Here is a 121,896-nt window from a genome sequence, read left to right on the forward strand (position 1 = left end):
ATGGTGGCACATGCCTTTAATCCCAGCACTCGGGAGGCAGAGGCAGGTGGATCTCTGTGAGTTCGAGACCAGCCTGGTCTACAGAGCTAGTTCCAGGACAGACTCCAAAGCCACAGAAAAACCCTGTCTCGAAAAACCAAAAAAAAAAAAATTCTATGATGCCTATCATCCTCTTTTTAAGCAAATTGGTGCTGTCTGAAAAAAGACATGTCTCACTATCATGAAAAGTCTTAGGATATTAAACACATTAAATGCCATATTCTGTAGGCCTCTGAAGTGTTTGAAGACCATCTATCTATCCAAATATATCTGTTTAACCTTGAAAACATACCTAATAAAACTGCAAGTTTGATTATTATAGATGACTACTAACCTGCATTTTTAAGTTATACATTGCATTTTAAAATGAGTTGCATAAGCAAAATACCCTAGACATACATACAGCATAACAAAATTAGCTTAAATTTTGTATCAATAAACCAAAATCCACACCAATGTAAAAGCATTTTGAGATCAATAATTGGTTTTTGGATTAAAAGTAGATTCAATAATCTGCCTTTTTTCTATCATTTCTATATCATATCCCTTTTTCCCCTTTAGAAAGAGATCTTGAATTTAACTCTTTTATCTTTTTTTTCTGACTATGACCAATAATAACTTGCAACAAGCCCCCCTTAAATGTTAACAAACATCCATAACCATCTTCTTCCCAGTGTCCTTCTAGCCCGACTCTCCTGCCTAGTCTCTTCCTGCCCAGCTTTTTATTAACCAATGAGAGTAATACATATTTACAGTGTACAGAGATTGTTCCACAGCACAGATGCTTTTCTGGAAGCTGAACTTCCAGTTTCCTGTTCCCACACAGGTTTTTATGGAGAAGCAACAGTAACGTCTGTTGGAAATAGTTACCTTCTATAGCCATTCTCAAGGGTGCGGTATTTTTACTCCTGAGCTGTTTTGTTCTTTTATCCCCCTCCTCACAGATTTGTCCTGTGACAAGGGGCCTTGAGGACACTTTGGGACAACATGCCTGAATCAGGAAAGTCCAGGAAAATCCCACTTTCAATCCCAGCTTCTCAGTGAACTTCAATGTCACACAGCAGCTTTCCAATATAAAGCTGTTACTACCCAGTAGCTCCTGGTCACTGAAAGAGGTCCTGGACCCAGTTGCAATGAACTTTCCAGGCTAGAAAAGTAGGGCCACTGCTTCACTGCTTGCAAATCCACCTGGAGCAACACAAAGATCCTGGATGGCTTAGCTCCTCTTCTCCAATCTCCCAAAGTGAACTTGAGTCCCTCCTGTACTCCCTACTCCCACTCAGTCACCTCCGGGGCACACAGCGGTTGTATTGTACTCAAAACAATATGGAAGCCATTGAGGCTATGATGTACCACATGTTACACGCCAGCTGACTGGGGCTGCTCTGCTTTTCCTGGCTAGAAATCACGGGTCAGAAGAGAGGTTTTCCACCTGTTGGTGTTTGACAGCTTTTATCCCTCAGCATTGGACAGCAGGAAGTGATGTCAGTGATAGGCGATTCCCTCTGGCATTCCAGCTGTTCTGCAAGTCTTGGGTAGTGGGCAGTTAGCTCTCATGGAGGCCCAGGAAGTTGAGATCCCATAGACCTCAGCAGCAGCTCGGCATTGCCACTTGCAGACAACCCTAGGTATCGGGATTCCTCACACCTCGACGGTAGCCAATAATATAACTTGTGGACATAACGTGCCTGAGACTTTTTATCCTAAAGGTTCCTCAGTTTCCCATCCTCTCTAACTCCTCCATTCTCCTTGTTCTCTGTGTTCTGTTGCCTCCTGTGATGGCCACTAATGAAGTTGCTTTAAGGAGGCAGTTTGGGGCATCTTTTCACTGCAGCTCCTCCTGCTGTTCTGCTGCTGCTGGCCTCCAGTCTGATGGTTCTGCCTCTTTCATAGCTGTCCATGCCGCTGGTCACTTGACTGCTTTTGCAACTCAGCCTGCAATTGCTTATTTCTGCTTACCCTCAGCTGTGAAGCAACCATACCAGGGCTTCTGTGGCTCTACCACCTGATCCACCATCACTGCCACGCTGCTGCTTCTGTGCCACCCCAGTTTCTGATGCATCTTTCTTTGAGTGACCAGCTGAGCTAAACTGAATGCAGGGAGAAAGAAGGCAGAGTCACGCAGACACCATGTAGCTGCCAAAGCAGGATGCCAGAATCTTTCTGGTAAGTCACAGCCTCGTGGTGACACAGATTAGTAGAAATGGGTTAATTTAAGATATAAGAGCTAGCTAGAAATACGCCTAAGCCATTGGTCAAACAGTGTTGTACTTGTAGTGTAATACAGTTTTTGTGTGATTATTCAGGTCCGGGTAGCCGGAAAATGAAAAAGTCTCTATTTCCAAGAACCCATGTAAAGGTAAAGGAAAGAACTGGCTCCACAAAGTTGTTCTTTGACCACCAAACAAGAGCCATGTGCAAGCATTCCTCTCCAGCACACACACACACACACACACACACACACACACCATGAGGGGGGGGAGAAATAGAAACCCCCACCACAAAGCAGAAAATTCACTCACAGACCCCTGTACTTCACCGGTTGCTCATTCTCACACACGTAAATGAAACACGTCAGAAATGTCACAAGTGCGCTAACAGGACAGAAAACTGGCATGATCTAAGTAGGCAGGGGTAGTGATCCCAGAAGGCATCTTGGCTGCCACCCAGCTTGAAGAATAAGGATTAACAGGGAAGGGCTGCCAAGTAAGGGTGGTATGTAGGAAAACAGAGAAAGACAAGGAAAGCATCTCAGAACATGAGAGGGCCGGCTGCCGGGGGGAGTCTGTCTAGGAAAAAGAAGCAGGGGAGACCAGAGCACGGGACCTCATGGACCGCAAGGAGAAGTACTGGAGAGGAGAAAACGCTATAACCTAGAGTATATGAGAAGAACTGCCCGCGAACCAGGGACCGGGAAGAACCAGAGACTTCTGAAGAGCAGAGTTGGTGCCTGGCAGATGCTGAGGTCTTCCCACCTTCATCTCACCCAGGCTTTCTCAGCTCATTCCCTTGAGACAGGGTCTCTCACTGAACTGGGAGTTTGCCATATTGGCTAGGCTGGCTGGCCAGCGAACTGCCAGGATCCACCTATCTCTAACTCCTGGGTATGACTGCCCGATGTGATGGCTATTCTTAGTCGCCAACTTGACTATATCTGGAATGAACTAAAACCCCAAGCAGCTGAGTATACCTTTTGGTGAGTTTCAGTTAACTGGGTTATTTGAGTTGGGGAGACTCAGCTTTAATCTGGGCTACCCCTTCTGGTGGCAGCCTACATAAAGAACAAGGAAGGAAGGAGCATCTGCTCTTTGCCTCTTTGCCCTCTCTTTCTTTAGCAAGTCCATACCTTCACTGGTATGAGAGCCTACTACTTCCAAATTCTGGCACAGACTGAGACATCCAGCCTCGTGGAAGGAACAACATTTGGACTTTTGGAGTTCCTGTCGGGAGACAGGCATTGTTGGATTAGCCGGACCACAGCCTGCCAGCCACTGTAATAAACAAACCCCATATATATCATGTGTACAGCTGATGCCGAGGCCCTTAGGAGTATTCCTCACACTTGACTCCCAGTAGAAACCCCTCAGACTCCGAAAAGCCCTCAGGCCACAGGCTGCAATGCCCTGGAACAGGATTTGCACTTCCTGGGCTAGCGACAAAATAGGATTCCTCAGGGGGAGCCTGGGTCCTGCCTTCACCAGCGTTTGGAGAGTCGCACAATGCCAATGGTTCTCCTTCCAACCAGAGGGTGCTGATATCCAGAGGCTGCAGAGGGATATTTTAGGCTGTGGGTTTTCCTAATTTTCAGCTTAAAAGGGGGTTGGCCAGTTTTTTTTTTCCTGGCTCCCCACTATTTTGCCCACTCAGCTTTATTCCTTCAGTTTCCACTTGAAAAGATCAGGAGTCCAACACAGGTTTTCACACAGAGATATGTGACATACGGAAGCAAACACAATGAAAATTGAAGGCTGCCTCTCTTATCCAGCCAGCTCAGGCTAGGATGACGAAATGCTGTAGTTTGGACAGCTTAAGCAATAGACATCTGTCTCTCAGGATTCTAGAAGCTGGAAGTCCAGGACCAACATGTTGGCACTGTCAGGGTCTGGGAAGGGCAGTGCTCTGCTCTCTGCTTGTGTCCTCAAGTGGCCTTTCCTTGGTGTATGCAGTGGGAGGCAGGCTGCTTCCTTTCCTTCTGAGCCCTGCTCCCATTCATTCCTATTTACCTCCAACTCCCACCCTTTTGGGGATGAGAGATGCAAAGATTTGCAGTCCTAATTCTGACGCGTTGCCTGGGTGCAGCAGAGCCAGGAGATGGGCTGGCCTGGTCATGTGGAGACGAGCTGTCTCAGCTCTGCCGCACCAAACTGCTGACCCCAACTGCTCGCTCAAGAGCAGGGTTTCATTTTGCCTTCACTGGCAGTGTTGGGGAATCCCTGAAGCCTGAGGCAGCCTCCGGGGTGGGGGTGGGGGCTGACAATGAATTCCGTAAACTAGACAGAAGCCGGGAGAAGAAGGGAACTGCCCAAATCATAGTTGCTCAGGAAGCGAAAAGATCTGTGTCCCAGGGAAAAGAGCAAAACTGAAGGGTGCCCTGTCCCCTCCCATCCGTGATGACACGATCATTCCTGGGGTCCTCACTGTCAGAAATGCCAGTGGACAAACGGAACCCGGCCGGACTCTGTAACTTTTCCATGTCCCTATAACACAGGGTGAAGAAGAACTGAGGAGACCAAGGAAAGCCCAGGTCTTCTCTATGGGAAACTGAAGAACGGAAACTGGAAACTACTCTACTTCCCTGAGGCTAACACATGGGCCAGGTAGGGATGCAATGGTTCAGGCTCACATGTTGAAGGCTTCTTTCCCTCGTGTTGGATTCAACCATGGGCAGGTGACGAGGTCATTCGGGCTTGGACCTACTCAGTGAATTAATTCATTGATGAATTCTTAACGTGATGTCATTATTGGCAGATGCTGAGAGGTGGAACCTGGCTGGAGGAAACAGGGCTCTGGGAGAGTAACATTCAGCAGGGTCTTGTCCCTGGTTCCATCTTGTGACTCTCTGATTTCCAGCTGCTGCCAACGTAAGCAGCCTCCTCGCCGACAATTCTGCTACCACAATGTTTTGCTTCAATACGGAACAACGAAGTAGGAGAGAGTGCAATGACCTTAGCAGGACCACAAGACTGAGTGTATGAAGAGACCTCAAGCAACAGTCTCCCTGGAGCCTACACATTGAGCAGCGGGTACTCTTGTCGTAAGATTAATCCCCGCAGCCCAACTCAGGACGGTTTAAACATTCCCTCGCCTCTTCTTCCTGAAGTATGGGCCTCAGGAAAGATCACTCTCAGTTGCTTCAACAGTCTGGAAGTCAGGCTGTGCCCAGATGTAGGTGTCCCCACCCCCACCCCCTCTGCAGACAAGGTGAATGAAGAGCCCACTTTTGCGATTATTCTTATCTCTCTCTTTTTTTTTTTTTTTTTTGGTTATTCGAGACAGGGTTTCTCTGTGGTTTGGAGCCTGTCCTGGAACTAGCTCTGTAGACCAGGCTGGTCTCGAACTCACAGAGATCCGCCTGCCTCTGCCTCCCGAGTGCTGGGATTAAAGGCGTGCGCCACCACCGCCCGGCTTTTGTGATTATTCTTATTCTTTGTCGTCAGGGAAAGTGATCTGAGCGCTTTGACTGGAAGCTTAGATAACTGGGAAGAAATCCCAGGAGGAAGAGAGAATCTAATAAACACACTTCTTGTGGCTAGCTGGCCACTCTACAGGCCAGCAGGACCTCTTCATTAGTTGATGGGTCTGTCGAAAGAATTGATAAGGCTGGCTAGATATTGATCATTTGATCAGCATTATTCAAAGAATTCATGGACCGGGTTAATTATAGTATCTTTTCTGGGTGTGGAGAAGGATGAGAATTGGAAGCAGTAAGGGCAAAAAGTGTGGTGAAATGCGCTGTAAAAACCAACAATGGGGTTTGCCATCTTTTCTCCCTGTTGAACTAGATGCCCGTTGACGTTATTTCCAATCCCAAAAGCAGTTGATAAAGTTATTAAAACATCAGTCATTAGTTGTTTAAAAGCAAGTCATTCCCCAGCCCCATGGCTCCTAAAATCTCAAAGCTTTTTCTCTCCCTCTATAGAATAAGTTCCTCCAAACACCTCCGATATTTGTGTTCACCCAGGAATCCTGTGGGGTGTTTGACCCCTTCCACAGCAGAGGCCTGGAGAGGTTACATGCCCTCCCCATCACAGCTCTGGACCAGAGGAATGTGCTGGAGCCCCAGCTCTCAAAGTTGCCAAAGCAGCATCATGGGCCAAGTTACGGAATGACCACAGTTAAAAGGAAAGAACCCAAGACCACCATCAGACTTTGTGTAGCCATGGTTCATTGCCAAAGGTAGGGAGCAGAGAACAAAAAAGTGTAGGGAGTAGAATGTAGGCCAGGACCTATCTCCCCACACCTAATGACCTTGGAGAACAGAGTTCCCTTTGTTATGGGTGTGTTACAGTTTAAGAATACTGTTCCCAGGAACCTGTCCTAAGGAACTGGTTTGAGAACAGGTTTTAAACAATCGAAATGATCAGTGGGAAATGGGAACGAGGACTCTGGGACAGTATATGTTTACTTAAGGAACTTAAATGGTGGAAATCTGGGAGACAGTGTTACAACTATGCTGGCCTGCCCTGTCACCTGGGTACTCTGTCCCTTTAAGAGACAAGCTCCGCCCACTCAATCTCCCCTTTCCTCCCAAGGCAAATTGGTCTCCTGCCTCCTCTTCTCTTCCTGTCCCTTTTTCTTCTGAAGAGACAGCCTCTGCCTTCTCCTCCTCTCACTTTCCTCTCTCTCTGTCTCTCTGTCTCTGTCTCTCTCCCCTCCATAACCCCCCTACCTTTATATCCTCCCAATACCCACTTAATAAGCTCTATGTACCTGGAAGAAAGTTTTTCTTTTATAGAACGGAAAGGATCAGTGTAGGGACTGAGACAGCGAGCAATGGGAGGGGGTAGTTGATCAGAGAATTTACCCTGCAGCCTGGCAGTTCTCAGGAGGGATTGTTCCAGAAAGGATGCTCTCGGTTGCTCATGTTCACGGGCGAGTTATGATCCAGGAGTGTGGGAGAAGTCTGAGATTTAGTCAAGTTAAATCAATGGATGCTTAGTTTTGTGGGTCAGTGGGGACTGTGAAAACCACCAATTGGGAGTCTACAGGGCTGAGGCTGCTCCATCCCCTTGGGTTTGCACACAAGCTTAGGATAACTCAGTCCATATAATGGAACAGAAGTCAAGCTTGACCAGTCAGAAGCCACTCACTAACCTAGGGATGTCCCACTTTTAACTAATCGTATGCTTCCCAGCTACTGTGAGGTATCTTAGGAGCCCGTTGTTGGTCTTTAAAGTCAATTATGACTTACACTCAGCGGGTTTATTTAGAGTCTCAGTATTTAAGCTGTTCCCAGAGTGAAAACACCAAAGGCTTATTTAACATTATACACCACCAACAGGGAAAAACATTTTCATAATTGAAGCGATTTTCAGTTTGTGTTTTTAAAACATATTCAGGATCAAGGAAATGCTTCCAACCCTGGCTTCATATCATAAACAAACATTTTCTTTCCCATGTAGAAAGACAAAGAGGAAAGAAATCAAGCCTCCACACAGATGGGGTTTGGAGTGAGAGTCAGAAAGAAAGGAAAGTGGTGTTAATGGCTGGCAATGATCAGTCTCCCTCAGACAGGAACCTCTGTCCTGCCTGCCCACGGCAATGGAGACTGTTCATCAAAGAGTTGAAAATCCAGTCTTCATTTTCAAGCAGCACATTGACATCTCTGCCATGTACAGCCCAGATAGGTCAATAGAAACCTGTACACATTCGTTCCATTAAAATTCACAAGGGAAAGGAAACAGCAAAATAGTTCTGGAACACACTGTATAATTTGTGTAAACTGAAGTTTCTAGAAGAAACAATACCCGCGTTAAGGATTCTACTAGGCTGGCTGGCAAGTGCCAGAACTGCCCTCTAAGGCCACCCTGTTATAGGAGACGGCTCGTTAGCTTTCTGGCTGTCCAGACTCAAAAGATCACACAGAAGCTGTATTCATTACAACACTGTTCCGTCAATGACCCAGGCATATTTCCAGCTAGTTCCTACATCCCAAATTAACCCATTTCCATTAATCTGTGTATTGCCACAAGGTGTGGCTTACTGGAAAGGTTCCAGGTCCTTCTCCTTCGGCAGCTACATGGTATCTCCCTGACTCTGCCTACTTTCTTTCTATATTTCTCTTTGGAGAATGACCAAGTCATTGGCTGAAACAGCTTTATTCATTAACCAATAAAAGCAACACACATACAGAAAGACTTCCTGCAACACTATCCCACACGAAATGTTTCTGGTCTGACCTTGGAAGTGATGTAGAGTTGGAACTGGTTAGGATCTGGATGGGAAAACTGAATTATAAAACCTAGGACTATCTAGATCCTTTAGCCCCATTAGTAGTGTTCCGCACCCACTTTCTCTGTCTGATCTAACAGACTTCTAACAGACTTTTATTAGGTGGCTAGTTAGACATGAACAGGCCTAGAAATCATTGAGTGTGGACACTTCTCCTCCTGATCCCCAATCAGCCTTGGACCATACCTCTCATGTCCCTGGTAACACATTCATTTTAAAGAAGTCTCACAAATGCCCTCCTTGAAATACCGTATGAAAGGAGGGAAGACATCATAAGTGGCTAGCCCTAAAATTTGAAGTGCCAAACAAAAGGGAGTAGGGCAGGGCTTTGGTGAGGCCCACTTAAGAGATCACTTCCTCTTGGTAAAGAGTCAGGGACTAGCCTCGAGAAAAATACCTCTTGCCAGGGTAAAGGTGTGGGAATTTAGAAATATAGTAAAAAATACAAAGATGCAAATGAAAATAATAAAATGGAGAAACATATAATAGTATCAGGAGGGAGTTCCAGTGAGTACTGAAATTTACCCGCATTTAATTCCCAACCGCTTTAAATATCCCTGACCCCCAAATGGAGGAGTAAGACAAAAAACTGCATTATCAAAATACAAGGAAATGAACATACCAATTGAAGGTCACAGGCTACATCCATAGTTAAACACTCTATTGCTTGAATAGAACAAGTCACGTTCACACCCTAAACCAAAACATTCTGTAGGCAAACCACTCCCTGGGTGGAATCCGAAGTTGTCTCCATAAGGGATCTGAAATTTAGTTGGATCCCGGACTTTTGTTTGAGGTAGAAGCATATCTACTTCTCTATACTTGAAATACAAGGTCTGAGTATTAGCCACACCTGTTGACAATAACCTTGAGAGAGCAGAACTCTCTGTTCTAAATCTAGGTGGGATCTGTGCTTGAGGTACAAGCACAATAACCTTGAAAGACTAAAGGGAAGTTCCAAGTCAATGTGGAAAACCTTTCGTCAATGTGGAAACAGGCTCAAATTTTCAGGCCTCCACAATAAGGTTATTTTTTCAAATATTAATTAATTTTATTTTTTGACCCACCCTTTTTCTTTTACATGGTTTTTGGTGAGAAGAATGAGATCTGAGTCATACCCCTACCCTGAGTAGCAACATGACATTCTCAATTGCTCAAAAGATTGTGAGACTACAGACATAATATTGTCCCTGCAAGAGTTAATTAAAACGGACCTGCCAATGACGTAGGCAGGAAACCACCCTTTAGAAATGCTATCTGGTTTGGAAATTTCAAGAAACACGATACAAATGAAAACACGCTAAAGAGGTGGGAAAAATAATTATCCCCTTACTGATACATGCACTTATATGCCCTGGGAGCCCCTCCTTTGATGTGGCCGCTTATAGACCCTCATGACTAAGTCTGTCCCCTTTCTGCAGTCAACCAGAAAAAGATAACTTTTTCATTTTCCTCCATCTGTCTCACCTTTTGGATACCGATCAACACCTTAAATCTTCTTGTCCTGACACTCTGGGCATTTCCACGGTCCCTGTAGACTGGCCCCTGACCTAAGGCAGCCGTTCAGAGGCAGCACAAACTCAGAGAGCGTGACTTTCCTTCTCTTCTCCATCTCCCTCCTTCTGGCAGCATGGGTGCCTCCACCTTGCCTGTGCTGTTATTTTACTCTCAAGCCCTAACAAAACTGTCCTTGAGTCTCCTTTTGAGTGAGTCCATTTTTAAAGTCACTTGTCTTTGAAACTAACTGGCAAAAATGATCCTACCTTCCCTGGGAACACCTTCAGCTATCAGGCAAAGCCTTCGGAAGGTATTAGCTAAGCCGTCATTGACTTCTACCCACCCTAAAGCTAACAACATCATCTGAGACCCCGCCTTAGTGTTACCTGCCTACCTGATGTTCCCATCAATGTACTTAGTGCCTTGTCTTATCATTTCCTTTGGCTCTATGTCTATAAAACCTCCAAGCATCATATTTTCCCAGTAGAGCCTCAGCACCACACAAACCAGTGCAAAAGTCAGAAGCCCTGACTGTTCTGATATTGTGGGAAGACAACAATTGTATTCCTGTTGTTGCTGATATAGCGAGCTATGGCATCAGTGGTTTGCACTGACGTTAGTTATCAGTATCCATGAAATACTTGACCAGCTGAGGTCTGGGTTATCTATCATCTCTCAACAAAGCCCATGAAAGCCGACGCAGGACAAATTGAATGCTCCCTTCCCCTCTCTCTCCTCCCTCACCACTGTCTGCTTCTCAGAGATGAATGTTTTCATTTACGCTGCACCTGAGGACTCCTGACGGGAGGTAAAAGCCAATATCTACTTAGAAGTTGTAATGTAAGGTTCTGTTCCAAAGAAGCCAACCAAAGCTTGGGAAGAGCTCTGTAGTAACATCTCATGTAGCACTGGGAATGCCCTCATGCCATTTCACGATTATTCCTTAACCTGTTACACTTCAAAATAACGAATGGCCTCCTTGGTCAGGTGGGTAAGTTTAAGAGGAAACCTGGCTGCATCTGTCCTTTGGGGAACAATCAGATTCAAGGTTGAGCCCGTTTAGCATTGCTGTTAGCACAATATGAAGATTAATTAGGCAATAATCTTTTTACCAGCTGCCCAGGGGTGGAGAACAGGCTTCTTAAGCTACATCTTTAAACTTAAGCTCTATCTGTGATGGGGAAGGTTCTAAACAGTTGTCTGAAGGCAGCAATGATTTTGACAAAGCTGATTACTGCTTCAAATGGCTCTTGATGACTGTGACAGTGGAAACTCTTCATGAGGCAGCAGTTTCTGGCTCCTCCGTTCTCTGTCACATAAACTGGCCCAGACAACTCACGTGGTGTAAAACCCCCATTACCCACCGAAAGGATAGAAAATCCAGCTATTCCCCCCCCCCTTTTTTTAAGATTAGCGGTTCTCAACCTTCCTAATGCAACCCTACAGTTCCTCATGTTGTGGTGATCCCCAGCCATAAAATTCTTAACTATAATTTTGCTCCTGTTATGAATCATAATGTAAATATCTGTGTTTTCCAATGGTTTTTGGTGGAGAGGGGGCATGACCCACAGGTCGAGAGCCCCTTCCCATCATCCTGTTCCTGACAGGTCTTCTATCACTGTTGAAGCTAAGCCATCTCTTCATGCCGCTCCTCTCCAGGCTTCAGGGAAAGCCTCTGTTCTTAAAGCCCTGGCATGCTAATGTATCGCGTTGCCCTGCTCCTTTCCCATCTGAAGGTCCAGTGCACTCACAGGCCTGAGCCCCTTCTCCTAATGAGGCTAATTCAGAAGGGTAATGAGGTGTCCGCTCCTTCCCAGGATCCCACTCATCACATTTTCCTTTCTCCTTAATCATAGTTCTTATCTACACAAACCAAAATGGAACTCAGAACCTAAAAGGAAACAAGACTCCAGCTCACTCATTCACAAGTAGCCCCCGCCCCCGCCCCCACGCGACTGAGCTGCTGCAGGGGCAGGCCAAACAAAGCACCGCCTCCAACTTGAACCAGCAAAAGCTTTCTTTGCTGTGCTTTTGAGCTTGTCTTGAAAGACTTTCCCACAACCACCTCTCATGGAGGAGATCGCAGCCATCCCCCACTGGAATTGCTCAGTTCATGCCTTGTTGGTTGACCAGATCAATGCTTTGAAGATTGAAATCTTGAGGCTGGGGTGTAGCTCATTTTGTGGAATACTTGTTTAGCATACAAGCTCTGGGCTCAATTCCCCCAGCACCACACACAACCAAGCATGGTGGCACATACCTTCAATCTCAACACTTGGGAGAGAGGCAGGAGTGCGAGGCCATCCTTAACTACCGTCTCTAGTTTGAGATACAGGAGACCCTGTTTCTAAAAACAAGCAAACCAAACCAAGCAAAGTCAGTATCTTAATAATAGTTTGGAAAATAAAGCACCTACTGTCTAAATATAGAAACACGTTATAGCAGGTGCCAGGAATATAATGTCTCTTTAAAGATGTGCTATAATAGAAAAACCGATGTGGAGAGACAGAATAGGATGAACAAAGCCATTTTGCAGAATTGGCATTTGATGGAGCTGAAGAAGAGGTGCAAACAGCAAAAGGAGGCTTTGGGGGCATTGCTAGCAGGAGGCAGTGTTCAAGGTGGAGGAAGCAGCACTCGGCATTCATTCAGAGCCCACTGCGAGGCCGCCACTGCACCTTTGTGGCTACGGTGTAACACTGACAATGCTGAGGGCGAACAGGAAAGCTCTGAGTTTCACAGACAGTCAGACCCTGAGTCAGGAAGACATAGACAGTGCAAGGAGAATGAAGGCATGATGGGGAGGAAATGCAGTGAGAAGGCCTATCTGGGACCACGGCAGGACTGTGACATTGGACAGTGTCCCATGGAAAATATGAAGAATCCACGGATTTTTTTTTTAAACTAGAAGGGAAAGTCCTGGGATCCTAAAACATGCTACAGCTACATACAGTCCCTTTCTCTGTAGATTAAGTAATGCTCAGAGGCACAGTTCGCAGCGTTCTGGTGACAATATTGAAAACAGGAAGATATGACTGAGACGTGCTCAGGTGTGTAGCTGCCCGTGCTAAGGGATGGTCCAGAAGAAATGACATCAGGCACAGGTTGTAACCGCTCGTGTCTTTACTCCCGGTACTCGGGAGGCAAGAGGCAGAAGGATGACTAAGTTCCAGGCCAGCCTGAGCTGCAATAGTGAGAGCTCATCTCAACAGAACAAAAGGAAATGAGAGCTGGGATCTTAACTAATTTTTGAACTAGTCTGAATGCATTTTTAATAGTCAGAATCATGCATTTTCACACAATTCTCTTGACCTGTATCACACTTTAACCATCAGAAATAAGGTGTAGCTCTCACCAACTGCCTGTCAGCGCCAAGAAGGCATCCTGGATAAACTAAAGAATGCTTCGCTATCTGGGAACTTGCTGTGTAAACCAGGCTGGTCCAGAACTCATAGAAATTAATCTGCTTCCTGAGTGCTGGAATTGAAGGCAGGCACCGCCATGCCCAGCTGCCCAAACCATAGATCAATCCTACCTGGCCATGTTCCTATCTCTCTTCTGCTTGTCTTTTAGAACCTGCCCGGGTCTCTTTTATCACTCCATTATCCCAGCTTCACAGTCTGCTAAGACCAGTTATCTGTACAGTGGGGCTTTGTCCTATTTCAGTAACACTGGGTCTAAATTTAGTACCACTTATTCTAAAAGCCTTGCTGCAGTAAATTCGCAGTATCACTTGCCGTAATGGACAATCACCAAACCAGTAATAAGGTTACAGCAAGGACTTTGGAGAAAACTCCTCATTCTGTTCCAGATAGCAGCACAGAGCCTGCTATCTGTTAACTATTTTCTGTCAAACAAGAAGGCAAAAATTCCCGTTGCAGGTTATGATTCAAGTGTTGATCACCTTCACATGAGGCTACTGCATCAGGCAGCACACATACCACATGATAGAAAATTCCAGAACAGCACTGTTCAGATATACTAAGTATCATTCCCCATCCTGGTGCTGAGTAATACCAGTTAGTATCTCAGTCATACACCTAAGGAAGCTGTTATAGTCCGGCACACCCCAGTCTCCCTAGTCCCTCAGCCCAAGTGCTCCTTCCCGTCTTTGCCCTGCTGGTCCTGCAGTTTTTAGGCCTCATCTTATTCCATTCACAAGACCTTGTCCAACAACCTAAGGCAACACCCACCAAACCCAGTCTCTGTTCTTTCATTTCCCTGCTCAGTCATGCCTTCCTTATGAGCACTATGACTTAAAAATCTGCTCACTTCCCATTGTGCCTAAGCCACTCAAACCGACAAATCCACAAAAGTGCACACCAAGACAATTCGATAGAGAATCTTACCTTGATGAAGTAACTCTACAGTTGGGAAATTTTGTCTAGTTTCACCTAGAAAGTTACTTAACAAAACTACGTCACCTTCAGAATAGAGTATATCACTACACCAAATACTCACATGAAACATGCTAAAGACCCCAAATAAAGGAAACTAATCACCTAAATTTTTAAAGGAGAAACTGACTTCTTTCTCCTGAGCTGGGAATCTATACCAAGCTACTAGGCAAGTATTTTGACCTATGGGCTATATTCCTAGCACCACAGACCTTCTGAAGATTTATTATGTTTGCATGTGTCTGTGTGCATCCCCTGAAGCTGGAGTTCCAGGTAGCTGTGAGCCCCATGGGTGCTGGGAAGAACAGCAAGTGCTATTTATTAACGGCCGAGTCATCTCTCCAACCCCATCAACCCTTAAAACAAGTAGCACAGGTTCCGCTGGCAGCTAGTTCCTGAGGTTCTAAAGCATCACCAATGTTCAGTGTATCCCGGCTGCTTCACTCGACTGGACAAGAAGGAACAAAGAGGGATGTTCTGCAGACTTAATGCTCCACAGGAAAGGACAAGTCAGAAATTCCTAATGAGAGCTGGGCGGTGGAGGTGCGTGCCTTTAATCACAGCACTCGGGAGGCAGAGGCAGGCTGCTCTCTGTGAGTTTGAAGCCTGCCTGGTCTACAAGAGCTAGTTCTAGGGCAGGCTCCAGAGCTACAGAGAAACCCTGTCTAGGAAAAAAACCAATAAGTAAGTAAATAAATATTAAAAAAAATTCCCAATGTGGCTGTGAGGTAGGACGGAAACATCTGAATTCAGTGGCCAGGATGAAGATCTTCTTCTGTGGCCAGTGTCAGGATGGGGGTCTTCTGAGTTCAGCGGCCAGGCTTTTTAGCAAGTTACTTAGGCATACGTACAAAATTTTGTCAAATAAAAAGCTGTGGCAGCTAGTGTCACCCCCTCAACAGCGAGGACAGGTGTCCCACGCAGCAGGTTCAGGATTTGACCACACAGCTCTCATGTACCTTGCACTGGAGATACACTTCTGTCCTTTCTAACTAGCAGCTCGATGGGAGGTACCATGTCAGCAAACGAACGAGCCTGTGAGAGCTGTAGGTACATCACTTACATACTGGAAGGTGTTTCCCAGGACTTTAGGTCCAGAGCTTTTATAAGAGACCCAGCAATGCTCAGGCAGCATTTTATCTGCATAATACAAGTTTGGAAACAAGATTGAATGGTGTTCTCTATCTAGAAATGTGAAGTTATGGAGAAGGTTATCTCATGCAAAGTGGATTGTTCTAAAGCTTTCCTCTGCAGCCTAAGACAGGCAGATTTAGCCATATAATTTCTCTCCTTTTTTTTTGTGTGTGAGCATATAATTTCTCTTTCTCTGTGTGTGCATGCATACTCATGTGTGTTAAAGAGAGGGGGGGTGTCTTTGTAACCCTGAAACTTGCTAGGTAGACCAGGCTAGCCTTGACCTCACAAAAACCCACCCATCTGCCTCTACCTCCTAAGCAACGGGCTTAAAGGCATGCCCCATCACACCTAACATAAATAACTTCAGATATTCTCAGCATTAGTGAACAAATGAGGGAGCTATAATTTTTGTCATGTTCTACAATCCTGGTAGCTTAGTTCAGGACTTGAAATGCTTCTTTCCTTTTAACTTTGAATCTTGATGCTTAGAGGACAAAGTTACACACTGCAATCAGGACGTGGCTTCCTGCTGGTGCTCACTCACTGAGCTCATAACTTTCTCATTTTGTTTGCTTGTTTGGTTTGTTTTTTTTAATTTAGAGCATTTAGAAAGAGGGCACCAGGAAATGTGTTTACTTTTGCCTTGCTCTTCTGGTGATTTTTCTTAGAAACGTTTTCAAAGCTCCTTGAAAATAGGATTATTTCCTGTGCTTGGTAGATATTCTACATGACAAATGTTTCTTGAGATGAATGTAGAAGAAACTGAAAAGTAATAGAATTGATATTATGAAGTACATCTGCTTAGGAGACATGAAGTCACACAAAGTAGAACTTAGTTAAGGGAGAATTGCTTCCAAAATACCTCAAAGATAAGCAGTACGCTAGTCTGCCTGTTAAAGACAAGCAAAATTTAGGATGTTAGGATGCAAATGTTTGTTCATCAGGCCCTTCCCCAAAGAACATGATTCTAACAGGAGTCCAAGGAGGCAGTGTGGGGTCACAGTGAATGTTAAGTCCTGGCCTGCCCAATTCTCTTCCTGAGAAAATCATAATTCTGCCAGATGGGCAAGATGGCCCTAGGTAACAATTACTCTAAAGGACAACACTTGTGTACTTAATTCTGGAAATCTCTTTGTTGTGTAAACCTCCCATCTGCCCCAGTGGCTAGACTCGCAGTCTCCTGTCCCTGCTTAATTTGTTCCTAGTGTAACCAGGGGCCAGGACATGAAGGAGACCTAAGGATGACTGTGTGTATAAAACGCATAAGCCTAGGAAATACAGGCTAGCAAAGTCTTCCTGTTTGAGGCTGGCTCTTATTTGGGCTTCAGCTTTAGCAAAGAGCTCTTCCAAGTATGCAGAGTGACTTCTCACTAGGCAGCACATTACTCCTAGAAGATTAACAGACACACTGCCTCAGTGTCATTACGCAATCTTCAGAGAAGAGAACAGGAAAGCAGAGACAGTCAACACAGGCTCGTGATTTTAACGAAAACCTGTGAAACGACATGAGCAAATCGTAGCATTTCTTCCACGATCACCTCAGGATCACTGTCTGCTCAAATTCTTTAGCCTGCAGTTCATTCCAAGTTCTCCCAAGAGTCTACTTCATGAGTTAAAGATGTACAGAGAACAAAGTAGTCTAGAATTTAAAAAAGTAAATTTTGGAGGTAGCTCAGCATTGCGAGGTGGTGGTCAGATCTTCACCCTCATTTGAGAGCTGGATGGAAGCACACCCTCCAACATGCTCACGCATCCACAGCTGCAAGATGCTGAGCAGAGTGTGAGTGCACGGGAAGAATGGACCCATAACGCTGACGATACATGCTTCTAGGTGTCTGATTAATAAAAATAAGGGAAATCTACAACAAGGAAACAGACATTTATTAAAAATAAAACAAGACAGTCTCTGACAAGGAACAATAAACCCCACTCAAGAGTCCAAAGACTTCCAATATATAATGTAACTATGTACATGTGTAAAAAGTTTCAGCGAGTCAATTTTTTTTCTTTAGAATTTTTAAAAGAAAAAATGAAAAACCGCACTTGGGCTTTCTTTGGGGAGCCGGCCTACAGGCACACCCCCAGACCTGTGCTCCCCGGTGCTGTACATGGCACTGCAGCGCGTGCAGTGACCCCATCAATGCTGCCTTTCAGACTAAGGTCAGTGTCTGTATGATGATCCAGAATGAAAATCAGTGCACTGATGTCACGGGAGTACTCAAGGGCTGAAAGACAGAGATGACCTGGCATCCTCAAATCTTCAATTTTAATGAAGACACAGAGGAAACTACTAAATCTAGATGCTTTCACATTATTTCGGCTGAATGTCAAGTACTGTATAAAAATTAATGTAAAATCTTAAATGAACCAGAACCGCTGTCTCTGGAGATCAGTTCTTCACTCCTGGTGTAGCCGATGGACTTCTGTCTCTGTGATAGCAATGGAAAGATTCCGCACTGCTGCAGACAGAGCTAAGGGGCTGCCCAAAGTTTGGTCTAGGACACGCACAGCTCCTGCTGGACACTGGACGGTGCTAATTTACTGTCTTCCATCTTGTCTTGTCCAGGGGTTTGACAAGTGGTCTTCCTCTTAAATAACCGAAGACTCAGCCGAAGCAGCTCGTTGTCCACCATCGGAGTGTTTGTGTACGCCTGCTTCACAGTTCCCTATTTGGAAACAACAAAGCAACACACTGTACATTGCTGGGCCACAGTGGGAAAGACACGCAGGGTAGCTCCACCCCAAACCCAGCGTTAGCTGAGCACTGACTCTGAACTTGGCCCATGTTAAAGCAAAATTAGGACTCTGTTCAATACCAAGCAAGCAAGCTCCAGAGGGTAACCCTGTCTAGCTCTTACTAAGGCGGGGCTCCTCACCGTTCTCAGCAAGCAATTAATTACATTTCCTCCACCATTTCTAACGAGAAAACAAACACTGGAGTGGAGCAGAGGCAGTGTGCGCTGAGTCTCCCCTCCTGAGGAGCCCTAGTGAGCAACACTTGTACTCAATCTTGCTTTTCTGAAAGAACCATGACTTCTTCCTCCACAAGCCAACATCCTTCACTCCTTATTGGTCTCAGCACTTGGGCCGTACACGGAACTCTTTCCTAGGAGATGGTCAGTCATCACTGTGCCTCATACAGAAACCTGTGCCTAAAGCTACACTGGATGGGACAATCGGGTCAGTTCATCCCTGTCCCTAACTACATGGAATGATACGGGCACAAGCACCATGCTATTGCTCTTATTTTCCTGCATCCCAAATACAAATGACTGGAAGGTTTCTGAACCAATCTGCATTCTTTAAAAAGTATTTCTTTCCTAAGCTATGGCGGAGCAACAGTAACTTTCTATGTATGTTTCTATGAGGTTTACTATAGACTCATGCAGACACGGCAGCAGTCAGGGTAGACAGGGTCTTTACTTATTGAAGCACTCACATCACATTCTCAATCCTAACGCTGACAATCACTGATGGCTTCCATTGTTTTATCTTTCCCAGATGTCACAGAAACACAGACCAGGCCTAACTTACTGATGTTAGCTCCTCTCTTCAGCATAACGCCTTTGAGATTTGTGCATGCTGCCCAAGGTGCCAACAGTCTGGTTATGTTTTGTGGACAGTGACTCTGTACTGTATGGGTTGTTACAGCTCACCTACTGGCCGATGAACACTGGAGGCGGTTTCAGTTTGGAGGGAGTGTGGTCATGTTTTAACAGGTTAGCTCTTTTTGGCAGCTGATATAGGTTTTTAATAGGATTTCACTGCAGTCTTAATTTTCATTCCCTAATAGCTAGTGTTGACAAACATCTATTCATGTGCTTAATGCTAACCACACTGGCATAATATCTGTTTAAATATTTTACCATTTTGAAGAGTTGTGCTCTTATTGTGTTAATTCTTGAGACTATCTTCATATATTTGGGACATTTTAGAGTGTATACTGTAAGTTCTGTCTCCTTACTATTTTTCTTTTCATTTTCCTATCAGTCTCTTAATTTATGATGAATGATTAGTTCATAATACAAATACTTTAAAAATCAAAACTATTTTCCCCTGTCCTTCTTAACTGGTCACATATGTATCCATCTACTGGAATTTGCTCACTTCCATTTAACTGAAATTATATTCTTTTACCAATACCGCATTATTTGAAATACATGCGTCATAGTAAGTTTTGAAATGAGTAGGTAAATTCTCCCATTTATTTTTAGTGGTTTTATTTTGTGTAAAAGTGATACGACCAGACTCCACATAAATTCAAGAATCAGCTTGTTCGCCTCTACAAAGAGATCTTGAATTTTTATTAAAATTTTGTTAACTCTGCAGACCAGTCTTGGGGAGAACAATAATCTTAACTATCACTTGATATAATCATGTGGTTTTTCTTTTTAGTCTGATATGTAGATCACATTGAATGACTTTAAAACACTGCCTAGTCTTTCATTCCCAAGGTAACCAATACTGGATTGTGGTACAGGATCCACTCCCCATATTGCTGGCCTTGGTTTCCGAGCACTTTTGAGATCTATGGCCATCTTCATGAGAGAGGATGAGCAGCGTGCTCGGTGTGCATGCAATGCTGGAGCTGTGACCTAAGCTCCTGCTTCTGGAAACACTGTGTAGAATCAGGGTTTGTTTTGTTGTTATTTTATTTTTGAAAGCTATTTAGCACGTTTTCAAGTCTGACTGTCCAGGAATAGAAAATTTCATTTTTATAAGGATCTAAACCAGAGTTTTCAACCTGTGGGTTGTGACCCCTTTCACAAACTTGAAAAAACAAAAAACAAAACAAAACAAAAAGCCCAAGACTCTTTCAGTCTCTATCAGCTCCTTCTCAAATCTCGAGTAACTCTCATTTCTGACTTCTGAGACACCTTTATTGTCTCCAGTAAATGCTTGCATACACTCTGATGTGTCTGCTTATCCCCAGAAGCATGTAGAACATCTCACACATGAATAAACGTTCACGCATGGAGTCTAGAGGGACAACACTGCTGAGGACGAAATGCGGACTCTTCCCTTAAGTATCTGGCAAATTCACAAAAACAGTTAAGATGGAAAACACACTATTCCTACCACCCACTGCGCGGTACCTTTTCGTTCTTCACAAGCTGCTTCCGGATCGCAGAATCCCGCCTGAAACATAATGCTTTACAACATGGTCCCAGGTCACTAAGGAGACTCGCTCGCTCTTCTTTTCGCAGTAAGGCTGCCATGTTGAGAGCCCCTAGTTCATGCTCGAAAAGGCCGTCTGCATCTTTCAATCAAAACAAGCATGTGTTAAGTCTCCCTGTGAGAGCAAGTGTCAGCACTGACTTAACTGAGTACTCCAGCAACCTCTGACTTTCTGACATTAGCAACCTTGGTGAATGGCTCACCAAGGTGAGCAGCAATGGTTCCTCATGAAGTACCTTTGTCTTCCATGTAGTCACATGGCTAGTGTTCCATGAAAACAACAGTGTGATGCTATCTTAAATTTAAGGTGTATTGAAAGCAGACTTTAGAGGGGGAATGAGGCCCCTGATTATAGACTTGAAAGAACGGTCAAGTGAGAACATTTAAATCAGATTCAGTATCTGGCCTAGCATTAAATATCATGTACAGTCTGACATTTCAGGACTCTTCTGTAGCAAGATATAAATGTAGTCACGGCAGAGACAGTGACCTCTATAACCTTAGCTAAGGGCAGTTAGGGGCTAGCCAAATGTCTAAGTCACATAAACACAATGTGTTATATGACAATATGTTATAGACAATGTGTCAAGACACAATAGATTAGTTTTAAATCATACCATGCAAGAGAAAGAGAAAACACTTAAGTTGACAAGAAAATAAGAAAGACAGCAAAAAGAAAATTTTGATTAAAAAATTAGGATGGGATAAAGTAAACAAACAACTGGGGTTAAAAGGAGTTGTTTTTTCCTGAGGCCAAAGACTTTAACCAAAGTAAAAGAGTGTGGCAAGAACGCTTAGGTCACTTTTCAGATCACAAAATGTTCATAGTTACAATTTATTAGTAGTATTAAAATTGAGAACTTTACTGATTATGGGAACAGGCAAAAGGACATGGCTCATAAAACCTTAAAAACAGTTTTCTCCCAATCTCACTGACAGAATTATTAGTAAGCTATAGAACAACAGAACAAACCAAAAAACACCAGAATCCATAAATTAAAAGGTTCAGATTTGCTGACAGTTATAAGGTGAAAATTAATTCAGATAAAATATTTTCTGACTAAATACTAACAGTCTAAACATAATGCGCCTCCAGTCCAGGCACTGTTCTGTGTCATACTGCAGTAACCAGCCTGCTTCTTACTGCAGACAAGAGACAGTGGTGATGTAACCATTCCATACTGCTGACACCAACAGACGGCGATTAGGTGAGAAGAAGGGTATTCTCTGGAACACAGATCAGGGACCCTCCCCAACACATTAAACCATCCTCAGCCTAGACATTCACATTTGGGGGAAAGGTGTCAAGTCATCCAAACATGGCTCAGGGAAAAACATGGAACTGTTTTATTCAGCCCTGAACAAACCCCGTGCATTCTGACACATGAACTTACCTGTTAGAAAGTGTCTTCTCTTTTCTACGGTGCTGGATGGACCTAAGCCCTGTGCCCTGTGCTTATGCTCTGCAGAAAGCTAAACTTTTAGTCCTCAGAATATTTTTGATACAGAAAGTTCATTTTCTTTTCCAAGGTTTTTTTTCCCCCCTGCCAGAACTAAGCCTTTCTTGAATTTAAGAAATAATATAACTCCTAAAACAGTTCCTAGAGCTCAGGTTCTACAAGACAACCAATGGAATGCTCCCAAGAGCACACTAATAGTTACGGCATGTTACACAGCTAAAGCAAAACCAAGTTACCTTTGGGTTTTTCTAGAAGTCGTTGACATGTTTCCTTAACTTTAGTAAATAGCTCAGAACCTGCCAACTTCTTAGAGATCCCAACTCGCAGCAGAGCAGCTCCAGGTGTGAACTGTAAGAGCGCAGCCCCCGGCTCTCTCGGTTCTTTGGGATGCTTTGGCATAAGTCCAGACCAATCCACATCTATCACATCTAAAGGATCTGTAAACAAGGTAAAGAATTACAGAGAGGAATTTATTTTACACCGGGAAACTGCAGTCTGAGGCTGGCAAGATGGCTCAGCATGTAAATGTGCCTCAAGTCAAAGCTGTCAACCTCGGTCTGATTCCTGGACCCCACATGGTGGAAGGAGAGCTAACCAAGTCCCAAGAGCTGTCCCTCTCAGCTCCACACCTGTCCTGCGGCATGCGCCACACATCCTCAGAAAATAAATAAGAGAACATAAAAGAGCAATACAGTGACTATTATCACACAGCAAATAATCTCAGGAAAATGAGGTGACGAGCTGCATCTCTAAGTTAGGAAATAGAAGGACAAATGAAGTAAGTACATTTAATATACCCAGGCCAATCAAAATAACTCCCTGTGCTAAACAACAACAAAATTAAACAAACAGACGTGGCAGTCAATGCCCATAACCCCAGGACTTGGGAGGTACAGGCAGGAGAATCAGAAGTTCAAGATCATCCTCAGCTGCACAGGGTGTTTGAAGTCAGCTGTGCTACATGGGATTCTGCCTCAAAAACTAAAAAAAGAAAAAAAAAATCAAATAAATTAAAAAGTTGCACGCTGAGGCCCTGACGGAGGCAGATGGCTCCTTGGGTGTCAAGATGCTGCTTCACAGTTCTTCCTCCAGTGGGCCGGGCAGAGCACAGACCACAGGAAGGACACAGTAAGGACACACGCAGAAAAGGAACTTCATCAACTGTGTTCAAACAAACCTCAACTATCTCTCTTTTTGAAAGGTGTTTAAAAAGTTGGCTCAGGCCACCACAATTATGAAGTCCTGTACCACATACCCACCATGTCAGACATTGGCAAGCAGCTGGGATTTGGTGAGGTTCTGGGTGAGTTAATAAGAAATCTTAAACTCTAGAAAAGAAATCTTACAATTCTGCTTTTCCCTAGGACCCTTTCAAGAGCAGTGTCAATTAAAGAATATAGATGCTTGTATTATAATATTCTTTCTAATGGGCTTCCCTTAATTAAGACCTAGAAGGAAGAGCCTAAGTGCCCTTACTTACTATGAAGAGAACAAAGGGCACATCCCCACACACTCGAGTTCCTCTGTGAGCTCTGCAATGCATTACCTGGCATCTTCTCCTCTTCCTGCTGGTCCTCTCTCTTTTCTGCATCCCCGGCGAGAATTTCATCTAGTTCATCATCACTGATGGGTTCATATCCTTCCCCAGCACCAGAGCCTAACGAATGTGCATCATCTAACTTGGACTCGTCATCTCCTGCTAAACAGACAAGCCAAGTTCATGTCAAAAAAGTAAGTAATAAAAAGGAGCAATAGTGAAACTGACAGGCAGCGACTAGTGGGCACAATAAAGGATGCGAGAAAGTATTTTTTTAAACTAGAAAACCACATTCCTTTGCCAATTGATAATTTGATAATAACGTGACCATTTTAATTTGAAAAATAAAACTGAACTAGCTATATTTTTAATATTAAAATACAGTAGCAATATCCAAACACAATGTTTGGTCAGAATTAAAATTTCAGAAGTAATGTTAAGTATGTACACTGTATTAACTGACAGTTTCATACATACATATACTAAATTTTTGCAATTTTCACCCCTATTTCCCTTCCTGTTATAGCCTGTCTTCAACTAGTTCTCCTATTTCATGTCTTCTTTTTGTGTTAATTTTCAACAACACTTTAACATTTAGGATAGTTTAACTTCAAAAAGCTACAGTATTTTTTTACCCAAATAAACTCATTTTAAAAACTTGCAAACCAATTTCAAACTGCATTTTAAGCTCAAATCTTAGTCTATGATGTTTAGCTCATAATATGAACTTTCTAACAGTGAGGTACTACTGTGAAAGTGTTGTTAATTTCCCTACCTCTCAATTCTGCTTCTCTGTCTCAATGCTTTCATTTCCTTACTGCATGAAATTTTTGGAAGAATGCTGTAATACTACACTAGAAAGTAAGTCTTCTGTTGGCATCAGTAGTAGATCTGTAACCCTTGTTTGCAAACTGTAACCACAGGCTCATGGGTATGCATCAGAAGCATAAAAAGTATGAGGCTATGAAATATTTCTCATCATTCTAATAGTTTTTCTACTTTCCAGAGGAAAATCCCCTATGTACTCTATGATTCTCAGTAATAACACTGCATTGCTGGCTTGTGAAATCACTGCCTGCCACCACAGTGGGACTGTACACGATGAGGATATGTCTTCTTTGGCTGTAAGCTCTTACTAATAAGAAAATATTTACATGATACAGCAAATGATTCACTTCTAAATATTTATACCATATTATCTACGGTCACAATAAAGAAATGATACATTCAGGATGAAGACAGTGACTTCAGTTCTAATGGACCTATTACAATGATTAGTCCAATTGTATTCAGTTACATCCCAAAGTTGTACTTCCATTAGAATTGTAACTTGTGACCCGATACTACTTATACTCATTGAGATGAAAATGTGATGTGATGAAGCTGAGATAGAAGCTTTCGTTAAAAGAGAAAACAGGCAACTGGGAGTTAGCCCGCCTTTCTAAAGACCGCGATATCACCAGACAGACCAATGCTATTATACAGCAAGACAAACAAATAAGAAACCCCCACATAAAATAAAAATAACCCAGAGATTCAAAAACAAAAGGTTATGTCAGAACAATGATGTAAATTCTGACTGTAAGACTGGTGAGTCCCAGGGAGGCAGAATTTCCAGAGAATTCTCAGAGAAGCCAGCCTGTTAACCTGGATGTATATTATCCAACCAAGAATGCTATGTGGAGAACGCACACACACAGAGTATGGGTAACATGGTATGTCCTGATACAGTCATGTTAACTGTATCAGGAGGAAAGCAATGATGCTTAAGAAGGAGGATGTGGGGATGAAGACCTGGGAAGGTCATTCCACACAGAGCAGGGATGCTCACACATACAATGGACACAGCTCAAAGAGCAGCTCCAGAAAGGAAGTAACACATTCAAGTAATACACTCAATACGGTAAAAGGAAAAATGAAGAATGAAGACAGGTGAGAGACTGGAAATGCCTTTGTCAGTATGTCTATGGCCTGGGGATGAGGACATAAAGAATAAAAATTTATTGCTTGTGAATTGCTGCATGACAGCATTTTGCCTATAGTAAAATCTACTGATTTAAAAAGTGATTGTTTACATCTCTTGGATATCTCCTTAGATTGCTCAACAACACCTGTTTAAAACACACACACACACACCCATTTAACTTTAAAGATATTTCTACCTTAGCTTTCTTCCTAATACATTTCACCTCAATTTTGAGTATAAATAAAATGAAAGCGTAAGTCACGGTTTAAAAGGAGGTTTAGACTTTCTGCATAACCAAATTGGATTTAATTGAACTGTAACAAACTGAACTTTCTTTTTACTGAAGTCATCATCCCTACTCCCTAAAATGAGTCAATTTGTCTGGCACTGTAGAATGAAAGGTGAAGAGGAACGGGGTGGGGACTGAGGTCCCATGCACTCAAGACATGCTCTGCCTAGGCCAAACGGCCAGTATGGCCCTGTGTTCTGCTGGAAGACAGGGAGAGCCATCAGGCTTCTCCAGTCAATCTGCCATCAAATAGTTTTGGGGGTGGTATTATAGCATGCTCATTTTCAACTGCCCTAGCAAACAGGAACCGCCAACAGCTATTTAATTGCTCACTTCAATTTTTGTCACAAGTTGAGACAGGTTTTGCTACGTAAGCCAGGCTGACCCTGAATCTGATTCTCAGCCTCAGCTTTCCTGGAGTTAGAACTATAGGTGTGAGCCATTATTCCCAGCTGATTTTTTTTTTATCATGTAAGAAAAGGATGTGATGGTTATTAAAAGCTATAGGTAATGCACCAAGTAAGCTATCACTTTAATTTTTAGGTGGCAATAGAAGTGACTTTTCTTTTTTTTTTTTTAAGGCTTTATTTTTTTAATTATTTTTATTTATTTATTTATTTATTTATTTATTTATTTATTTATTAAAGATTTCTGCCTTCTCTCCGCCACCACCTCCCATTTCCCTCCCCCTCCCCCATCAAGTCCCCCTCCCTCATCATCCCTAAGAGTAATCTGGGTTCCCTGCCCTGTGGGAAGTCCAAGGACCACCCAGCTCCATCCAGGTCTAGTAAGGTGAGCATCCAAACTGCCTAGGCTCCCACAAAGCCAGTACGTGCAGTAGGATCAAAAACCCATTGCCATTGTTCTTGAGTTTCTTTTAATGCTCTGTTCCCTCCCTTTACTTCAATCATTACTTCTTCATTTCATTCAGGTCTTTGATGAAATATTATATCCCAGTTTTTAGAAATGGTTACATGTTTACTCTTACAGGCTTTCCTTATCCATCTACTTCCACTGCAGCAGAATGGAGTCAGTTCATGTTTACTCACGGATGACTTCAAAAGGAAACACGGTCCTGCAGGGAACTGGAAAAGGAACGGGGCAATCCAAGAGAGAAGAGCAGTGCTCTCACCTTCCAGACTCTCTGTCCGCTCAGCTTTACTCAAGTCTTCAAACCCCTGCACAGACCCCAGGTCTCTATCCATTCTTTCTTTATCCATGGTTGCTGAGTCCCGGGAACTGCTGTCAAGGTCTCTTTCGTGCTCGCTCTCCAGTTTGGCTTCACTGCGCTTAACAGACTCTGACTGAGAAGTCTCAAAAGTTCTATCTCGGTCTCTGTCCCTGTCCACAGGGTCAGTGGTCAGTCTCTCTCTTTCTCTGTCCAAGTCTCTCCTTTTGTCTCGCTCCCTTTCTCGTTCCCGCAGTCGATCTCGGTCTCGGGTTCGTGGCCACTCTTTATCAGCTTCCCGGTCCCATTCCCTCTGCCTGGGGTCTCTCCGGTCCCTCTCCCGTTCTCGGTCATGCTCATACCTATCTCGCTCTTGAAGCCTGTCTCGGCTGTCAAATGACCCAGACCTTGAATGAACCTGGCGATCTGACTCAGGGGAGCTTCTTCTTGAGCTGTGGCTTCTGGAATCCTGGCGATCTAAAGTGAGTGTGCATATGAAAGTTAATAAAGAAACAGAACACTTCATTTTACAGTCCTTTACACTTTATAACTTCTCTATTTTATTTTTTAATGTTCTGTTTATATACTCTGTATTTCTAGATTCTGTAATCCTATACATCCAAACGCTCAATAAAGTGCCAATTAAGCTCCATAAGCATCCTTATCTATTTTCACTATAGACCACAACATCAAAACATGAACACAGAAGACCAGGCACTAACACAGCTAATTACTCTAGTCTTTGATCTCTTCCCTCTCTTATTTTCTATGGTCAAAAGGTAGCTGGCTGCAGGAGAAAGAGCTAAAATACATTAACACGATCAGTAAAGCATGCCACTGTGATCCAGTTGGGGTAACACTCCACTGCATAGGCTTCTTCACGGTGTTGGTATTAAAGTAGCAACAGACATGACTTTAATGAAATGGTTAAGCTTTTGCTTTGTTTGGAACTTGCATGCAACTTCAGGCAGCATGTAGAAAACCCAGTTTGGCACTGCCTTAAGAGTTATAATTGTATACAATACACTACCACAGCAGACACTAACTAGATCACAATTCAACTTTATTACCTGAAGAAGTACTTCGGCTGGGTTCTCCACGCTTTAACTGATCAATCCTAGATTTTCTTTCTCCCGGGATTTCCAGGCTTTTTGTTTTTTCTCTGTCTCTGGAGCCACTGTGCAGCACTCTTTTCCGACTGCCCTGGTCATCCCCACTCCGATGGGCAGAATCATTAGACGGGGAGCGCAGGCGACCAGAGGTGTGGCTACGGTGACTTCGGTTGCTTCCAAGGCTGCTGCTCCTCTTTTGATCCACCAGCTTGCGATGTGGTGTATCTTCTAGGGTCACATGAGATGCTTCTACTTTCTCCACTCGTGTCCTATGGCACTTCCTATGTGAGTCTTCACTGGCATTGGCACTGGAGGTGGAGGCAGAGCTGGAAATAACGGCAGAGGAGGTAGCAACAACAGCTGAGGAGGCAAGAGCAGTGGATGCAGTACTGGCAGCAGCCACAGGAGGTGGGGGAGGGAGAAGAGACGAGAGTGGGGAAGGTGTACTGCCAGGGGTAGCAGTGGCTGCAGCGTGTTCAGGTTCCATGCCCTCTGCACGGTCAGGCACATCCTCATCCGACCAGTCACTAAAGGCTGTATCTTCTTTCTTCAGCGAGTCCTCGAGCAGGCCATCCTTGTCGGTGGAAATCTCAAGCAGTTCCTCCTTGATGGCCAGAGGGGGCGTGCGGGGGCCTCTCTTCTTCTTGTTCTGTGGGGCGGCCTCTTCATCAGAGACATCAGAATCACCTTTGGATCTTTTACGCTTTTTCTCAACGTTTTTCTTCTTCTGTCCTTTTTTTGGTGAAAATACTTGAGCATCTTCAGATGTCTCAAGGTTGCTCCTCTCTAGTCCGGCATCATCCTCCTTTTTCTTCTTAATAGGTTTCTTTGGAGCTTTGGCTTTTTTCTTTTCATCGTGGGCTCGATCAGATCCATCACGGTCGCGGTCTTCAGGCTGGCGGTGGCTAATGAGGTCTTGTGCACGAGCTCTTGAGCTGTCCACGCTCTCTGCTGGCTCCCTCTGCCTATCACCAGAAGAAACCTTCTCTCTGAGTTCTTGCTCCTCATAGCGCCTTGAACTCTCCCTCCTTTCTGATTTACGATCCTCCTCTTTCCATCTACCCTGCCTGTCTTCTAGGAGGTGCGATGGGCTCAGGGAACGAGAATCTTGTGGTCGTACAACCTGGCTCAAGAGTCTATGTTTTTCATCTATACAAAAAATAAAAGCAGTTACATCTCCATTAGGTCAGTAAATAGAACATCATATTTAAACTACAAACTCACTTTTCACTTCAAAATATTCAAAATGGCAATAAAAATAAAAATACATCTCTAACTACCAAAATGAGGAAAAGATAGTGGCTTTCGTAAAATGGGATTCTTGAAACATTTTACTCACACAAGCACACATTTAGCAGCATGGAAAAGGAGCATTTTCAGAAGCCTGACACATCGGTTACAATCAGTGTCAAAGATGGGCCCATGCTACAATGAGCGCGCACAGCAGAAAAGACACTCACTTTTGTCGTCCCCACTGTGGTAGGCGTCACTGTCGGGAGAATGCTCTCGCCTGCGCTTGGGGGACGGCCGGGGGCTGGGACTCCCTTCGTTTCTGTAACGTTTCCTAAATTTGGACAAATACAAGTTATAAAGTTGCACAGGGGAAAAGAGTCCTCTGTACTCTGCTCTTTATCTGCATTTCTTGACTCTAAGTAGAAGTACAATCACAGAAAAGCAGCCCCCGGAGCTATGCTCACAAAAAGCAGTTTGCTACAATGTAAAACTGAGTTAAAACCCACAGGGTCTGTTCCCTCATCACACACATGAAACACTCAAGGGAAACCTGCCAGATCTAAACACACGCTGGTAACATCCCGCAAAAAATCAATAAAATAATGTCCTCTATAATACAACTTGTCAATTTTATATGTTTCATGCCGAAAAGAGGGGTAAGAAAAATCTAGAATCATTTTAGGAGTTAAAAAGTTGTGAGTCTGACTTATAGCCACATTACTTTCATGTAACCTAAGTAAGTTCCGTGAGGTCCCCAAATCTTAGTTCTGCCATCTGAGACTGGGGGAAAAAGCAAAAAAAAGTCCTTCTCTTCAGACTAAAGTGAGTTAGTTACAAAAGTTCAGAACACATTGTGGGCACATTGTGGAAACACTATAAAAATTCCCTTTATCATCATAGAACTAAATCACTTGCTTAATGGCAAGTCAAGAGATAGCCCAGGTACTTGCTGTATCTGTTATTGTAACTGACCTCTAGCTGAGCAGGAGCTTAAACACCTGGGGCAGGTGATCCTAGTGCTTTCTCACATGCTCATAAAGTCTGACCTTTTAGTGGCCGAAATATAAATTTCTAACAGTTAACGCTGTTTCTAGATACCAGGGCCAAAAGCTGAGAAAGTAGAACAGCTCCTTACACAGATGAGTGAACACACAAGTGGGAACAGCCCCAGGAATAGCATGACAATTCACAGGACCCAACTCTACCTAGAGCTGGCCTGTCTCCATACTGTTTAAATTTGGGTCGGATCCCCGGGCGGTGGTGGCGCACGCCTTTAATCCCAGCACTCGGGAGGCAGAGGTAGGCGGATCTCTGTGAGTTCGAGGCCAGCCTGGTCTACAGAGCTAGTTCCAGGACAGGAACCAAAAGCTACGGAGAAACTCCATCTCAAAAATCAAAAAAAAAAAAAAATTTGGGTCGGCTCGGACTTGTTACACACAAGAAAATGGACTATCAGTCACACTGTATGAACATGGAGGATCCAAGGGCTTTGGGGTTTCAGAGTCTGGACTCCTGCCGGCCTAAGGGTCATGTGGAGGAGAAATAAGACACTGGGATTGCTAGACCTGTGATGAAGGCATGAAGGCACGCTGGGCCCGCCAGGCCTTGGTGAGCGGTTAAGTCAACTGCAGATGCACCAACAATGCTGAGTGACCCCAGCAGGAGACACCCTCTGCTGAGCCCACTAAGACATAAGAAAGAAACTGCTCATGTCTGGGTAAACTGTTAACACAGCAAGGGGTAGCTGATGGACTAGGATAAAGCAGAACTTAAAACTTGAGAAAAACCATTTAAATTACTTTTAAGAAAACCTGAAATTAGAATAATAAAACAAACACTATGGTAATTCAGCAATTCTACACAAAACAATGTTTCCCCATTTTTTTTTTTTAAAGTTGTAGGTCAGTTCAGAGAACCGAGCTGAGAAAGCAGTGAAAAGACAAAGTTATTAGTCTCAATTAACTATTTCTGGTTACAGGTAGCAGCATTTCTAACTTTCCCTTTTCAATTTTTGGGTTGGTTAGATATAAAACAAGAATCAAAAACATCGCTAAAACAGTAGACACATGAAAAAAATATTAACCAAAGCACGAAACCACATGAAAGAGACTTAAAATTTGTAATCTTAGGAGACAAAACTAAAAAGAAATGTACATTTGCCTACAATGTCTGAAGTTTGCATTCATTATTCTTAATGCAGAGAGAGGGAGACAGAACAGAAATAGACAAATATGGAAAAATATAGCCCTGAAATCTATAAATAGAACTCAGAACTACATTTCTAGACAACTACAAACATTTTAAACACCAAATAAATATATGTACACAAATAGGCATGAATACACATGAAGTAGAGAGGAGCAGGAAGGACACCGGACTCTACTGACACTTAGTCCCGCCCTCCTTACTTGGCTTTCCTCTCCTCGTGGCTTTCTCTGAGGCTCCGGTCCTCCCGGACGTCCTCGCGCTTCTCCCGGCGGTCATCGCGTCCCCTGTCTTTGTCTTCCCATTCTCTTTGCCGTTCTCGCTCTTTTTCTCTTTCTCTTGCCCTTTCTCGCTCCCTCTCTCGTTCTCGTTCTCTCTCACGCTCCCGTTCCCGTTCTCTTTCCCTCTCTCTCTCTTCTCTTTCTCGCTCCCGTTCTTTTTCCCTCTCCCGCTCCCTCTCTCTTTCTCGCTCTCGATCATGGTCACGATCTCTCTGATCTCGCTCTCGTTCTCGCTCCCTCTCCCTTTCTTTCTCTCTCTCTCTTTCCCGCTCTCTAGCTCGCTCTCTTTCTAGTTCTCTTTCTCTTTCTTTTTCTCGCTCCCGATCTCGTTCCCGCTCTCTCTCACGCTCCCTTTCTCGCTCTCGGTCCCTATCTCTGTCTCGAACCCGCTCATCTCTTCTCTCATCCACTCTGTCTACTCTCCGCTCCTCTCTTCTGTCATCACGCTCAAGCTCCTCACTCCTTCCCTGATGTCGAATAGGTGAGCTTGGTCTTTGATCTACAATAAAAATCAAGTTCGTCAGTGATTGATTTGTCAGATAACCTGTAGGCGGTCTCACATTTTATCTGAATAAAGTGTCAGGCTACAGTAGGAACAAATTATAGATCAGGTACTAAACTTACTTTTAACTTCATCGTCTAACCTTTAAACACTATTTTCTTAACGATGATGTTCACTTGCCCTCTAGCGACCCTGCTTTCTGCTTCCCACCAATCCCTACCCTGCACTGATGTATCTTTGATTTCACTCTGCATGCTCCTACCCTGTCTGCAGCCCACTACTTCAACCCCACTTTCTGTCATGTCTGTCCCCCAGCAGGACCTGAGAACATGGTGGTAAAGGATAGGGGCAGCAGGAGGTGTAGAACACAGGAGCTGAAGGAAAAGGAACTCCCTCTAAGTGACACCCTTCAGTTTCAGCCCCAAATATATACAGACCAAAGTACAGGTGTGAAAAAATAAGGAAAAACAGAAGTTTAAAACTTGTGGATGCAATATTAATTTCTAGTAAGCTAGAGTTAGAGGTACTGATGCCCCCAAACCTTAAAATAATCAAATTTACAAAATGACTGACTCATTGCCTCTCACATATTTCTCTCTCCCCAGTCTTCACAAAAACCCCACAAACAAAGAAACTGAATACATGCAGCTCAAATGCCTGGATGAACAGGAAACTAGTCTGAGATCAAAAATGTGCACTGGGGGCCAGGCGGTGGTGGCGTACGACTTTAATCCCAGCACTCGGGAGGCAGAGGCAGGAGGATCTCTGTGAATTCGAGGCCAGCCTGGTCTACAAGAGCTAGTTCCGGGACAGGCACCAAAGCTACAGAGAAACCCTGTCTCGAAAAACCAAAAAAAAAAAAAAAAAAAAAAGTGCACTGGGGTGCGGCACAGGCTCTTCTCTAAAAAGACAGCCCCTTTTAACAGCAAACATGGCGACATGACCTAGACCCTGCAATCCAGAAGACTACTTTCTCTATAATAATGTCTACTGACACTGTAATCTCGGAGATTACGTTCATAATGTCTACTTGCTGATTAATCAGTAAATCATGCTACAGTATGTTCAACAGGTTGGCAACTAGAATGTCTAATTATTTTAGAATATTTCTACGTTTAATTTAGTAACTTGAATTTGCCTTATCCCTGACTACATTTAAAAAAAAAAAAGAAAAAGAAAAAAGCTAAAAAGTAACATTTGTCTACATTTACTCCTTATGAGTTTCTAGGTCCCTTTCAAAAGTTCATAGATTTTTCAAGCTCAAACACAAGGAAATCCTACTCAGTCTTTACTATTCTTTCTATAAAAACTTAGCAGTGTGGAAGTGATTCTGGTAACTTTACCAGAGTTAATCAGAAACACTAAAACCAAAAGTCATCTGCTTTCCTCACTCCTTTCTCCTTTTGCTGAAATTCATTACAACTTTAAATGAATCTACTGAATCACATTTTTTTCCCAGCAGATCCACATTTAGGGGAAATTCCTAGTTTAGTAATTATAACCAAAATCACCATTATGAAATAACCTGAAAGGCAACAACACCACACCCAATAAGACAGTTTCCCAGCAGTTCCTATCTGTGACCTCTGACACAGCAGCACCAGAAGCTCGAGAGTCCAGTAACTTTCTTAGTAGATGAAACCTTTATGATCCCAGCCAAAATTCCCCATCTTAAAGAAAAATGCAAAGGTTTTACAAGTGCCACAGCACCACACCAAACTGGCATCCTGTTCTCGCCCCTAAAATGTCCTTTTCAAAGATGCGTTTCTTCATTGCTTTTCAGTCCCATTCTACACTGATTTCATCCTAACACTTTCTTTCTCGGCCCCATCTCTACAGCTGCTTCCTTCCTGCAGAACTTGTTCAGCTCTTGTCAGATGATGACATCATCAACAGTCCAAGTGGTCAGTGTCGGCCATCAGTTCCCCAACTGGATGATGCACGTTTCTCAGACCCACAGACAGACCCACGTGCTTAAAACCAGTTGTCTGTTGCCAGTAAGAAGCACTGGAATCTGACCATTCCAGTCTGGCCTAGAGGTTTTTATAGCTGTGTAGAGTCCTTGTAGCCTTTTCCTCCCGCTACTCTGCTACGTAGTAGAGAAGCCCACACTGCAGCCCCATAACCTAATGTTTGCTACTCGGGAGCAGACGAGTCTCTTTTGGCCTGTATGACTACTTACTTCACCAATACCAATCTACACTTTCCCACTGTTCCTTCCAGCAAGCTTACAATTTCTGGGCTGATACAGACAATACCTCTTTACTTAAAGAGAGCTTTCTCAGCACTCCACAGAGTTTAACAACTTTCCATAGTCCTGGCAATGACCCCATCTCAGAAGTCTGTATGTACTGTACTCAGATTATGAAACAGAGAACAAAACACGTCGGGCATACCTCAGCATACTCAGCATACTATAGCCACACCAGTCTTCTTTCGTACTCTGGGACATGACAGAGTAGTTACTTCCCATCTCAGGGATTTGTACCTATTCTTTATTCTCAATAGAATCTGTTTTCATTTTGCAAAGCTAGGTGCTTCCCTTGCCCCTTTACACCTCTACGTAAACATCTTTCCTTGATATCTAATAAACACTCTAAAGCAGACGGTATCACAGACACTCTGTTCTGCATCTAACCCTGATATATTTCCTAGCAATCCTGCTTCAAAAATGGTTTAAAGATCATCCAACAGATTATCAGGAAACTTCTACTTAAGATGTACAAAAGAAATTATGTAGCGAGTATGGATTCACAGGACAGAATAGGAACATCATGTCCTTCTGGGTAAACCCCAGTCCAAGGAGCACCATACTCCCCGACCCTTTCTCAATTCCCTCGCTCTCCCTTCCTTCCACCGCCTCCCCCACAGCTGATCTCTGACACTCTTTGTAAAATTACCAACAACAGTTAATTACTGATTAGCCAGGACACACAATAACCCACATGCAATAGGGGAACCCCAGCTGCTCAGATCTGCTTATTAGGCACTGTAGCTATTTACATAATCTCTCTTACACCATACAAAGATTATATGAATAGCTTCAAATATAGAACCAAGTATAGAGTCTAAATCATACATGTTAGCAGTGACTTGAAACAGATTTGAAGAACAATCCCCGGCTGCTGAGGACTAAAGGGCACACGGCTGTCTGACCAACCTCGCTCCCGGTTGTCCCGACGGTCTCTTTCTCCATGCCTTCTCTCAAAGGAAGCATCCCTGGCTTGATCGCGAGTGTCTCTCTCAGGGTATCTGTCTCTCTCGGGATAGCTGCTCCGAGTTTCCCAGCTGTCATGGTAGTTGCTGCTGCTACTGTGGCTATCCATTTGGGAACTTCTTGTGCCTCGACTTCCTACACAAAGGATGTTGAAAAATATTTAACAGATACATTTTATACAACAAGTTTATCAGTCACAATCTTTATTCAAAGCAGTATAAAGTTTTAAATTTTTTTAAATTCTAAAATGCTATAAATAATTTTATTTGTGTCGAAGAAACAAAACAAAACAACAAAAACACTATGTGGGTCAGAGAACCCAAGTTGTCTAAAGACTGACTACAGTATGGTAAGTTAAGCCATAGTTTGTCCTATCTATAAGGAAGCCATCTGATGGGAACAAAGAGCTGTAAGACTGACTTAAACTAACTCCCAAAACAGTAAGGAAAAAAAATTTCGAAAAACTACTTCTTCATATTTAATAGATATATCATGAAAAGTTGGAGAAAATGGGTATATATATTATTTTAATTGTATGTTTATTATGAAAATATTCCAATATAGAACCAAGGTAATTTGATGAAATGAAATGGTAACCAAAATTTATTAAAAGATGTGGAAAGTAGGCATGGTTGAACAATTCTACAATCCCAGCACCTGAAAGAATGAGACAGGAGGAACAGGAGAGCAAAGCCAGGATACAGTGAGACTTAAGTCTCGAAACAAAACAAAAACCCAACAAAGAAAGATGTGAAAAAAAATAAAGTTCATTTTTCTAAGTATTGTAATTCATAACAGTCAACACACTAGAAGGTACCTGAACTTCTCTCAGCAGTAAAGAGTTAAACAAATGATGTAAATCTACCAATACACTTGGCCAGAAAAAGGAAAAACTGTCAACAGATTGGAGGTACCCCAGGAAGACTGTGCTAAGTGAAAACAGCCAGTGTCAACAAAATGCATACAGCATGACTTCATTTATAAAACATTCATGAAACAAAAAATCTGTCAGAGGTTACAGGAGTCCAGGATGCGGGAGGAATGGGTGTGGCTACAAAGGAACAACACATGGGAATCTTTCAGCAGTGTAATGATTAACCTGATTAGAAGGCAGTATGACTATTCATGTAACAGTTATGCACACACTCGCACATGTACACAGGCTTTGTGGTCACGATACTTTCTTCTTTTGATGCTGTGTTGGGATATTAACACTGGCAAGGCCAGTGCACAGAAACTTCCCTTTCATTTCTTTGTAATAGCCTATGAATTTTTGATTCCTTCCAAATATATTTTTAATATTTATTTATTCAGGTTTTTCAAGATAGGGTCTCTCTGTATAGCCCTAGCTGTCCTAGAACTCACTTTGTAGACCAAGCTGACCTCAACCTCACAGAGATCCACCTGCCTCTGCCTTCCAAGTGCTGGGATTAAAGGTGTACGCTATCACCACCCAGCTGTGATTTTTAAAATTTAAATATGCATAAAATTTTAATGGGAAAAGGTATTAAATAATATGCCAAATATATTTTAAATAATATACCAAATATATTTTAAAGAAAAATTCAACAGCTTTTCACAAAACTGCAAAATTTTCTAATATTTACATGAAAAAGTAAAGGCTTAATGGTACATGTCCAATACTAGAGAAAGAAGGGCAAAGAAGATCTCAAGTTCAAGACCAATCTAGGTCATATGACAAGATCAAAACAAACAGAAAATTCCCTGAAACAACAGCCAAAACAATTATAAAGAAGCCAAAAGACCTTTACACTTAAATGTTTCCCCAAAAGGACTAGAGAATCAAGCCAGAGAGATGCACAGAGAGATAGGCGTCTGTGATGCTTGGGAAGAGGTTACAGGAACAGATCAGGAAGGATTAAATGATTAAATCTCAGTAGTTGGGAGACAGTCACAAATATTTCACAGTTCTTTAGATTAAGAAAATGATACATGATGGTTTGAAGCAAGTAATAAATACTGAATACATAAATCAATTACTGAATACATAAATCAATTACTTTGGCATCAATTTTGAAAATATGTCATTTTAACTCTACTTGAATGAGCATTTGATCACATATACACCAGTTAATTAGAAATCATCTTCTTGTGATTCTGCTGTATTTGTATCGATTTTCACAGTGTTCTACATTAGTCAGTACAGTGGGATGACTGTCCAAACACTACTTGTTAGTAGTTAGTTTTTTCATTCAAGTTGGTAATTCCAATGTGGAATTCAACTGACTGCAAATTACTCTCACAAAACACTAATGATAAATGTGCATAGTAAGACATTTAGAAAAGAAACCTAAAGAAAGTTAATGTTTTCTAATGAATACTCAAGATACAGTCCATTAACATGCCAAAAACCTTACCCTTTTCAGGCAGTTCTGGACCTCTCCCCCTACTTCTGCCTATCCTGTCATTTCTAATTTCACTTCGAGACTCATTTCTAGAGTCATTCCTTAGCTCAACTCGAGAACTCTCTTCTCTCAGGTGGTTTCTGCCATAACTGCGGGCTTCTTCCTGGTACACATCCTCCTTCCGGTGACCATCGCGAGCATCGCGAACATCTCGAGCATCTCGGGTTTCCCGAACATCCCGGATTTCCCGAACATCGCGAACATCGCGAGCATCCCGAACATCCCGAGCATCTCGAACATCCCGAACATCCCGCACATCACGAGCATCTCGAACATCACGAGCATCCCGAACATCCCGCGCATCCCGAACATCCCGAACTTCCCGCGCATCCCGAACATCTCGAATTTCCCGAGTATCCCGAGCTTCACGGTCTCTGTAGTCATGTACATCCCGAGCTGACCGGGAATCTCTGGGATCACGGCTCTCCTTGGTATCTCTGCCATAGTCCCTCATCTCTCTGGAGTCCCGGATGTCTCTGGAGTCTCTCAGTTCTCTGCGGTCTCTAGTATCTCTCCGGTCCCGGCTGTCTCGAGGTTCTCTGTCATCCCTATGGTCATGTTCTGACTCTCGGTCTTCTCTGGTGTCCTTTTCTCTATCCCTTTTGCCTCGAGTTTCTGTAACACAGTTTAGGAAACAACTCTAATCCTGTTCACCATTTCAGGGAACTAGATGATACATGTCACACACAGCATTTAAGATTTATTACAAAAAGAGATTCATGTTAGAAAAATTAAATGACAAAATTAAACCAGATATGATGGCAAATGCCTGGGGCTGCCTGGACAATCAGTGAGCTGAGGTTCAGTGAGAGAGTGTCTCAACAATAAGGTGGACAGCAATAAGGAAGACACCAACAGATACACACTCTGTACTCCCAACTGTACACATACGTGCACACACAGGTAAACATGTATGCATGCAGACAGTACAATACACAAAGCACACAAAGAGATGAGAGTTATTACTCTATAAAGCATCTAGCCTGAACTGGTGACCCACACCTAGAAACTGCAGGAGTTGGCCGCCGACCTGAGAGCTTCCCCTGGCCTTGTCCTTTATCACACTTTCAGTTCTTATAAACTTGGGCAAATCATCTGCTTCATTCCTTCCTTTCACCTTCCTTGGGTTGTCTGTCTGTCTGTCTGTCCTGTGCTCGGGACTAATCTTCGTGGTCTGGCAAATACTAGGCGAGTGCTCTGCCACTGAGCCAAGTCCACAACTCATTTTTCTCCTTTTTTTTTTTTAAGTTACGTAGAAAGCAATACATTAACACTCAAAGAGCCAAAAGTACCCATTAAAAGAGTTTAAAAGGTACCAACTTACATACTTCTAAGTGCCTACTGGTGCATAGTTAATACTTTACATGACCCAGTCCAGATGTCACAGAAGACTCAATACAACACAACCCTCTTCTATTCCTCATGTAATGATAAATATGGATATGCAATTTAAAAATAAAGTACAAGAACTCTGAGAAACAAAAGCTCAAACACAGAGCATACCTTCCCTTCTTTCATGACGCCGATCATGTGACTGTGAAGTGCGCTCATGATCATGCCTCCCTTTCTCTCTCATTGGAGAGCGGTGTCTTGGAGGACTCTGCTTCCTCTGAGGAGAAGACAGACAATGTGCTGGGTAAGGAGAGGCGGAACGCCGTAAAGAAGGAGTTAAAGTCCGCTGGTAGGATGGGGAGGGAGTCCTTTTCCGACGAGGAGAAGGTGAATGTCTCTGAATAGATGATCCTGACTGCGAGGAGGAGGAGTGATGTCTAGAAGACAGAGGAGAATGGTGCTGTCCTGGGGAGGAGGACCTGTGTGTAAACACAAGAAACTTGTTTAAGAGTTTTCGATTCCAGCCACGGAAAGTCCTTAAGATGAGATATAAAATGAAAGCTGGAAGTACAGGCAATGACCCAGAATAAACTTTAATTCTCAATGCTATAAAATTTCAAGGGCACTGTCTTTTAAAGATGTAAGTGATTTATGAGTCAAGTGCAAACAAAAGCTCTAGAAGAAATCTTGGAGATGAACCTACATTCGTCACTTTACTAAGCCAGAATAATCCCCAACTGCATTCTGTGTCTTTATACCCACAAGAGCAACAGACAGAGACCATTACAGGAGACCACAACCAATCAAAATGCAGAACTGTGGAGCCTGGTCCCAATAGATATATTCACAATACAACTCCTGCACCTAAGGCTCAGGAAACAGTGGAGAAAGTCAGAGGATCAGGAAGTTTGCTGTGAGACTGGATCTCTTGGAAATGTCAGAAGCTAAACCCATGAAGTCTCACCAACATGACTGTCTAAACACGAGCTGAACAAGGATGACACCAAGAGACATGCTAACGTGGACAGGGTGAGCGCAAGGCCTCAAACCTAGACGAAGAATTACCGGCACTAACAAATACTCAGAGCAGGAGAAAAAGCCTTCCCTAAGAGCCTATCAATTGGTCATCCAACACCTAATGGTCAGCCCTGGAAATATACAGGCAATAACACTATACAGACTGAAAAGGTTGTGTTTATGTAGTTAGGAACATGCATAAATTTGAAAGAAAACAAGTAAAAGTACATGGGAGGGTTTGGAGACAGAAAAGGGTAGGGAGAGATGATTTAATTATATTATGATTCCTAAAACAAAACCAAAATAAATATTTAAAAATAAAAAATGAAGAATGACTGTCGCTGAACTTCAGTTCCCAATTTCTTTCTAGGTTACACTTAGAACTGATTCAAGAGGTTCTCTCAAAGCTGGGGCCTCGGTTCTGGCAACATGGCTAAACGTACCAAGAAGGTAGGGAGCATTAGGAAATATGGGACCTGCTATGGTGCCTTCCTACGGAATATGGTGAAGAAAATTGAAATCAGCTAGCATGTCAAGCCACTTGCTCCTCCTGTGGCAAGACCAAGATGCAGAGAGAAGTTGCTGGCATCTGGCACTGTGGTTCAGCATGAGAAGAGTGGCTGGTGGGGCCACTGCAACACAATCAAGTCTGCCATCAAAATACTGAAAGACCAACAAGAAATGCTACCATTTGAGATAGGCCTATTCTGCAATAAACTGTTTAAATTACATTTAAAAAATGGATTTAAGAGTATCTATAATATTTTTTGATGATCAGCTCAAAGAATATACACGCAAAAGTCCCAGTTAATCAACAGTATCTTTTAAAAATACCATGTAGTACATTTCTATTAGATCTTGGTGCCTAAAAGGAAAACTACAGTTTAAGCTTAAAATAATCAAAACAGTACATTAAAGCCAAAATACTAATCTATTGTCAAATAATGGCTTTATCATCTTAACCATATTTTCTTCTCATACATTCTTTTAAGTTTCAGAAAATGCTGATTTAAAGAGCCTTCCATTTTCTTCTCCTCTACTACTTTAAAAGACAAAGACCAGCCAGGCATGATAGCCCACACCTATAACCTCAGCAGTCAGGAGGCAGAGACAGGTGGATCTCTGTGAGTTCAAGACCAGCACAGGATACAGAGTGAGCTCCAGGACAGAACTATATAATAGAGAGATGCTCTTTTTCATTCACCCCACCTCCCAAAAAGCCAATGACCAAGAAGAGAGAAAAAAAAAAAAATACAATCAAGACAGGAAATGGCAGCTATGGTTGAGAGCCTGAATGGACCCGAATCTCCACTTGCACTGTTTATATAAAAGGTTTGAGCCAAGTAATGAAACTGGCTTGCTCTAAAATATAAATATAATAGAACTATATAAGCATTTCCACTGAAAATAGGAGGTATGAATCTAGCCAATTCTAGAGCCTAATCCCAAGTTTCTGCCATTTTGGTAGAAAAACAGCATTCATAATTTTTGCTTAGTTTTAAGAAGTATTTTTTCATTTAGTCCTGACTTGAACCCAGTGAAGTGTATTATGGTTATTTTGCAGCTAAATAAGCTTTAATTTGCTTAGGATTTTGTATCAAAGCAATTTACTTGATTGTAAAATGTCTGTCCTGATCACGTAACTTCAAAATTTTGATTACATGAAAACTCAAGAAGACTGGCCACTCTCTTGAGAAGCCCACACCTTTCACAGAAGAGTGTTGTATCCTTTTCCTGTGCCATTCTCTCCTTTAGTTCCTGTATTAAATGCTCCTTTGCCGGGTAGGGATTCATGAGATGGCCAGAGCAGGACCAAGTAACTTCCTCTATCAATCCCTGCCTTACTGCTTGGAGACGGGTCTCTCACTGAACTAGGTTAAGGCTAGCTGACCAGGTAGCTCTCAGGACCCATCTGTCTCTACCCCACAGTGGTGGACTACAGACATGTGTAGCCATGTTTGGCTTTTTATTTGCACTTGAGAATTGAACTCAGGTGCTCTTGCTTGCAGACCACCACGCCATCTCCCTACTTCTTAAAATCTTTATAAATTCTGTTTGAGAAAGAGAGAGAAGACAGAAAGAGACTGAGATCCCTGAAAAGAAATATGCTTTTTCAAGGGAAGCATTAAATTTACAAAAGAATTAATCTGAAAAACAATCAAGAATGAATCTGGCTCTCATCAAAGTTGTATTTCACAAATCTTATAAACAAGGAAGAAAATGAACACACGAAACACTTCAATAAAGCACTAGCCAAAGTAATTTGAACAACATGTTAAAGGCGCACATACCATGACCACAGGAGTTTATTCCTTGAATGCAAGGGTGGTGTAACATTTTGAAAAATGAGTAATAAAATATATCACATTAACTAAAAGAAGGAAACAATCACTCATGCATACTAATTCACAAAAGTATCTGACAAAATTCAACAGCATTTACAAGTACTCAGTAGAGCTGAGCATGGTAGCACACATTAATCTCAGGATGGTAGCACACACTAATCTCAGCAGCACTTAGGAGGCAGAGTTTAAGGCCTCTGCCAGTTACAGGCCACCCTAGTCTACATAGCAAGCTCCAAGACAGTTAGAGCTACATAGTGAGGCCCTGTTTGAAATAATGATGGTAATAATCAATAAGCCATTTATGAAAAGCCCACAGTTAACACACCATTTAACAGAGAAAGATGGAGGCTTTTCCTATAGACAAGGATGACAGCAAGGTGCTCTTTCTATTCAACATAGTTTGCAATATCTTAGCCAGAAAAATAAATAAAAATCCTCTAAAAGGGAAGGAAAGTAAAAATACTTGAAGATGACGATATCCTGCACATAGGAAACCTAGATTCTCCAAAAACAAAACAAAATCCTTTTAGAATAAATGAGTTCAATAAAGTTATAGGAGAAATGACACAGAACATCAATTATGCTTTTATACACTACAATAAACAAACTAAAAAGTTAAGAAAATATACTTATAGCACACCCAAAATAATATATTTAGGAATATTAAAAGAAGGTAGTAAAAGGCTGTTAAAAAGAACAAAATAAAAAACAACAGATTTATTAAGCTGCCCACACTATAAAAGCAATCTACAACCAATGCCTTTCAAAATTCCAATAGCTTTTTTTTTTTTTTACAAGAGAAAATTTGTACCCTAAAAGTTATGGAAACCTAGGGGAACTCAATAAATAGCCAAAGTAATTTTTAAAAAGATTGAAGTTGGAGGTTTCACTTTCAGAATTCAAAACATAGTACAGAGATATATTTAAAAAGCACAAAATTGCATTTATAGTGACCATCCTAGCGGATTTGAGTGTTATCTCACACACATACATTTGTGCATGGAACACATACAAAACCATGCAGTAGAATGAGTAAGTACTCAGAAGCAATCACTCAAACATATGCTCAAATGACCTTCCACAAAGAGGTCAGAATTAATTAAAGAGGAATAGTCATTTCAACAAATGTGATGGCAAACTCAATCTCCACACGACCTTTCAAATGCACACATCAAAACAATATAAGCCTCAAAAGAAAGCAGCAGAAAACTTTATGTACTGGACTTGGCAGTATTTCCTGAAGAGATATTTATAGACCCATGTTAAAACAGTCCTATTTAAAAGCAACCCAAAGGTGAAACATTCTCCATGAAGGAACGAATAAACAAAGTATGATTTGCACCATATGAAATATTACTCAGCCTTATGAAGAAGAAAAATATGCCACATGCTACAATATGGATGAGCTCTCCAGACATTATACTAAAGGGAATATTCTAGTCAAATATTGCATGATTCTACCTATGAGGAATCAAAGCCATTAAATTCACAGAGACACCAGAATGGTGTGTAGGAGAGTACCGTGTGACGAATGCAGTCTCAAATGTACAGAATGGCATTCTGAGGATGTGTCTCACACTGCCATTCATACATGCAACTTTACACATCTAATATGGCTATCATTTCCCACTTCCACTTAAAGTAAATACACTAAAATAATTTGATGTTAAATAACATATATCTCACGACTCATTGTAGAAACTATTAAACAATATTTACAGTTAAAACAAAAATAATTATAAAAAGCCATTCACCTATGCCCCACAGCTTCTGCACGGTCAGGAGTATTGGCTTTACATAAATATTGACTAAACAATTCTACTTACCTTGGCTTTTCTCTTTTTTCTCTTTGCCTTTCAAAATCCCGTCCTCTGTCCTTTCCATCTCTTGGTTTTTCTTCTATCCTGTCTTTCACTTTATACTTTTCTTTGTATTTTTTCCCCAGAATGATATCTTCCAGTATAGGAGGAGGTGGACTAGGAGTACGTGGCCCTTTCTTTTTACTTTGGTTGCTCTTTGAAGTTCTGAAGGTATACAAAACGATAGTTAGAAGTCTCAATATTTCTGGAACCCCACATGGATTTTTTAAAGTGCTTCTTAAAAAGCAGCAACCTTCTTTTCAATTACTTGTCCTTTTACTACGCTATATACTAACAGCCAATATGCAGGGGGAAAGTGAGAAGGAGCAAAGAACTTATTTACTGTTTTTTTCTAAACAATGCTTGTAGATGATGTCATTCCAAAGGGTAGTTTCTAAGAGAAATTAGGGACAGTGGAAGAGTTTCAGGAAAAGATATAACATTATAAAAACAACTGCTAAAGCTGCATGTTTTTAGCCCATATAGAAACAGATGAAAAAGGTGAGCATCACGAGGTGCAATGATGCATGCCAGCAACCCCAGCACCTGGGTGTTAAGGTGATGCATTCCTGTAATCCCAGCACCTGGGTGGCCATGGTGATGCATACCTATAATCTCAGCACCTGGGTGGCCATGGTGATGCGTGCCTGTACCTCCAGCACCTGGGTGGCCATGGTGATGCATACCTATAATCCCAGCACCTGGGTGGCCATGGTGATGCGTGCCTGTAACTCCAGCACCTGGGTGGCCATGGTGATGCGTGCCTGTAACTCCAGCACCTGGGTGGCCATGGTGATGCGTGCCTGTACCTCCAGCACCTGGGTGGCCATGGTGATGCGTGCCTGTACCTCCAGCACCTGGGTGGCCATGGTGATGCATGCCAGCACTTGGGTGACTGAGGAGAGACTGCTGTGAATTCAAGGCCACCCCGTGCTTCACAGAATTCTAGGTCAGTCATAACCACAAAGCAAGAAATACAAAAGGAAAAATACCATACCAACACAACATTATAAAGACCTTTAACACACTTCAATACCTCTCTGTCTCTTCCTTTTAATATCTAGTCATTTAAAACTAGATAGCCATGTACAAAAAAAAAACGAAGCTGAAATTTTATCTTGGATCACATACAGAAATTAATTCAAACTGTATCAAAGACCAAAACATACAACCCCAAATTTAAAATTCTTGAAGAAAAGATGAAGGATAAACACTTCACTTGGCAATGGTTTCTTGGCCACAACACCTGTGTTGCAGAAAAGCAACAGGTGCGACTACAGCAAACAACATCCAGTTGCTTCTTCCAGAATCTCAAATTTGTCTTCAAGTTGGATATTTTTAAGTCACAACCATTCTACTAATTCCATATTTAATCATTTCAATGTACATGAAAATCTTTCCTCCCCAAAATGTCTTTACACAGACTTTTTTTCCAATTTCAAAACAACAACAACAAAAAAACTAAACCCATCAATGTAATATTCTTATGAATGTGCTAAGTTTATGAATCTAACTGTCTAAATTTATTCCTGTTTCTGTGTGGACAATTCTGAATGCACCATCTGCTCAGTGGTCCAACGTTTTCTTAGGATTTTAAGGAGCCCCTTGACTTCATACTTGGAGTAGGTTTCAGTGGAGCTTATTTCACATGACCTTGAGTTTTCTGCAGTCCCAAGGTTCACTGAATATATTATTATAATGGATAGTATAGTCCTCAGAACTGCTGGCAAGATGTTAAAAAGATTAAAAGCATAAAAGCATTTGACTCATGGTTACTCTTCAGAAAATTAAGCTCTCTTGATCCATATTCCTCTGTTACTAATGTAGACAGGAACAGCCAGTTACATCAGTAAGAGATTCTTAAAATCTGATGACCAAATCCCTGCATCGTTGTCTTCTACCAACAACAGTGATAGCTGCAAACCTCAATACATCATGAGATTATAGAAACCTTTTATGCACAGCGTCATAATAAATGCCTCTATTTCTAAACTTTTGCCCTCTTTAAAGAGAAACCAGACAATATTTGTCATTCACTCTAAGATTTTAGAGATGAATATATGGTGGAATCCTTCATAAAAGTTTATTTCCACATTACTCCACATATATAATAGAGACAAGCTGCATGTTCTCTGGTCTTCCTCCTGGCCCAGCACTAAACTCTCTACAGTACAGTTCTCTGAAATGACTCTTCAAAGGTTTCCATATGCCAGGCTACTCTACGCCAGAGCTAAATAAATACAACATCCATTTATTTCCTTTATATATTCATTCCATTCTCTCAATTTCTTTGAAAGTTCAAGAAAATTTCAACATGGTCCATGGGTACACGTTTGCCCACATGTGTGGAGGCTAGAGCTCAAGCTCACATGTCACCCTGCGAGGTTGTCCACCTCCGTTGAGGCAGGGTCCCTCATTCGCCTGTAGCTCATTGATGAGGCTAGACTGGCTGGCCAGCTTCCTTCCTACTCTGTCTCCACAGTAAGGGACTACAAACGCACACCACTATGCCCATCTATCTATGTGGGCTCTGGAGAGCACGCTCAGGCTCCATGCTTGCAGGTCAGCACTTCATTGACTGAACATCTCTCCAGTCCAGAAACACCCAGTTTGATTCCACATGCCTGAGAAACTGCTGCTGTGTTAAGTCATCAACATCTTAGGATTCAGCTGCTACCATAACCAGAAATGCCTTAAAGAACTTAATAAGGGCAACACCGATGTGCATGCGTGTAGGGGGTGTGTACAAAATAACGCTAGAAGAGTTCGAGAGAGGGTGGAAGGACATAGGAGAAGTTAGAGAGGGGAGAAGAAGAAATGGCACAAACACAGTAAACACATGTATGAAATTCTCAAACTTAAAAAGTAATAAAATTGGAATTTCTTCATATCACCTTTAAAAACACAGGGTTGGAAAGCAAAATTCTATTATACTGCATTGCTTTCCAAATGAAGGAAATGAGCTCAGCAAGATTGTTCACCATTTTAAAGTCTGCTGGGTATTCTTTTAGCAACATAATACACTATACTTCCTACTCATGGCATAGAGTGCACTGTCTACCTTTATCATCTTTATATTACTCTGTAACTATTCTGAGCAACTTTAAACACAGTTCATATTTTTCTTTATAAAAGTATCTAGACAGAAAACTTCATCCAAGTTAAAAAAGCAAATGTTCAAAACAGAGAATGCATTTGATTCAAAAATCACACTGTAATGTGCATCTCCAGATACTATCACACTGCATCTTAGAATGAGCATCAAAGAAAGCATCAGCTTTCAGAGAAAAGTATGACTTAATTTGCCAGTAATTACACCTATCTATTAAGCTAACCTAAAAAGATCAATGAATCTGTCATTCAGTTGATTTACCAGCATTGGTTGAAATACCCTACTCAGTTTTAACAGAGAGTCCCGTCCTTGAGTTTAGTATGTCTTCCAACAGTTTATAGTATGACTCGACAATGAAATTAAAGTAAGCTACCTGCAGATTACAGATGTAGCTCAGTGATACAATGATTAATTACGTAGCACATCCAAGGCCCTCCATTAATTGTTAGAAACACACACACAGGACAGACTAAAGGCAATGTAATACTGCACAAAGGCTAACAAGGTAACTCAGCAGGTAAAAGTCCTTGCTGCATAAGCCAGATGACCTGAGTTTGATCCCAGGAGACAAATGACCACCAGAAGTCGAAAGCTGTCCTCTGACCACCATATGCTTGGCATGCTGCGGTATGAGCATGCTCACTCCCCTATACACAATAAGAATAAATATGAAAATTAAACACTATAATTGTGCGGGGTATGTTGGCACACATCCATGTGATCCCAGCACTTGGGAGGATAATACCAGTTCAAGGAAGCTTCAAAGATAAGCCTGAGCTACATAAGACTGTCTCAATTAAAAACAAAAAAAGCTATACTTAACTTAGTATTTTCCCTGTATTTTTATAATGTACTGTTTTACAGTACCTTCTGCTCTATATTTTAAAGGTACATCTTAAGGGCAGCAACATACTGGAATATGGGAAATATAGCACTTAAACAAATGTGATAAAATTCAAATCAATAAATCAAAGGATGAGCTAATAGTAAAAGATTATATGAAAAATAGGATAAAAATCAATCCTTTATATCTAAATAGTTATTAAAATTTCTATGAGGAGAATAAGCTTCAAGGAATACATAAACAGAAAGGTAAGAACATAAAGGCAGCTTGGGCGATATAATCTATTGGACAAACGTATGAACTGAGAGAGGAAGAGCAAGTCAGGATGGCTCACATCAATCTACAGGTCGGTCTCTTTCAGACCCCTCGCAGGACTCAATCCCACGAACAAAGGGAGGCTCCTAAGAGTGCTTGTTACAAAGCAAAAGTTCTCAGCAAACGAGGAGCTGTGCAGAGAGAGAACAATGAACCATCAAGAGCCAATTTTCAAGAGGCTTAAATTTAATAAAGGTTGTAAAACGCACAGGCCACAGCTGAAATATAATGGAAACAGCAATTAGGATGAACAGGAATCTACACCAATTCTGATGGGGAAAGAAACTATGTAGAGTAAGAAAAAATGAGGAAACCTAACAGAAAATTTGGAATTTAAGTTAAAGCCTACAGGACTGAGTATTACGAACTAAGCAGACAGGGCAGAATAAAATAAAAATATTGACAAGATAGAAAAGGTCAAAGCATAAATGTCATTCTTAAGGAGTTTGAGTTTCACTTTGAGGTGAGAAAGAGTTTTTCAACAGCATAAAATTTAATTGGAATTGTTCTTTTAAGATTTCTCTTACAGCATCTAAATTGGTCTGAGGTATTTGAGTGAAAATCTGTCTACCTTGTTCAGAGGTAGGCACCATCTTACGTAGGCAGCTAGATAAAGGAACTGAAGCCTGAGTTACAGTCTGAAAGCAGGAGATAACATGAGCTTTACTGTGAGGTCAGCTAAACAAGATTTGCCAAATAGTATTAAGGCATGCTTTTAGTTAAAAAAAAATAGTATATGTACCTTAATTCAAACTTACATAATAGAGGAATTGTCTCCTGTCTTGTTCTTAGTCCTTAATGTAGTTATATTCATTATTCCTATTTTGATTTCTTTAGCTGACTGCTATATCACATACACAGTATATCTAATCAATGCACATACTGCTGAGTGCATGCTCCTCTCGTGACATGTAAACAGAGAAATAAGCAGAACACTCCCTGTACATACAATGCTTACAAACTGTAAACAAAGACTCGGGACAACAGAAAGATAAATATGTAGTATAAATACTAAAAGCTAAAATATGTTAAGAAAAAAGGCAACTTGAACAAAGAAAGTTGCAGGATGTATTTGTGTTCCAATTCAATATATAAAAATAGCACTTACAGACAATTCTCCTGAGTAAATTGGGACCATGGGGATGATGGGAAAGGGTAGGGGCGGAGGGGAGAGGAAGGGGGGAGCAAAGAAAATATATAGCTCAATAAAAACAATTAAAAAATCGTACTTACTTTAAAAAGTGATACATATTGTCTAAAATATAAAAACACATTCATACCACACACACTAGTCCTAGAGTTGGAAAGCTCTGGTGTGTGGATGTGATGTGGATATTTGTTTCCTTGTCTCTACGTCCTTAAGAAAGGGCTAGACTAGCACGTCACAGTCACTCTCTATAGCCAAGTAAGCAGTTCTGTTCACAACACTAGAAACATCCTGCTCTCCAGCACTGAAATCACCTACTGACCTCTGCTGGTCCAACAGTGGAGAAGCCACCACAGCAGCCTTCCGCTCTTTCTTGCCAGCTGAAGATGCCTTGGGGCTTGACTTTCGCTTTGGCGATTTACTGGACTTTCTCAGAGAAGGCGATGGAGACAATTTTGATCTAACCACTTCTGGGGAAACCTGTCAAATTAGTTATTAAGGCAATTCAGAAACTCACGGAACAAAAATAAATAAATAAATAAATAAGTAAGTAAGTAAGTAAAAATAGTTGTGGGGGAAAGATAAAAACCAGAGCAGTCCCATCCACCAACATAAGACCAACTCCAGAACCCATGCTTTGAACTTATGTTACCTAAGCAGTTCTAGCAAATACAGATATCAAAAAAGTACTTTAAAGTTAAAATTTTGAAAAATTTTCTCAGGAAAATCAAAAATTACTTCCAAATAAATTCTATTTCCACACATTAGAAAAGTAAACAGGACAATCTAGAAACATCAGCAGCCTGATATGTGTAGAACTCATTTTGTATCAGGCTGATGGGTACAGGCAATAGAGTGTCCGTTTGGTTCAATAGCAAAAACATTTTCCACTTAAAACATCATGTAAAGATTGAATAATTAATCTTTTATGGTGGCGCTGATACGTGGGGAGCTGAATAGTTTATCACTGTGTTAGTATGAATTAAGCTACAGCTTGGAGTTGACTTCTGTGCTCAATATCCACGGCTATGTTAGTAATACATTCACTTCAATATACATACCTCCTTTTGAATGATAATTTCTTCTCTTTTATCCATGTTTTCTTGTTCCAATTTCATTAATTCTCTCTGTATTTTCTGACGCTTCATTTCCAATGACAACTCATGCACATAATCATAATTAATATCTCCATTGTCAGAATCTTTAAAATACAAATTCCATTATTTGTTAGACACTATTATAGTTATGTGTAGAGAATTAGACTTTTCAGCAAATTTTTATAGAACTTTCAAAAGTGTATTCTTTCATTAGAATAATATTTCTATGAAGAACTTAATTCCTTCTGAAAATCTAATATTACAGTTTCTATATTTTCTGAAAGTGTGTTATGGCTATCATTAGAATAATATTTCTATGAAGAACTTAATTCCTTCTGAAAATCTAATATTACAGTTTCTATATTTTCTGAAAGTGTGTTATGGCTATCAGATGTGTGGGTTTTTGTTACAAGAGATTTTTAACAGCTAGAATTCAAGCTGGGATGTAGCAGTGATGGAGTATTTATCTGCGTATGGCCATGGCTCTGAGCCCCAGCACAGAAAAACTGGATGAAAGCAAAACAAAAGTTACAATTCAAGTACTAAGCTATGCACCGAGGGCACCAAGGCCTTCAATTCTTCATACAGGATAAGAGGACCTGTATCCCTGCTTTAGCCTCTTTACTAAGAGAAGGTTAGGCCAGGAGTTTGGAACTTTAGTTTTCTAATTCTGCCCTTTTGATTGGGAGAGTACTGATTTGTGTCTAAAAGGAAAGGTAACTAATTTAACACTAATGTGTGCTAATTTTGTTTTTTTGTTCTTTGAAACAGGGTTTCTCTGTGTAAGAGCCCTGGTTGTCCTGAAACTCACTCTGTAGACCAGGCTGGCCTTGAATTTACAGAGATCTGCCTGTCTCTGCCTCCGAAGTGCTAGGGTAAAAGGCGTGCATCTCCATGCCTGGCCCGGTCCCTGTTGCTAATTTAAGGAGTTGTAGCATTTTTGTTTCAATTGACTTAGATTATCTTTTTATATCAGGTCCAACCATCCATTCAATGGATCTAGTGTCACCTTTCATGCCCAGTCTTTTCTGATGCAAAGGATAAGGACTGTTTTTGCTTGTTTGTCTTTTGTTTCTAAAGAGTAAAGGGAAGGGGGTGTATATTAAAAGATCTTCTATTGCAATATACAGTTGTTCTCAGTAGTTAGTGTCACTCAACCCCTCACCCAAGAAACCTGGAGGAAGGGATCCATTGACTTTCAGACTAATCCCTGACCATACTTGGCTTGGTCACAGGCCAATGTGCTTCATGTACACCCTTAGCACTTTACAACAATTGCCACCCAAAGGTAAATAAATAAAATGAGAAATTAAAAAATAAAATCACTAAACATCGTTCACTTGATTACTTTAAACACAAGAAAATAGATTTCATTGCTGCACATAGTTCAAATGCATTGCGACACCACTGTTCATCCTTGCCTGCTGTGGGGCTGCTAACTCTATGTCCACTGCCTGAGTGACTGATTACACAGTAATGTACAGAGTATGACTCTAAGTCATTGGGAAAATATTATATATGGTGACAATAGTATATTTAACACAGCAGAAATATGGAACAAAATGATGCCAACACAACAAAGAAAGGTTGATGTTATTTAAATAGATTCTTATTAATTAATGGAAAAGATGATTGAGTACATGGACAAAGTAATTCACACAAAAAAAGATGTAAATGACACATAAATAAATCTTCTACATGTTTTGTAGAGCATTTTCATTACAGCATTGTTTGGTGAGGAACAGTAAGGGTATAGTGTTAGAATGGAAGTTAGTACATCTAGCCTATAAAATGATTTACTAATATGGGTACAAGTCTTTTTTGGGGGGGTACAAGTCTTAAGAATATTCCTACTCTTTAATATCAAAATTGTTTCTATTATCTAAAAATAGGTCTTAAAAACTACAAAAAGGATTAAAGACTAAATATTTGAGATTTCCTTGTTTTTCTGACACACTTTCACTTAAAGTCTTAAGCAAATCTGAGTACAAAAAGAAACAGGAAATTCCCTTTAGACCCCAACAGTCTTCCTCATAGGGTCAACACTAATGGCAGATTAGTGCTGCATACATAGAACTCTCATCACAGCAACAGAACTGCAAGGCACACTGGCTCACATCTGTCACTCCAGCACTGGGAAGGATGAAGCAGAAGAATGCGTTTGAGGCTAGGGTGAATCACAAAAAGAGATCCTGTATCAAAACAAGAAAAGAACAACTGCCCGCCCCATCCACAAAACTACAAATACTGTCACATACACAAGGTCCCTCCATGTCACACACACACAGCTCAATTATCTTTACTTTAGTATCTGCAAAGAATTTGATAAGCTAATATACCATGGCTTATGCAGCCAGTCTCCTCCTGAGGGATGCCAATGTCTTGCCGCTATACACAGGGCTGCTATAGTAACTGCCTTGATTTAGGAGTGCAAGGATTTTCTATGAAGTTTCTCAAACTAGGTTTGCTAGAATCAACATACAGTTTCTGTTTTTACTACGGCAAAATTGAACTCACACACAACTTTGCCAATGGAAATTACCACTTAAAAACAGTCTTTTTATTTCTGGGAAACTGATGGGTAGACAATTCTGTCTTTGTTTTTATGAGTCTTTCCCTGCAGCAAAGCTGAATACTCATTAGCCATTTCTAGTTCTTAGGCATTATCCATTTAAAATTTCATGAGTTTTTAAAATGGGACTATCTTCTTTAATATCTGTGACAGTACATTATATGTAATATGAAGCATTATCTTCATTAATGCTTACATATGTCAAGTATTTTCTTCTGGTATAACATCTACTTTTAATTTCTTTATTTAGTTATAAAACCATTTTTAATTTTTACACATTCAAGTCTTCTGTGGTTTTGAGATTTTATAGTTTATTTTAGGATAATGAATCTGCTTCCAAGATTACCAAAGTACTTTCATTTCATGTATTTTTCTTCTCCTGCAATGATATGTTTTTTTTTTGTTTTTTTTTTTTGTTTTTAGGTTGTTCTACATGATGAACAAATAAGGGAAGAATTAGGAAGCAAGAAGGAAAAAACACAACCATCATACCATCAAAGGAGAGGGAACATGGCAGCAGGCAGGCATGGCGCTGTAGCTGTAGCTGAGAGCTTACATCCTTATCCACAAGTTGAAGGCAGAGAAAGCTAATTGAGAATGGCTTTGGCTTTTGAAATCTCAAGGCCCAACCCCAGTGACACACCTCCTCCAAAAAGGCCACACCTCCTAATTCTTTCCAAATAGTTCCACTAGCTGGGGACCAAGCATTTAAATATATGAGCCTATGGGTCATTCTCATTCAACAGCCCCCTCCATACTCCCCCACACCCATGTACACATAAGAAAACCAAAGGTATAGAAGGGAGCATAGAATAAATATACTAAGTTGATGAGAAAGGAAGAAATTGGCTTTCAAATGTGATGGAATATATTGACTTTATATAGAAATAGAAAGATATCTTACACAGAATGAAAGAGCATCAAATCCTTCAATATATTACATAATTCATTAACCACAATGGGGCATTATACCTTTCCTGTTATTTTATAGAAGAGATATTATAAAATTTCAATGAATTAATCATAAGCAAAATTTCTATATGTTTGTAGAAATAACTTTTTCATAGACAGCACTGGTGATTTCCTCAATAAGCACCGATTTTCCAGTCATGGAAAGTGACTAGAGTACTTTCCCATCTTAGTCTAGTGGCATCCTCAGACAGCATCTGAAATAATAGTCACAAGTGCTTTAAGTCTTGTAAGTTCTTGGTCCCTGTCACAGGACACTGTAACTCAAAAGCAGTATGTGACCAAACGGGCAGGGGCTGTGCTCTGATGCAAGCTTACCTGCAGTTACAGGCAACAGTCTACACACTGTAGTGTCTAGCACTGGTCTGTCTTCAGCTTACACTAAATAGGTATTGGTTCTTAAAGCCAACACTCTCAGGTGAAGATATAAGTCGTATTACAATGTATTCAACAAATGTTGATTCCTTGGTTAAGAGTGCTCACTCACCAGAACATCAAAGATGTGGAGAAGACAGACTATTATGGTGCTTACTTGGCAAGACAATGAGTCAAAGGTGGTTTTTCTAATTTTCATAAATATCAGTATCAGAAATTATTATGTAACTTCACTTTCTTCTGAAAACTAAAGCCAACAATTTCTTGAAATTAATTTTAATAGTCTCATTTATTTTATGTAAAAAATTTAGATTAAATTTTTAAAACTTAGTATTGTGGAATTTTAAGGCTTACAAATAGAAGAAAATCCCAAAGGACAAAATAAAGTTCTGAGTGGGGGAGAAAGAAAGAGCAAGTTGAAACAGATAGTGCAAATCTCCTTTGTCCTACCTGAACTGTTACTATCTATCTGTTTCTGCCCGACAATGCAGTTCTCATCAATAGGATAATTCTGAAGCAATGTGAGGATCACAGTTGAAAGGTCTCTCAAAACCCACAACAGGCCAGTGAACAATCAAGATTCTGTACGCCAAGAGAAGACTTTCGAACTCACCATCTCTGTTAGTCTCCCATTCTACATGTTCTTCTTCGCTTTCTGGAGTTCTCTCCTTAACAATTTTTATGTCTTCCTTGTCTCTATGTCTCCCTCTTGAAGATTCTTTCTACAAAGGATACATACACAAACTCAGGTTACCAGATGGTTAAGACTCTATGAGGCCATTGTTGAGCACACAGCACTTCCATCTCAGCCTTGCTTCTGGGGGAGGAGGATTTGTAAGTCATTTATTTACCTGCAAATTATAGTGCAGCCATATGAAGAAAATTTATTTTACTAAAGAACAGCAATATGATAAAAGTAAGAAGTAGCTCAGACATTTTTAAAAGTGCAAAGAAACCCTAATACTCTGATGTTCTACTCCATATTAAGCTTCTATGTGAAAATCCACTCAGTAAAAAAGTTTCAAACAGATAAAGTACAATGGAAAGATTAGCTAAGTGACCACATATAAAATCCAACTTTAAAAAGGCTGACCTATTGAGCAGACTCTTAAAATAACCATATAAAATGTATGCCCTAAATAACAGCTACTTGCCTATAACCAAAGGATGCATTCAAATTCATTTTAGTAATTTTATAAAACCTTTTTAAAATATTTTTAAAAACCTGTTTTAGTTAAAGCAAATGATATTTAACACAATTGTTGCACTAAACCTTAATACTATAACTAAAATACTAGAAAATATTAGGGTTTAGATATCCCAAGCTTAGTGGCTTACACTCCAAATTGGAAAACAGTAGTAATTCAATTTATAAAGTAATTCAGTAATTAGACTGAATACCCTGTTCTTTAAGATCCCAAACCAGATTTTATTAAGTAGCAAGAAATAATTGAAGCCCCTCACAGGGCATTTACCACTTTTATGGAATAATCTAAACACTAACTATGATTGTCAGATTAAGTGCTTAAATTTCTGAATACTTCCAGTCATAAAACTTGGTTGCCTGAAAAACAAATTAATTTTTCTTTAAAGTGTTCTTTCTTTAAAGACTCCCTCTAAACTTTAACATTTAGGTACAATTTATAAACATTAATTGCAAAATCGCTTGCTAGGTATCACAGGCTGACAAAAGCCTGTATAAGAATAAAGTCTGCCAAGAAAAACTTACAAAAGACCAAGAAATAAAGAAATGGTGTTTGCAAGACAGTGAAAAGAGGAGGATGACTGGCTGCACCAGAAAGCGCAGGCTGTGCAGCACCAGGGAAGAACTGCCCCATGTCTAAGACAGCTTCGGGATGGCAATCCCACATACAACAACCGGCTTTCTAAGGGACCATACAAAACCCAGCTCTCATGTAGATAACAAGGGTTACAGAGCAGCAGTGCTGGGCAAACCACACAAGGCAATCTGTAAACCTGTATGTAGCATGCTATTTGGATCACATTATGAACTAGAAACACAGTAATGACTCCATTTTACCAGCTATACAATAGTTCATATTTATAGCTTTAGGACTGTCTAATCTTAAATTGCCCATGTTTTTCAGTGCGACTCAACTCTGTCCAGAGATCACATAGAACTCTTATTATATGATATACAGTCTTACTCAGGCTTCAACATGTAGTAGAATTTCAAATTAGAAGATTATATCTTTTTCTAATATACAGTAACCATCCCACTTAAAACCATAACACAGGAAATTATCTTGATAACACATGAGGCTTTAGCTCACATACCAGTGTGCTGGTGTTGGCTAACTTTATGTCAACTTGACACAAGCTATAATTCTCTGGGAGGAGGGAGCCTCAATTAGAGAATGACTCCTTAAGATTCAGTTCTAGGTAGGCCTATAGGGCATTTTCTTAACTACTGATTGATGGGGGAGGGCCCAGCCTATTGTGGCTGGGGCCACCCCTGGGCTGGCTGTCCTGTGTTCTATAAGGAAGCAGGCTTAGCAAGCAGTGAGAAGGAAGCCACCAAGCAGAACTTCTTCATGGCCTCTGCATCAGCCCCTGCCTTCACATACACGCCAGGCAGGAGTTCCTGCCTTGGCTTCCCTTAATGAACCGTGACTTGGGGTATGGAAGCCAAATAAGCCCTGTCCCCCCGCCCCCCCAAACTGCTCTTGGTCTGACGCTGCATCACAGCAGGACTAACCGGACAACAGGAACCCATTCCTCCATTCTCTCTACTCAGTAGCTTCTAACTCGCTAGGCATATCATTCCTTTATCACATATGTAGCATGGTCTTCTTTCAGCTTCCTGAATTTCCTCAGGAGAGTAGCTTGATAGCTTCTTTGAATCTTGAACATACTAGTTTGAAGCATAACCTTCTTATACTTTATTATATATTCTAAAGTTAGTATTCATATTGGAATACTATTAAGCGACCACAATATTTTAGGCCAAATACTTCAGAATAGATTATTCAGAATAATAATATTATATTATTATTATATTATATATTATAATATATTGTATTAATATTCTTAATAATTCTATATTATTAAATATAATATTTAAAAATGTAAAAGCTATTGCCATTGTTATTGGTTACCCTGATCAGAACCTGATAAGTTTCTTTTGCTAAAGACATCACACACCCACAGAACATGAAGAAATCTAGCTGGTACTAAACTGAAAGTTTTCTCCCTAATGGCTAGCTTTCACAGTGCTGGCAAATACTGTGTGCATTACTAGAGGAGAAAAGTCATCGTCAGTCTTACCCAGCTGTGAACCCAGGGAGCCACAGTAATGGCCTGTCTAGCAAGATAGATCTACTTGTGCAATACTGACAAAAATGCTATGGGAGTAAGCAAGCACTTTTCTGATTGGACTTAATGCCCACTCCACAAGATGGAACCTACGCCTGGCACCAATGAGGCCAAGAACCTGGAGCTAGATAGGCCCTAGGGGAGGATCTACTATTATTCTGCTTAAATGGATACAGCAGAAAAAGGACTTCTAATGACTTATTGCTATACTCACAGATATGTACCTTTCTAAACCCCCACAGAGAAGCTTCTTCTTGCAGTATATGCCAATTGACAGAGACCCAGAATTGGTTTAAGTGCAGAAAACAAGAGACTCCAAAGTGCTCTGCCCTAAATGGGGCATTTCCATATCACACCTCTTCCCTCAAGGGTCAGGAACTTTCTCAGCAGCAGGAGTAAAAGACTGTAAGAGGTGGCGGATGGCTTCAATGAGACAGTGTGTTCTGGACACAACAGGACAGTGCACATATGAACTCACATGCACAAGACTTGCACAAACTCAAGCCAGACAAAATCTCAGAGTGGAGTAGAAGGTGAGCATGAAGCCTACTCGTAGCTAAGAAAATTATTTGGTTGCTGCTGGGAGAGAGCAAGCCCATTTTCTTTACTGGCATAACCCTGATGAATCAGTAACACTCCAGGGCAAGCCCCACACCCAACACAAGCCCCACGGATTTAAACAGAAGCAGGGGTAGGGTGGGGTGTTGAGAACAAGAAAACACAAAGTTTGGTGGGTCTGGGAGGAGTTGAAGGATGGGAGAAGCGGGGGTGGGGTGGGGTGTTGAGAACAAGAACACACACAGTTTGGTGGGTCTGGGAGAAGTTGAAGGATGGGGATAAACATGATCAACACACATTATATGAAATTCTCATAACATCATTAAATAACATTATTCTCAAATAATATTTCAAAGCATAATAAGTAGCAATGCAGTCTATGATCAAACACATTAATATTTTTATAGTAAAATTTATTAACTGAGTTAAGATTTACAACTGGGTTATTTCAATAAAGACCAAGTTGTGATAACTAGTAAGTCTGTGCCTAACTTGGGAAAGTGTTTTAGGTTTCTTCCATTTCAGAGATCCAATGCTTGTGGAGTTTTAAATTACTTTCAGGTATATTCACTTTTCTTAAATGTTTACTTGTGGAGCAGAGTAGGCTCATTACAGGTCTTATCTTACATAGTAAGGAGGCATTACAAGAATCTGAAATAAAAAGTATTGAGACTAACCATTGAAAAAAATATTATAAGTGTGTTGGTAGCCAAATAAAATGTTATAGTTTTGAAAGAAATATATAAACCAATTCCAACCTTACAGAAAAAAATGTCTAATAACACTACATAAGTTGTTAGAAAATTTAACAGGGAAAAATAATTAGCTTCCACGGTTTCCAGTGACAGCTCCCTACTGTATATTCCTCTGCTCCCATTACTAGAGGGCTCTAATTATTCTCTCTTAATCTTTATCTCTCCAGATTCTATTGATTAGAACTAATTCTCATCTTTGAAATTATGCAAAACAGATCTAGTACTTCTTCTACAAGCTGACTCTTTGAATGTTTGGACATCACTACTAAATCCCTCCAATACCTTTCCTATCGGACCAAGAGCCAAAGGCATCTCACGCTTATCACAGATTTTTATTTCATTATTCTTACACTTTCATTAATCTACCAATCTTCTCTATAATAATATGCTGTTCTAGTTAGCTTTCTGCTATGACAAAACACTGACCAAAATCAAATTGAAGAAGGAAAGGGATTATTCCATAGAGGGAAGCCAAGGCAAAAGCCCAAGACAGGAATTAAAGCAGAGAGCATGGAGGCTTACTTCCCCTGGCTTGCTCAGCTACCTTCCCTTTTTTTTTGGTTTTTCGAGACAGGGTTTCTCTGGGTAGCTTTGGAGCCTGTCCTGGAACTCACTCTGTAGACCAGGCTGGCCTTAGGCTCACAGTGATCCACCTGCTTCTGCCTCTCAGAGTGCTGGAATTAAAGGTGTGCCCACCACTGCCGGGTATTTTTTTTTTTTAAATCTCTCTCTTTTAAACTTTTTAAAAGAGCATTTGTTTTTTTTTTTCAATGTACACTGGTGTTTTACCTGCATATATTCTGTGTGAGGGTGCTGGATCTCCTAGAACCCAGAACTGGAATTATGGACAGTTGTGAGCTGCCATGTGGGTGCTGGGAATCAAATCCAGGTTTCTGTAAAAGCAACCAATGCCCTTAACCACTAAGCCATCTCTCCAGCCCAGCTATCTTTTTTTATACAGCCCAGCCCACCTGCCTAGAGACAGGTATACCCACAAGCCAATTTGAAAAAAACAATTCCTCAACTGAGGCTACTTCCCTCTTTTCGGTTGTGTCAAATTAACAATTGATGCTAATTATGACACGTGACACTATTTCAATAGAACTGACCTCAGATTGAATACAGGTACCATCAAAACCCCAGCAGATTGCTATTAGTCAGACAAATTGATGCTAAAGTTTGCACTGATACATTGATACTAAAGTTTAAGTTGATGCTATAAGAAATAAAGGTATGAAAAGAGAAGATCAAATCTGGAGAGCTGAAGCAGCAGATCTCAACATTTACCATAAAGGAAGCTACAGTCATCAAAATATTATGGTACCAGACAAACTAACAGCAGACTACATAAATAGAGACCACCACAGAACACTGAGAAAGACCCTCACAGACAGATCAAGTGATGTGTGCCAGGAAGCAAAGAATACTCAATGAAAAAAAGGTGTCTTGCACTGGGCAGTGCAGAACAGCTAGGTGTCCAGTGATGCTGGACACAGACTGTACCGTTCTCACAAAACTTAAATGGATCACAGACATAAATAAAAAGGGCAAATCTGCAGGAAAATATCTAAATAATCTCAAGTGATTTTAATGATCATGTATGTATACAGTCCATCAAAGAAATAATTCATTAAGTGGCCTTCATTAAAATAGAAAAATTTCACACTAGGAAATTTACTGTCAAAAGAATGACAAAAGAATTAAAAATGAGGAAAGAGTTTGAAAAGGACATCTGCAAACATACAAAGTACATTACCTAAACACAAAGAACACTTAGAACTCAACAACATAAAAACCTGATCAAAAGAAAAGTGTTTCAGCAAAATGAAGACATCCAGTACATGCAAAGATGTTCAACATGGCAAGTCACTTGTTCATGGCAAATGAAAACTGCAGTGAATAAAAAAAGTTCATGTTAGGGGCTGGAGAGATGCCTCAGAGGTTAAGAGCATTGTCTGCTCTTCCAAAGGTCCTGAGTTCAATTCCCAGCAACTACATGGTGGCTCACAACCATCTGTAATGGGGTCTGGTGCCCTCTTCTGGCCTGCAGGCATACAGATAGAATATTGTACACATGATAAATAAATAAATAAATAATTTTTTTTTTTTAAGAAAGTTCATGTTAGGCACATACTTCTGAGAAGACAAAATTCCATATAATGATACCACTAGACACCAGTAAGCTGCTGGCAGCAGGATTTGTTCACTATCAGTGGGTATGCATGATAAAAATCTGGGAACTGTTTGGTAGAGGCAGGCGAGGTGTCTATTTTCTCCCCACCAATCCCTGCTTTTTGTTCTTTCTCTCTGTGTGTTTTATTGAGGACTGAATCTGTAGTAACAGGCAGGCTAGGCTAGGCAAGTGCTATGCCAGAGATACCCACCCCCAGGTTTTTCTTTTGTTTTCTTAAACAGGGTCTCACTAAATTACCTAGGCAGGTACTTGCCTGAACTTGCCATCTTCCTGCCTTAGCATCCCCAAGAAGTTGGTGTTAAAAGCCTGTATTGTCAGGCTGGGCTAAACCAGTTTCTTCTGCTACTATCACCTTCCTCTCTCTCTTCCTTTAATTCTCTTTCTACACAATCTGGCATCAACACTCCCTAGTATTTAACCAAAGCCTTGTGTCCACACACACACACACACACAAAAGTCAGTCTGCAGAGGACTATTTATATTTGCTAAAACTGGGAGACAATCAATACACCTCCATCAGGAAAATGGTTAAATATACTACAGACATCAATGATGACAGTTCACAGAAACACAGTTGCCACTCTGGTAGGATACTGACAGTAAAGGCCACCCATCTGAAAGGAGACAAAGCACACAGGTAGTCTCTGTACTTCCCATCCAGTTTTGCTGTGAACCTAAACTGCTCTAAAAAACATTAAGTTTTGAAATGAAAATTATTATACTTGATATCATAAACAAAATGCCACTGAGGGCTGGCATCCCTAATTCTAAACTTCAAAATCTGAACTGCCCCAGCTCTGAACTGGGAGCACTAGCACAGGTCACGTGGGAACCTAACAGCTGTCCTCACGTAAAGCCTCCATTAAAAACACAGGTATACAAAACCCAGCAAAATCACCTTCAAGCTTCATGTACACATTACATGAAATACAAATAAATTTCATATTGAGATAGGGTTGCCTCTCCCACGATAGCTCATTATATACATGCAAATATCCTAAAATCTGTGGGGGGGGGAGTGAAGAGATCTAAAATTTGAAACACTTCTGGTTTCCAGCATTTCAGATAAAACATATTTAAAGTTTTGTTCCAAACATTTAAGATACAGAAGGATGACTAAACTTCACAAGAGAAATATAGACTAAAACTAAACCAACACACATCAGTCCCCTATCTTGCTGGAGAAGCCATTATGACAATACACCAAAGGAGAAAAAGAAAACAAATAGGCCCTGCATGCACACAGCAACATGAGTCTGCCCAGTCTTGTCGACCCTGACCCTCTGCCACAGCATTTATTTCTTCAGATATTTCTTGCTCTAACACATGCTAAAAAATATAATAAGTACACAGTCATTCACCACAGCTGGACAGCAGGAGCAACACAAAAATATCCTAAATCCCCATGCACAGAAGACACAGTCTAGTAAAACAATGAAACACCATGTAACTAGGAAAAAGCCTAAGAAATCTCTCAATATATTGCTATGGAATGATCACCTGTAAGAGAAACGTTTAAAAAGTCATGTGAAATAGGTCATTTTTTATGTATGAAAAACATTACACACAAATTTATGTGCATATATCTATCAACAAATGCATTTAATGTATGTAAATATACAAGTGCACATATATACAGATAAAAGCAGAACCAAAAAATGTGGTCTATGAAGAACAAGGCAGAGCAATCAAAATGTGAAAGTCAAACTTTTTAAATGTAAAGTGTTTTGAAATCACATTTTGTATATTTACAAAATTAAAAATAAATTCCAACACTTAAATTAGAATGACAAAGATTAATTCATGCATGTATTAATTTGGTGGTTTAAATACAGTAACTAGCTAAATCCCTATCGACTAGATTTAACAGATATACCCCAAACAAGATATATCCCAAAATAAGGTGTATCCTAAGAACTACAAAGAAATTTAACTTCTCAATAACTCCATGCATTAGTTACTCTCCCTTTCTATGTCAAAGACTAGAAAAAAAAACTGAACACTGAAGAAGTTTATTCTGGCTTACAATTCGAGGGTACAGCTCACCATGGCAAGGAAGGAATAGAGACCCGACCAAAGACCAGAAGCAGCGACCAGACAGGAAACAGGGATGGGCTAGAATCCACTAGGTCCATCCTCAGTGACCCACTTCCTCCCGTGAAGCTCTACTGCCCAGCTTCCTATCCGGGGCGTGTCCAACTTGCTGGATACAGGTACAATGCAAAATCATAGCGAACACATCCGAGAGCAGAGACGCATGCTCATAATTGCAGTCTGCATAAGAGGCAGGTGGAGCAAGAGCTCAAGACAGCCTGGCCTAGCCGGGTGGTGGTGGCACACGACTTTAGTACCAGCACTCGGGAGGCAGAGGCAGGCGGATGGATCTCCGTGAGTTCAAGGCCAACCTGGTCTACAAGAGCTAGTTCCAGAACAGGCTTCAAAGCTACAGAGAAACTTTGTCTCGAAAAAACAAAAAACAAAACAAAAAGACAGCCTGGCATACACAAGAACAGGCCTCGGGCGCGTTCGTCCCCTGTGCTGCCCCCTCCCCCATCATAAACGTAATTAAAACATTGTAAAAGGATTTTTGTTTGTTGTTGTTTGTTTCTGTAATTCAATTGCCTGGTTCTGGAATGAACTTGATAAATGTTAAAATGAGCTAAAATGTCAAATGGGCAAACACTGTACAATCCAAAGATGCCCCAACTGAGGACCAAGTTTTCAGACATATGAGCCTGTACAAGACATTTTACATGCAAACTCTATATTGTCTAAATATAATATAAAATGTGTGATAATGTAAAGAGGGACTAGAATTTTTTGCACAAGAAATCAATACAATTGTAAAAGCCCTAAAATCCTAAATCTGAATGATTAGAACTTGTCTAAGAGAAAATACAACCATGCTTCCTGATCACATTTAGTGAAATGCCTTATAAACCAGGAGTGATCTAACAGTGGTAAGCCTCCAAGCACATGTATGCAAAGTGCTGGACACATTACTTTAGACTACTGAGGAGGGAGGTGCCAAAACATTGCAAGATAACTGACAAAGGGGTGCGCGTGTGTGTGTGTGTGTGTGTGAGAGAGAGGGGGGGGAGGTAGAAACAAACAGCCCTTCAACAAAATTAAAAGATGTATAACATCATTAACCCTCAACAAATATAAGCACTACATGCCTGCCCGCAGAGCTAAAATGAAAAAAAAAAAATCAACAATGCCATTTGGTGGCAAGAACAGAAACATAAACTTGCCTACTTCTTGGGAGACGGAAAATAGAACAACCACTCTGAAAAGCTGTTCAGCAGGTTCTATGAAGCTACACTGTGCAGATGGCCCAGCAACTCTACAACTAGGTCGAAGAAAGCATGCCTATGTGAAGACTTAGACCCTCATTCTTAAATTGTATTTAAATAACTGAAGCCTAGAAACCCCAATGCCCATCAACTGTTACATGAACAAACTCTGCTGATTCACAGACTACTAAGCAAGAAGAGGAACAAAGTATGGACACAACAATGTGGTTGAATTTTGAAAGTATTAATTAATAACACTGAAAGAATTGAGACAAGGAGATATATACTACAGGATTCCAATCAAATGACAGATTTGAACACTTCAAGACTGAGTTTAGGATGGGTAATGGAGACATTTTGAGCTGACAGAAGTATTTTGCATCTTGATTGCAGTGTAACATCCTGTTAAGAATAAAATATACATGTGTCAAAAATCAGACTATATATTTAGAATGGGTACAATATGTTTGCAAGTTGTATCTCAACAAAGTTAGTTTTTAAAAACGACTTCTGTGTCCAATATAAAGACTCACAAGCTAAGGTGTAGAACACGTGACCTGAACTTAGAAGTTGAAGACATCAGCAAGGACACATATTTCTGTAGGCTGCTGGCTGAGACATCTTAACAGGAAGCAAGCCATATGCACACTTACTCTTCCTTGCTTCCTTGATATGCAGGGTGTGTGTGTGTGTGTGTGTGTGTGTGAGAGAGAGAGAGAGAGAGAGAGAGAGAGAGAGAGAGAGAGAGAGAGAGAGAGTGAGTTATTAACCCCTGGTATTCAGCCTTCAGGTGAGAGGGAGCCCAAGTTATCCACATCAATAGGTCCACATGAAGAAGAACTGAGGCTTCCAAATGACTACTATCAACACTGAGACATGTGACTAGACAAGCCTTCAAACGATTCCAATCTACACTGTTACACTGTTTCAGTCCTTTGCTGAAGTTCGTATGTCAAGAAGACAAGTATCCGTTCTTGACCTTTCCGAATCTGGACAGGATTCACTAGTACAGCAAATGTTCAGCACTGTGCAACAATGTGGGGTTTTTATGTATGATGAAAATAATGTCATAACTATCCCTGTACTGTTTGCTATGAAATTTCTTCCAAGTAAAAATGTTTACACTCTTGCTCTTAGCCTCCTCTTCTATACTGTATCATTTTCAGTAAACATTTGATCAACTTACCCCCACAGCAATCAGCTTCCTACTGTTAGCTTAGTTCCTTTCTACTCTTTCTGTTTTGCAAGTACATTGTTTCACTCTTTCTAAAGACTTCCTGCTTGTACTTCCCCACTTAGTCTTTACCATAACTTGTGGCAAATGGAAACAGGCACCATAATAACACAGATTTAAAATAAGATCACAAGGCTTACTCTGGATACGGTTAGTAACTGTTAACCTTCTACCTTAAAATTTTCCACTGCAAGAGTCCCCCTCACTGCAGCAGCTATGGAGCCATCCCCTTCTTGAGCCAGGGTCATTCCAACCCCAGCTACTCAGAAATACAAAGATGAAGTACACGCCTGGGGGGGGGGAGACAGTTAAGGAGGGACTGTAATACAAAACTAGTAGAGAAGAGTGCCTTCTCCAAGAAAGCCCTCCAGGACACATGCACTCCGTACTAGAAACATGATAGGACAGAAGGCGGCAGCTAGGAGCAGGACAAGATCTAGTGTAGTGCGTGTGATGTCAAAGTAATACACCCAGAATAGACTAGATGTTGGCCAATCATCTTGAGCTCTACCTACACAGTTAAATCTGAAAAAGTAATTTTAATAATAACCAAAGTAAATTAACGCATGGAAAATAACAAGTCTAAAACAGATTCTCTATCTCAAGATATTAACCATCAGGTTGAGAGCAGAAAATTAAAGCAACTGACAATTTTGGAGAATGGAAAGGAACTGGAACTAGAAATGGCCATACAAATGACAGATTAAAGTAGCTGAATTAATTAACATTTAAATTTAACACTGAAGCTGGGCATGGTGGCATTTGGGGAATTGAGGCTAAAGCAGGAGTAAGTTTGAGGCCACTCTGATTTACAGTATCAGAGCCTGTCTCAAAACAAAAGCAACCAAGAAGCCCCACAAAATAAAAACCAAAACAAGACTCAAATGACAACTCTTGTATTTATTTTACCACAATAGAAAAACAAAACAAAACAAAAAAAACAAAGAAAAACCAGTCAATGTGTGAAAGTACTAGATGTTGGCCAACCATCTTGAAATGAACACTGCTCTTGTCCATCTGTCCTGAGGACAGAGTCTACATAAACAAAGGGAACACCCAGAGAGGGTGTCTAAACTCTAACACTTTTCTATTATGATAAATTATTTAACCTACTCTAAACTAAAATGTGGCTGCACAACTTCTCTTTAGGGACAGCTCCCAGGACGCACTTATGTCTTTATCATTAACAAACCCTTGACTATTCTCACTGACTATTCGGAGCCAATTCTGCTCTCAATGATAACTTATTTGTTATGTTCAAATTCTGTAAAATAACAAACCTCTATTAGAGAAGAGAATACAATTTAATTAGTGTATTTGAAAGGTTCTGTAGATTTAACTGCATTGCATCCAGTCCAGATAAAGAAGACTGCCCTCTCTAACAGAAACATGCAGAGCACCAGCAATCTTACAGTTCTTCACTGCCACATCAGAAAGAAGAATAAAACAGGTAAAATTAAAATGTTAATATATTTCATTTAACTCAATACATTCAATTCTATCATTTCAATATGTAATCCAGTAGAAACTGAGATTTATTTACTTTTCATACCAAGTATCTGAAACTCAGTACATGTTTTTTATACTCAGCACATTTCAATTGAGACAAGTCCACCAAGGTTTCCCACTGAGGCTGTGCATGAGAACCACTTCTATTTACGTGAACTGACCAGTACCTACTCAGCCTTCACTTTACGTTCTGATGCTAGAGCATGACACAGCACACAGACCACAGCTCCTCAAGCACACTGGCAGTCCTCTAAAACTCTCCACAGCTAACTGTATCATCCCATCCCCCCCCCCCCCCCCGCTTTGCCTTCTCACCCACAAACCTATCCTTCCCTGTGCCGTGTTCTCTGGTTCTGCAGGGAGTTGTTTACTTTGTCCACTGTGGACTCTGCTTGCATCTCTGACATCCTATCACATACTATGGAATTACAATTCGTTTATGAAGTTGCCTCCCCACAAAATCAAGGGTAATCCAGCATCCTTAGAATTTAGACATCCTAGAGTAAATATCAGTGACAAAGAAGGACTTATCTGCTAATCCCTAAAAACTCCTATGCTCATCTCAGCTCTGCCTGTGTTTTCCGTACAATGCAGTCCTTCCTTAGAAATCAACCTGATCTCCGACAAGGAAGCCACTGTATGAAGAGCAGTATCACACGCTACTGAACACATTGGAGGTAAAAGCAAGAATCAAGCTTCACTTGTTTTTCTCTAAGGTCTGCTCATTTCATGTAAGTGCCTGGTGCTCTCACTGGCCAGAGGAGGGCGTCCAACCTCTTGAGACGGGAGTTATAAATAGTGAGCATCACGTGGGAGCTGGGGATTACACTCAGGTCCTCGAGGAGAGTAGCCAGTGATCTTAATTGCTGAGCCACCTTGCCAGCCCCAGACTTTAAGTTTCTTAATAGCCAACTTTGCTATCTACTAATGTGATCTAAACATATAAGCCTTTAGAACATATGCATATATATGTTTAGATGTGTTAACAACCTAAATTAATGCTCACATCCAAAAAAACCCATTTTCACCATTATATTATTAAAAGTCAGCATAAATGGCCAATCCTACCCCTTCATCATAACATAACAACAAAGTCAGCTCATAATTTATAGACGAGGAAACAGTAGAGTTTAGTTATCAATACCTAGAGGTACTGTATTCACATTGTAAATCCTTGTACCTGTTTCTTACACCAATCAGAGTTTATCTTCAATGCATGTCATATGAACTCTTAAGAGCTGACTTCAGTTTTCAGGAATTAGATGTACATGTGCACACACATACACATATGCATGTACATGCGTATATGCACACACACATTAATGACAGCTGTGTCTGATGCTGACAGCCTATGTAGTACCAGCTACAGGAGAGGCTGAGGCAAGATTATCACCTGAGCCCAGAAACCTGGTGTTATGCACAGTTCAGGTGATATGATAAGATACTGACCCAATTTTGAAAAAAAAAAAAAAGTAACAACAATGCACTGAATGGTAGAAAATTTGTTTTAGGCATCTTAAAAATGAAAGCAAATATAGGAATTATATGCTCATTCTGATGTTTTCTTAAAATTTAACTTATTTCAGAATAAAAAAAAGGAATGGAAAAAAATTTTAGAAGTCATCTTATTTTTTGCTGTTTTTAACTTTAAAAAAAAATTACCCAGATTTGCATTAAACACTGGTAAAGCAAAATAATTCATCCTAGACATTTGATGATATTTAAATATACAATTATTTCACATTATTAGAAAAAAATGAAAACCTGAAATCTCCAAAAAATATATTTTACCTGTACTCAAAATATAAAGAACTCTTACAATTCAATAAAGATAGCTCAATTTCAAAAACTAGGCAAAGTATCTGCAGATATGCATCAACAGTCAGTGAGCATGTACCCAATGCTTGGCATCCTTAGCTATTAGGAAGTCACAAAGTAAAACCAAATTAGATTCGGAGCTGGAAAAACATATGGGGAAACGGGAACTTTCATATCCTACTGTCTAGAAGTAAAAACGATGTGACCTCTAAATGACAGTAGAGCAGAGCAGTTCTCAATGTGTGGGTTGATCAGATATTGATATCACAACTCATAACAGTAGCAAAATCACAGCTATGAAGTAGCAACAAAAATCACTTTATGGTCAGGGTCATCACAGCATGAGGAGCTGTACTAAAGGACCACAGCATTACGAAGGCTGAGAAGCACTGTGTTAGCAGCTGCTAGAAGTGAGAGTGGCCGTCGCACTGGGCGCTAATACTGACTCTCCATGCGACAGGGCCTAGAATCACCTGGAGATGTGACTCCGGAATGGTGAGATGGGAGTTCCGGCCTGTGGACTAGGATGCTGAACTGGATGACAAGAAAGGGGGCTGAGCAGAGCGCTCACTGCTCTCTGCTTGCTGACTGTGGATGCTCCTGCCTCCACGCACCGCTGCCACAGTGCATGTCGCACCCTCAAACGCTGAGTCAAAAGAAACTCTTCCGAAGTTGCTTCTGTTACAGGAAAGTAACTAATAGGTCATGTATTCGGCAATTCTGTCCCCCGGGATTACACCAAGGAAAATGAACTCATATGCTGACCAAAAACCTGTATATCAATGTGCTCATTCACATTATGGGGCAGGAGTAGAAAGAGCCCAAATATTGATCAATGCTAAGTGAATGAAAAAATGTGAAATACTAATACAGTATTAGTATTGTATTAGTCGCAAGAGATGACACATAATATAAAGCGCCACGGTGAACAATTCACAAAACTAGGAGGGCTTTCATGACGGCAGGAGTGACTGCTAGAAGATGAGGGGTTTCCTCACAGAGGGATGAAAACCAACCACGGGGCAGCACACACTGCAAATATCCTTCAACTCTGAAACTGTGGACTACATTTAGGTACTCATGAGTTCCAGGAGCACACAAACTCTGCTGTTCAATCCTTTTCATTTTAAATACACAGAAGAACGGACAGTTATCCCTGCCCCATAAATTACTTCTATTCAGAGGCCAGCCTGGTTTACAGAGCAAGTTCCACAATAGCGAGAGCGACGCAGAGAAACCCTGTCTTGAAAAAAAAATAACAAAAAAATTTACATTTATTCTCACAGGACACTGCAATGTCTAGTTACAGATTTACCACAGATTGAGCATACCATTTAATATTTAAAATGGAAATTATAGAATAAATGACTACTGAAATTTAAGGGGGCTTGTAAATGCTACACCTACCCTAACAGGTGAGGATGACTCCTCTGTGCTCCGTTTCTGGGACTCAGTGTCCACATCCTGACGCTTATTCTTCATTCTTTCTCTGAGGTCACCCGTAGGTCTTTCCGGTGACCTTTGACACAAACAAAACAACAAAATTCTGTATTTATATGATGTTTTATAAGAATAATATAAATTAATACTGATGCAATTTTAAGTATCTGGTGCCAAAATTTCTAAAAAATGTTTCAGCTTAAATAGTAAGATATAAAAATATGAAGAATATTCAGAAGTTTTCTCCCAGTGCCAATCAAAATGCAGGTTGGCTTCCATGGGGTGGTAAGTACTGGGAATACGAGTAAGAAACAAGGAACTGAAGAAAATGAATATGCAAAAGCAGCTTAAGTTACTCCCTGCTCACCACATAAACAGAGCAGTCATGTTGTAGATAAAGGATAATAAGAGGTAATAGCATTCCCATCCACATATGTATGTAGTTGGATAGACTACCAACTAAAAAATATTTCATCCGCCTTAAAAATGAAAGCCAGCACCCATCAAAATGGCTCAGTGGGTACAAGTGATTGTCACTCAGGCTTGAAAGAGAGAACACTCCCAAAAGCTGTCCTCTGACCTTCACATTCAAATGTGGTATACTCACATGAACACACACAAACACACAAACTCAAAACAAATCCCCACTGACTAATTTTCAGTTGTCCTACTAATGCTGTAGGCTTAGCAATCAGCACATATAATTTCAGGACTAGGTAAATTCTGTTTACTGTCTAAATTATTTCTGTAAGAAACACTGTATCTGTTACCTTTAAAGATATTACAAAATCATAAGGGGACAAAAGGAATACTAAAAAGATCTTCATTATGCAAATTCAGTTTAGTCAAATATGTTCTGCATAGAAAATGTTTATCCACATATAAACACTCTTAAAATTATTTTTTTGTTTGCTTTATGTGTACACATGTGGTGCCTGCGTGTATCACTATGCATCGTGTGCATACTGGGTGTCTGAGGCCAGAAAGGATATTGGATCCCCTGGGACTGGAGCCACAGATGGTTGTGAGTCACCATGCGGATGGAAGATGGGAAATAACCCAGGTCTTCTAGAAGAGCAGTCAGGGCCTTTAATCACTGACCTATCCCTCCAGCCCTTAAACATATGTATATTAACACAGTGCCCTAAGAGGTGTAGCAAGTAGATTTTACAACAAAGCTTGTAGAAGGTTCAAATTTAAAAGGCCTTGAGAAAATTACAATTAAACCTTATTTAAACTTCACTGCATTATGAAGGAATAGTTTTAACTTTAAGAAAAGTAAATTCTCACACCTCCAAGTTCTGCTTAAGCAGAGATTTAATACAAAATTGGGGCAGTAAGAGGCAGGGGCATTTTAGGAGTCGTTCACCCCAGCCTCAGTCTCCTCACAGGTGTGCACTATTTGAAAGGCACGCAAATATATACACTTTAAAGCTAATGATTTATTAATCTTAAAAGATCTTGTCAATCCAACTGTTAAGACTACCCCAAGACAGAAAATCTGACTAAATGTATGGTTCAATTTCAGATTTTTAAACTAAATTGCAAAATTTGCTTGTTAATACTATAGAAAACGTGTGAATTCTCAGTTTACCTTCTGTAATTGCTGCTGTAACCTTTCCCACGAGGTGAAGGGCCATGTATAAACCTACAAGTATTTCCATAGAGGCAGCTGCCAGTCTTCAGCCAGTTCCGGCACTGTGTCTAGGAAACAGGTATTTCTATGTGAGTGTCTGAAGGAAACATCAAATCAGAGTGACCCAAACGCCAGCTAAGCACGTGCTGCTCAGTATATAAAGGAATGATAAACCAAGAAGGTGTGGGGGGAGGGTAGGGGTGTTGCTGCTCAATACATAAAGGAATGATAAACCAAGAAGGTGTGTGCGGGGGGTAGGGTTGTTGCTACTCAATAATAAAGGAATGATAAACCAGGAAGGTGGGGGGGGGGGTAGGGGTGTTGCTGCTCAATACATAAAGGAATGATAAACCAAGAAGGTGTGTGTGGGGGGGGTAGGGGTGTTGCTACTCAATAATAAAGGAACGATAAACCACAAAGAAAGGTGTGTAGGGGGTAGGGGTATTGCTACTCAATAATAAAGGAATGATAAACTAAGAAGGCGTGTGGGGGGGAGAGGGAGGGGTGTTGCTACTCAATAATAAAGGAATGATAAACCAAGAAGGTGTGGGGGGGGGTTAGGGGTGTTGCTGCTCAATACATAAAGGAATGATAAATCAAGAAGGTGTGTGGGAGGGTAGGGATGTTGCTATTCAATAATAAAGGAATGATAAATCACAAAGAAAGGTGTGTAGGGGTAGGGTGTTACTGGTATGGGGCACGGATAGGATCAAAGTTCATCGTATATAAAAACATTATATCACAATGAGAAGTGGACAAACCTTAGCCTCTTTCATATCAAAATGCATTGTATATATAAAACAAAAACATTATATCACAATGAGAAATTTACAAACCTTAACCCCTTTCATTTCTTTTCTAAAGTAAAATTTGCTAAACTAATCCCATCACAAAACAACCCATCTTCCTTTATAATAGCAATTAGAACTTCAATAATAGTATTTTAAATGTTCCCCCAGTACACAGGATCGAGGGTGAGGTCTCTTTGTATAGGCTAAGTAAGGACTCTGCCACGGAGTGACATTCCTAATCCCTTCCAATAAGCTCCCTGTGTCCACAGTGTAACAACTCACCTCTGCTGTGCTGCCAGTGCTGGGTCCAAGCCTCTCAAATACACTAGGTCTTCTGGATGTACTCTCAGATATGGTCTTGGTGTTTTCCACTGTGACCTTCCTCCTAATTTTTGACATTTTGAACTACTTTAACCAAAAAAGAGAGAGTTAAAACAGTAAAATCTCTTACACATTTTACACATGAGCCTAAAACTTACAACTAGACAAAGCTATGGGTAACACTCTAGAATCACAAGTGTCTTCTTGGAACATGAACAGAGGATGCAGAAGAGGATGCCAGTAAGGACGCTGCCTGCTAGCGCATGCTTTCTAAGTCTGGAATCTGTGGGCTGGACCTGGACCCCTCTGTCCTGGACATTCAACTACAATTGTTACCTTATGCGCTACTTATAAAAACCTTTGTAAAAATTGGTAGCTCTATCCTTTAGGGGAAAGATACGTAAGTCAAAGAACATGGGAACTAAAACCAGGCAAAATCTTAACTGAAAGTACAAACAGCTCTTTCTACTGTTTAAGCGGCTACAGAAGTACTGCTTCAAATGAGTATGGAAATGTCTGGGAGTGGTGCTGCAGTAATATCCGTCCTCAGGAAGCTGAGGCAGGAGGATCACCAGCTTACAGCATGACCATGTCTGGAAGAAAATCAAAAGTAAAACAAATAATAGTATGGAAGACAAGTGGATGCCATTTAAGTATTCTGCAGAGTTCATGGAAAGGCAATTTGATCAAGAAGGTTAATTTTTCAGTAATACCAAAACCAAAATTCTCCAAGGTGTTTCTATAATCCAACACACAATGCCAAGAAAGTCAAAGGTGCTAAAAGTAAGGAACGGGTTGTCATTAGCAATAAGACACAAAAATTGCAAAAGTACATAAAAAGCTAAGCAAAGCATTAAAAAAACTATACTCAGAAAACTAAACCAATCACTTAATAGAAAGTAAAAATTCAGATGACAGCACATGCTAGGAAACAAATTCCAGATCAGGAAACAACTCATACTGATCTACTAAAAAAAGAAACTGTCTCATGAGCAAAACCAAAAAAGCTAAACTTCACAACACTTTATATCACCTAAGCATGGGCAGAAATCTTAATTGTCAAGTTATCAGAAAGAGCCATGGCAGGAAAAAAAAAAAAGTAAGTTCTACTTGGTATACAATTAGTCGTGTATGTATGTGTGTGTTTGTGTGTGTATGTGTTTGTGAGATTTCCTGTAGCCTAGTTTAGCCTCAAATTCGACATACAGCAGAGGATAATCTTTTAACTTATGATCCTCCTGCCTCTATCCCCAGTTTTGCAATTCCAAGAATGTAATTCCATGCCTAGTTTGTATGCTGGGGATTAAACACAGGGCTTCCCAACAACAGAACTAGTTTTATAAAGATTCTTTAATATGGTTTCAAATAAAGATATATTGCTGGACATGAAATCACCTCAGCACACATGTAATCCTAGCATTCAGAAAGCTAAGGCAAGAGCATTGCTGTGAGGGAAAGGCCTACATGGAATAAACAGTAAAAGCCAAAAAAAAAAGTGATTATCAAAACATTCCATTTAGGAAGGTCATTCAGGTCATAGTCTGGTAAATTCAAAAAGTGACAACAAAGTTTGATAGGTGAGAAAAGATGGCAAATCAAAAAAACCATAAAGTGATACATCAAGGTAGAATTACTTAATTGGTAGTTAATTAAGTTTATAGCACTAACTCTTTATCATAAAATGTAACCATTCTTTTAATACAACAGAAGTTGGGAAATAACTCTGAAATAATAAGATGCTTTACAATGGTGTAGAATGCCACATAGGTGAGCAAAATCAGTTATATCAGTCATTCTCCAACAAAAAGAACAGATTAGCCAAATATACATTAGCATCAACATAATGTGTATCTTTAATTTTTTTTTAACTCATTCTCAGCCCAAACATAAATGTGTAGGGAAGATGCTGCAAAGCCATATCATATACACAGTTGATTTTGGGAAGGAACATAAAAGAACAGAAAACCTAGAAGTGGTGTGGAAAAGACCGAGAAAACAAGAGCTTTGATTGACTGAGAAAACACCTAGAAATATAAAATTTCTATCTATGTAGAAGGCAACAGAAGCAAATGTATGTCAGTCATGTATGGTGGCTCACACCTTTAACCCTAGCACTTGGGAGACAGAAGTAGGTGTATCTAAGCCCAGCCTGGTCTATAGAGTGAGTTCTAGGACAGCCAGAGCTACACAGAGAAAACCTGGGGGCAGGGGAGGCACGGAGCAGTGAAGACAAAAATGCATCTTAAAGTACCATTATATTATTATCAGTCAATACATGAGTGCACAACATGATCCTCAACCACTGAATAAAACTGAACCGACTCTAAGTTCCCTGATGAACTTGCTACAGGCTGTTCCACTATTCAGAACCTAAAGGATGCAGATCTTTATCCTCCTAAGTAGATGGTCTCACCATACAGCACCTCCAGAAAGCTCACTTCTGACCTTTACATTTCCCTCTACCATCTCTATCAGTGAGCATAGCTTAGCTCTGTCCCCAACATGTCTACTCTAATGTAACTCTACTTCCAACACCCCTTCATGCCAAAAATAGCATTCCACCAATGCAAGAAGCTATTTGTGATTGCTATTCTTGGTTATCAACTTAACTACATCTGGAATTAACTAAAACCCAAGGGACTGGGTCCACCTGTGAAGGAATTATAAGAAGATTGAAGAGCATCCTAAATCCAGGTGTTCTGAGGTGGGAAGATCCACCTTCAATCTGGACCACACCATCTGTGGTAGCTACAGAAAGGACAAGAAGGAAGTGTTTGCTCCTTGCCTGCTTGCTCTCACTCTAGCTTCTCTGGTAACAGAACCTACTTCTTCAGGACTCCAATGCGCACTGAAGACCAGCTGAGACATCGGCCCCGTGCTCCGAATAACCATCAGATTCTTGGTCTTTCTATTGGGACACAGCCATTGTTGGACAAGCTGGACGACAGCCTGTGAACCACTCTAATAAATAATATATGTGTGTGTGTGTGTGTATCACCTGTATATATAAAATATATATTTTTTTCTATCAGTTGTTCCTCTAGAGCAGAGGTTCACAAGCTGTGGGTCATGACCCCCATGGGGTCGCATACCAGATAATTACATTGCGATTCATAATAGTAGCAAATTATAGTTATGAAATAGCAATAAAATAATTTTATGGTTGGGGGTCACCACAACATGAGGAACTGTAGTAAAGGGTTACTACATTTAGGAAGGCTGAGAACCACTACTCTAGAACTCTGATTAACACACTATTTATTACTATATCATCTGCCATTTCCTTTCTTGGTTTCTAAAGGAGCCCAGGACTCCCTGTCCCACCACTTCTTTCCATGCTGTCCCCCCATTTAGACCATCAGTGCCCTCCTCCCCCATTCTACTGCTGGAATGCATGGCTTCACAGCTGCTCTACACACTAGATGTCCACATCCCACTGGAACGTCACACCAAATGAAGTAAAAACTACAGACTCCAACTTATAAGCCACATCCCAGTCTTGTACTCTTACCAGTAAAATGCTGCTCACCATACAAATAGAATTGATTGCTTTTACAAGAGCATGAAGCACTCAAGATTCACCTGTAGGGGCTCGTCAGTTAAAAGAACATGTTGCTCTTGCAGAGGTCTATGGTTCAAATTCCCAGCACACCCATGGTAGCTCACAACCATCCATAACTCCAGTTCCAGGGGATCCAACACCCTCTTCTGGCCTCCTAAGGCACCAGGCACACAGGTAGTGCATATACATACATCCGGACAAAACACTCAAATACACAAAACAAAATTAAACAAATTTTTTTTAAAAAAAAATTTGCCTACAAGATAATTTCCCAGTAAGTTTTATCCCTAACTACTACTTAGTCTTCCAAATAAAGGGGAACTACAACAAAGTAAAAGATTTATTCTTCTTTTTCTCAGAACCCTACAGCACCAGATTCTGTCCTAGAACTACACTGTATTTTGGTAACAGATCTAGATTATAGAGAAGACTAAAACATGAGGCACAAAAGGTAAAAAATAAGAATTAAAGACATCCGTCTGGAATAAATCTTCCTGCTTCAGCTTCTCAGGTTCTGGTATTACCGGCATATTCTACTATAGTGGTCCACCTCTGATCATTTGCTAAGGTTTGGATGAGTGTCCCCCATCCACCCCCCACAAAAGATGGTCAGGAAAGGCTTGGTCCTCAGGGCAGTGGTAGCAGGGGCCTGTGGACCTTTTAAAAGGTAAGACGTAATAGGAAATCCTTGCACCACGAGGCAAAGCGATGCAATTCAAGTGAACTATAGAACCTGTCTGTTCATCTCTCCTTCTAACTCCACTTTCCGGTTTGTGCCATCCACCCAAGAGGCCCAAAGCAATATATGCAACCCTAGACATAAATCTCCAAAGCTTTAAGTCAAAATTGGCTTTGTTTTTTTTCCTAAGTATCCTGTCTCAGGAATTTTATTACAGTAACACAGTTGATTAATACACTGCCCACCATAAAACTCCTACTAGCAGTCCACAATACAACGCTGTCTTCAACATTTGCAGCCACAGCTATGAGTCTGCATGAATAAACACTTGTTTGCACAGAAAATAATACAACTTAAAAGCTCATTTGTCATAAAAATAAATACATAATCAGCAACACACTAGAAAAAATATTTACTTTCATATATTAAACCATGTAATCAACTGATGTGAAAAATCAAAAACTTCAATCCTAAACGCTGGGTTCAAAGAAAGATGAATCCCACAAAAGAGTAGAGTGTAGATTTGATTGAAGAACAAAAACCATTAATGAGATAGATATGAGTGCTTCAAAGTGGAGGAGGAATATTAGACTCAAAGAACCAGACTTGCACATGCCAATGCCTTCCCAACCACTGAGACTACAAACCAATAACTTCTTGGTAAACTGACTCTTGTCTGAAGATGTTCCTTTATTTGGTATTCAGATTATTCTTTGGTTTAAGCTGTCTTCACCTATTTCATCATGGCTTTCTCAAATATAAGTATTACCAAAGCCAAACAACTATGCAGTTATTTGCCTGTATCTATTCTCCTTTAGAATTTAATAAATATTTGGAGATTTCATAACTCCTTTCAATTAAAAAAATCAAATTCTGGGGCACTCATGCTAAACCTATTAAGACAGAAAATTATCTCAAAGATGAGAACTGCTCCCCTTCTTCAGGGAACAATAAGTTCCACACCATGAACACGGCTGACAAAGGAGCACCACAGAGGCGGCTCTTCTTGAATAATCACTTCCAAGGACTGCTAAAATCTGTAGTAAAACATATGCTAACTGAGAATCCCCTTATCCTAAATGTTGGAGATTAGGTATATTTTGAATTCAAATTTTGGAAAGTTAAATATCTCGAGAATGTGACCTAAGCTTAAATTCAAAATTCATACTTAAGTAACAGTAATAACTAAATAAAATGTACTGATATATATTACACTGTGCTTTAGTATTTTAAATTTATATTATAGACAATAAACTGAGGTCTGTGTGTAGATCTCCAATCCAAGTATTAACAAGGCCTGGCCCTGCTTAGCTTCTGAGGCCAGGTGCATTCAGGGCGGTATGGTTGTGGACAGAATATATATATATCAAAATAAGCAGTTTTTCACTCTGAATCACCAATAAACAGAACACAAATAAAAAGCCCGTATCTCTGGATGGAAAATATTCAGGGGAAAAAAAACTACACAAAAGTGTACAAACTATTTACATTATTCCTCAACAATCCAGTATAAAACTACTTATATAATATTTACATATTATGTATTAGAAATATAGAGATGATTGAAAGCACACGAGATGGGGACATGTTCAAAGATTACATAACTTTCTATTTGAGTGTCTGCACATTTGGTTTCAGAGCCACCTGCCATGGGTGGATGTCCCCTGTGTGTTTTGTGCGACTGCATCCTACCCGAGGCTCACACTGAAACTCAGGTTTCAGGGCACAACTGTTTCCACACAGACCGCTACACACCTATTGCACCTTGCTAAGTCCGCAGTTGAAACTCTCATCTGATACAATCAAGCCATTACGAAGCTGCAAGTTTTTGGAAACCTATACATTGTGTTGCAAAGTATTGTTGCTTGGATACTGGAGTTAGTATGTCAAAATTACATAGCAAAACTGAACACGAAGGCTGAACCACATAGTCATTTGGACTTAACTAAGCAACTTTTCTAAAGAGTTTTTGGGTGGTTTTTTTGTTTGTTTGTTTGTTTTGGTTTTCTTGTAGCTGTTGTTTGTTGTTTTCTTTTCTTTTTCGAGACAGAGCTTCTCTGTATAGCGCTGGTTGTCCCGGAACTCGCTATGTACACCAGGCTGGCCTCGAACTTACAGAGATCTGCCTACCTCTGCCTCTCGAAAGCAGGGACTAAAAGGCATGCGCCACCACCGCCCAATATCACAGACTTTTAAAACCTTAAATGTCAGACTTAAAGTTCCAAACCAGAAGAGATTCCACCTGTCAATAATTGTCAAAGTTCAAACTATCTGAAGACTCGTAATAAAACTGATTAACTTAAGATACTACCCTGTACAAACAAGATCCTACCAATACCATCGAAGTCTTTTCAACTCCGAATACTTTTCCAACCACATAAATGCTAACCTACTTAGAAAATGGTACTGTCAGATATACATTTTCTTTACATTGCACCCGCGCCCCTTCCCCAGCGCTTCTGGTAAACAGTTGTCAAAAGTGACTAGGGAGTGGAAAGATAAGAGCAGCGCTCCTACACTCCCAATGGTATTTATTACAGCCGGGAAGTAAGCAAGATCAGAAACAATCAAAAGTTAGGCTCTCCCCTCTCCGACAGGTGTAGAAGATGGGAAGAAGGTAACTCTAAATCCAAGACCGCACTGCTGCACTTTGATCACATTCAAATGAGAGCCCCGCGCCAGGGTATCCCAGTCCGCCTGCCCCCTACAGACTCCAGAACCACAACCACAGCAACAGACACGTCTACGTCCTGGAGCTACTGCAGAGGGCAGAGTGGGATGCTCAAGCAGAGTTCAGAAGAGCGAGCAGCAAAAGCCGAGAGAGGATGGAGGGCCACCCTCCCACCTCCCCATCAGTTCACAGGACGCTTACCTCCTCTCCGAGAACCCTTAGCAAGCGCAGTCCTCAGGCGTCCCCGCCGCCTCCGCTCCGAGGTGCTGGGGAGCCGACTGTCCCCGCGCCCGGCCCCGGGACGACGACGAAGAGGTGCACGCGCGGCTCCCAGGAACCGGTCCTCCGCAGGCTGACGGACGCCGGGAACAAGGAGCAGCGGGGCCGCAGGAGGAGACGCACAGAGGCCGCAGCAGGGCAACGGGCAGTGGCCGCAACTCGGCCAGGCCGCTAGACAGGCGGCATCTAAACACCACCGGAAGTCGCTAGTTCGCCCCGTTTCGCCACAGGCCAGGCGACTTCCGGCCGCCAGATTAGTCGTCAGCGAGTAAGTCCCGCCCCTCCCGGACCACGCCCCCTGGCGTCTCCATGGTAGTGAGGCGTGTTGGCGCCGCCTGTGTACTGACATCTGCAGAAGGAAACTGAGAGCTAGCTAGGGAGAGCTGAGATTCCCAATTAATTACAGAGGTTCTCGATCTAACGGTTTTCCAGTGCGTGAGTGCCACTTTGTTACTGGCAGTAACCGCAACCTGGCGTGCTTCGGAGCTGCAGAATTTGACATCCGCCCCTACCCCTCCTGGGCCTGTCGCTGGAGCCAAAGCTGGGCAGGGATTGTGTTTTCAAGAACATGAGCAGAGATTGATTGAAATTTTGAAGTGGAAATCTTTAAGATGCTTCAGAGTGCCTTTGCTTTTGCTACTTGGATCCAATGATCTGCATACAATTAGTATTCAGTTTGCTTAAGAGGGGCTGGAGAAACGGCTTCAACTGTTAAGAGCTGTTGCTGCTCTTACAGAGACTGCGTTTGGTTTCCAGTACCCATGTGGCTGCTAATAACCTTCTGTAACTTCAACAACAGTGGACCCAGCGCTTTCTCTGGGGTCCAGCGCGAACTAGGTGCTTAAACTCGCTCAGGGGCACACACACACACAAATATAAGTCTTAAAACTGCTTAAGATAGCTGGTCATTGTAAATCAGGGGGTGAAGGAGTTGGGAATCAATACCTAGCCCCTTACAATAAGAAGATTATAATATGCATGAGTCATTGTCATCCTTAAGATCAAAGTGCTATGTATTTTTATTCTTTGACAAAACAAAGGAACCTGTTTAAACAGAGAAGCTAGGTCAACAATTTGATGTAAAATAAAACCACCCAGAGAAGAGGTAAGGACATTAAACGTTCCTGATGACATGCCAAGCTATTTTGGAGACTGCTGCCAGAGCTTCTGCACAAGTGGGTTTGATGTATCTCTCAGGCAGCAAGAATCCATATCTGCCTTTATCTCGAAGTTCAATAGTAAATGAGTATTTGATGCCCAAATCATAGATCCAATCATCAGAACCTCCAGGAGCTAGGTCTAAAAGAAGACAAAAGAGAATATTTTAAATTATATTTATTTCAACTCAATTAACAACAACAATTTCTTTTTGTAGAACTGAAAATAACTTTTCTTTCTTCTGATTAAGTTACCTAAATTTCTTACCTGAAAATTGTGTACATTGAAAAGAAAACATAAGAAAGAAAACAAATGTTGCCCCCCAGAACTCCACAATAATCTGACCAAGGAGCAATAAGTGCCAATAACAGTTTAGTGCAGGGGCTGGAGAGATTTCTTAGGAGTTAAGAGCTCTGGCCGCTCTTCCAGAGGACTTAGGTTCAATTCCCAGCATCCACATGACAGCTCACAACTGTCTGTAACTCCACCTCCAGGGGGTCCGACACCTTTGTACAAATGCACATAAAATAAAGTTAAATAAATTTTTAAAAAACAGTTTAGTGCATTTTACACAGCATGAATTTTCTGGCTTAATTTTTATTACATAAAGTCACATGATGCCTGCCTGCTATTTTGTAAAATTTCTAGAGGTAATTTTTGCAACATTTCCAAATGTATCATTACTGAGTTTGAATTTACATCATTTTTACTGGTTTTATGGGATTTTATTAAAACGTGCTTGTTTTAAATAATTTTGTTGATAAATAACTTAGTTTGTTAATAAATCAGTTTATTACTTCAGAATATTTTCTAGCCGGGCGGTGGTGGCGCACGCCTTTAATCCCAGCACTCGGGAGGCAGAGGCAGGCGGATCTCTGTGAGTTCGAGACCAGCCTGGTCTACAAGAGCTAGTTCCAGGACAGGCTCCAAAACCACAGAGAAACCCTGTCTCGAAAAAACCAAAAAAAAAAAAAGAATATTTTCTAAAGGTAGAACTTGTCTAAGGTTGTGTGCCTTTGAACAGTTACCACACTGGTTACCAAGCATTATTCAAAATCTATTCCTCCTAACAGCGTGTAAGTACCCTCACTGCCAGCTCCTGCACCGTTGGTGAGAATCATGCATCTTGACAATTTCCTAAGAAAAAAATAAACATTTGTCTTTGATTTTGATTTCTTTTATCATTGAATTGCATGCTTTATACATTTATTGTTCATCTTACAATTTTCTATCAATTTCCTTGCTTACACATATTATTTATAAGAACAGTGTTAATGTTATTAGATTCGTGCAACTTGTAAAGTTTTTCTTACTCAAGTTTTTAGCTTATGGAGGGTCTTTTGTACTTTAATATCTGATCAATTTGGCATTTATTTCAGTGAAGGATATATTAGTAATTCCATTTATTTTTGTGTTTGTTTGGTTGATGGGTTCTTCCTTGTTTGTTCTGTTTTGCTTTGTTTTGGTTTTTTTTTTTTCAAGATAGGATTTCCTCTGTGTAACAGCTTTGGCTCTCCTGGAACTCGCTTTGTAGACCAGGCTGGCCTCAAACTCACAGAGATCCATCCACCTGCCTCTGCGTCTCGAGTGCTGGGATTAAAGTTGTGCACAACTACCACCTGGCGTAATTCAGTTTTTCTTCTTAGTGACTTGGCAGTGTTTCTAGGGCTGATAATTAAATGATTCAACTGAAAGTTGAAAGTCTCCTTTAGGACTTGAATGTCTCCTGATAGACTTGAATATCTTTCTGTGCCCATTATTTCCTTTTAATGATCTGTCTCTTCCAGGCTCAGTTCCACACTATACTAATATCCTGTGCTTACAACATGCTTCAGTACATCAGTGGGGCAAATTGTTCCTTATTGGCTTTTTACTTTCAGCATTTTACAAATTCATCTCTCAAATGTATCCTTCCAAATGAACTTCAAAATCATGTCAGTATTCATGAAATTGTACTAAATACACAAATCAATTTAGGAAAATTTCAATATTCCTTCCACATCAGAAAGCTTTTAGACTTCCTTCAAAATTATTTGAGTGTGCATGGAATTGCAACAATACAAATAAAATAGGAAAATTTTAATAATATTTTCCTGTTGCCCAAAACATAAAGAATTCTCCTGTTGCTTGTCTTTCAGTGAAAGTTTTAGATTTTTTGTAAGTGCCACAGATTTATTGTGTTTATGTATATACATCCACGTATTTAACAGCCCATATGTATGCTTGCACGCACATATATATATTCATACACGCTGTAGCAGGCAGTCAGATCTTCTCTCTCTCTCTCTCTCTCTCTCTCTCTCTCTCTCTCTCTCTCTCTCTCTCTCTCTGTGTGTGTGGCGGGGGGGGGGGTGGTGAGTTTTTGAGACAGATCTGGCTGACTATATAGCCCAGACTGGACTACAACTCACTCTATAGCGCAAGTTTAGCTCAAGCTAGTGATCTTCCAGACTTAGCACCCCAAAGTGTAGAGATTGCAGCGGTGTGCCACCATGCCTTACTTTTCTTTCCTGCCTGGTTACTTCTATGTATATGAAATGTACATCCTGCATATATTTAGTGCCTCATCAACTGCCTTACGACTATGCTACTAATACCTTTGATTGATTTCCTAAAGTTTTCCAATTAAGCAATTATATAATGTGTCTCTTTCTTCATGTGCTAGGATTGCTTATAAGGTTTGTGAACTGAAGCATTACTTACACTTTTTTTGAGACAGAATCTCATGTAACCCAGGCTGACCTCAAACTCTCAATATAACCCAGAATGTCCCAGAACTCTTGCTCCTCCTGCTTCATCTCCTGACTGCTGGTATTATAGATGGTTTATGCACACTTTCTAATATTTTTAAATATCCATAAACAATGGATGCATTCAGCTATCCATAAGTATTCTGATCATTACTATCAACAAATGCCTATCATTTATGGTTCCAGGTTTATCCTGTGCTTGCACAAAGGGGGCAGGGGGAGAGGGAGGGAGAGAGAGAAAGAGAGAAGAGGAGAGGAGAGAGGGAAAGGGAGAGAGGGAGGGAGGAAGGGAGAGAGAGGGAAGAAGGGAGAGAGAGAGGGAGGGAGGAAAGAAGGGAGGGAGGGAGAAAGAGGAGATGCATCTCGGGTGAATGAGTGTTGAAGATGGTCTAGGTCCAACAAAGGCATCCAATGGACCAACGACACCGAAGGACAGAAGTATGTGGCCCAATCTGATAGACAGCCCCAGGGATGATTGAAGATGAAGAAGAGAGCTTGGACTTCCTGCTAATGAAGCATTTTGAAAAGAATTTGGATGCCACTGTTGTTATAGCCTTGCGTCAAACATACTTATTAAGTGAGACCATGGGCTTTCACTCTATTGCCTCAAAAGCTTTACCATGCCTTTATACAACACATTACACTATCATCTGGCAGCTACTTAATAATTCCCCCAAGGACTGCCTTGCCAGGCCACATTAGCCAAGTAGCTTCTCTCAGCTGCAACAATCCTTAAATCTAAAGTCCATTTTATTTTCTTGAAATCACTAAGGGAAACTGTATGCTATTTTACCATTTGTTTGCATCAGGAGTTGGCAAGGCTTTTTTTTCTGAAAAAGACAGGATAGGAAATAGTTTATGTTTTGTGAGCCATCTGGTCTCTGTTGCAATTATCTTGGCTGTCATGAAAGCTGCCATGGATAATATGCAAATTAATGAGCCTTGCTGTGTTCCAATAGAACTATTCATGGAAAAAAATATGAATTTCATATAATTTTGATGTGTCAAAACTTAACTATTTTCATGGTTTTTCAAACATTTAAAAAATAGGAAAAACATTCTTAGTTCAAAGGCTATGAAAACATGTAGTGACCTAGGCTTGGTCATTGAGTTATAGTTCGATGACATTGGTTTACATGTTTGTTTTATACTCTTATTCTATCCTTTTATATAGCAATTTTCTCCTAGATTCAATTTTCTATCAGTGTGCTCTAGGGTTCCAGCTTCCCTAAGTCATCACCCATGCTGGGGTGGGTTCTGGTGATTTTGTTGCCTTTGAGTCATTGCTGCTCCTGTAAGTAACCCCTCACCCATATTTCTGTAAGCACTCCCCAAACTGTTTGACTCACCAAACTGGACAAAGGTGTTATCTCTCCTTTGGTTTGTTGTTAGATCCCCTATCAGGAATGAGCAGACATTTGTTCCCATCTCCCCAGGAATTATGTCACATGATACCCATCTATCCCTCAGCTTCAGAAGAACAGAACCAATTATTGACCACCTATGCAGGAGTTTCTCAATAAATATCTTACAGCAGAAATGGGTCAAAAACACTTGTTGAGTTTGCCACAATCAAGCTCTGTCTGTGAGTCAGAAACAGGCTGTCACTAAACAGCGTGCACAGTAAACGGCATCTTCTAGAGTTACATATCTCACAATAGCTGTGGCATCTTACACGTTCCTCTGACCCTGTATGGACTTTTCTTCTTCGTGTAGTAATTAGTTGGATTACTAGTTCCGTAACCCCCACTCTATCGTGATAAGTTTCACGTCTTAAGTACCACTTTGGCTTCTTTTGTTGTTGAAACCTACACAAGGAGACTGAATTGATGTCTCTGCTGTGCTTCATGGTCTGAACTCTCAAGAAGAAATGCCACACTGAGGACGGCCCCCAGCACCGATGTGGCTGTCCAGGATACCTAAGGCCATGGGAGTCATCCCCAACACAGTAAATAGAATGCAGAGAAGGAATAGGAGGAACAGGAGGAGAAGGAAGGAAAGAAAGGGTGAGAGGAGAGAGGAGGAATACTTACACAAACTTTCTGAGCCACTGCCATACGTATACCTGGTGTTTCTATTAATACTTTCAATCGCGTGAGCTGCTTCGCTGGCCACTAGAGACTAGAAACAATAGGAAAGAGATGGTGATCAATCTGCAGCTTTGAAACAGAAGGGATTGAACTTTCTAAACAAACAATCATAATCACACTAATTGAATCCAAGTGTGTGTGTGTGTGTGTGTGTGTGGAGAGAGAGAGAGAGAGAGAGAGAGAGAGAGAGAGAGAGGCACACAGAGAGGATTTATCCAAAAATTAAATTAAAAAGAATACATTAACTTAAAAAATGCTTTTCCCTCTATGGCAATCACAACTGAGTGATTTAAAGGGGAGAAAAATCTCTGCCAATACATCAAATGGTTTCTTTAATTTGCATTTTAAAAACCTGACATAGCTTTTCAGGAATTAATTTATTATGTTAAATGAACTAGATATTTATAATACTGGGAGCTATCCCATTCCTAGATAAAATTTTCACCAGACTTTAAATTCCGCTTCTCTAAAGTGCATGCATAATTTGCTTCTCACAAACTGTTGTGTATTTGTCTAACAACTTCCAAAGACTTGTCAAATGAAGGGCTATGCCCCTAATATGAAGCAGGCTCCACTATATGTGATCCCAAGCCCTAGAAATGGTTTCTGAAAGTTCCCACTTAACACTTTTCTAAAACTGGAGCTAGCATCATGATACTATCAGTTGCTTGAGGACCCGGAGGAATATCCATGGCTGTTTCGTTATGCCAGTTTTTTTTATGCAAAACAATGGTTTTAGGAGCCAATGGGATGGATCTATGAGTGAGAAAAGGCTGTTGCCACCAAGCCTGACAACCCGAGTTTAATCCCTAGACCCAGATAGTAAAAGAAGAGAACCAACCCCTGCAAGTTGTCCTCTGAACTCCACACATGTGCTATGGCATGTATACTTTTATGTGTGTGGGCACACCCACACGCACACACACACACACTAAATGGATAAATGCAAGAAAAAATAAAAATAAATTAGGGGGGCTGGAGAGATGGGTTGGCAGTTTAAAGCAACTGGTTTTCTTATAGAGGACCTAGGTTCAGTTCCCAGCACCCACAGGCAGCTCACAACTGTAACTCCAGCCCTAGAGGCTCCAATGTCGTTTTCTGGCCTCTTCAAGTACTGTATGCATGTAGCACACAGACATACATGCAGGCAAAATACATACACATAAAATAAAATGAAAACTATCCAGTGGTACTTCATTATCTACATAATAGATTGTAGACTGCCATTTAAACACCTTCACAAGCTAACTTCATCTACTTACTGTGGCCTCCCTAGTCCCCTGAGATGTTCCGTGGGGAGCATCATCTCCTCTGCACAGGAGATCTTCCCTCGCCCATAGAAATCTCTCAGTGCCTGGTTGCATTGGCGTCTGCCCCTTGATATCATTCTTATTCTTGCTTCTTACCCGTAGTGAACATACATCCGTCAAGAATGGGGATCATTGTACCCTCTCACTGTCTTGGCATCCAGGCAGCAGTGACTTCTGTCATTGTCATGCTCGTGGTAATGAGGGTGTGTCATCTACGAGAGCAGCTGTCTGTGACACTATGCATCAGTTCTCTAATCATACGAAATGATCCTTAATTGCAGAGTCTACCTAATGCTTCTTTGACTGTTGACAGAATACAGAGTTCTGCCCTTAATAAGGAGTTGTGCCAATAGCAACCACCAAGTCAGGCAAAATCAGACCTGTTCTACATCTTAAGCATGGTAAATATCCTTTTATTTCTCTATGCACAGTGCTAATAAATAAACTAAGAAAAATAAATGATGAACATTTTTTAAAAATATTTCTTTTGAAAATAAAAAGCCACAAATATCAAGTAAGCTTTTGTTTCAAACAAGCTATTTTTAAAAAAATGCAAAAAAGTGTTTGTCATAAATACTACCTACCCAGGTATATAAACATAGCCTACCCAGGGACATAGACATAACCTACCCAGGGAGATAGACATAACCTACCCAGGGAGATAGACATAACCTACCCAGGTACATAGACATAGCCTACCCAGGGATATAGACATAGCCTACCCAGGGATATAGACATAGCCTACCCAGGGAGATGGACATAGCCTACCCAGAGAGATGGACATAGCCTACCCAGGGAGATAGACATAGCCTACCCAGGGAGATAGACATAGCCTACCCAGGGAGATAGACATAGCCTACCCAGGGAGATAGACATAGCCTACTCAGGGAGATAGACATAACCTACCCAGTGCTCTTATCTGTTAATAGAGTCAGGGAACAAAGAGCAATAAGCACCATCTACTGAATACAGATGAGCCTTTGCCCATGCCAGGGCACCGCCACTGTCTGGAAAGTACCTGGGACAAGGGCTTGCCTAAGTCTGGGTATAACCCCTTGGGAGTCCTGCATCCTTTACTGTCTATCTCAACAGAGCATCCAGGATCAAAACTTTGGAAGAAGATAACAGACTGGGAGGGTCTTCACTGAATGGCCCGTATTGTCCACTACATTCCAAACAGGTCTGTCTCGGCGTAGACACTGGTGTTTATTGGTGAGCACCAACCACTGGGAGTTGAAAAGGGCAATACACAGTTAGTTCTCACTGCTCACACCCAGAAGAGTGAGTGTCTAGGAGTTAACCAAAGGCAAGCTGTCTAGGCAGCTAGTGACCACCACGTAAGGCAAGTGGAATAGCTCCCTCCTGGCCTCTCCATAGTTTATCTGGCATAGGGAGGTCATTCCCTGGGAATGAAGTGCCTGTCCTCAACTTAAGGGCAATTCCTGGAATTCTCTTAATGACCCAAGCTGATTCCTGGCAGTTAGTAGAGGAAAACACCTGCCGATTATTCCCTAATGGAAACAAAGGTTTCCTACCTTTGTGATTCTAGGACAGAGTATTGTTTTGTTTCTAAAATGCTTATAATAAAGGAGTAGTGCTTACCAGCTCCTCATGGTCCCTGCTTCTGCTTCTGTTATAGGAGTAGGGAAACAGTATTTGTTGGGAGTAAGAGTGCATGCTGATGTAAGCTTTGATGTGGTTGATATTCCTTCTCAGGAAGTCAGCCACCGCCTTCACCTCGGGCTCCGACTCGGGATGAAGTCCGCAGTAGGTTTCCGAGCAGGAGAAGCTTGAGGCTCCTTCCTCTGCAGCAAAATGGTTAATGAGACCTTATTAGAAGCTGTGCCTTCTGGGCTTTGTGCTTCACCTTAAATCTACAGTGCAGCAAGTGTGGAGAAATGGACAAGGGCAGGCTCTAAAAAGAATGCGTTTCTGATGTCCAGTAAATGTTATCTGTGTTTCTTTTGAAGTCAAGTATTTACAGCAGCTTGCTAAGGCCATCGTAAGTGTGTCTCCCTTACTGTCTGGGAGCAGCCATCTTGGATTCTGAAAGCACAACCAGGAAGGTCTCAGCTGTTATTTGCTCCCAAACTTTTGATTAAACGTTGAAAAATGAACCAAATTTCCTTAGTCACTATAGATGAATTTTTCTGATCTTAACAGCTTAAAAATCACCATGATTCATAAAAAAAAAAAAGAACCCTCAACCAGAGTGAGACTGTGGAAATAAGTTTCCAGATGTTTTTCAGTTAGATACATGGGTTTGACTTATACTGTGACCATGATATTTGGTACCAGAGTAAGCTTTATTAATTTATTTATGAGGTCATAATATGTGTCCCTTTGTATGGTAGCCTGCTCTGATGGCTATCCTTGGTTGTCAACTTGACTATATCTAGAATTAACTAAAACCCAGGCAGGGGGCTGGGTACACTTGTGAGGGATTTTTCTACACAATTCTTTGAAGTGGAATGTATACATATGGGCATACACATATATACATAAATATACATATGTATTACAGACACATACTTTTTTCCCATTCTATCAGTTGTGTTCCTCTAGAGAGCCCTGATTTCTCCTTATGCCCCTAATTCACAGGAGTGGAGCCTCAGAGAGTTACATTTTACCAAGCCATGTGTCAATATTTTCAATGTGGCAGAAAATTGTATAATTTAGGGGCTTGTTTGTAATTCCTTACAGGGTCATGTTGTATGGCCCAGTCTAACCTTGAACCCTGTCATCTGCCTGCCTCGTCCCAGGAGTGCCGGAATTACAGGTGTACACCATCATTCTGGGCCCACAGCCATTCCTAACTGTCACATTATAAACTATAATGTTAGGTGCAGTGGAAAGAAAGGGTGTGCTTACATCTGCCTCCTCGAGAGCAGACTGTTTCCATGATCCAAGTCCATGTTCACTGAGCATCTCGGCTCATTCAAAACAAAGGATGACAAATTCCCCCTGGGCCTGTCATTTTTTTATATATTTTTATTATTTATTAGCATTTTATGTTATTCATGAAAGATGAATTTGTTAAGAAAGGTAACAGCTGAAACAAAAGAAAATGTTTTAAAACGCTACAAAAATAAGCATTTACCTGTACAGTTGAAAATGAGAGGGTGTCCCCTGCTGTCCTGATGATGAACATTACATGTTAAAGCAAGGTATCTGATAACTTCCTTGTTAGTCTGAGATAGTACTTTTTAAATTTAGAAGTATTTTTTTTAATTTAAACTAGAAGAGGCTTTTTAAAAACCTGTTCTTGTTGAATCCTCAGCCTTAAGTGGACCATCTATATCAATCCCTGCAAGGAACAGGAAAGAAGATGCAGGAGAGGCAGGAGAAAGAATGTAAGAGCCAGAGGATGCTGAGGAGAGCTCTGAAACATGGTCTTGTGGACATGACCAAGGTTAGCTGGACACACTTGTACAAGATCAAAAAATTCCAGCACGCATATGGCCAGAGTTCACCGGGCTCTGGCTGAGGGGACATTTGCAGTTGATAGTTGCTGGGAGCATGCCCATTGCCATTTTCCTCTGTGGGTGCGGTCATTGTTAGGACTAATTGGACTCAGTAAATTAAGACGGGGAGGAAGAAAGGAAGAGGAAGGGAGGGAGAGAGGAGGCGATAACTAAGGTGGGAGAGCGCATGTTTAGGGCAGTTCGGGGAGAGTGAGAAGGGGTGTTGAAGATGGATATAATTAAGACACATTGCCTATATGTGTAAGATTATCCAAGAATAAATAAAAAACCAACTAGTCCAGTCTCCTTACTTAGGAGGGGCCAGCAGCAGGAGGGAGCGGTTAAAGCGGTTTGCTGGCTCCGGTCAACAGTCACAACACTGCATTCACTTCCGGTGTCTGTCATCCGATTGTTCCCAATTCAGACACCCCTCCCTGCAACCACTGTGAATTAATTCATGGGCATCTCTCACCATGAAGCAATGCTTACCACACCAGTGTTTGGAAGCGAAGTTCCTGTTCAGGTCTGTGCCCACACATTGGTTGTTCTTGTGGACAGAACGGTTCTTTCTCCACATTCGGTTCTAAAGGAACCAGATGGGGACAGGTTATCAAACTGGACCCTCCTGTCTCTGCCACTGTCCTCTCGCACAGCCCCATCTCCATCCAGGTCCTAGTCATACTCATCATTCAAATTATTAGCTTGAGCCAAATAAAATGATGCTATCTCACAGATTTTTGACCTATACGGGTATGAAAACTCATTGGTTTGCACTAATCTGCTCACTGGCCTTATTTAGCCCTGCTTCCTTTAAATTAATTCATGTGCAAACTTATTTTGAACATCTTCAAAGAAAAGCAAAATAGCTTATATCTCAGCTCAAAATTATGAACTGTGCATGTCAGTGACCTCTCTGTTCTCTCTGCACCACGCCTTTTTGTGTTGGGATGTGTTGGCTGGTTGGGTTGCTTGGTTGGTTGAGATAGGGTTTTACAATGCAACCCAAGCTAGCCTATGGAACATGATTTGGTTGAAGCTGACTTCAGACTCCCAGCGATCCTGCTTCTCAACTGCTGGGAGTTACCACTGCAACAATGAGCTTTTGTTCTTTAAGAGTTTCTTTCTTTTTGAGATGCACAATGAAGTGTTTATTGATAAAATAATGATACAATGTCTTGGGTTTTCTTTAAAATAGTATGGGTAAAATAGAAGGCGGGATACCTGAAACACCATGGGCCTTGAGCTGTGGGGTGGTTAGGATCTGTAACATTCCCCAGATGGCCACGTCTCACAGGCTTGGCCGCCAGGCTTCAGCATTATTAGGAGGGACTGGAAATGGATACCGCCAGGCTTCAGCATTATTAGGAGGGACTGGAAGTGGATACCGCCAGGCTTCAGCATTATTAGGAGGGACTGGAAGTGGATACTAGCAGGAGAAACTGAGCTCACTGCAGGGGGTGTCCTTGCAGGGGACACTTGGCTTCCCCCAGTCTCTGTTGGCTTCCCAGTCATCATTACAGGAGCAGTTTCGTCTCTCCATGTGCTCCTTGTCATGACTTCCTATCACAAGCCTCATTGACTGAAGTTTCTGAAGCTCTGGATCAAAACCAACCTTTCTCCCTTCTAAGCTTTTACTCCTGGGCTTTTCGCCACAGCAACAGAAAGTCAGCCACCATCACTGAGGCTGTAGACGGACGTCTAGGGGGTTAGTGTAGAGTTGGTATGCAATTACATCTGTTTTTATGGATGATTGACATTTCCCAAAGTTGAATCCTTTTTTTTCATAGCAAAACCTTCTCACCAAGGTGCAGGATCCCATGAATAATTCACGCTGCTTCTCTGTAGGCCCCTAACAGCTCTATTTCGCTTCCTTTGCCTCCACCCACCGTTTTCCATGTGTAGTCATAGCCGTCCACGTTCATCACTGGCATAATGTAGAAATCCACGTGCCTCAGAAGACTGGTATACAGCTTCTCCTTCTCATAGAACTGGGTTACCTGCACGTTAAACCAGGTATGTTTAGTGTCTCATTTCAAGTCCTTCTAAGCCTAGCTGTAGTTTTAAATGCGTTTTCCTCCTCTCTTCCTAAGAAGTAGTTTGACAGCTTTTGATGTGTAGATTTAATTTGCAAGAAAAGTAACGGTTTCTTTCCCTTCTTAAAACATTACACGGCTCATGCTTTTAATCGTAGCACTCAGGAAGCAGAAGCAGGTGGATCTCTGTTAGTTTGAGACCAGCCTAGTCTATAAGAGCAACTAGCCCCAGGACAGTTAGGGCAATTACACAAAGAAAACTTGTCTCAAAAAAAAAAAATACTTCCTAGGTAAATTCATTTTCAAAGACTAATGAAACAGTAAACAAACACAACAATTGACTGTAATACAAGATGATTGCTCTCACATTTGGGAATTTTTGTGTCTTAAGTCCCCCACCCCTTTATTGTTTTCAAAGAACTTGAAATTGTTCATTGGGATTTAATAATGACTATTTAACTACAGCTGTGCTTCTGTTGACTTACAGCAGATTTTGAAAATCTTCTCTTCACACTCCCTCCCTTTGCTTTTCTAGTCTTTTTCTTCTCTAATGCCTGTGTATTGCAGATGATATTTCCCGGGCTCACTCACACATGTCACACTCTCCCGGACATAGTATCCTTGTTCACAGAGCTACTCTGCTGCTTGCTTTCGTCTGCCCTCCTGTAACAGGTCTGTATGGTGATCACAAATCTCCAAGTATCCATTGTGAATACCAGTTCCTTAAGTGATTGAACTTAGGGTACTCTGGTAACACATGGGTCAACAGAGACCTGCTTATTTAACAGTGGCAGGAAAAAGAGAACCACCCATTTCTAAATTCTCCTTCAAACACCAAGGAAGGATGCTCTTTAAAGCTAGGAAGCTTACAACAAAGATTAAAAAACAAACCCAAACCCCAATATAGTTCAGCTCCTTTTCAAAAATCCATAGTAACCAGAACTCCTAATCTTGTTTTAAACCAATGATTCTCAACCCATGGGTCTCAACTCCTTTGGGGGATTGAACAACCCTTTTACAAGGGTTGCCTAAAACCATCAGAAAACACAATATTTACATTATGACTCATAACAGTAGCAATCTATAGCTATGGACTAGCAATGAAAATATTGTCACCACAACATGAGAAACAGTATTAAAGGGTTGAATCATTATGAAAGTTGAGAAACACTGCTTTAGACCCAGACTTAATTAGACAATTATCTAATAGTCCTTATTCCTGGTCATAGAATTCATCTCCAGTTTTTTTCCTCAAGTTTTGTCACATTCTTTAACATCACTGGCAGTCTCTGTGGGTTCTTGCTCTGAGTTGCTGACCCTCATCATCAGGCCCTCACTCCTCCTCCTGTTGGCTCACACCCAGCTTAGAGGTACAGCATGATGAAAAACACAGACAGACGGGAGAACTTCAGAGAATGTTCCCTACCTGGTTAGATAACCTCATCTAGAAAGCTTTGGTCTAAAATTGTCATACTGCAGCAACATTGATACATTTTTGGTTTGGGTATTAGTTTTGAATTGTTTGATTCTTAAACACAAGTCAAAAGATCTTCATAAGAAACAGGTTTTTCTCATTATTAACTTTTACAAGTTTCTTTTAAATCCTACTTTAAAAGGATGGCTTTTAAAGGGATGGCTCAGCACCTCAGATCATATACCAGCATCTGATGGCAGCACCCACACATCAGGAGGCTCACAGCTACTGAAACTCTAGCCCCCAGAGGATCTGAGGTTTCTGACCTCCATGGGCACCTGCACACACATGAATGCCCACACATATGCACACACACACGCACACACAAAGCTACCCACTTTTAATGGCTTCAGAGAAAGGAAAAGGCAGTCTTATGAGGACCTGGATAGGTTATCCAGCTCCAAGTGGTCATTCCTAAACATATATACATCTGAGTAACACTGAATGAAAATTCAACAGGTTGCATTTATAGATATATGCATGCACATGCATGTGTGTGTGTGTGTATGTGTGTGTGAGAGAGAACTGCCTGAAAGTTGTGCAGTGGGCAAGGGGATTCCAGTGTTCGTGATTGTCAGTTGTGCTGGGTGGGCTTTCAGTGATGACAGCTGCCTTTATGCATCCCTGCTTCTGGAAGCAACCCTTACCCACAGTGCTATAAGTAACCCCATTAAACCCACTGGTTCCTGAGCAGTATTCTTACATTGGTCTGGGGTTGCTACAAATTCTGGGTTGAGTAGACACTGATTCACATCTCCCCAGGAGCAGTCTCCCCCGAGACTCCTAACAAACTCAGATTTCTTGGAAAAGAGGGGCTGTAAAGCAGGTGGCAGTGGTTAAGAGTGTCGCGCTTGTTAGGACCTAGTACAGGCAGAAATAGCTTTACACTTGATGCATTCCCTTTGTTAAGAGAGATTTAAACAGTGATGTCTTAAGGTTCTGACTGATATATTTTGTGGTACAGTCATTGTGAAATAGTGTTATCCAAAAAATAGGCATTTTGTATTTTCAAGTATATGTCTCTTTGCATGAACTAAGAATTCCAGGATGTGTTGTGGGAAAATGCAACTTAGTCATAATACAGTTGGAACACTGGTCTATGGGGAGTACTTACATAGCCTATGAACCACAGGCAGAAAGCAGGTGAGATCCACTCTCTGGCATGGATTCCACAGTCAATCCATATGGCATTTTTTGCTCTTGGCATCCTTCCTGAAACCTGCGTGCACACACACATAAATAAATAAACAAATAAATAAGAAAGATAGAACACAAACAATATATCCACACTTTGTTTTTTTTCCTCCATCCTTCCAATGACTTTACTGCATGTACACTGTTCTCTGTGTTACTTAAAAACTACTCAGAGCAAATTCAAAAGCTATAGAGATGGAAGGGGCAGTTGTTTAGGTCTGATGCGTGTGTGAACTGGGAATGAAGCTGAAGCCAGTACTCCCACCCCTGCACTACCTAGACATGCAGACAGAAAGAGAAGAAAAAAAAATGTTTTAAGTATGTCTTTACTCCTGAGAGGTCAGTGCCACTTGCTGGTGGGCAATTGTCCCAGGAAGAACAGAGACTTAGGGACCATGAACTCCCTCAAAATTTCCCCATGGGGTACACGTTTTATGGAATACTATTTCTTCACTTTACACCCCCCCACACAAAGGATGAATGTATCACCAGTTGATTCATAAAACTAGTCCCATTAGATTGGGGACAGGAACTTTGATCTGACGTACAAGGTAGAAAGCTAGTACATGGCATCAACTCTGTGGAGCAAAAAGAATCAGTTTTCACAAAGTGACAACCTTTGACCTCTTTAGACAGATTCTCAAGGTCAAGCCAGTCAAAATCCCTACAGGGATGGAGGCAACTGATGGCTTTGGGGGAGGGAGAGTAAGTTTTCCCCAGGGATGAGGCCCCTGAAAGTCTACCATGGTCCAGCATATGGGCCTATAACCATGTACCTATAGGCATCATGGGCGGGGGGGAGGAACAGAGAGAGAACACATGAAACTGGGAAGGAAAGAGAGAGAAACAGGAAGAATTGAATGGGAGGGAGAGAGGAGGGGGTTTATGTTTTTTATACCACAACATGTTATATACATGCATGAGATTATCAGCGAAAAAGAATTCTCACGAACATTTCCAAAATCAATCATAATTTATTTGATTAAAACATTGTTCCTTATTTCTATTTTGTGTGCATGGGATTTTTCCTCATGTATGTCTGTACGACATGTGTGCCTGGTACCCTCAGAGGCCAAAAGAGATGTTGAATCCCCTGGGACTGGGGCTACAGACAGCTGTGAGCCACTGTGTAGGTGCTGGGAATCGAATCCAGGTCCTCTGATGGGGCAGAGTGCTCTTTATCACCGAGCCAACTCTACAGATTCCCATAAATTTGGTTCTTTAAAATTAGTTACAAAAATAAATTCAGGATATGGAGTAAAGGGAAAAGAATTATAAATTCTAACAAATATGTAGAGTAACGAAAACAAGAAGAAAAGTGAGTTAATTTTGGTCATTTATACCATCCTGGAAAGGTTTCTGTGCCAGATAGTCTTATGTCAACTTGACGCTTACACTAAAGTTATCTGAAAGTAGAGAACCTCAATTGAGAAAATGTCTCTATGAGCTCTAGCTGCAAGGCATTTTCTTAATTAGTGATTGATGGGGGAAGTCCCAGGCCATTGTGGGTGGTGGCATCCCTGGGTTGGTGGTCCTGGTTTCGATAGGCAGGTTGAGAACAATCAGTAAGTAGCACCCCTCCATGGCCCTCATCTCCTGCCTCCAGGTTCCTGTCCTGTTTGAACCCCTGTCCGCACTTCCTTTGAAGATTAACGGCAATATGGAAGTGTAAGCCAAATAAACCCTTTCCTCCCTACCTTGCTTTTTGGTCCTGGTGTTTCATCACAGCAATAGAAACCCTAACTAAGTTGCCTTTCCTAATGTGCAGTTAGCAATATTTAAATAAGGGGAAAAGAAAAATGGCTACTAATAGTCAAACCATCTAATCAAACAGATTTGGATGATTCCACCTAGTCAGTATCAAAGTCCTCACTTGTCCAGGTTAGTTGCCTCACTTGGTCATTCAGTCTTTCATTCATATTTATATATATGCAGTTTTAGGGATAAATTGCCTGTTGGCTCAACACTGACAGCATTGTGGGTCTGCAGAGACTTTTATTGTGTGTACATCCTCAGTTAAGTAAGAGTAAAACTTGATGCAACCAACCAGGATGGATGATTTTCCCCATGTATTCATCCAGCTTCCAGAATCCAGTTGCAAGATGCACACAAAACAAGAAAGTGTCACGGGTGGGCATGCCATGACAAACAAGAAAGTGTCACGGGTGGGCGTGCTATGACAAACAAGAAAGTGTCATGGGTGGGCATGCCATGACAAACAAGAAAGTGTCATTGGTGGGCGTGCCATGACAAAAACAAGGAAGTGTCATGGGTGGGCATGCCATGATGGTTCCCATGGAATTAACCTATTAACTAACTGAATCGCTAAGGAAACCCATATGTCTCATCTCTGCCTTGAGTCTGCCCTGGAAGTTCCTGGGAAGGACAGGTTGAACCTGATATATCCTGATTCAAAGTTGTCTTTGAGCAGCTACAAACACCTCCTGTTACAAGTGAGTATGTGCCAATTCTGTGCCACTAAAGCAAATGTATTTTTCTATTAATTACATCTCCGTAGAGAGTTGCAAGAGTGTGGGTGAAATCAGAACTACAGAAGGAAGTTGTGACCAATCAGAACTACAGAAGGAAGTTGTGACCAATCAGAACTACAGAATGGAAGGTGTGACCAATCAGAACTACAGAGTGGAAGGTGTGACCAATCAGAACTACAGAGTGGAAGGTGTGACCAATCAGAACTACAGAATGGAAGGTGTGACCAATCAGAACTACAGAATGGAATGTGTGACCAGCAAATGTTATCATGGTCACGACGCCTGTGATATTTCTAGCATCCACACTCATTGATCTTCCCTAAGCATAGTTCATTCAAAGAAGAGACTTCACCTGGGGCCATATTACTCTCTCCTATATATGGATATTGTTGAGTACAGGGTTGAGAAGAAGCCCTCCTAGAATGGTATAGATGGCAATATTTAACCCACTTTTCTTTTTGTTTGGTTACTCTAAATATTTGCTAATTTTTTTATAACCCTTCTCCTTTATTTACATATCCTGAAATTATTTTTGCAAATATCTTTTAAAAATCAAATGCTCTTCCACGAGATTCTGCAACAGGAAGTACATAACCCCACGGGTGGTGACCGAGGTCGTCACTGCAGTGTCGCCCTGCTCTCTGGGTTTACCTGGATGGTGGCTCAACTCTATTTTGGTTTTTCAAAAGCTAGGCTACTGTTTGTCCAAGAACAACTCAAGATAGACAGTCTCTCCCACCAATCTGAGGAGGGGGCGATTTAGATAGAACTTGAGGAGTAGCCCAGACTAGCCGCATCATTTTATGAGTGTGGCCCCTGGACCCCCCAGAAAGTGGCTTATCTAGTTGTCTAATGTAACATGAGCAAAGGTGAGTTTGAGTCTAGAGAGGTTTTTCACTCAAACTCATTACTCAAAGGGAGGAGTAATTTATTTCTAAGTAGCTGGATATTAAAGTTAAGATACACTTGAAATAAAAATATTTCCAGAACTCAAAGGAAAGTAGAACTATAGTGGTATATTATTTGTGTTTTAATAAATAAACCTTGTCTGAAGATCAGTGCAAAGCAGCCACACTAGTTAGCCATAGAGGCCAGGCAGTGGTGGTGCACGCCTTTAATCCCAGCACTAGAGAGGAATATAAGATGGGAGGAGACAGCGCTCACTCTTGGTCTCAATATGAGGATTCGTGGAGGCAGGTTCACCCATTTTCAGTCTGAGGTAGAGGTAAGAGTCAGCAGTTGGCTGCTTTGCTTTTCTGATCTTCAGGTTGAACCCCAATATCTGCCTCTGAATTTTTATTATTCATGCTACGTAGAACTAAGCTATAACAAACACCACTGCACAGTTAATCTCACTCTCCAAGTGACTCTCCTCATGTACCTTTAAAACATAAAGTGGGTGCTTTTCATATGATGAGCCAATGTAGATTTTTTGGAGCATGTCAGGATACCGTTCAGTTATAACATCTATCCAGGAATAGATCTATGAAAACAGAAGCCACAGGTTAGTTACAGGACAAGCTCACAGGACACCCCTGATCACAGGAAGTAGGCAGCTTCCTTGCAGACAGGAGATTCCACTCCATTCTCTGCAGATAGGAGAACCGAAGAACTGAAAACACTCAGGACGAAATGTTTGCTCTGCTGAAAAGAAATAAACCAGAGTTTGGCTGAGTTCTAAGTATTAGGGGGAAAGTGAAACAGCTCTAAGAAGCATAGGATAAGGAGTTAATCTCCAAAATGTGGCCTTGGAAATTATTGGTTTTTATCTAATTTTATATTATGTCTATAAATATATGTGTGTGCACCGCTTGGGGGCTGGTGGAGGCCAGAAGAGGGCAATGGATCCTCTGAAACTGGAGTTGCAGACAGTTGTGAGCCACTATGTGGGGGCTGGAATTGAAGCCAGGTTCCACGGAAGAGCAGCCAGTACTCATAACTGCTGAGCCATCTCTCCAGCCCAAACATTACTGTTCATTCATTTCCTAGTGCAGGTGATCAAATGCAGGGCCTTGTACACGATAGACAAGAACTCTCCTACTGAGCCATATGCCTTGGGCTTTTTGTTGTTTTGTCTTTTGTGGCAGGATCTCACTGTGTAAGCCAGGCTGGCCTCGAACTTATGATCTCTCCACCTCAGCCTTTTGAGTACTGAGATTGCGGTTTTGAGCCACCATGCCCCATTCCAGAGTTCCTTTTAGAGGTTTATCACATTGGGACTCTGTCTGTATGTATGGGGTCTTCCTACCAGGCATCCTGGAGCTAGCATTACAAGGCTTAAAAAAAGAAATTCAGGGCTGGGGAGATCACTGTTGCTATGGTGGTTGCTGAGCAAGTTTGAGGACCTGGTTCAGTTCCCCAGCACCTGTGTAAAATGTGGGCACTACAGCATGCACGTGTAATCCTAACACTGGGGAAGAGGGAAAAGGTCGGGGTGGGGGGGACCGAGTCAGGCAGATCCTTAGAGGTCGCTGGCCAGCCAGTCTAGCTGAGTCAGAGAGCTAGGGGTTTAGAGACTGTGTCTCAAAAAATAATGTGGAAAGCAATTGAAGACAATAATGTAGACCTCTGACCTCCAAATACAAGCATATACATGAACGAGTGCACACACACACATGTGCACACATGTACATACACATACATACACACACACACATGCACATGTACAAATTCAGTTTTTAGGACCAAGGCAACCTGGACACCATTTCTGCACAGGAAAGATTTCAGTATTATTGTGAGATTGTCATGATGACCAAAGGCAAATGTGAAGGGAAGCTGAGGAGAGCACCTCCACTGTGGGGAGTAGCTGAGGGAAAGCTGAGGAGAGCACCTCCACTGTGGGAAGTAGCTGAGGGGAAGCTGAGGAGAGCACCTCCACTGTGGGAAGTAGCTGAGGGAAAGCTGAGGAGAGCACCTCCACTGTGGGAAGTAGCTGAGGGGAAGCTGAGGAGAGCACCTCCACTGTGGGAAGTAGCTGAGGGGAAGCTGAGGAGAGCACCTCTACCGTGGGAAGTGGCAGCATTGCAGATGCTCTTCAGCGGAGAAGTCCAGGAGAATTTGAGGCTCTATGAAAACTACAATGGAAGGAAAAAAAATAATAATTTCTGGGGCTGAGTGTAGCAACTCTTTTAAAGTAGGTGCTGAGTTATCATCTGCTTTGGCAGACTTGGCTATGTCTTAATACAGGCCAACTTCCCAGGTCCTCTTGGACCTTCTGAAGTCATAATGTTCAACTCCTTGTTTTTAAACTCCAAGAGCTTTCTTAGTGATGATTTCACACAGTTGTCTTGACTAATGGCAACAAGAGCACCATTTTCCTTGGGTTCTCTTGAGGTGGCATAATCAACAAGAGCATGTGTGAGTTCTTGTACCAACACCGGGGACAAAGATGCTCCCGAAAGGCTTGTTCACCAAGTCCTGCCACTATCGGTTTCTAAGGCATCGGAGATTTAACCACCAAAGGGTTATTCACTAGAATTCTATTTCCTACATTAGTTGTCCTGGGGTGAATACATCCGAGGAAGCTATGCATGGGCTAATTAATGTTGTAGCACTGGTGTTTCTGTAGACTTCCTCCAGTAGAGCTATAGGGATTCAGTGTCTCTGGTGAACGTTCTAGAATACCTTGAGTGGAGGACATATTCAGGTTACCATAAGGAGAAGGAGAGGTAAGAGATCAAAGAATTTCCTGAGAGTAAAATCACCATGTTCCCCGTGAATCTCTTGGAAAGGATTTGGAGTAGGGATAGGAGAGATTTCAGACACTTTCTGAAATATTATGGTGATGATATAGTGTATTTCCCCAACTGGTATGCTGAAGCCCTGATGCTCAGTACCATAGAACGTGACCATGTTGAAGTTCAGTGGAGACACAGATACAGTCTGACCAGGGTCCATAAAAGAACAGGACAGAAGGACACATGGAAATGAACAGAGAAAAGCCACATGTCCTGGCTGTTTTTTGTTGTTTTGTTTTGTTTTGTTTTTTTTGTCAATTTGGCATAAGCTAGAGCTATCTTGGAAGAGGACCTTAATTGATAAATGCCTCCACCAAATTGACTGCAGGCAAGTATGTGTGGCATTTTCTTGATTATGAACTGATAGAGGAGGGTCCAGCTCACTGAAGGTAGTGCCACCCCCAGGCAGGTAAGTGGTTCTGGGTGGCATAAGAAAGCAGAATAAGCAAGCCGTAGAGAGCAAGCTAGAAAGCAGCATTCCTCCTGGTCTCAGTTCCTGCCTCCAGGCCCCTGGCTCGAGTCCCTGCCCTGGCTTCCCTACGTGACGGACTGAGACATACATCCAAGTACTCAGTACTCCAAGTGGCTTTTGGTCACAGTGTTCATCACAGCAGTAGAAAGCAAACTGGGACACCATTTGAGGACAAAGAAACAACTGTCTACAAACCAAAGAAAGAGGCCTCAGAAGAAAACCAAAGCCTGTCAACACTCTGAGCTTAGGCTTCTTGCCTCCAGAAATACGATCAAATAAATTCCTACACAGCCTGTGTCATTCTGCTACGGAATCTGTAGCGAATGAACGCAATCATGGACTGCGTTTGCCTGTTTGCCGTTCCGAGTCCTCCACGGGGATGTGGTAAGACAATATAACTTCCTGGAGTAAAATAATTAAAAAGTCATTTTGAGATCCTCCCAGAAAAAACATCCCCTTTGGCCCATCCGACTCAACACAGTGGTGTCACATTGTCACATCCATCCTTTCCGGGCCACTCCTACCTCTCTCTGCAACACGGTTCTCGCATATTGTTGGCGAGAGACGTTAGAGGGGAGTGGCCTAAGTAGAGCAGATAGGGTAAGATCTAAAGAGAAATAATGTGTAAACCTGTAACCTTTACATCAATCAGCTGAGCACATAAGATCTGGAAGCAGACTGAGTTCTGGATTAAGCACCTGGAGAGGCAGATGATTTCAAAGATGAAATACGAAATTGCCTGCGTCTTAGATGTGGATACTGACATTTTTTTTAGGCACCCAGTCAAAGACATCCTGGTTTAAAAGTTTCTACTCAGAAGGATAAAATCTATTCCTTTGTAGCATATTCAATATAAGTGAACGTGTCACTTTAATTCTGTGAGGTAATCTGGTGATTATTCATTAAGAATAAATTTCAGTCAGGTACTGGCCCAAAGAGACTCGAGCAATTGCAATTTTTGTGGTAGTTTCAGTGTGGCACTCCTGTTCTTAATTTTCTTAGCGTTCAACGTTTTCTTCAGTGTTAGACCTAGAAGTGAGAGAGACTCTTAGCCTTTAGACACAGATGTAGAACCAGTTTATCAAATATGGGGGAAACCTTCCCAGGGGGAGACATCAGCAAAAGGATGGACTGCCATCATTTAATCAACCTAAACATGATTTTAAAAAAACAAACAACCCTCCTCCGTTGGTTATGATTCTTCGATAGTTCCTCGTGATTGAGATGGCAATGCTGGTTAGGTGAAAGCGGTATCTCTGAGGAGCGGCGCAGTGGCTCACCTCACCCAGCGAGTGATACTGTTCGTAGTAAGACGAGGAGGCCCGGGGGCTGACTGTGTCGTTGGAAATCTGCTGCCGGATTAGATCCTCCACATCTTTCATCAGGACGCTGAGGATGAAGCAGAAGATGAGCAATTTGCAAGCACAATGATGGCCTTCCCATGTGGCCCACTGTGGACGCGGTGTGTGAGCTTGGGGGAATTGCCAGCGGGTCTCATGAGCACTTCAGTGAGGTAAACAACACAGCCCTGGATGGAGATGGGATGACCCCACGAATCTCTTTAGCAGAGCCCTGTGAACACTGGGGAGAGGCCGTGAGGTACAGCTTCAGGACTGCCCCAATCTTACCTCCTCTGTCTAAATCTGTATGTCTTGACTGTGATTCTTCAGTGTGTTTTCTAGGAGAATTGTTATGGCTGACCTTGACTGTCAACATGACACACCTGGGAAGAGCGAGCCTCCACTAAAGAACGAACAGCCTCCACCAGAGATGGTTTGGGGGCAAGTTTGTGCCCAGAACTAAATTTCAGTTCCCAGCACCCACATGGCAGCTCCCAGCCATCTCTAACTCCAGTCCATGGGCTCGGGTGCCCTCTTCTAGCCTCTGCAGGCACTGCACACAGGTGGAGCATAGACATACATGCAGGCAAAATACCCATACGCATAAAATAAAATAATCTTTAAACGCTTTCCCATCTGTACTGGGAAAGTATCTACACTGCACACTTCTATAAGGACAAAGGAAACAATATGTAGGGAGCTACACCAGGGTCACATATGATATGCACTCAAGAAAAACACCTATGCACATAAAAGTCAATAAAAGTCTTTGCAAATCTGCCCACTATTATGTATGTATGTGTGTGTGTTTGTATGTATGTGTGTGTGTTTATATGTACATATGTGTATTCAGTCTATCAGTTCTGTTCCTCTAGAACCCTGATGAGTACACCTTCCTTTTTCCCCAGGTTTCTTGTGTCAGATTTTTTACTAAAACAAGGAGACAAATAACTAGTACCCACAGTGAATGGGTTTTAACCATTAGGTCTAGGAATAGAGTAATCGCAGAAAGAGGATGAATGAATGAGAGACTCTGAAGACCACTGAGTCTCAATTCAGATAAAGGACCGAAGTGGTAAGAGGTCGGACGACTTGGGGCTGAGTTGGGCCTTAGGTCGTGTCCCGTCCCCACCCCACCCCCATCTCTCGGAGACCGCCATGCCTTCATTTTCAATGCACTCGATTTTCCCACAAAGCAATTATGCCATTTCTTGGCTAAGTACACAGTAGGTGTTTATCATAGCTCTTGAATGGGCTGGATGGACGTAGCATAGGATACCCACCTAAATGGAATCCTGCTCACATTCAAATGGGCTTTAACGCTGTCAACGTCAGATGCATTGACAAAAAAATGGACGTCCTTTTTCTTTTCGATGAATTCAGCTGTCACCGGCTGCCAGAGAACGACCTACAGTTTCCAGGAGGAGATTGGTAAATTGAAAGCTGAGTCGTATACGTCATTTGCACCTGTAGCGAGACCCACAGAGCCAGGTGTCTAAAAGGGCTGTGAGGACGCCGCCCAGCCACTGCCTCCACCCCACACACAGTAATTATAGACACTCATATAGCAGGAAGCCCTTTTTATCCACTGTCGTTCTCCTTGCCAAATAGGCCCGGAACACCCTGGATGCTTAATATTTGATGAGATGATGAATACATTTAGAACCCTGCTGTGGAGGTGGTTATGTATTTCAGGTGCTTAAAAGAAAAATGAAATTCTCTCTAGGAAGGGAGTTTGATTACACATTGATTATTGATTTTGCTTAGCAGAGATTCCAAGTCTTTGATATTATTATCACACTAGTGCCTCTTTCTTTCTTCTAATACCTCTGAATATTTACATTTTTCTCTTTTTACGGCACTTCTCCAGAGTGCCATCAGACTCATTTCCTTCAGTCATTAGGATACCACTTTGATAGCAACCAAGTAGATATTATTAGTTTCTTTGTAAAGACGAGCCAATTAAGGATCATTTGTTTAAAATCATATACCCAGTGTCAGAATAAGCAATGAGATTCTGAGGTTTAAATGAGAACACAGTATTGTGTCGTATGTGTGAAAATATCACCGCGAAACTCAGTTTTTTTGTAAGCTAACTGAACAATGAAATTAGAGGATAAATGAACAGAATAAAGTGAAATAAACTTTGAGATTTTTTTTCTAACCCTTTCTCTGGAGATATTTCATTTTTATCTTGTGAAAGGGTTATGAACACATCTCACTCAGTTCTGTTCTGCATCTGCCAGAGGCACGGGTAACTCCTAGTGGCCACCCACGTGACACACCTCATGCCACCTGCACATGGTGAGAGGGTGAGTGTGTTCATGCAGAGTCGATCCTTCCAGAGGATTCTTGTAACTAAGGATTTTGCGAAAGCAAAGGACTCACAGCTACCTCTTCCTGACTTGGGAAATGCTTTGCAGTCTGAGTACCGCCACTATGACCCTCCCTCCTGCAGAATCATCCCCCCACTCCACCCCATCTCCACCCCACCCCAGTGAAGTCACCTCCCCTACCTCCAGAACCCTGCCTCCTCTTTATCCCTAGCAAGCACTCCTTTACCGTTTGCACCTCCAAACTGCTCTGACCTCTATCACTTAGAACACAAATGTGGGAGCCAGCCATGATAAGCTAAGTATGGGCAGGTCACCCACAGGAAGTTCTTTACTTCCAACCATTATCACCTGCCAGAGTAGAACTCAGCCATCAATAGGTTTAAATGGAGGCCTGAGTCTCAGGAGTTTACCCTGAAGCAATACCTGGCTGCAGGAAGAACCACAAAGTGAGATTAAGGAAATGCCTGGCATCCCAACCGCTGTAGATAGGACCACCTGTCAGAACACGCTCACCAGGACATCCCTAGACAAATGTCAGCCAATCAGGGGTCCTAAACCTCAGAAACCCCACACCCCCACCTTTACTACTATAAAAACCCAATTCTAACTGAGCTGAGAGCTCTCCGGTTATTCCAATACGTTGGGCATGCAGAGAGACCGAGTGTGCAAACCTGATTAAAATGAAAGCTCTTTGCTTTTACATACGGGACTCACCTTCCTTGTTGGTTTTTGCAGGGATTTTGTGGATTTGGGCATAACACGGGCAGTTTAATAAAAGTTTGCCTGTGGCTTGTGTGCCTACTCCTTGGCTAAGAACCTCTGCTCTCTGAGGAAAACACTGCCAAACTTCTGATACCGTAACAGCTTTGTGCTGAAGTGCTTACAGCTTTGACGGAATACCCTCAAAGTGGCTGAAAAGCTAAGCATACAGATAAAGGTTTGGCTCTGGAAACTAAAGGTCTTGTGGTTATGGCTAGATACGTACAGAAAGACTGGAGGGGGAACACAATTTACAATTGCACCCAGACAAAACAAAAAGCTAATATAAGTGTAAGCTAGAGGACATTACCTCATAGGTTGCAGTAAGATTCTGAAGAACTTGAACTTGCCTAGAGGTTCTGGGAAGAGCAGATAAAACCTGGCCACTGCGGAGGAAAACAGGATTAAATAACAACGTGAAAATGGCACATTTTACTGAAGGAGCTTCTAGGTCCTTCTAAGACAGAAACGGTTAAAGAGTATTAGGATGGAGGGAGACTCTGAAAGGTCACCAGCCTCTCTCACAGTCTGGACTCCAAAACAACCACAAAGCTACAGCTCTCGGGTTCGCAGGGCACCGGCCTCTCTCCTCTCCCTTCTGCCCAAGCACTTGCGTGAGAGAAAGAGACGACAAATAAATTTGCTTTTATTTTTGCACATGGAGAAGGCGGAACTCTAGGTTGCTGTCACTGGGTCTGTGAATTAGTGGAGCCGTTATGGATGGAAAGCAGCAGAATTTGCTCAGAAAGTTAAAGCTAGAACTAGAATAGGCTCTGACAATCCTCCTGCCAGGCATACAGAAATTAAATGAGCATGTCAGAGAGATGTGTGCATTCTTATTTTTGTTGCAATATTCCTCTCTGCTGTGGAGTCAGTCTTCATCATTGGAGAAGTTGACAAAGAAAATAAGATAAATACACACAAACACACACAATGGTGTAATATCCAATTATTAAAATGAATTAGATCCTTGGGGCTGGAGAGATGGCTCAGCGGTTAAGAGCATTTGTTGCTCTTGCTGAGGACCTGGGTTCAATTCAAAGCACACACCCGGGGCAGCCCCAAACCTTGTCACTTTAGTTCCAGGGGATCTGACATCTTCTTACCTCTTCAGACACCAGGCAGGAAGAGAGCACACATGCATACAGGATAGGCAAAACAGTCATACACATAAAATAAATAAAAGTTTTTAAAAAGGAAATCCAAGGGCTGGAGAGATGGATCAGTGGTTAAGAGCACCTGTTGCTCTTGCAAAAGACCAAATTCAGTTCCCAACACCCTCGGGTCTCACAACCAGTTCCAATTCTGGAAGATAAAATGCCCACTCTGACCTCCTTAATCACAGTTATGCACATTGTACGCATACATACATACACACATTCATACATACATACATACATACACAATTCATACATACATACACACGTACATACATACACACATTCATACATACATACATTCAGGCAAAATGTTAATACACGTAAATAAAAAAAACCTAAAGAAAAACAATTTCTAAAAGAATGAGATCCCGTCATGTATGATAACAGAAATGACATTAAGTGAAGAAAGCACAGAGGGGCACATAATATCCACATTATAATTCCCCTCTCAAGGTGATTATATAAAGCACTCTCAAGGATGAAGGGAAACGATGCTGAGACCAGCCTGGGCTACAGAGCCAGTGCCAAGCCAGTCTGAGTTACAGAGTGAGACCCTGTCTCAAGCACCACCACAACTCCGTCCGCACCCACACACAGGAAGAGGAAGATCCAGGGAGACTTGGCTGACGTCCTTGGAGATCCCTGTGTGCTTCTTCTCTCACATTCCCGCGTCACAAAGCTATCCAATGCCTTCACTTTTCACCTTCTCTTTCCATCCTCTGCTCTTCTTTATGGTAGTGTTTCTGACTCACAGTTCTGCATTATTGTCTCGTGGGTTCTTGAGGAATTGTTTAGATTTGCTTGGCTTTTATTTTACAAAAAATAAGGGAGGTGTAGCTCTGAGTGCCTGCCTTGCACGTAACCACAGATTTTGCTGGATTTTTAGCGGGCATATTATAAGCACTCGTCTGAATGTTGTTCTCCTCACAGTTGTTTGCTCAAGCTTATTGCCATAGTTCCCATGCTACAAGATTTTCCTCGCGAGTGGGCTTGCTGGTTCACGCTTCATCTTCACCTTAGAGGGTCAAGTCAAATCAGTCCTTTGATGTTTTCATTCATCTATATTTCCAGTGGGAACGATTTCCTTTGGCCTCCTTCCATCAACACTTGATGACATCTGCCATTTAACTTCTTCAATCAGCACACAGCACAGAGATCTTATATCTCAATTTTCGGACTTCACTTTGAATTTCTGGTCTACCAATTATTTTTATGTTCCAATTACTTAGCATTCCAATTTTTACTTACATGTTATTTTTATCCAGGTTATTTGCTCTTTTTTTTTTCCTGTTCATTCCTTTGTATCTTTGTACAAATTGACTAGCATCATTTACTTCCTTTCTGGGTAGTCATCCTTATCAGATCCTCACAGGCAATGTCTTCTATCAGTTTTCAATTTGTGCCCCCCACTTAATTTTCTTTTGTTCTTTCTAGCATTGGGGTTGAACTCAGGAACTTGTGTTTGTCAGGCAAGTGTTCTGCTGTTGAGCTACACTCCTGGCTTCTCTTGAAGATATATTTTTATCAATCATTTTCTTACAGGTTTGTATGTGTAAGAGCTATTTCCAAATCTTGGGACACAATAACAGTCACATCTATCTCTTTTGTCTTTCTTCTTGATTTTTATTTTATCTCTATAGGTGACTTGCCTACATCTGTGTGTGGTGACCATAGAGGCCAGAAGAGAGTGTCAGATCCTGAGAACTGGAGTCACAGACAATTGTGAGCTGACACACGGGTGCTGGTAACCAAATTCAGGTTCCCTGGAAGAGCAACCAGTTCCCTTAAACCATCTGTCCAGTTCCCCGACCCATTTGTCTTTCCTGTTGCATCTTTTAAGCCATTGGAAGTTATTGGTAGGAAGCGTAGCAAAGGAATTCTCCTTGCTTTTCTCTCTCTCTCGGTCTGTCTCTCTGTCTTCTTTCCTTTTCCTCTTCACATTGTTAAGGGCCAAAGACTCCATTTTTCTTCCTTTTTCTAGTTAAACATAATGTTAGAATCTTATTTATTTCTATATTGTTCCCTACCCTATGGTTTTTCTCTTTAGTCATGTCCCATTGTCTGGGTTTTCTGTCCTGTCCAGTTCCTGCATTCGTTAAGTCCTAAAGAAATCACACAGAGGTCTACATTAGTTATAAACTGATTGGCCCGTTAGCTCAGGCTTCTTATTAACTTTTACAACTTATATTAGTCCATTATTCTTATCTGTGTTAGCCACATGGCTCAGTACCTCACAAGATGTGAGGCAGTCACATCTTGCTTCTTCTGTGGCTGGGCTAGGACTGCAGAGGAATGGGCTTCCTCCTTCCTAGAATTCTCCTGTTCTCATTGATCTGCCTCTACTTCCTGTCTTGTTGTCCCACTTATACTTCCTGCCCGGATACTGGCCAATCAGCATTTATTTAAAATATAATTGAAAGAATATAAACCATTGCCCCACACCACTGTCCCAAGTTCATGGTCAATTTGTTTAACTTATTCTTCCTCTATAATCTTGTGATTTACACATCATAAATTGCTTCTATTGTTTCATGGCATGTTTCAAGAATTGGCTGACCATAAAATGCTTCGTGGTATGTTTCAAAAACTGGCTAACTAACCAAATTACTAACCACAGATTTTTGTCATCATTTCTTGTGTACCTCAGGTTTGAGCTTGACTATGAAAAGGCTCTCTTGCTTTTCATTCAGGGCCATTTTGATCTTCTACTTTGGCCTGACCATAAAACACATTTCTACTTTGTAGCATTTCCATGTTTGCACCTGGTTTTCTTTCTTTCTTTCTTTCTTTCTTTCTTTCTTTCTTTCTTTCTTTCTTCTTTCTTTCTTCTTTCTTTCTTTCTTTCTTTCTTTCTTTCTTTCTTTCTTTCTTTTTGATTTTCGAGACAGGGTTTCTCCATAGCTTTTGGTTCCTGTCCTGGAACTTGCTCTTCTAGACCAGGCTGGCCTCGAACTCCCAGAGATCCGCCTGCCTCTGCCTCCCGAGTGCTGGGATTAAAGGTGTGCGCCACCACCGCCCAGCTGCACCTGGTTTTCAACACCGTAACAGACATCATTTCATCATTTAAGAGTCCCCAGTGCCTTTCATAGATGTCTATGTCAGCATTGATGTGGATTAAATTTCCATACCAGTTGACAGAGAAAATGTGTCTCAAACCATGTCTTCCTCCTGGGCTGCAGAAAAATTGCATCCCCAGGGTTTCACATGGCTATGCTGCAGTCCTGGGTTTCATCCAGTGGGGATGCACGGGGTGTGCAAGGACTCTCCTCCCGAGGCTGGAGTCAAGAATGCCAAGACATCAAGTTGTATAACGGAAACCGCTTAGACGCCCCAGGATAGAAGGTACCAGGGAGAACCTGTGTTTCCTATTGATAGGTGACATGAGAAACGCCATGGTGTGGAGGCTAGTGTCCCTCTCAAATCTATGTGTTGCATTCCAAATCCCCAAGGTGTTGGCATTAAGAAGTGAGGGATTTGGGAAGTGAAGGGGTCAAAATCAGAGTCCTCTTGAATAGGATTAGTGTCCCTTTAACAGAAGCCTGGGAGTGACCCCACTCATTCCTCCCACCCCGTGTCTACAGAGTGGAAAGACATTGTTTCTGGGGAAGTTTGCTTATCCTTCCTGCACCTAGCACATTGAGACGTTTCTGTTGTATAAGCCCTTAGCTGAAAGTATTCTTCTGTTGTCCCGACAGACAAATGGATTACTAATTGAGGATTTAATGTATCAGGCAAGGCTATTTTAGGATTTATTAACTGTTGTAGTATAATCTGGGGCGCTCAGCACCAACATAGTGCGGCTCTTTCTGGGCTGCTGTGCTTTAATGGGGCTTAGTTCTTTGTCAGTCTTTGTCTCTCCAGTGGTGAGGTTAAAAGCCCACAGCACCACGCCAGGCTTTTCACATTGGTTCAGGGGATCAAATGCAGGTTACCGCTTGAACTATCTTCTCCACCCTTCAAACTAAATTCTCTGTATCTCACAAAATGAGCTCAGCTGCCTCTGCCTCCCTAACCCTCTGCTTCTCGAAAAGCCTCTTGGGGTGATCTGCTTTCTGTTGTAAAATTTAAAAATCAACAGCTGTGAGTTTATTGAATCAAATTTTATAGGTTCATAATTTGGGGAGGACGGACATGCTCACTGAGCTCAAGAGCCACAGATTTCCCAGTCTGGCCTTCTGTCATGTCTTTTAAAAAAATGTTTTATCTGGGCTGGAGAGATGACTCAGTGGTTAAGAGCCCTGGCTGTTCTTCCAGGGGACTGGGGTTCAATTCCCAGCACCCACATCGCAGCTCACAACTGTCTCTAACTCCAGTGCCGGGGGACCCAATACCCATGGCAAAGCACCAATGTGCATAAAAGTAAATAAACTTTTTAAAAAGCATGTCTAGAAAATAAAACTTTTTATAAGGTTTTATCCATTAATCTACTGCATATTTTAAAACCATGCTTGTTCTAATAGCATTACTTTTTTCCTATAAACTGTGATCGAATAGTAGTCCATATCACAGTCCTTTGTTGCCAAGATACACAAATAAAGCTGATTTGGGGATGTCGATTTTCTTACTCCTCTCTTTGTGTTTAAGTGTCTGCAAGGTGTTCTTAAGCTCTGAACCATTGAACTCCCTAAAAATGCATTGAATAAAAGATTTCATTAACAAACTATACCAGTAACTGTGTAAACACAGAAGAGATGATTATAGCTTTGGGGAGGGGATATTATCAGCAGAGGCACCACGGAAGCTGTGCTGGAGAGTTTTATGTCACCTTGAAACAAGCTATAGCCATCTGAGAGGAGCGGCACTCAATTGAGAAAACGCCTCCCTAAGATGAGGTTGTAGTCAAGCACATCAGGCGTTTTCAGTGATTGATGGGGGAGGGTTTAACCCATTGTGGGTCGGAGTTACGCTGGGCTGGCTGTCCTGGGTTCTGTAAGAAAGCAAGCTGAGCAAGACAGGAGAAGCAAGCCAGTAAGCAGCACCTCTTCAGAGCCTCTGCGTCAGGTTTCGTCCCCAGTTTGAGGCCCTGCCTTGGCTTCCCTCATTGAACTGTGATTTGGGACATATAAGCCAAATAAACCTTTTCCTCTGTAAATTACTTTTAGTCGTGGTGTTTCATCACATCTATAATAACCCTAACTAAGACAGAAAGGATAACTGACTAGGACAGGCTGTCTGAGGCTGAACACAGGAGATCATGGGTCTCTGCTGGGGAAATGGCAACCTACTCATTCTTCCAAGTTTACTACATGGGTGTTCAGGAAAGGAGAAGAATGGTAACTAAACAGAAATAAGTTTAAGACGTTATATTATTCTTCTCCTGCATCCCTACCTCTTAGACCATTGAATCTGAGAATGTGTAACTGAGCACAGAGTTCTGAAATCGTTGGCAACAGAAAAAGGTTTCTGAATGCATGAACTTGAGTTTCACAAAAAGTCACTAAATGAATTTTGGCTTGCTGTTAGGACAGAATTCCCAACAATTTCTGAAATGATTCTAACATACTTTTTCCCCATTTTATAGAAATTATTTATGTAAAGCAGCATTCTCAGCATTGACTGCATAAAATTTAAATACTGATTAAGGTTGAGAAAGTTGAAAACGATAGGTATCCCATAGTATCAAATGTTCCAGCAGCATTTACTCCTCTGTGTAAAAGTAATCAAACACCTCCATCTCATTAGTTTGCAGTTTTTCACCTTTATCAAAGAATAAGATTCTATATACACTGAAGAATTGTTTTAAAATGAATTTCTTGATGTGTCATTTTTTGATAGATGCTTACTTTGTATACCTATTTTATAGACCTACAGACGCAGGATCACATAAAAAAAAGGCATCGAGGCTAGAAAAATCTCAGGAAGACCTTCCATAGAGAAGATTTTGAAAGCATACTGGTAAATTGGGTCTTCATCTCATAGTAACGAGGAGTAAAGAGAGAAACATGATTGACAACAGGATGGAGGATGCTTTTGTTTGGAGAACTGATGAAATGATTCTGGACATCACTGAGAAGAGGAAAAGGTGGCTCATGGAACAATAGTCTGGGAAATTTGATATCAATCCCTGGTAGAAGTTTAACACAATCCATTCAAACCGCTGCTTAAGGGCATATGTTTAAAGCAATGTACTGAATCATTATTCAAAGTGTCAATGATTAGGAACATGTTTGCAGATATCCTGGGGCGTTTTCCAGTTGTAAAGAATGACTTTGATTTATAACAGTTAACTTGGGGGATGATTTTTATGATATGTTATGAGGTGGTAAAACAAGATATTGCAAACTGAAATATGGTTCCTATTTTTGAAAAAATAATTTAGAAAAGGATAAGAAAACTACCATGTATTTAAAGCAGGAGAAAGTTATGAATAAACAAGGAACATGTCGTGAGCTCTAGTTTGCATGGCTATCTGAAAAGAAGAGAGGGCAAATATGATTTGTTTTTCATTGCAGCCATCAAATCTTGTTTATTTGTTTTTGTTTGTTTGAGTCAGGGTCTCACAATGTAGCTTTAGCTGTTATGAAACTCACTATGTAGACCAGACTAACCTCAAATTCACAAAGATCTGCCTGCCTCGCCTCCCAAATGCTAGGATTTAAGGTATTCACCACTATGCCTAGCTAATTACGGTTGTTTTAAGAAGAAAGGTCCATTTGGGTGTGATGGCCCAAGCTTTTAATCCCAGCACTTACGAGGCAGAGGGAGAAGTATCCCTTTGAGTTCCCGGCCAGTCAGGGCTACTTAGAGAGACCCTGTCTCAAAAGCAAAACAAAACAAACAACAACAACAAAGAAAGAAAAGAAGGAAGAAAAGTAGGTTTTAGAAGTTTAAAAAATAATTACGTTATCCAAAACCAATGTAGAATTATACAGAGATAAGTGAATAAGAAATGCCTGAAAGAATGGCTACTGGCATGCTAAAGAGATATTTTTCTTCTGGTGGTGTAATTTCAGTATTTTTTAAAAACTTCTTTTTAAAAAAAATTTAAAAATCTTATTATTTTATTTAATCAGAAAAAAACAAATCAAAATATTAAACCCTTCCTGACTGCTTTAATTCTGCTCTTTTAAATTTAGTTAGTGAAAGCCATTATTTTCTCCAAGGGCCTAACACCATCCTAGCAGCCGTGAGGACCCTCTCCAAGGACCTGTCTAGAATGTCAGACCCATTAGCGTGGCCAAGAGCGCTTTAGGGAATGGTCAATTTCCCTCTCTGTCATGCTCAGCATTTACACTGTCTGGTTATGCTATGACTTTAACCCTTGCTACTGTCCTGGAAGCCAGGCAAGGAAGTGGAGTAGATTCAGAGAGCCAGAGTTGAATATTCTGCCACAGAGTGGAGTTTCCCCATAGCAACAGAGCTGATGACCCCTCTACTGTCGGTTCCCAGTGATGCGGCTCGCATACCAGCAGCAAGCTAGTCACAATTGCCCTAAAGAGCAGCGAAGCTAGGGCAGTCGCCAGAAAGACATGACCTTCCGTGAGCTGGAGTGAAGAGAACACAACATTCCCAGGGCCAGGACTGACGGACACCCAATGGAACTATTTCTCAATCGCTACAATCAAAATAAGTCAAAGATGAGCAATGAGACGGACTGAAGACAAGCTACCGCAATCAAAAGTCACAATCCGTTGGTCCAGGTTCCAGGCTGAAATCCGTACTTACACCTAGACTTTCTTGCCGGAAGAAGGATTCAGATACTCCCAAAAGAGTGCCGGCACTCTAAGACGTGTCTAAAAGCAGCAGTTCTCAACCTGTGGGTCGTGACCCCCTTAGGGTCACACGTTAGATATTTACATTATGATCCATAGCAGTGGCAAAACTTCAGTTATGAAGTAGCAATGAAATAATTTTGGGGTGGAGGTATTCACAACATGAGGAACTGTACTAAAGGGCCACGGCATTAGGAAGGTTGAGAACCACTGGTCTAAAAGGATCCCGACTCTTCTCCAAGAGGTCTGCGGAGGTTAACTCAAGCTACTCTGAACACTGCACAAAGGAGATGCGCAAACATCCTGAGGACTGTTGGCCGCAGGGTCTGCACCGACATCCCACTCCGGGCATCCAGGGTACCAGACTAAGTTCAAACCAAAGTGGGTGCACTGGACCCAGAAATCTAGAAAGGATTTCCCCAGTACCCAAATGAGTAATTCCAATCATATTGGGAGCTGATATAGCCCCCACACTGTTCCTTTCTCTTAAGGTAAAAGTTACTATAATGTGTGTACTGGGGGAAGGATCTGAAACTTCCTTCTCACCAGCCCTAATGGGGAGATTTAAAAATGCACCAGTGTAGCAGGGGACAGGGAGGAGTGGGCATGACCGATCTTAGCAACACACCTGTGGTGACAGCATTGCAGTTAACACCTCCCTCACCCCCAAACCCTCATTCCTCCACAGATATGCATGACATCTCTTCCCAGGAACCTGCCTGCATGTCAGTCTCCATCTCAGAGTCTACTTCCTGGGAACTTTGGCCAGAAATAGATACAATTCTACTATGTGAGAGAAATCACAAAGAAAGGCCACAGAGTCTTATGAGAGAGCTGGCTAAAAGAATGCAAAATGGGCCGGACTGTGGTGGCGCACGCCTTTAATCCCAGCACTTGGGAGGTAGAGGCAGGCGGATCTCTGTAAGTTCGAGGCCAGCCTGGTCTACAAGAGCTAGTTCCAGGACAGGCACCAAAGCTACAGAGAAACCCTGTCTCGAAAAAAAAAAAAAGAATGCAAAATGGTTAAGCATGCAGGCCAACAAACAAAAATACTATTAAAAAATAATAAACAGAACAAAGAAAGCTTATCATTTTATTTAACCAGAAAAAAAACAAAACAAACAGAAACATTAAATCCTTTCTTGACTAAAGAAGGCACCATGAACCCCAGGGCTGTAGAGCCTCTCTTTGTCTCTTATTAGTATAATAAACAGAGTGCCACCCGTGCGCAGTATAGTTATTTTAACATGTATTATTCTATGAATAGTTGTAGGAGTTTTCTTGCTTAGTTTTGGTTCTGTGGCTGAGGTTGAGCCAGCTTCAAACAGCAACTGAGGTTGTGCCAGTCACAGGCTGCTTCCTCGTTAGACCAACTGAAATAGCACGCAGAGAATCAATGAACCATGCTCTTCCGTTCCTGTGTGTCCATTTTCTATACCTAACATGATGGGGTCCTCTGAACACATTTCCAGAGCTGGGGGATTTGCGAGGTGCTCTCTTCACTCCGGTTAACAGATTGTTTGAATGAACCTAAAGTCTTTTTGTTTTGTTTTTTAACAAGAAAGACTGAAAAATTTGAACCGTGCCTTCACTGGAGATGGTAGTCTAACTTTTGGATGGAGACACTTTGTATTTTAATATAATTCAAGGTCTGTCTGTTACTTCAGAGTGGGCTGAAAAGCCACAAGATTTTTCTGACCTGTACCTCAGTGAGGAAAAATAACCTACTATGAAGAATGCCCAGGAGCAATGAAAGATAAAAAAGAAAGGTGTACTTTCATTGAATCTCTATAGTGGTAATTACAGCATTTGTACAGGAAATAGTTGAGAAAATAAATTACACTAAAAATAGAATAAAAAGTATAAGCACTGAGGATAAATAAGCAGACGATAAATAACAAGGTACATAGGTGGATAGACACATTGAGAGCAGATGGAGATCGTTAATAGACAGACGATAAATACCTAGGTACATAGGTACATAGACACATTGGCAGCATGGAGATAGTTAATAGAGAGATGATAGATAAATGGATGGATGGATAGATAGCTGATAAAGATAAACGATAGGGAGATTAGGGATACATAGATAGACTCGTAGCTGATAGAGATAGATGGTAGGGAGATGATAGATGGGGAGATGGATAGATAAATAGATGGGTAAATAGTCCCAGGATCTGAGGTTGTTGTATGTTTTGCCGTGTTTGGGAGCCACTGGTGTTCTGTATCTTGAGATGAAAATGATGCCTCAATGGAACTAAACTGAAAGAGTAACTGGGATCGGGTAGCCAGCCAGAAACGAACAACAAAAAGCATATATGCTGTGGTCTACGATGCCCCCCACACCTTCTCTAAACCCGTCTCTTCTTGTCCATGCATGTTTCTCATTTCTCTTTTTCCAGTGGCCTGGGCTGACTGGCTACGACTAGATAATCATCGTGCAATACAATTAATGATTTCCTTTACAGGATCCCTGCTAGTGTTTTATTTTCTACTATTTCTAGTATCTGGCTAGAAAATCAACTGAATATGGAAATGTGGACCTCAGCTGTCTTCCTCTTCGGCATATGGTAGTTATGCCTTTAAGAAAGCTGTTTTGTTGTCACGGTTCCAGGGCATTTCATTGACGGGAGTTATCAAAATCCACCTACAAATCAACCCCAAGGAGGTTGCTCGAATGCAAACGTTATTAGGAAAATGATCACGGCAAGAAAACAGTAACAAAGAAGGGCTTTGGGGAAATGCCGACTGGTTGCTGCTTTCCAGAAAGGTCTAAATTCTAATCCCCAGAAATCAGGACTTATCAAAAGCTGCCACTCTGGGTGAAATTAGATTTCTCTTTTAGATGTAGTGTTAGGTTATTCCTGAAAAAAACAGAGCTCAGAACATTGGGAGAAAACGCTCATGTTATTTCTAGGGCAAGGATGAGAGTTCAGAACTCAGAGATGCTTCTGTCTCCCATGTGGCGGTTCCTTTTCCTCTCTCACATGTGGGTCCCCAGGTACGTGCAGGCACTAAACATTTTCCATATAGTCTTATTTGGCTAAACTGCCTGGTATATGAGTCAAAGAAGTTCCTAAGTAACAATGGATTTCTTCCCTCTCCCTCATAGTCAATGATAAGCAAACTTGTTATCAGATTTGCTCCTTCGACCTGCCTTTCTTTTAACAACAATCAACAAGGTATGGAATATTAGAACCAACAAAGATCTTAAAATTTTGCGTATTTAAGGATTAATAAAATATAGACATGTGAGCCACCAACTAACTGTTCTGGCAATTCTAATCCTTATATCAGTTCATTAGTAACTGTTTCTTCACAGTGAAATTCGCTGCTTGGTACTTGACAGTCACTCTGAACAAAACAGAATCAACTGGCTACTATAAACACAGCTTCAGACATGCGCTATTACCCCAATGATGGATTAGTCTATGGGCTTTATGATGCAGAAAAGGGTGGACTTCTACGGGTGGACTGCTCCCCACCTGTACTATGTTCAAGTGTCCTTTCTCACTGTGATGCAGTAACGGGAGACAAGGATCTATCTCAAAGACAACTAGAAAAGGGCTCTAGAAGCAAAAATGAAGAAAAAGTAAGACAATTCAAAAATTACATCTAAATTTTAAAGCTTAGAATTAACTGGTCAATTATAAGAACATGTATGCTTCAACTGTTACTGCATGTATTATATATGCGCTAACATGCATTTATTTGTGTTCTAAGCAGTTTATAGTCAAATGTCCTCAGGAAACCAGTCTACTAAGCAAATGAGGAAATAGCTAAGATCCTCTCTGTGTCCATCGCAACTCAACTTCTATGCTCCATGCCTGTGCTCAATCCAGGTCTGTTTCCTGTCTCTACCCTCCTTTCCCTCCTGTGCTCTATGGACAAGATGAAAGTCAATAACACATCTTTTTAGTTGATGTATCTGTTAAGACAGGAAGAATATAAATCATTAGATATGTGAAGGTACCCTCAATTCATCCAGATCTCATTTATTTATTTAATCTTCATAGCTACTGAATAGACTTATCATACTGGTAAAAAACGAGAGCAGAAAATGAGAAAAAAAAATCTAGTGCTATCCTATCATCTGAAATCATGTTAAGTCTCTGAAAGCCCTGGCCTTCACACAAATACCCTTTGCTCTCCAGCCCAGGACACTGCTTCTGCTCTATGAGACATAAACAAGCAAGGAGGAGCCAGTCCCATCTAGGACCCGGGTGTTACCTCTGAAAGGCCAGGCCATGCTGCTCACAGAGGAGGATGGCTACCAGGACTCCAAGGCCATAAAGCTTCATCCCAACAGTGGCTTGCTGAGCAACAAGACTCCCCAAGGGAGAAAGTCCCAGATAACTGATTGCATAAGAGTCTTCTTTACACACTAGTTAAAGTATAACACTGGGTTCCCTCTGGTTTCTGTAGCTCTATTTCCACAGTCTAAAAGAAGCACACACATATAATTAGGTTGTTTGATAGCTAAACCCTCAAAAAAATATGATGAGAAGCCGGGCGATGGTGACGCATGCCTTTAATCCCAGCACTCGGAAGGCAGAGGCAAGCGGATCTCTGTGAGTTTGAGACCACCCTGGTCTACAGAGCTAGTTCCAGGACAGGCTCCAAAGCCACAGAGAAACCCTGTCTTGAAAAACAAAACAAACAAACAAAAAAAAAAATGATGATGATGAGAACCAACCCTGTGTTTAGTTTAGACAGTCTCATCCCTGACATGGTGGCATGGTACATATGCAGTTCATGCAATTGAACTTCAAAGCAAACTCAAAGTGTTTCATAATGTTCTAAGTAAATTTGTGATTCTGTATTGGGCCTCGTTCATAGCAACCCTTGACCTCTCATAGCTGTGTGTAGCCTGTGAATAGCAGGAGAATGTTTAATCCCTCAGAGAAGAAGGCCTGGAAAGTTCTGTGGCAGGACGAGGTCTGAAGATTCACAACCATGAAGATTGATGGAGGGACATTTGTTTGCAAAAACCTTTGGAACAGGGTTACGCTGTGTTTCCACATCCCCAAATAAAGGAGCATAAATTTAAGTGATGAATACAAACAAGAACAAATAAATAACAGACACAGTGGAGAGGGGAGGGAAGGAGCCCAAGTAACTATCCCTCATTGAAAACAGACTTTTTCATACATCACATTCTGATCATGGTTTCCCCTCCCTCATCTCCTTCCAGATCTTTCCTACCTCCCCACTGTGGTGATTTCTTGTTTGTACCAATAAACTTTGTCTGAAGATC

The 121,896-nt window shown here is 41.3% G+C and overlaps 2 protein-coding genes across 4 annotated transcripts; both read right to left on the reverse strand.

The window, feature by feature from the left end:
• Window positions 1–17,387: 17,387 nt before the first annotated feature.
• On the reverse strand, window positions 17,388–81,373 carry Zc3h13 (zinc finger CCCH-type containing 13). Of its 3 annotated transcripts, none has more exons than XM_057786038.1 (19): window positions 81,081–81,373; window positions 73,929–74,051; window positions 72,814–72,923; window positions 71,187–71,298; window positions 55,693–55,801; window positions 51,128–51,267; window positions 50,389–50,546; window positions 44,616–44,813; window positions 39,599–39,906; window positions 38,048–38,710; window positions 35,613–35,804; window positions 31,873–32,449; window positions 29,692–29,795; window positions 28,190–29,380; window positions 27,084–27,596; window positions 23,706–23,858; window positions 22,396–22,596; window positions 20,618–20,781; window positions 17,388–18,187 (listed from the first exon to the last, which is right to left on the reverse strand). In XM_057786038.1, exons 2-19 carry the CDS (start codon window positions 74,043–74,045, stop codon window positions 18,017–18,019), a joined length of 5,181 nt encoding a protein of 1,726 aa, XP_057642021.1. In that variant the 5' UTR covers window positions 74,046–74,051; window positions 81,081–81,373; the 3' UTR covers window positions 17,388–18,016. The 3 variants fall into 3 exon arrangements, with proteins under 3 accessions (XP_057642021.1, XP_057642022.1, XP_057642020.1); XM_057786039.1 differs by having other exon boundaries at window positions 23,706–23,855; window positions 73,929–74,054; XM_057786037.1 differs by having other exon boundaries at window positions 73,929–74,054.
• An 899-nt stretch (window positions 81,374–82,272) lies between these two features.
• Window positions 82,273–120,940, reverse strand: Cpb2 (carboxypeptidase B2). The gene is made up of 11 exons (XM_057786599.1): window positions 120,870–120,940; window positions 108,078–108,153; window positions 105,956–106,080; window positions 104,613–104,721; window positions 100,505–100,606; window positions 96,552–96,656; window positions 93,817–93,927; window positions 92,420–92,513; window positions 90,069–90,271; window positions 87,100–87,187; window positions 82,273–82,457 (listed from the first exon to the last, which is right to left on the reverse strand). The coding sequence occupies exons 1-11, from the start codon at window positions 120,938–120,940 to the stop codon at window positions 82,273–82,275; spliced, it is 1,269 nt and encodes a 422-aa protein (XP_057642582.1).
• Window positions 120,941–121,896: the final 956 nt, after the last annotated feature.

Source organism: Chionomys nivalis, chromosome 12, assembly GCF_950005125.1.
Source record: "Chionomys nivalis chromosome 12, mChiNiv1.1, whole genome shotgun sequence".
In the NCBI taxonomy this organism is placed as follows: Eukaryota; Metazoa; Chordata; class Mammalia; order Rodentia; family Cricetidae; genus Chionomys; species Chionomys nivalis.

Bases quoted from the DNA above. Each gene is read 5' to 3' on its own strand.
- Zc3h13 (XM_057786038.1), bottom strand. From the start codon at position 74,045: ATGTCAAAAATTAGGAGGAAGGTCACAGTGGAAAACACCAAGACCATA. The intron at 35,805-38,047 runs GTAAGGTTTTTG...TCCTTTGTGTAG, and splicing joins TCCAGAACTGCCTGAAAAGG to GAAGTCGAGGCACAAGAAGT. The intron at 23,859-27,083 runs GTGAGAGCACTG...TTGTCTGTTTAG, and splicing joins GCGGACAGAGAGTCTGGAAG to CAGGAGATGACGAGTCCAAG.
- Cpb2 (XM_057786599.1), bottom strand. From the start codon at position 120,940: ATGAAGCTTTATGGCCTTGGAGTCCTGGTAGCCATCCTCCTCTGTGAG. The intron at 96,657-100,504 runs GTACATGAGGAG...GTGTGCACGCAG, and splicing joins ACCCACTTTATGTTTTAAAG to GTTTCAGGAAGGATGCCAAG. The intron at 90,272-92,419 runs GTAAGCATTGCT...ATTTTGCTGCAG, and splicing joins CGCTTCCAAACACTGGTGTG to AGGAAGGAGCCTCAAGCTTC.